General features: G+C 26.5%; 6 protein-coding genes and 7 non-coding genes across 13 annotated transcripts; 5 read left to right on the top strand and 8 right to left on the bottom strand.

Annotated features, from left to right (window-relative positions):
- The first annotated feature begins 10,296 nt into the window (after nt 1–10,296).
- Nucleotides 10,297–20,336, top strand: LOC145844402 (T-complex protein 1 subunit epsilon-like). The gene is made up of 10 exons (XM_082951799.1): nt 10,297–10,487; nt 11,649–11,813; nt 13,120–13,318; nt 15,180–15,372; nt 15,826–15,975; nt 16,798–16,917; nt 17,585–17,770; nt 18,593–18,730; nt 19,275–19,455; nt 19,949–20,336. Exons 1-10 carry the CDS (start codon nt 10,322–10,324, stop codon nt 20,071–20,073), a joined length of 1,623 nt encoding a protein of 540 aa, XP_082807925.1. The 5' UTR covers nt 10,297–10,321; the 3' UTR covers nt 20,074–20,336.
- A 4,469-nt stretch (nt 20,337–24,805) lies between these two features.
- LOC145845285 (small nucleolar RNA U3) lies at nt 24,806–25,002 on the bottom strand. Its single transcript, XR_014370330.1, has one exon. It is a non-coding gene; the product is annotated as a small nucleolar RNA U3 (small nucleolar RNA).
- Nucleotides 25,003–65,440: 40,438 nt separating this feature from the next.
- Nucleotides 65,441–68,358, bottom strand: LOC145844602 (uncharacterized). The gene is made up of 5 exons (XM_082952000.1): nt 68,233–68,358; nt 67,980–68,092; nt 67,287–67,424; nt 66,966–67,104; nt 65,441–65,804 (listed from the first exon to the last, which is right to left on the bottom strand). Exons 1-5 carry the CDS (start codon nt 68,261–68,263, stop codon nt 65,782–65,784), a joined length of 444 nt encoding a protein of 147 aa, XP_082808126.1. The 5' UTR covers nt 68,264–68,358; the 3' UTR covers nt 65,441–65,781.
- A 1,657-nt stretch (nt 68,359–70,015) lies between these two features.
- On the bottom strand, nt 70,016–70,213 carry LOC145845289 (small nucleolar RNA U3). Its single transcript, XR_014370333.1, has one exon. It is a non-coding gene; the product is annotated as a small nucleolar RNA U3 (small nucleolar RNA).
- Nucleotides 70,214–77,033: 6,820 nt separating this feature from the next.
- LOC145844901 (sialin-like) lies at nt 77,034–86,912 on the top strand. The gene is made up of 11 exons (XM_082952321.1): nt 77,034–77,082; nt 78,065–78,258; nt 78,813–78,916; nt 79,273–79,402; nt 79,828–80,011; nt 80,365–80,480; nt 80,809–80,967; nt 81,218–81,350; nt 82,456–82,603; nt 85,484–85,577; nt 86,751–86,912. The coding sequence occupies exons 1-11, from the start codon at nt 77,034–77,036 to the stop codon at nt 86,910–86,912; spliced, it is 1,473 nt and encodes a 490-aa protein (XP_082808447.1).
- Nucleotides 86,913–88,654: 1,742 nt separating this feature from the next.
- LOC145845282 (small nucleolar RNA U3) lies at nt 88,655–88,851 on the bottom strand. The gene has a single exon (XR_014370327.1). It is a non-coding gene; the product is annotated as a small nucleolar RNA U3 (small nucleolar RNA).
- A 1,579-nt stretch (nt 88,852–90,430) lies between these two features.
- On the bottom strand, nt 90,431–90,627 carry LOC145845281 (small nucleolar RNA U3). Its single transcript, XR_014370326.1, has one exon. It is a non-coding gene; the product is annotated as a small nucleolar RNA U3 (small nucleolar RNA).
- Nucleotides 90,628–92,222: 1,595 nt separating this feature from the next.
- Nucleotides 92,223–92,419, bottom strand: LOC145845288 (small nucleolar RNA U3). Its single transcript, XR_014370332.1, has one exon. It is a non-coding gene; the product is annotated as a small nucleolar RNA U3 (small nucleolar RNA).
- Nucleotides 92,420–94,011: 1,592 nt separating this feature from the next.
- LOC145845290 (small nucleolar RNA U3) lies at nt 94,012–94,208 on the bottom strand. The gene has a single exon (XR_014370334.1). It is a non-coding gene; the product is annotated as a small nucleolar RNA U3 (small nucleolar RNA).
- A 3,557-nt stretch (nt 94,209–97,765) lies between these two features.
- LOC145844030 (uncharacterized) lies at nt 97,766–101,345 on the bottom strand. The gene is made up of 10 exons (XM_082951357.1): nt 101,224–101,345; nt 100,977–101,166; nt 100,452–100,767; nt 100,147–100,307; nt 99,841–100,042; nt 99,671–99,780; nt 99,100–99,292; nt 98,366–98,660; nt 97,931–98,227; nt 97,766–97,853 (listed from the first exon to the last, which is right to left on the bottom strand). Exons 1-9 carry the CDS (start codon nt 101,257–101,259, stop codon nt 97,931–97,933), a joined length of 1,800 nt encoding a protein of 599 aa, XP_082807483.1. The 5' UTR covers nt 101,260–101,345; the 3' UTR covers nt 97,766–97,853.
- A 6,276-nt stretch (nt 101,346–107,621) lies between these two features.
- LOC145844058 (uncharacterized) lies at nt 107,622–111,046 on the top strand. Its single transcript, XM_082951395.1, has 10 exons — nt 107,622–107,681; nt 107,740–107,929; nt 108,155–108,470; nt 108,616–108,776; nt 108,982–109,183; nt 109,244–109,353; nt 109,713–109,905; nt 110,155–110,449; nt 110,585–110,881; nt 110,958–111,046. The coding sequence occupies exons 1-9, from the start codon at nt 107,646–107,648 to the stop codon at nt 110,879–110,881; spliced, it is 1,800 nt and encodes a 599-aa protein (XP_082807521.1). The 5' UTR covers nt 107,622–107,645; the 3' UTR covers nt 110,958–111,046.
- A 5,895-nt stretch (nt 111,047–116,941) lies between these two features.
- On the top strand, nt 116,942–117,138 carry LOC145845280 (small nucleolar RNA U3). The gene has a single exon (XR_014370325.1). It is a non-coding gene; the product is annotated as a small nucleolar RNA U3 (small nucleolar RNA).
- Nucleotides 117,139–128,497: 11,359 nt separating this feature from the next.
- On the top strand, nt 128,498–137,277 carry LOC145844648 (U4/U6 small nuclear ribonucleoprotein Prp31-like). The gene is made up of 10 exons (XM_082952051.1): nt 128,498–128,671; nt 131,358–131,534; nt 131,788–131,917; nt 132,126–132,324; nt 132,828–132,971; nt 133,266–133,348; nt 133,725–133,847; nt 135,916–136,065; nt 136,344–136,608; nt 136,911–137,277. The coding sequence occupies exons 1-10, from the start codon at nt 128,511–128,513 to the stop codon at nt 137,012–137,014; spliced, it is 1,536 nt and encodes a 511-aa protein (XP_082808177.1). The 5' UTR covers nt 128,498–128,510; the 3' UTR covers nt 137,015–137,277.
- Nucleotides 137,278–144,124: the final 6,847 nt, after the last annotated feature.

The raw sequence follows: 144,124 nt of genomic DNA, 5'->3' as shown, positions 1-144,124 counted from the left end.
CCAAACTCCCCCCCCCCCCCCCAATACCATATTGCCCACTTTAGGAAACCTCTTAATTAATTTAAGACCTAAAACTTTGTTATATCAATATATCATTTTTCTGCAACAAAGAGACGAGAGTATATATTTTTAGTGGGAACAGGTCTAATATACACGAAGGGTCACTTTTGCACGAACGGACATTTTCGTACGAAGACATTTTTGCATGAAGGGTCATTTTTAAGAGAAAAGTAAGTAAAATAAAAATAATAAAAAACAAAAACAAGAAAAAGTTATAAAAAGATAAATTAAAAAAAAAGAAAAAGAAATTACTGACCGATGGTAAGGGTTAGAAATAACAGTGATAGTAAAAATTAAGAAAAAAATAAAATAAATAAACTAATATAAAACAAAGAAAAAAATACTAACCGAAAGTAAAGGTTAGGTTAGGGGTAACAGTGATAAAAAAAAAATTGATTAAAGTTATTAAATAAAATAAAAACCAAGAAAATTAAAAAATTAAAAATAAATAAATTTTAGAAAAACAAAAAGAAAAAAATATACCGATTGAGGGTAAGGGTTAGGGGTATTATGATAGGATAAAAAAGTTAAACTTAATAAAAAGAAAAAATAATTTGAAAATTTTTCAACCTGTGCAAAAGTGACCACTCGTACAAAATTGACCCCTCGTGCAAATTTGATGCCGTGAAAAAGCGTCGTCTTCGTGCATATTTGACCCTTCGTGCAAAAGTGTCCGTTCGTGCATTTTAGACTTCTACCCAGTTTTAGTACCTTATTTCAATTTACATTTTATAACATGTTTTTTTTTTAAATTTCAGTTATTGAAACCGTTGCGAACCCTGACGACTCTTTTCGCCACCGTCTTCCTCGTGAGAAACCTCCGCACGATGGGGCTGCTGAGGAGTCCGCCGAGCAAAGTGACGATGGGCGAGCTGGTGCGGAGGCAGCGCGAAATACTGTTGAGGGAGAAAGTGATGAGGACGGAGGAGGACTATCGGGCCCACTACCGGCGCAACGTCAGGAAGAAGTTCAGGAGCTACAAGGTTGCCAAGCAACAATCTGGTTGTCGGGACGCGGTGAAGTGCGATGATAAAAATAAACGTTGAAAAAATTTTGAATGTCTTTTACTAAAACTTTCGCGAGTACTTCTAGTATCATTTTTTCCATTCTAAATGTTGTTAAAACGATGATAAATAGTTGTTAAGCTTATAATGCAATATTAGTTTATACAAGAGACTATAAAAGGTTTGATGAATTTTTTATACTTTTGTTTTGAAGATGGTTTTTATTATACTACATTTGTTTGACAAAGTTCAATTTCTAATTCTACTTAAACCAATTTAGTTTAGAGAAAAATCTTTGAGTAGCCGCATGTTTTTGTTTAGTTCTAAATACAACCAGAAACTACGATTTTTTATTTGTTATTTTTTTTTTTTTAACTATCAATGTTACCCCTAACCATTGGTCGGTAACTTAGTTTTCTTTTTAAATTTCTTTTTAATTATATATTATATTTTTAATATGCTTTTTACTATCACTGTTACCCCCAACCCTTACACTAAGTCAGCAATTTTTTTATTAATTTAATTATCATTGCAGTCTTTTTAACCCTTCGTGCAAAAGTTTCTTCGTGTATATTTGACCATCCCCGTTTTACATCCAGTTGATGTTGACATATATGGTACTTATTTTTACTTTTTCTTATTTACTAAAAACTTACACAACTGCATTTTTAGTTACAAAACACTTATCTGTAGAAAATACGTTAAACTATACCCGGGTAACGTACGAATCGATAACCGAAAGGTTTTTTCGTACACTAAGTCCTAGGACCAGTTATTTTAAGTGTTTTTTTTTGCCGTTGAATAATCAATATAAATAAACGTACCTATTAATAATTATTTTTTACTTTTTAAGGTACTTCTTTGTTTTTTTAGTATTCCATCGAGATATGTGTTTAACTGAAAAAAGAGTAGCGTTGTTGGTTTCGATGAAATGAATAATTTTAAGACTTTACTTAATTAAGCTTATTAATTTTAAGCTGAGCCAATTAATCTAAGCTAATTTAAAATGTTTTAAAAAGCTAGTTTTAAACTATTTTACAACTCGAAGAGTTTTATTTTTAATTTTGAAAACTTTTAACTAAATCACATACTGTTTTTGTTTTTACAAAATAAGAAAAGGGATAGTTTTATAATCTGATTATTTATTATATTAAGTTGTAAAGTAACTGTTGACGTCTGCTATTAGTGTGTTAAAAATTTTTATTTTTTAATTAAACTTAATTTTTACTTAAACTATTATAACTGATGTGCTTGAATAAGTAATTTATTTATATATTATTGAAAAAAATTTCTATTAATAAGTAAGTTATTTACTAGTTTTGATTAGTACTTCGTTTTTAGTTTCTTATGTATAAAATATTTTGTTATTTTATGTTAGATTCACAATATTAGGCAAAAATTTTACATTGTCAATAAAAGCAGGACTTCGATTTCTATTTAAACTATTTCACAAAAAAATTAAAGAATTGGACTACTTAATAAGATTTTCCATTCTGTTTTATTTGTTTTTTCAAATTATTTAAAGTTTAAACATTTTTATGTACTTGAGAAAATTTAGACAGTTCAAGAAGATAGTTATGAAGAATTTAAATTGTATTATTAAATGCTACTACAAAAAAAATCTTAATTATTGAAGAAAAAAACTATTCAACCCAACTGAAAAAGTCTGGACACGCCCCTGTTACAAAGTACTATGTAGTGTAAAGCCTAATTAAAAATGTATTTTGCTAACTTTTCTATTTATATCTAGGATTTAGACTAGTGCAGTTTATATGTCTAATGGAAAACTGCATCACTTATAAAAATTAAAACTGTTGTTATTATAAATAAGAATAGTTGTTAAGCTCAGTGTTTTTATAAAACTAACATCTCATAAAAGCTAGTCGACAAATTCAAACTAAGTTACTTACAAAACATACAACAGTACTAGTATTTAAAACTAAATTTGGACTTTAAGTATTTTCAACGAATCACTAAAAATTAAGGCACTAATAAATCTATTACATGCACACCAAGCATAAGCTCCAACTTTAACTAGAAGTCTATCATCGAAATTTCTAAATAGTTTTAACAACAATACTTAGAACCTAAGTTTCAATACTCATTTTTTAATTTAAAACCGTTCTAGGAAAAATAAGCTTGTTTAAATGCATTTTACATTGTATGGTACAAACTTGTTTTTTTTTTTTTGATACCAATGCTAATACTCTGAGTTTATATTTATAGAAATTTTGAAATTAAAATATTATTTTACTAGTTTAAAGTTTTTCTTTAATACGTATATTTTAAACAAAATGATAACGAACTTTTAACCAGCATGTAAAATTATTTATTTTGTAAAAAGTTTATAAGTATGATTAATTAATGTGCAGCAGTATAATTTTTTGTCGTTGGAAAGCTTTTAAACATCAGTTTATTAAATTTATATGATGCAATTTATAAATAAAACTAAAAACTGAAATAACAAAAACTTTGTAGAAAAAGTTTCAAAATCAGCTATTGTTAAAATTTGACAAGCTTTTGCGGTCTACGAATTTATTTGCCTAGAAAATTATGAGACTATTTATACAAGTCCTAGACAAGACATTAAAAAATAACCGCGGTGTGCGACTCGATAACCGAAAGGTTTTTTTGTGCACTAAGTTTTAGAACAAAACATTTTGAGCGCATTTTTTTTTGTCGTTCAACAAACAATATATATGCTTAAAAAACTTAATTAACCTATCAAAAATTATAATTTAAAACTTAGTAATTAAAACTTAAAACTTTACTTTTTTTATTTGGCTTGTAAAATCAAGTATTAAGCTTTTTTTTTTAAACAGAAAACTATTTATTGATCAAACATGCATAAAATATTCAGTTTTTAGGCTATTACATTGAATTATATGCGGTTATTAAACAACTATTCACGTTTTTAAAGATTATTGCAATCATATCAGATTCTTTTTTTTTATTATGCTTGAACTAAGATTTAAAAACTTTAATAATAAACTTTGCTTTTTTAAACTTTGTTTTTTAAAACTTTAACAATAAACTTTTGACAAAAGTATCAATAATCATACAAGTGTATTAGATAGTGGCTGATATATCTTTTTAATAGTTTTAGTTTATAAAACTAAACAAGAAGTATTTTAACAAAATAGTTCTGTTACAGTAACTTATGCTGATATATTGTTTTTTTAATGGTGTAAACTACCAGAACTTATGTTTTATCGTTTAAATTAAACTTACTTAAAACAATTTTGACAATTTTGAGAATCGTGTTCAATTTTTATAGTTTTTGATAAACTGTGTTTTTAAATATAATCACTATCTCTTTCTTACTGTTGCATATAAATCAAAATTTTCTTAGATATGTTGTTTGACTTAAAAACTCAGAAATAAAAATCTTTAAAGATTATTATTAAAAAAAAAAAAAACTAAATCTCAATATTTACTGTGCCATAATCATAAACTACATAAGAAAGTACAATTACAATATATTAAGTATATATAGTTTAAGTTTTATGAACGATAAAAAATACGCTCCAAATACTTGGTCCTAGGACTATCGAGTCGCACACCACGAATACCTTTTAACGTCTTGTCCAGGACATATTTGTCTTGCAAAATTTCATAAAAAACACCTGTTTTTTTTAAGACAAATCAATACGCATACATAAAAATTTTAAAAGTAAATAAAGGTTAATAATTATAAGTATTATTTTATTTTGTCATCAACTTAGAATTTTTGTTAAGTAAATCTTAAAAGTTTCGTACCTTGATGTATTCTAGAAAGTTCATACAACAGGGAAATGCAAGAGACATAATAGTCAAAATAACTTTTTGATTTTAAATTTACAGTTGACTGGTTGCAACTGACAAATTAAAAGAAAAAAGTAAATTCTAGAAAGATTGTAGAAGCTGTTACCCACCAAAAACATATTATTGTTAATTGAATGCAACATAACTTATATATTTTTTAGCATAATGTGATGTAATCAGCCTGGTATCAAATAGAAATGAAGAGAAATTTGACTAATTGGTTTTTAATAAGAAATTAAACAATAAAAGTTTGATTTTTGAATGTACACAATTCTAGAAAAAAAAACCACTTGATGTTCATTACTTCTGTGTTAATTTTTTGTTAATTTAAGGTTGCTGTTACTTAAACACAATTGTTTTATGCAAAGCATCCACAAGATTTACTTTGTTTTTTTTTTTGGAATAACAACAAAACAGATAATAAGGTTAAGTTTCAAAAACTACATTTTTAATGTTTAGTGATTTAATTATTTATTGCTGTACACAAAAAGAAAAAACAAAGTAAATCTTGTGGATGCTTTGCATAAAACATTTCTAAACACAAATTTACAAGTATGTAACTAAAAAAATTTCATTTTATGTTAAGAAAGTTTGATAATTGCTTAGGATGAGGTTGCACCAATAACAAACTGAAAATATTTTATACCCGATTCCTTTTTTAACCATATTTCTAGGCAAAAAAATTATATTATATTAACACAGACACAAAATTAAACTTCTTTATCCTAAACTAATAAAACTTAAATAATTAATCTCTTTTATTTGACATAATAAATCAACTAAATCAGTACAATAATTTATATTGATTATGGTGTTGTAAAATAAACTTGATTATATATTTAAGTTTATCATAAATGAATTTAATTCTTAATATGTATTTATATAGCTTATTTATAACAGAGTATATTTTAAGACTAAACATATTAGGCTTAAAACATTGATTTTTAGCTCACAACTATGGTTAAAAAGACAAATAAATATATTTTCAGTTTGATAATGGTGCAACATCATAACAGGTAATTACCAGTAGTTTTATAATGTATTATTTGTAAAACATAACAAAAAATCTGTGCTATATAAATCTTTAATAAATGTTTTTTGCAAATTTTAAGTTAATTTATATAATTTTAGATTATCATATTTCCAGTAAACTAAAAAAATATTTACTAAGATATTTAAGTTATTATTACTGTCATCATAATACAAAATAATTCCTTTATTGTAAATGTGTCAACCACTAATTTTGATATTGCAATGTTCAACTTCTGAATTTTTAGAGCTATCATTAGTACCCATACGTAATCAGACCATACTTACTAAACAATATGAGTTTGTTTGATTTGCTTCACTTAAATAAACTAAATTAAAGAAAAATTACCTCCACAGTCACTTTATTTTTTCTAAAAAATGTTTATGGTTAAGCTGTTGAGCAATAAAAAAAGTTTAAAATTGTTTAAAATATTTTTGTTACATAGTTTTGAATAAAAATTAGAATCACCTTTTTCACAATTGCGTTTTATTTTATTGAGTTGTAACTAAGCTATGAGTTGCTTTTTGCAGATTTTTAAAGTTCAAAATATTTTTGAGATTAAGCTGGTTGAAGTCTGAGACTACAACAGTACTAATCAAGACCCCCCCCCCCCCCCCCAATACCTAAAATGACTTCTAAAGGGGATTTTCCTTACTTAGAAAAAATTTTAAGCTAAATGAAAAAAAATTGGCGCACAAACCGTGTTTTACCCAACAACAGTGCAATAAGCAGTTGCTTCCAACGATTGTTTAACTTTTCCTAGCAGCTGTATCATAAACAAATTAAAACAAAACTTAGTTTTTTTAAGAAATGAAATTTAAAAAGAATAAGCAAGTAAATCTTATTCAGTTAAATGGGTGGCAATTTAACCTAGAATTTCTTACATTTTGCAGGGTTGCAACACACTCAGGATAACTAGGATATTTTAAAGTTTTTGAAAATCTCAGTATAATATAATTTATTTTCTAATCTCAAGTTGACTCAGGTTAATTTTAATTATTTTGATGTACTCTGGGTATTTTTAAGAGTTTTTTAAAATCTCAGGATTTTTTTTTAGATCTCTAATGAGAACTAATTGATCCAGTTTCAATAAATTGTTGTTTTATATATAAACACTTGATTAAACCATCAAATGTTGAAGCATATACAAGTATCTATATTTTTTAATTTAGAAGCGAAAAAATATAAGGTTTGAGTAGTTTGTTCCACAGCCAAAAAAACTTTTAGGTTTAGTTTGCGTCTCCCATAAGGAACCTATTGTTGCCTCTGACTATGATCAGCTACATCTCAAAAACTATTTTGATTTTTAAAAATCTGTATAAAGCATCTTGTAACATTGTAAAATCTATACAAAATAAGATCAAATTGTGAAAAAGGTGATTTACCTTTTACTCTATGCCCTTAACAATTAAATATAAATTTAATTAATAGTTAATAACCATAAAATTAGATATTTAATTAAGGCCATAGGTAAGGTACAACATTAGAAATAATTAACATTGGCTCATATATAAAACTTACGAGTATATACACTATATGCAGGCACAGCAGGGTTGTCCAAAAACCTAGAATCCTGAAAAAAACTGGAATTTGACAATTTTGTGCAAAAAAGACCCGGAATTTGAGATAAATTGAAAAAAAATTAAAATTTTGAACAAAAATCACTAAATAAACTTTAATTTTATACTATTTTTTATCGTGAAAAAACAAAACTTTGATCAGATACATATATTTATACTATACTATGTTATACTATCATATAAATAGATTTTCTTTGTATCATTTTTTTTTCATTAACAAATAATTAGCTTTACAGTATCTTTTCAATTTTGTTTTACTATTTAAGGTAAGTTTTTAACGGTTTAATATTATGCTAAAAATTTACAAAAAACTTTTGACAACCTGAGTTTTTATAGAATAAAAGAAAACAATTCACTTTTTGGATATAACCAGTTAATTAAATAAAAAGTACAATACATTTGTACAAAAAAAATCAATCTCCTTTAATTTTAAAGCGATTTACGTTAAGAATTCAGAAATGTCCCTTTAATATTATATAAAGTTTGTAGGAAGCAAAATAAAAAATTGAGAATAAAATATGACCAAAATTGAAAAAGAAATTGTTTATCAAAATAAAACAAAACATTTTATTAACATAAATACAAGCATAAATACTTTTTTAACACACTCATCAGTTGTAATTTGTGGTTGTAATGGCTGTAGTAACAATAAAAGTTATCTATATCCCCCTCCTATAGCAGTTATCTAAACAATTAATTTAGAAAAAAACTAACAATTTTTTAAATCTAAGTATTCTTAAATTCATAAAATGCTTAATTTATGTTTATTTCGATTTTGATATACATAACAAAAAATTGTATTGCTCTGAATCAAAGTTATTTAACTTGTTGAGTATATGAAACAATTTTTAACATAATATAAATATTTAAGTAACAGTTATTGTTTACGAAGTATAAAACTTCTTATGTAATCTACTAACTAGCAGCAAATCTTATAAATTTCATAGGTAGTATCTATCATAATTTTTTCTTTCTAAGTTTAGTATTTGTTTGTTCTTTTTAAAACTTTTATGTATATTAATATTCTAAAATATCAATGTTTGAATATTTATTTATACAAGTAGCTCATATAATGTTCATTAAAAATTTTTTAAGAAAATTTGCATAGTGAGCCACATTTGTTAAAAGATCAAACAAAGGTTTATAACTAATTTATTCAACTAGGTAATAAAGCTATGTATGTCATATAAAGACTATCTTATGACTTTGAAGAAAAAAAAAATATAGGTTTAAAAAAAACCTTGACGTTTTTTTGATGAATTTTGAATGTATAAAAAAATTTTTAGCTTTGATTTAATTATAATTAAAAACTTGAAATAAATAAAAATATCTATTTAAAAAAACAATTTCTCTTAAATGCAACCTTAAAGTTTGAACTTTCAATCAGCTTTTATAGAGTATAAAAATTTCATTTCATATATGATATTAGTCATCTTTCTAAAATGTTTCCAAAACAAACCTAAGGACTGCAATTTTTCTATCCTTGAATATCTCTGAAAATTAATAATTTTTTGTATATGTGTAGACCACCTGGTTTTGATCTTTAAACATTTATGTTGAAGAGTTTTTAAAGTTGTTGTTGGGTCCCTTACACCATAGGTGACAAAATCATTAACAATATATCTATTTTCTCGCGCAATAGACCTCAGATTAAAAGAAATCTTTACAACATTAAGAATATTCTGTGTACATACAAGTAACAAGTAAGAAAATAATTTTATGGTCAGAATTTTTTTTATGAAAAGTAAAGTATCTTTTGTTAAGGGCATAGGGAGGTCTATCTTAATTTTTACAAGTTGATCTTATTTTGTAGAATTTAATCTAAGCTATCAGACATTTTAAATCTCTTAACAAAGTTCTAAGTAACTTAAAAGACATAAGCAACCAAAGTTGGTGACCTCAAGAGGTTCCTTATAGAAGGCAAAAACCTAAACATAAAAGACTATTTCACTAAAAATATATTTTCTCCTTCATTTTTTAGCCAATCTTCAAGTTTTCTTAGTAAGTTTAAAACTAATGTTTAAGTTGATTGAACAAATGATTTTTTGATTTTGAAAATAAAAAAAGTCTTTTTTAATCATAAACTTTTATTTTTAGTTTATTAATATTCTAAGTGTTTTAAACTATAAATGAAATTTTTCATAAACATTTTAGATCTCTAGCTTAAAATTAAAGAAAAGATAGATTTTTAGTGGTTTTTGAATTTTTCAAAAAATTGACACTAAACATTTTTAGGTCAATACGTTTCTATCGGAAATTTTTTACTAAAACGTCTTTATCTCAAAACCTGAGTTTAATTTTATGTTCTATAAAAACTGTACTTTCTCTGTTTTAGTTTTAGAAAACCAAGAAAAAATTTTCTAAAAACTTTTGGCAACCCTCAATTAAGTTTTACTAATACACATATAAATAATAAACTTTTTTATTTAAATAATTAAATTAAAACCAATTAAACAAGTGGAAAAATTTAGTGCTTTTCATAGTTGTGTAATATAGTTTGTTTTTAAATGGTGTATTTTTTTTTATAGAAGTACATTGTTAAAAAAACTAAGAAAAATATTTTCAATACTAAAATGAAATGATAAGTTTGATATGGTAAATTAATAATCAGTATTTTTTTAAATTTTATTGTTTAAGTTACTTATTTATGGTATTTACTTTCTATTCTTTTAGAAAGACATTGAAATGACAGTAATATTTATATACATTTTGAATAGATTTTCATATGTTTTTCAAATTGTATAGAATATAGATATCTTTATAAAGTGTATCTAAAACCAAATGTAAATGAAGCTTAGCTATATACTTAAACAGAATATTTCAGTAGAATATAAACTTAAAATATGACATCTGTTGGTCAAGTGTGTTTGGATGAATATGGAAGGCCGTTTATTGTAGTGCGCGATCAAGGTGAGAAATCCAGACTTAGTGGAACTGATGCCATCAAGTCTCACATTCTTGCAGCAAAAGCTGTTGCAAACACTGTTAGAACTTCACTCGGACCAAATGGTAAGTATATAGCGTTTACACTTACTTGTGATATTTTAAATTTCTATTTACATGATATTTTGATGTTGTTAAAAAATTATCGTCAGTTGTAAATATTTGTACATAACTTTTTGTTTTTTAAGTAAAACATTTAAAAAGTATTTACACTAAAAAAAATAATTTAAACTTTTTGTCTTAACCAATTTTGAATGTTGTTAATGTTTTTAAGAAAATGTTTATTAACTAAGGGCATAGGGGTGGTGAAATACTTTTTTCACAATTTGATCTTATTTTATATAGTTTTTACTAAGCTACAAGATGCTTTTTACAGTTTGAAAAAATTTTTTAATAGTTTTCGAGTTAAAGCTGGTCAAAGTCAGAGGCAACAATAGGTTCTTTATGGGAAACTCCACTAGAACAGCAAATAACTAGAAATCACTAAAAATCTATCTTCTCCTACGTTTTTTGAGATAACTACCTCTAATTTTCAGGAAATGTTCCTTGCAATATTTAGAAAATTCTGTCATAACAGTATGTTTTTTTGTTTATTTTTTATATAATAATTTTATTTTTTAATTTTTTGAAAAACTTTTTTGACAGAATTCTATAATTATATCAACAAACACTTTCTGAAATTTTGAAGTAGTTATATCAAAAGACGTAGGAAAAATTTCTGAAATCTATAAAAAGCATCTTGAAGCTTAGTAACAACTATATAAAATAAGATCAATTCGTGAAAAAAGTGTTTTACCCCCTCTATGCCCTTTACTAACTTAATGTATGTATCTTAAACTTAATATCTTTGTCAATTAAGTTATTTAAATTAGTTTTGTTTTTGTAAATTCTTAGTTCATAACTATAAAACAACTAAATAAAATAAGTTGTTTTGGACAAAAAGCTAACAAAATAATTAAATCATTGACATGTTTAAATTTAAAAAAAGTTTATTTTAAGTTATTGAGGTTTGACAAACTATGTTTTAATCCTTATATTATCTTCTTAAACTTAAAGAAAATTAAGTTTTTAAGAAAAGCAGCTGATTTATCAATATTGGTGTTTTATAACTTATGGTCGTTCAAAAATCAACCAGTGAACTTAAAATTGCCTTCATCTTCAAAACTTGAGTGTTAAATTTTATTAACCTACAAGAAGCTTTAAAAAACATAAATTTCCACTTAACAGGTTTGGACAAGATGATGGTGTCACCAGATGGTGATGTGACCATCACAAATGACGGAGCCACCATTCTGGACAAGATGGACGTCAGCCATCAGATTGCTAAGCTCATGGTCGAGCTTTCCAAGTCTCAGGATGACGAAATTGGTGATGGAACTACTGGTGTTGTAGGTTGGTGGTATGAGTAGTAATAATATCCAATCTTAAAACATCTCAAATTTATGTTAAAAGTTGTAGCAACAACTTGATGGTAATCTTTTTATCAATAAAACTAAATTAATTTTTAAAGTTGACCAATTAGTAAAAATATCAAAAAATAAGTTTCTTGCTGTTAATGATATACATCTGAAAAAAAACTATTAAATGTTGTTATTCAGACCAAGATATGTGTTTGATATTAAATAATTAACTTACTAAACATATAATTACTAATATTACTTATCAAATTATAAATACCTAAATCTTTTATATATAAGTGTAACAATTATCTGATGATTCATTGTTTATTGAACAACAACAATAAGGTGCTCAAAAATTTAATGTAAACCTATGATTTACCCAATCAAAAACTTAAATTTATTATACTTAGCATAAATTGTTAGGTTGCTCTCAATGCTAACTTTTTAAATATTAAACTTTTAATTAAAAAAAAAAGTATAATAAGTCTCTTTAAGTCATGTTAATGTGTACCTGTTTGCTATTGTTTTAATTATTTAATTGAGCATAAATCTAAAAAAAAAAACTTAAATATAAATTATAAAATAAATTTAATTCATTGACCTTTATTTGTTTTGTACACAATTATAACCTTACTTTTGTTTGCTACAGTAACTTATAATTCCTATATTGAATATGCAAAAGTATAGAGTTTTAAATGAATGCATGGTTCTTTGTTGGCGATTTCAAATAAGATGAAGATTTAGTAAACTAACATTTTATCAATGTTTGATAAAAGCTAATATTTTTTTATATTTATTGCTAACCTATTATTTATTTTAGATATTTGATATGTAAAACTTATAGTTTTAAATTGCAAATTTTATTGAAGTTTTTATTTTACATCGGGTATAATTTACACTCACTTAAACTTAATTTTCTTTTGACTTATTTAAAAATTGTGATTGATTAATTAAGTATATACAAATTTCGATCAAAAAATAAAGAGTGTGCTAAATTGAATTTTTTTTATAGAAATGTAAACTAAAATTTGTAGAAGAAATAATTTTTAATTTAAGATATATTTTGATTTTTATAATATTTTTTTACTTGTAGTAAATTATTTATCAAGTACTTTCTAAGTGCATTGAAATTTGATTTTTGTTTTTGTTGATTTTTATAAAAAAGTCTTTCTAATAGCATGAAAACTTAAAATTATTTTAAAGAAATAAATGTTGATGCATTCATCAGTACTTATTTTTAAAACGTTGTTTTATGTCATAATCATATACATTAACACGCAACATATTCGCATTCGCAGTATTTGCCGGTGCGCTTTTGGAGCAAGCTGAGGAGCTCATCGACAAAGGAATCCACCCAATCAGAATCATCGACGGCTACGAGGCCGGGTTGAAAATCGCCATCAAGAGGTTGGAAGAAATCAGCGAGAAGTTCGACGTGAACCCCAACGACCCGGAAAACCTCATTCAGGTTGCCATGACCACGCTCGGAAGCAAAATGTGAGTTTAACCTACTAGAAATCATGTAGTTTTTAAATCAAAGGAACAAAATCATAAAATTAAAGTTTTTGGAAAATAGCTTAAAAGTGTTTTTTTTTTTAATATTCTTCAAGTAATAAAATACATAAGTCATATATAAGTTATATTGTAATTTAAATTATAATTTAGTATTATAGTATTATTTCTTAATAAATTTAGAAACTTACCTTATCAAAATTAAAACTAAGACTAAATCTATAATAAAACTAGAATTTAAAGAAGGGAGATTAGTAATTGATTGTGTAAGACACAATGGAATTTTCATTCTCTGAAATATAACATGTATGTGTTAATTGATATTAGACAATAATTGAGTTACAATTTGAGATAATTAAATCAAGTTGTTATAAATTATATCTAACTAAAAATGTTGTTCTCAAAAATATATTTCTCTTTATTAATAATAATGCTTTTGAAAAAAAAATTCAATGTATTGTATCATTCTAAGAGTCACTGATTTTAAATGTGTTACTTTTTGTTCGTTACTGGTCTTTTAAAAAGATTTGTTGTTGTTTTAACATCTAATTTTAGCTCAATATATTTGCTAGGTTAAATGACTTGTTCATAATGAAACTGGTTTTAAATAAATTCCTTGATACATTTTAAATTACCTATATCCAAGTGTAAGTTAATCTTTTTTAGCAACTTAAAATATTAAGTCTTAGTTATGTTGAAACTTCATATGTGTTTTATACAGAACTAAGAAAAAAAAGCATCGAAATGCAAGTTATAAAACAACATTAACACTAGACTATTTCTTACCCTTGATTTATTTTAAAATTAAAAAAAAAAAAAACAAGTTTTTCCTCAAACAGTTTTTCAATCATTTGGTTAAAATTATTAAGTACTAATTGAAAAATTTTAACCAAATGATTGAAAAACTGTTTGAGGAAACACTTGTTTTAAATATTCTTTTTTGTCTTAACTTTAAACTTGTGGTTTTTTTTGGGTGCACGACTATTCAAATTCGGACAACTCAAATTCCGACAATTCGAATTCTTAAAAAAATGTTGAAAAGACCAAAATAAAAAAAGTAATGTATATTTGTTAAACATAAAAAATATATATGCAGGTTCGTTTAATATCTACAAGTAGTTTTTTTCTTTTTGCAAAACATTAAATATTTTTTGAGATATGGCTTAAATAGAATAAAATACATAGTTATTTTTAGTATATTTAAAATATCTTAAAAAATGTTTGAAATTTAGTAAAAAAGAAAAAGTGGCTTGTTGATTTTAATAAGATCAACATAGATAATTTTTATTTTTATCAAATATAGTTTACTTTTTAAGATATAGTATTTTAAATATTTTTTTGAGAATTTGAATTGTCGGAATTTGAGTTGTCCGAATTTGAATTGTCATGTAACCGTTTTTTTTTTTCACCGAATCAAGGTTGAACTATTATTTTTCTTGAATAACTTTTATTTTAAGCTGTAAATTTAGTGGCTTAAATAACTTTTTTATAAATAAATGTATCATCTAAAGATAAGATACCTTTTGTCTTAGCAACAAAAAAGTCCTTAAAGTAGTTAATTTCAAGCAAAATTGAGGAAACACTTGTTAAAAGTAAATTGAGGTTTTATTTATTGGTCCTCCTAATTTATGAGTAATTATAATTATAAATAAATAAACATTTATTAGGTCAGCTTAGTTTTTAGACACTGCCTTTTTTTTTCTTCATATATGGCAAAATTTTCACAGTTGATTTTTTTTTGTATACAATGAATGCCATTTAAACTTTTGTATTAAACATTAGCTGGTATTTTTTCTCTATACCAACACACCACTCGCGTTTGTTTACATTACAAACAACGTTCCAGCGTGAACAAGTGCCACCGTCAGTTCGCGGAGATGGCGGTGGGAGCGGTGATGAGCGTGGCCGACTTCGAGAGGAAGGACGTCGACTTCGAGCTGATCAAAATCGAAACGAAGACCGGAGGCAAGCTGGCCGATTCAGAGCTCATCAAGGGAGTTCTCATCGACAAGGACATGAGCCACCCTCAGATGCCAAAGGTTTGTGATTGTCAATTAAGCTTGTTTTTTTTTATAAATTTGTTGTAAAACCAACAAAGGTAGAGCTGAAAACATTATGTTTTATATATTAGGCAATTAGTATAAAAAAGATTAGTAACTGACTTAAAAAGCTGAATATCTATAACAGTAAGTGTACCCAGTAAATTAGTTTTGTTTAATCTTGTATCTAAATAAATCTAAAAAAATATGTTTTCGTTTTTAGTATACTTATTAATGCTTGATATTTCAGCTGAAATATTTTTTCTCGATCTAATTTAAATTTTTATACAGTTTTATCGACCAAAGGTATTTTACACTGTTAATTTTTTAATTTGATTTATAAGTTTTTCCTCATGGTGTTTTTAAATGTATATATAAGTATACATAATTTTAGTTTAATATAGATTAGACCTTAAGAAAATAATAACATTGTCTGCTATTTACCAATAACAGTCTATTGACAACGCGAAAATTGCAATTCTTACCTGCCCCTTTGAACCACCAAAGCCAAAAACCAAGCATAAGTTGGATGTTACCTGCGTTGAAGACTACAAGAAACTTCAGGCTTATGAAAAAGAAAAGTTCCTTCAAATGATCCAACAAGTCAGTTATCATCAATTTTGTAAAATAAATTTTTGTTACACGTGACTTATTTTATAGTTCAATCTTTTAAAATTATTCGAGTCTTACTATAGTGGCCTATTTCTAAATTGAGCACAATATTTATTTGAATTAAAAACTAATATAAGTTATAAAATAGCTCTAAAATTTTACTTGAATTTGTTCTTAAGACATTGAATATAAATAAGATTATCTCTTAGTCGTTTAATCATAAGTGAGTTTTGAATGGCACGGATATTTATTTAATGTTTTGTTTACATTATCAATTATAAGAACTGTAAAGATAATTATTTTATTTATTTACAGTCTTAATTTTTAGTTATTAAAATTTAGATCTTCTTAATGACTGATCTTAAATAATTAAATAATTAAAAAAATTTTTATATAGCATACAAGTAGGTAATTAAATTTTTTTTTGTTTCACAAACAAATTTATTTAAGCTTCTTGTCCAATTAAAGTATTATTCGTTTCACTACTTAAACAATTTCAAACAGCTATAAATATATAGCTTAATTTTTTTATTACTTAAGTAAACATTACTGACAAATGTATATCATAATCTAAATCATTAATATCAATTTATAACATAAAATAACTACATAAAATGAGTGTATGTGAATTTAAGTATATATAAATAATATGTAAATAATTAAAAAGAAATTAGAAACAGTTTCAGCTAGAACATTATTTAGTAGTCTATTAAATAAAAAAAATAAAATATTGGTTGTTACCCGTAATCTTTACCAATTATCCAGATTCTATTGTAAAAATTCACATTGCAATACTAGTAAACATTTTTGCAGGTGAAAGACAGCGGTGCAAACTTGGCAATCTGCCAGTGGGGATTCGACGACGAAGCCAACCATTTGCTCCTTCAAAACGAGCTTCCCGCCGTCAGATGGGTGGGAGGTCCCGAAATCGAGGTTTGATATTTGTATGAATATATTAAAGTATTTAAGAAAGTTTAATTGTGTAGTCCAGAGATTTTTAACCTTATGGTAAATTCCCTTTGTTTAAAAAGGTAAATTTTCTTAATTATGATTTATGTAAAGTTGTCTTTATATTGTATAATTTAGTATGTAACTGTAATTTCTTTTAAAGTTAAGTAAACTCTTTAAATTTTACGATTTTGTATTTAGTAAGTTTAAAGTTCAATAAATCTAGTTTTTTCCTAAAAGTTAAACTTTTATTTATTGTTAACAATACTTTGGTGTTTACAATTACTTTTGGTGTCAAGTTGTTATCCAAAAAGTGGTAAAACACGAAAAAAAAAGTTTTACACTGTAATTTATCTATGTTATTAACTGTCACTAAAAAAAACTGTCAATACTGATAACAAACAGTTATGATTCAGATGAAATGTATTTTTAACATAAACAACTTGGGACCAGGCGCAACTCTTTTATTTTTCAAAGCCAATATATTTCACTGCCCTCCATCAGGGTTTCATTTTTTTAATACAAGTAATTAACTTTCAAATACGACCAAATTTATTTTACCACTTTTATTTTATTATAAACAATACTCCAAATAACTCAAGTAGACCCAACATCCTGTTATTACAATCAATAAATATTTTTTTCTCGCCAGTTGATTGCAATCGCCACCGGCGGTCGGATCGTGCCGAGGTTCAGCGAGCTGACGCCGGAGAAGCTGGGAAGCGCGGGGAAGGTGAGGGAGCTGAGCTTCGGCACCACCAAGGAGCACATGCTCGTCATCGAGGGTTGCCAGAACAGCAAGGCCGTCACCATCTTCCTGCGCGGCGGAAACAAAATGGTGTGTGTGGTTGTTGTTGTTGAAACGTGGTTTAAGTAATGAAAATAATGTAAATTTCTAACTTGGTTGAATTAGAAAAATACCTAAGGTTACTTCTATCAATTTTAAAAGAGGCTTTTTGAAAGTATAAAAGCTTCATTAAATCGTAAAATAAAATGGTACATTGTATGATTTATAAAAAAAAATTTTATTAACTTTCAAGGTAGAAGTCAAAGACTGTTTTTGAAATAAGACTATTTTTATTACTTAATTTAAAATATTTGAAAAGTAAAAATTTTAGTTTACTTATAATTTTAGTGATGTTTTTTCCTACAATATTTCTAGGATTTTAGGCTACATAATCTTACAAATAAGGCTAAATTCATTTAGTTGGTTTAGTTTCATTTTCAATTATAATGAAAAAGTTACGATTATAACATAAAACTTACTAACTTATACTGTTTATATAGTAAATACAGCAACATTACATATGAAACTAGCTTTTGCAAGTTAGTAGATTAACTTGTTTAATATTCATATATTAAGTATTATCTGTTTTATATTCTAGAAAAAGAAATATGAAACTGCGAATTTTACTATTAAGATTTAGAGTATGATACTAACAAAAAACAGTATCTTATTAATGTGAAAATTGATGAAACTATTTAAGAGTCAAAAATATATCAAAACAAAGTCAAATAAATTTATATGAAAATTTTTTATCAAGAATTCCTTGCTAAAAACTCTTTCATCTGTCATATTTTTGAAATCAATATTCAAAACATCAAACGAGATAATAAGTTTCTACTCAATTTTCACAACAACCTAATAACCGAAATGCAGATTTGTGGGGAAGCTGAGAGGTCGATCCACGACGCGTTGTGTGTTGTGAGAAATTTGGTGAGAGACAACAGGATCGTGTACGGGGGCGGAGCTTGCGAGATTGCATGCTCGATCGCCGTCAGTGAAGCCGCTGATCAGGTTCGTATAATAATTACTATTGAAGCTGTTTTTTGTTATAAATTGTTACTGTTTACTTAAGATAATTGCAATCTATATCTTGAAGTAAATTGTTTTTGTATAAATATCAGTCTCATTTTAAACAATCTCTTAGTATTGTTTACATTTACCGATATAATTTCTACACACATTAGTTGACTATTGTCTTTGTATTCCACAAGTGTTTACTAGAAGTATTATGTAAGAGTGGACTAATTATACCCAGTATTTTAAGTGTTTAAGATATTTAACTAAAAAGTTTAAGTTATGTTGAAGTAGATAAAAAAAAGCTTAAGCTTTTAGTTTTTTAAATATTAAAATTTTTGAAATAGATCATCTAAAATCATCATAATTTAGTTCATATTTAACAGTTCAAGTGTCCATCATTGGAGCTTTTAAGACTTAATGTTCAAATTTTGTTTCAAAACCGGCTAATTTTATTTTTCAGTTTTCAATTTGAAAATTACAAATAAAAACCTTAAAATATGCAACCTTAACGTCCTCTAAAATACATATACTTCCGCAGTGTCCATCGATGGAGCAGTACGCGATGAGGTCGTTCGCGCAAGCTCTGGAGACGGTGCCACTCGCGCTCGCCGAAAACAGCGGACTGTCGCCCATCGACACCCTCACCAGCGTCCGCAGCATGCAGGTCAACGAGGGGAACTCCCACTTGGGAGTCGACTGCTTCCAAACCAACCAACCGGGTTTGTTGAAATATAAAAAAAAATTGAAACATTAAAACTATATGTACTTTGCGTACAAATTGCATAAAATTATTTTGAACAAAAATATCTTATGAGAAAAAAAAAAACTAACCTTAAGGTTTGTTGTTGAAATATTTAAACATATGTACATATGAGTATAAGTTGATCTAAAGTTCTTATGTGCAGAAGTATTTGTCGAGTTTGAAAGAATATTTTCTCTAGACTTGAGTATTTCTATAAATTCATTTCAACTTGATATATTTTTACGAGTTGATATGAAGAAATACTGTTTGTTTAGTTGCGTTTAAATTATTATGTGCAAATTTTTACAAATTTGAAAAAAAGGTTGTGTCAAGTTTTTAGACACAAGTTCAAAAAAAATTAGTATGCGTATAAATTTCATAAAATTAATAGGTACAAAAATATTTGTAATTGTGTTACTCGTTTTAAATATCTTGATAAATAAACACTGAAATACTGTTTGTATAAACAGACATGAAAGTGCAGCATGTGATCGAGACGCTGATGGGAAAGAAGCAGCAGATTTCGCTGGCCACCCAGCTCGTCAGGATGATCCTCAAAATCAACGATGTCAGGTCGCCGGGCATGCAGCAGTAACATCAAATACTATTTATATATACAGATAAAATATCTTACTTTTAAGTGTTTTTCATAAAACTTCATTCTAGGCGTGAATAGATGAAATTTTTTGATAGTAAGCCTGAACTACGGTTATTGACTTGTGCATAAAACAAGTTTTAGCTTTTAGCAAAATTTTTAATTTTTTTTTATTACTTATTGTGAAATAAAATGTTTTAAATGAATTGTTGATAGTACTGTACAGAAATATTTGTTTTTTTTCTTTGATATGTTCTTCATTATTGTAGTCAATAAATTAAAAAATAATTAGGTTGTGAAAGACTAAATAATGACATCGTAACATAATTAAAAGGATAACTGCGAAACGGTTTAGAAAAACACATAGTGGCTTTATAGTACAAACGGATACGTTTTAAGCTCGGCGTAATTTTTGCACGGCTTAATTTTGTATTATTCATTTTAAAACATTACTATACTGGTATAAGAATTAAAAACGAACTATACAGAATGGTAAAAGTAAGCAAGCTTTAAATGAGTTTAAGCTTAAATTTAAACTTTGTGTTTAATATGTACTACAACTTAATTAAAATTAAACCTAAAAATTTCTACTTTAAGGATAAAAATAAGTTTAAAAAAATAAAAAAATAAGTTAATTTTAAAAATACAACTAAGATATCTTGTAACATAACCTAACAACATGTAACATTTATTGTCAGCGAATAATGCTATATACAGTTTTATTTTAACTAGTGATGTACCGGACTCACTATCCGGGTCCGGCCGGATATTGCCATTTTTGTCTGATATCCGGATCCGGCCGGACTCTAATTTGAAAAAAAAGTCCGGTTCCGGCCGGATTCTAATTTGAAAAAAAAGTCCGGTTCCGGCCGGATTCTAATTTGAAAAAAAAGTCCGGGTCCGGCCGGACCCGGATCTAGTTAGTAAAAAAAAGCATACTGAAAGGTATTTTTTCAAAAACAAACCCTGTGTAATTTAATAAGAGTCATTTTCGTCAATTAAACACCTACCGTGATTGGCTCATTTTGTACACGTGACTAATTTACATTTGTTTACATTTAAACTATGAAATAAACATTTCAGAAATGCAACTCTTTACATATGTTGTAAAATTGAAAACTTTGGAATGAATACTTGCATTATTTATTGTTTAAAGTTGAGCTCATAGAATATTTCGAGTAAATACGGTTGAATGTACGAACCAATGAGAATCATATGACGAAATGTTTCAAACTAAATACTGATGCAACAAAACATCAGAACATGACAGGCAGTTTATATGTAAGCAGTTAGTTAGTTTGGTGTGCAGCTTGAAGCAACAAAATATCTTGAACTTTTTTGTTAATGCTTATTGTAAGTAGTGTTTTGTTTTAAAAGTGAATATTTCAACTGGTGTTTAATTGTTTTTACATATTTAAGCCAGGTTTAGTGTTTAATAGTTTATTAAACATTTTACAGTTTCTTCTTTACTAAAAGTTTTATTTAATGTTTAGTTTATTGTTTTAAGTCCTTTTATATAGATTTAAATAGCTTCCAGTTTTTAAAGTGTTACCAAAGTAATTAATAATTTTGTATATGCTAGTATTTCTTGTTGTGTTTTGTATAAAAGATTCATCACTCGAAATTGTCGTGTCTGATTATAGAAAGTAGTCTCAGTTAGAATTTAGTATTTGTTAGATATTAATTAAATAAGGTAGGATTTAATTACGATGGGTAGTACTAATAAGTTAAGTGTACCACAATCAGTCCACAACTTTACTACCAAATTGTCAACCTTTGCTAGCTGTCCTACTGATTATTAGATTAAAGTACTTTTTTCAGTTTTTAAAAACCTCATTCTGACTCAGGCTTGTTTATACTCACTCTAGCTAGTTTTATTGACTTAAACAGTGGCAACCCTGCTAGTTTCAAAATTTTTTGGAACTTTAGAAAATCTTGGATGCTTCAGGCTAGTTTAGTTTTTATAAAAACTCAGGCTAGTTTTCTTTTGAATTTTGAATGAGTTTGAGCTGATCCAGTTTTCAATATTTGGTAATTTTCTAGTATATTTTATTCAAGAACTTGATTTCAGATTTTTAATTGTAAATAACACCTAAATTTGTAAACCTTGTGGCTAGCTGTTTTACTTATTATTAGATTAAAGTTCTTTTTTTTCAGTTTTTAAAAACCTCATTCTGACTCAGGCTAGTTTATACTAGTGATGTAGCGGACTCACTATCCGGGTCCGGCCGGATATTGCCATTTTTGTCTGATATCCGGATCTGGCCGGATTCTAATTTGAAAAAAAAATCCGGATCCGGTTCCGGCCGGATTCTAATTTGAAAAAAAAAGTCCGGGTCCGGTTCCGGCCGGATTCTAACTTGAAAAAAAAGTCCGGATCCGGGTCCGGCCGGACCCGATAATGTGGGTCCGGTACATCACTAAATTTAACTAATTTAAATAAGACTTAAATTACAGTTATTATATAGACAGGATTAATAAAAAACCTGCAATTTTAAAAAAATATGGAATTTTGAACAAAATCACATTAAAACCTTTTAAACTAATTTTACATAATAATTAATAAAATTTCGATTTTAAATTAAAATCTATTGTATAGATAACATTTTTTTGTCATCGAACTTTTTTTAGAAGCACATCTAAAGTATCTTTTCTATATTGTTATACTGCGGAACACAGTTTTTTACCTTAAACATAATTCTAAACTAAAAATAGACCCTTAAACGTGTAATTTTATACCTGGAGGAAATTTGGCAACCTTGTATAAAGTAACGCTGTGCAAAAGTGTCCAACCATGCTAGAGTGACACCGTTCAAAAGTGTCAATAAGCGATGCTGACACCTATCCTTGAAACTATTACAGATTGTCATTTCTTTTGTGATAGTAAAGTACTAAAATATAATTTCAGTTTTATTGAATTCAGTATTAAAATTTAAATAACTTACTATTTATTTAAGTACCATTTAGATAATAATTATGTAATACTTATTTGCCACTTATATGTATAACTATTTTTGCCTCTCTCAATTTCATAATAAAAGCACGTTAGAGATAAAGTTTAAGCACGGAGTTAGAAATAAAGTTTTTTAGCATCATTAGTTGTACTTTCTACTTTTACAAGTTGTAATTTTTTCTTTGCTAATTAATAAAATATTGAAAAATGATTATTTGCTATTTAGAGTTTAGTATATGAGTTAAGAGTGCGTATTTTATCTCAGTATACAGCTTGGAAGTTTTAATTAAACTTAATTTAAATCATAGTTAAAATTTTTAAGGACAAAGATTAATATGGTTTTTTTTTTGACTTTTGTTAGTTATTTTCTTCAAAAGTATAGTTTTTCAAAGTATTATGTTTTTTATTAGTAGAATGAATTTGTTCAGTGTTTTTATTTTAGATTTTACTAAAAAAAATAAATTTTATTTTAGTACAATTTATACTACTAATATAGTAATATTACTCAGGCTGACTCAAGTTAATTTGGTGTCAAGCTATCTTTTTGCATTAAAGAGTGGTATATCGTATTAATGACTAAAACATAAAGCAATTTTTTTTCTTTTTGTTTATTTCTATTTGTAGCTCTACTATTATTTTGTAAGAAAAATCGTAAAGTTATAAATTTCTATTTTTTACGTTTAATATTGCTAACTACTAATAACTTAAATGGATACTAGCTAAGTGAGCTAATGAACGTTTAAAAAGTTGCAATAAATAACATGTTACACACATTAAAAATGAGGTATATCATGTCTTTTTAGATAATAGCTAAAATTATTCTTGTAGTTTTTAAAGTTAGCCATTAAAAGGTTACTAAGAGATTTAAACTAGCTTATATTGTAAAAATTGATAACCGTGCAATAAAATATTTTTAGCATTTTTTTATCGTTTAGTAAATTTATGTGTTTTCATACCATTGTTAGTTTTTAAAAGTTTTTTGAGTCTAAAACAAATTTTCAAATATTGTTTAGTTTCTTAGGCCTATTTGTAACAGTAACCTTTTTAGTAAGACAATTTTCAAACATTTATCATCGTTTAAAAAAAGCAGTGTTAATAAACTTAATAGTTGATGATACCTTTCTTTTGATTCACTCCTAACTATAATTTTTATACCATAGTTGTAAGTAAAATTTAATTTAACCAATTGGTATTATGAATAACTTTCAATTGTAATACTTATTTTATTAAATATATTTTACTGACTCTACTTGTCATTTCAATTATTTGAAATGACTGGCAAAATACAACAACTTCTAAACTATTTTAATGTGCTTTAGAAAATATTTAAAAAATCAATGACTCTTAAGATTTCATAATCTTTATAAAAATATTCATTATTAAGTTATTATAAAGGCAAAGTTTATAATATGACTAGAACAAAAGTATTTTAAAACCACGTGTTTTTAGAATATACATACGAATTAGACTTTTAAATGTGCAGCTTTATACAAACTACAATATAAAATGTAAGGTTTTAAAAATAGTAGTAGAGAAATAAGTTTTCAACCACTCATCTAATATTAATTGTTTTTTAAATGCAACAAATCAAAATTAATTGTTTATATTCAATATGATTCATAAAAGCTAATTTTTCACAGATTTAAGTTAATACTGAAACTAGAAAATTCGATGGTATTTTAAAACGGTAAAGTATCCTTTATATTTAAAAAAAATAATTCTGCCACCATTCTCAAAATTAACTTATTAGAGCAAAAAGCCCCTCAAGGCTTGTTGTTGATCACTCAGAAAGAGAGATTCCCCTCCACTGTTGCCTTGACAACAGCAGAACAGTCATTACGACATTCAGCCAGCTGAAGTCATTTTCCTGCTCAGAGAACCGCTCCACAATTCATCATCGTGAGAGGTTGACCGTCATTGTTTAACAACGTTCGTGAGACACACACTTTAGAAATGATCCCTAAAAGTATGATCTTACCTTAATATTGATGAACAGCTCAATTTATTCTAATGCAGCTATCTACAACTTGCTGCTAATCATTGTGACGTCACAAAACAATAGAGCACTTTCATGACTCAACATTGAGAGTAGGTTTCTACTCGAAATTAAGCTAATCAATTAGCTTTTTTAACTACTAGCACTCTTAACTTGTTCTTTAATTTAAATTCTAACTAATTATTTTTAGATTAAATGTAAAATTTTGTCTGGTTGGTACTGCAAATTGGGCTTGCAAAATTTTTCTTTTATTTCTTATTAAAAATAAATTCATAGTAACATAAATATATTTTGTATAGAACTGAATTTAATTTTTTCAATTTTTTTTTTACCTTAAGTATTTTAATAGTTAGGTAAGTTGAGCTGCTAACAGTTTTTTCTCTTCTGTCATCAAATTTAATTCACATAGCTTGAGTTTAGTTGAATTAAGTGAAAATTTGTTTTTACTTTATAACTCGAAAAAAACTATTTTATAGTGAGCTCCAGTACTTAATGATTTCATAAATTGTGCGATTTTTGAAAGAAAGTATTCAAATTGCTTAAAATTAACTAAACTAACATCAGTGTTTAACATAAGATAAAAAATCATTGCCGGGAAACTAAAAGTTAATTTCAACTTTGTCAAATTTAAATACAATAGTTGAAATAATCAGATACAGTAGTTTGTCTAGTTTTTTTATCGAGATTGATATTTCAAAACACCTTAATATTGATTTAGAAGTTGTAGGTTAACTTAGTGATGTTATTGACTTACATCTTCTGACATTGTTGAGGGTGCTATATCTTGACAAGGGTAAATAATTTTGTATAGTTTAACTAGATCTTAATAAATCGTTTGACTGTATGAACAGATTAACAACCAAAATAAGTTAGAACTTAATGGTATGTGAGTAAAATCATTTTGCATTTAATTTAAAATTTTGATGTAAGAAAACAGTTTGTAAGTTATGGATTATCTTAATTAACTAAATAAGACGTCGAATGAGAAAAAATTTCAAATGCGCTTTAAAGTAGAAGTGGGGCAACGTACGTCTCAAGGGCCGAACCTGGCCGCAGAATAAAAATTACTGGCTTGCCAATGTTTCAACTCTTAGTATTCTTCTCGTTAGTTTTCTTTTAATTTTGTTTTTGCAACAAATTAAAACCAAAAAAAGGTATTAAAAAAAACATTTTTTTATTCCAGTAAATTAATTTAGTGCTAAGACAGTAGGCTTTTGCAATAGCTTTCGTGAAATTTTTACTTAAATTATATTCAATATAAAAATCTAAGCGTTTCCTAATAAAGATCCTAGCGAAACAAGTTCACTGGAACATACAATAATAACAAATTTAAACAGTATCCTTTCTTTATTACACTAGCACATGTTTCTGTGTCTTGAAAAATAATTAAAAACATATACTTAAAACTTTTATTATTTAAATTAAACCAGTGTAGAAGCTACAGTAATACTATATTTACTCGCTAAAGTTTAATATTTTAGACAAAATATCAAATCCAATTTTAAAAAAGAGTATGTTCTTGATTACATTATCAAAGTTTCAAAACAAATTAAGAATGTGCTAAAAAAATAAATTGTAGAAATAAATATTAAAGTTTACCTTTTGGTCACACTAAACCTTGCTCAAACCTTTTTTTTTTGAAATACAGGTTTGTAGTTTAACTGAAAGCTTACAACTTTAAAGTCAATTTAGAACTAACTAAACTTTTGTTCAAAAAAGGCTCCCAGTTGTACAGTTGAAATATTTACTGATATTTTCAAACTGTATGATGTAAATATTTACATATTTGTTAAGCTTACTAAAACTTATGATCACCGGCAAAAAATACCACGTATTTTAAGCTACATTGTTATAATAAATCAATTTTTTAGTTACGTTTAAAACTCAGCAAAGACATAGCTTGTTTATAAACATTCGAAAATATAAGTTTTTGAAAGTTTTTTGTTTAAAAGCATAAATACTAAATACTATCTAAATAAGAAGTTTTATTTCTTTAAAATTTGTTTAAAATTACATCTTTTAATACCAACAAAGTTGTTTTTAGCTAAGTGTTACGTACAACAACACTTAAAACTAGTAACTTACAGTTTTTTATGTACAGTAATTATAAGGTATCGCTAAATGTTTTAGTTGGAAAAAAATAATTAAAAACTAATACTAAAGATTTATATCCACCTTATTTAATACTTAACAAGATCACTGTTTTTTAACTAAACTAAAATATCTTTAAATTTTCATTTATGAGAAGGTTACTTACATTAACATTTTTTATTAACACTTTAATTTCTAAACGTTTAATAAAAAAATTAAACTTCAAGAAATACAATAATAAATATTCATATTAAATTTATTAAAAACTCCAAAATGTTTTTTAAGAATAGAATAAGATATAATAAATAAAAATTTTAATAACTTAAACAAGTATTATTTGGTTCAAGTGGTAAAGTAACATCTTTTGTTTTCATGGTATAGTATTATTAACATAATAAAGCTCTAACTGTTGAAGTCAGACTTGCAACCGAGGGGATTAACCTCCTTGCCAGCCGTTAGTTTGTCCGGTCTGGCTGAACGTTTTGGTAAAGAGGTTGTTAATACTAGGTCATGGTTTTTATGTAATAGTCATCTGTAAACTTTAAGGGATTTTATTATGGTCGTTAAACAGGTTTCGTTTCTTTATAAACTCAGTCTAGCTTCTTGTCACACAGGCTGGTTTTTTTTTGTCTGGATGAGTAGCAACTTTAATATATACATATATATTTTTTTAAATTATTTTTTTTGTTGATTCCGTACACCGTAGTTTTTAATAAGGGAAGAGAAAAAAAAGTTACAAGTGACAGTTTTTAAGTTTTTTTTGACAAAAAAATGCTTGTTTTGGATTGTGTAATAATCAAAATAATTTAAAAAAATGATTAACTCTGAAATAAAATGAAACTATGCAATTAATTAATTTTTTATAAAACTTAATTTAAAACTAAATCAAATAAAAAGAAACGTTTATAAATTTTCATAACTTCTTAATGAATTTATTGATAATGAATAAACTTGATCGAAGATGTTACAAAAATAAAATTAGTTTTGAAGGTTTTTTAAAAATTTTATAAGTTGGTTAAAAAAGACTAAACTTTACATTGATTTAAAGGATTTTCTGCTTATAGAAAAAGTCTTATGTGTCTCAAATATAGCAGGTTATAAAATTTTAGGAAAGTTAATACTTTGTTGCTTATATATGTGAAAACTTTTTACGCTTTTTCTGCAGCATTTCTCAAACTTTTAATTATGTTACAAGTTGATTTTAATATTCCCACGTCATTTAGAAAACAAATCAGCTAACAAATATAAAACCCTAAAAGACTTAAAACTTGTCAATAGTAATTTCATGTATTTATATACCATTTGCAACTTAATACCAATAGGTTCATTTTGTTTTTTATATTTTATTACACAAAGCTTTTCAAAATCATGCAAGATTTCTTTGTCAAGTGATAAATTTTAAATGAAATTTGAAAAAATTTTCGTTGAGTGAATAGCTTAAAAAATAACTTTTAATTATGACGTATGAATAAATTAAAACAAATACAAAAATTAGAGATTCAGTAATTAAAACTAAAGGCATGTTTATTAATAGATTGTTAATAACTTTGTTTTGCCATTTAATGCTACTTGCGTATTTAAGTTAGGTCGCTCTTCTTCAATCAATATTGATTCCAGGCTGTAAAGTTCGCTTTTCTTACATCGTTTTAAAACTTTAAAATTTTGAACAATGTCAGAGTTTTGACAGGATGTGCAATTAAAAAGATGTTCAAATATTGCGCTGTTTTTATCTGTTCCGCAGTGGTCTGTAATTCGTCGGAATATTTGCCGTGATGTTTCTCCAATGTAAGAGATGCTCTGATCTGCAGAGCAGGTATATTTATAAATAACATTTGCGTCAAATACTTCCGAACATTTACTTTTGTTGCTGAAGTAGTCAGAAACCTTTTTGCTGGTGTAGGCCGGTTTAATACTAATGTTGTGTTTTTGAAATATGGATGCTATTCGTTTTTGGAACCTTATTGAACAGCTTCCAACGTAAACTGTTGTGAAATAAGCGTAGTTTTCGGTTTCTATTTTCTTTTCATTTTTTGTGTTAATATTTTCATTTTGTTTAAATGTTGAATTGTCGATTTTGTGAGCTTCAAGAAATTTGTTGATTTTGGACTTTATAAGGTTTATTGGATACTGATTCTTGAGTAATAAGTTTTCAATTTTTGTAAGTTCATCTTTAAAAGCGGTAAAATTTGAGCATATATTAAGCGCTCTGTTTAGATAAAAGTTTATTAAACCGAGTTTCCAAGATTTAGGACAAATACTAGTATATTGCATAATTAGACCTGTGTCTGTTGGTTTTCTGTACACATTTGTGTGTAGTTGGTTTGATATTTGTTTTACTTCAGTGTCGAGAAACGGTAGTTTTCCGTCAACGGATCTTTCTAGAGTGAATTCTAAGTTTGGGTGTAGAGTATTCATTTCATGATAGAAGTTTGTTAGTTCAGTTTGGTCTTGTGTGACAACGAATATATCATCTACATACCTTGTGTAGAATAGAGGTTTTGTTTTTGAATTTGTTTGTAATTGGTAATTTTCTTTTGATGCTACAAACCAATTGGCTAGGATTGGGGCTAATGGGCTGCCCATTGCAACACCGTCTATTTGTTTGTAGACTTTTTCACCATAAAGGAAAATACTTTGGGAGCACAACTGTAAAATTTTTCTTAATATATTTTTAGTAATTTTAGTTTCTTTAAAAATTGATTTGATATTTGTGTCATAAATTGTTGTTAATATGTCTTCAATTACTTCTTTTAGCGGAACGTGTGTATATAGGCTTTTGATGTCTAAACTAGCAAAAGCGTTTGAGTGTTTTATATTTAGCTTGGATATTTTGTTAACAAATTCATTTGATGATGAAACGCTATATTTGTCATACAAGCAACTTTTTATTTGTTTTTCTAACCATTTAGCTAGATTGTACTCTGGGGTGTTGATAGCTGATAATACTGGCCTTATTGGATAATTTTCTTTGTGCGTTTTTACTACACCATATAATTTGCCTGGTTGTGAGCCTCGTGGATAAATATTGTAATAGGTTTTTTGGTTAACTATGTTTTTAATATAATTTCTGCAATAATAAATGACTTTGTTTTCTTGTATAATCCATGGGGCTAATTTACATTCTTTTGTGTTTACGGAATTAAGATTATACTTTATTTCTTCAAAACGGTTTTTGTCTAGAACAATTTTATCTAACTTTTTAAAATAATCTGACTTATTTAAGACGACAACTCCATTACCTTTATCCATTTTGCATACAATTATTGATGAGTTTTTTGAAAGATTACTAAGTGTTTTATGTATTAATTGGTTTGGTCTGGCTTCACATTTGTTTTGTGCATCATTAATAAACTTTTCTGTTGTGTCACGAAGATCAATTTTGTCATTAAAGGTTAGGTTAATTTTGTTACTCGTTGAGATTTTTCTTATTTGAGTGTCAATATTGGCGCGTAGTTTAACTTTGTCTATGCTTTTTGGTAAAATACTATGTTTAAGTCCATATTTAAGAGCGTTGTTTTCAGTAAGAGTGAGTTTTTTTGAGCTAATATTTACGATAGTTTTTGGTAAGTTTTTGTTATTCTTAATCCATAAATTATAAAGCTTTTTGTTGTGTCTTTCAATTATGCTCTTTTTATAGTTAGATATTGAATTATTTCTTAGATTATTTTTAAACACAATGAATTTAAATGTACTTGTTTTAGCTTTTAGTGACTGATAAATTTGTTTGAACTCACGTTTTTTTGTTTTCAATTCATTAATAATTAGTTTTCTTTGATCCGATACTACCTTTAGTTGGTAATCTTGTTGTCTGTAGACTTCTAAATCTGGTGGATTAAACTTTAAAAATGCTGGTATGAGCTTCATTTCCAAACATTTGTCAAAATATTTTGCATCTAGTTTTAATTTGGTTACTTTTTGGTAAAGTTTTTCAAAACTTCTTAACTCTTTTAATTGTATACCTTCGCATGCTGCAATTCTTTTCATAAGTACTATTGTAGGAAGGTTTTTGAATGTATTTATATACCATTTGCAACTTAATACCAATAGGTTCATTTTGTTTTTTATATTTTATTACACAAAGCTTTTCAAAATCATGCAAGATTTCTTTGTCAAGTGATAAATTTTAAATGAAATTTGAAAAAATTTTCGTTGAGTGAATAGCTTAAAAAATAACTTTTAATTATGACGTATGAATAAATTAAAACAAATACAAAAATTAGAGATTCAGTAATTAAAACTAAAGGCATGTTTATTAATAGATTGTTAATAACTTTGTTTTGCCATTTAATGCTACTTGCGTATTTAAGTTAGGTCGCTCTTCTTCAATCAATATTGATTCCAGGCTGTAAAGTTCGCTTTTCTTACATCGTTTTAAAACTTTAAAATTTTGAACAATGTCAGAGTTTTGACAGGATGTGCAATTAAAAAGATGTTCAAATATTGCGCTGTTTTTATCTGTTCCGCAGTGGTCTGTAATTCGTCGGAATATTTGCCGTGATGTTTCTCCAATGTAAGAGATGCTCTGATCTGCAGAGCAGGTATATTTATAAATAACATTTGCGTCAAATACTTCCGAACATTTACTTTTGTTGCTGAAGTAGTCAGAAACCTTTTTGCTGGTGTAGGCCGGTTTAATACTAATGTTGTGTTTTTGAAATATGGATGCTATTCGTTTTTGGAACCTTATTGAACAGCTTCCAACGTAAACTGTTGTGAAATAAGCGTAGTTTTCGGTTTCTATTTTCTTTTCATTTTTTGTGTTAATATTTTCATTTTGTTTAAATGTTGAATTGTCGATTTTGTGAGCTTCAAGAAATTTGTTGATTTTGGACTTTATAAGGTTTATTGGATACTGATTCTTGAGTAATAAGTTTTCAATTTTTGTAAGTTCATCTTTAAAAGCGGTAAAATTTGAGCATATATTAAGCGCTCTGTTTAGATAAAAGTTTATTAAACCGAGTTTCCAAGATTTAGGACAAATACTAGTATATTGCATAATTAGACCTGTGTCTGTTGGTTTTCTGTACACATTTGTGTGTAGTTGGTTTGATATTTGTTTTACTTCAGTGTCGAGAAACGGTAGTTTTCCGTCAACGGATCTTTCTAGAGTGAATTCTAAGTTTGGGTGTAGAGTATTCATTTCATGATAGAAGTTTGTTAGTTCAGTTTGGTCTTGTGTGACAACGAATATATCATCTACATACCTTGTGTAGAATAGAGGTTTTGTTTTTGAATTTGTTTGTAATTGGTAATTTTCTTTTGATGCTACAAACCAATTGGCTAGGATTGGGGCTAATGGGCTGCCCATTGCAACACCGTCTATTTGTTTGTAGACTTTTTCACCATAAAGGAAAATACTTTGGGAGCACAACTGTAAAATTTTTCTTAATATATTTTTAGTAATTTTAGTTTCTTTAAAAATTGATTTGATATTTGTGTCATAAATTGTTGTTAATATGTCTTCAATTACTTCTTTTAGCGGAACGTGTGTATATAGGCTTTTGATGTCTAAACTAGCAAAAGCGTTTGAGTGTTTTATATTTAGCTTGGATATTTTGTTAACAAATTCATTTGATGATGAAACGCTATATTTGTCATACAAGCAACTTTTTATTTGTTTTTCTAACCATTTAGCTAGATTGTACTCTGGGGTGTTGATAGCTGATAATACTGGCCTTATTGGATAATTTTCTTTGTGCGTTTTTACTACACCATATAATTTGCCTGGTTGTGAGCCTCGTGGATAAATATTGTAATAGGTTTTTTGGTTAACTATGTTTTTAATATAATTTCTGCAATAATAAATGACTTTGTTTTCTTGTATAATCCATGGGGCTAATTTACATTCTTTTGTGTTTACGGAATTAAGATTATACTTTATTTCTTCAAAACGGTTTTTGTCTAGAACAATTTTATCTAACTTTTTAAAATAATCTGACTTATTTAAGACGACAACTCCATTACCTTTATCCATTTTGCATACAATTATTGATGAGTTTTTTGAAAGATTACTAAGTGTTTTATGTATTAATTGCACATCCTGTCAAAACTCTGACATTGTTCAAAATTTTAAAGTTTTAAAACGATGTAAGAAAAGCGAACTTTACAGCCTGGAATCAATATTGATTGAAGAAGAGCGACCTAACTTAAATACGCAAGTAGCATTAAATGGCAAAACAAAGTTATTAACAATCTATTAATAAACATGCCTTTAGTTTTAATTACTGAATCTCTAATTTTTGTATTTGTTTTAATTTATTCATACGTCATAATTAAAAGTTATTTTTTAAGCTATTCACTCAACGAAAATTTTTTCAAATTTCATTTAAAATTTATCACTTGACAAAGAAATCTTGCATGATTTTGAAAAGCTTTGTGTAATAAAATATAAAAAACAAAATGAACCTATTGGTATTAAGTTGCAAATGGTATATAAATACATTCAAAAACCTTCCTACAATAGTACTTATGAAAAGAATTGCAGCATGCGAAGGTATACAATTAAAAGAGTTAAGAAGTTTTGAAAAACTTTACCAAAAAGTAACCAAATTAAAACTAGATGCAAAATATTTTGACAAATGTTTGGAAATGAAGCTCATACCAGCATTTTTAAAGTTTAATCCACCAGATTTAGAAGTCTACAGACAACAAGATTACCAACTAAAGGTAGTATCGGATCAAAGAAAACTAATTATTAATGAATTGAAAACAAAAAAACGTGAGTTCAAACAAATTTATCAGTCACTAAAAGCTAAAACAAGTACATTTAAATTCATTGTGTTTAAAAATAATCTAAGAAATAATTCAATATCTAACTATAAAAAGAGCATAATTGAAAGACACAACAAAAAGCTTTATAATTTATGGATTAAGAATAACAAAAACTTACCAAAAACTATCGTAAATATTAGCTCAAAAAAACTCACTCTTACTGAAAACAACGCTCTTAAATATGGACTTAAACATAGTATTTTACCAAAAAGCATAGACAAAGTTAAACTACGCGCCAATATTGACACTCAAATAAGAAAAATCTCAACGAGTAACAAAATTAACCTAACCTTTAATGACAAAATTGATCTTCGTGACACAACAGAAAAGTTTATTAATGATGCACAAAACAAATGTGAAGCCAGACCAAACCAATTAATACATAAAACACTTAGTAATCTTTCAAAAAACTCATCAATAATTGTATGCAAAATGGATAAAGGTAATGGAGTTGTCGTCTTAAATAAGTCAGATTATTTTAAAAAGTTAGATAAAATTGTTCTAGACAAAAACCGTTTTGAAGAAATAAAGTATAATCTTAATTCCGTAAACACAAAAGAATGTAAATTAGCCCCATGGATTATACAAGAAAACAAAGTCATTTATTATTGCAGAAATTATATTAAAAACATAGTTAACCAAAAAACCTATTACAATATTTATCCACGAGGCTCACAACCAGGCAAATTATATGGTGTAGTAAAAACGCACAAAGAAAATTATCCAATAAGGCCAGTATTATCAGCTATCAACACCCCAGAGTACAATCTAGCTAAATGGTTAGAAAAACAAATAAAAAGTTGCTTGTATGACAAATATAGCGTTTCATCATCAAATGAATTTGTTAACAAAATATCCAAGCTAAATATAAAACACTCAAACGCTTTTGCTAGTTTAGACATCAAAAGCCTATATACACACGTTCCGCTAAAAGAAGTAATTGAAGACATATTAACAACAATTTATGACACAAATATCAAATCAATTTTTAAAGAAACTAAAATTACTAAAAATATATTAAGAAAAATTTTACAGTTGTGCTCCCAAAGTATTTTCCTTTATGGTGAAAAAGTCTACAAACAAATAGACGGTGTTGCAATGGGCAGCCCATTAGCCCCAATCCTAGCCAATTGGTTTGTAGCATCAAAAGAAAATTACCAATTACAAACAAATTCAAAAACAAAACCTCTATTCTACACAAGGTATGTAGATGATATATTCGTTGTCACACAAGACCAAACTGAACTAACAAACTTCTATCATGAAATGAATACTCTACACCCAAACTTAGAATTCACTCTAGAAAGATCCGTTGACGGAAAACTACCGTTTCTCGACACTGAAGTAAAACAAATATCAAACCAACTACACACAAATGTGTACAGAAAACCAACAGACACAGGTCTAATTATGCAATATACTAGTATTTGTCCTAAATCTTGGAAACTCGGTTTAATAAACTTTTATCTAAACAGAGCGCTTAATATATGCTCAAATTTTACCGCTTTTAAAGATGAACTTACAAAAATTGAAAACTTATTACTCAAGAATCAGTATCCAATAAACCTTATAAAGTCCAAAATCAACAAATTTCTTGAAGCTCACAAAATCGACAATTCAACATTTAAACAAAATGAAAATATTAACACAAAAAATGAAAAGAAAATAGAAACCGAAAACTACGCTTATTTCACAACAGTTTACGTTGGAAGCTGTTCAATAAGGTTCCAAAAACGAATAGCATCCATATTTCAAAAACACAACATTAGTATTAAACCGGCCTACACCAGCAAAAAGGTTTCTGACTACTTCAGCAACAAAAGTAAATGTTCGGAAGTATTTGACGCAAATGTTATTTATAAATATACCTGCTCTGCAGATCAGAGCATCTCTTACATTGGAGAAACATCACGGCAAATATTCCGACGAATTACAGACCACTGCGGAACAGATAAAAACAGCGCAATATTTGAACATCTTTTTAATTGCACATCCTGTCAAAACTCTGACATTGTTCAAAATTTTAAAGTTTTAAAACGATGTAAGAAAAGCGAACTTTACAGCCTGGAATCAATATTGATTGAAGAAGAGCGACCTAACTTAAATACGCAAGTAGCATTAAATGGCAAAACAAAGTTATTAACAATCTATTAATAAACATGCCTTTAGTTTTAATTACTGAATCTCTAATTTTTGTATTTGTTTTAATTTATTCATACGTCATAATTAAAAGTTATTTTTTAAGCTATTCACTCAACGAAAATTTTTTCAAATTTCATTTAAAATTTATCACTTGACAAAGAAATCTTGCATGATTTTGAAAAGCTTTGTGTAATAAAATATAAAAAACAAAATGAACCTATTGGTATTAAGTTGCAAATGGTATATAAATACATTCAAAAACCTTCCTACAATAGTAATTTCATGCTTTTTAGTAAACTTCATAAAAGGTCAAGTACAAGCTGTAACAACGATCATTATTTCAACTAAAATTTTTGAAGCAGTAGCTTAATGTTGGTGAAACATCATCTTTAAAACTATTAAACGTGAGTAGCTCAAAAGTTAACATAACAAGTTGAAAAGAAATGTCAAAGCTTTTGATATCGGCTTAATATAACTTAGTTAACAAACGGGTTCTTTAATATCAGTTTAAACAAATAAAGAAAAAAATGCGACACAAAACACTTTTCAAGAACATAAATTTTTGTATAGGGTGCTTAAAGTTTTTATTGCTAAAATTTTAAATTAAGCGTATGTTTTAAATTGTTCGTTTAATCGAATTCAGTATTTTAAAAATTAGTTTACAAATCTCTATTTTTAATGCTTGAAAAAATATACAAACTCAAAAACTTTAATGAGTTAATAAAACATTTTTATTGATTAAAGTCAGCAGTTTTGGATTTAAATTAAATAAGTATTTTATTTTTTTGAAAATTTGTAACTATATTTAATTTATGTTTTGTTTTAAAACTCTTCACTCCTTGCTTTTTATATAAATAAAAAACATTTACAAATATCCATACTTAAAGCAGATGTTATCAAAATTTTTCTTTATAAAATAGAAATTTCAACACTAGAAAAAGCTGGAAATATTGTTTTCAAATCTTAAAATTAAATATTCGGATAAAAACGTCTTCTTCATTTTAATTCATGAAAAAATTTAAATTTTTGAACCTTAATTTTACCAAATAATATTTTTATTCTTACTTTTATTTTTATCAAACTTTTACTCTAAGCATTTAAATATGGTAATTTTTTATTTTAAAATACCTAATAGTATGTATCTTTGTTGCTTAAAAATCATATACTTAGGATTTTCTTACTAGTCTAAGCTAAAATAAATAACCTTAAGCCTTAGCTATATTCAAACTTGACTTTCATTTGCATAGGTGCATTTGTAAGGTTTTAACAGTTAATGAAATTAATACCTACAGACTTTAGTTAACATTTACCAACTTATTATTGAATAAAACTTAACTAAAAAAATTTTACTAACTAAGTTTTTTTATTCAAAAACAATTTTATCTAATAAAAAAACTACATAACAAGCTTTGACATATGGATGGTCTTCAGTAAATTTTTTATCCACAATCTCTAGAAAGCGTTTCCTTACCCGTGTTGCTACACTTTTGTTGAATGGAGCATTTAATATTGTATACTTCTTCTCCTTCCTTTTATATATATATATATGTTTGATATATACAATTGATAAAAACACCCCTCAAGGCTCGTTGTTGATCACTCAGAAAGAGAAATTATTAAACCAAGCAAAAACGGAAATTGTTTTTTTTTTTGCGTAAAATGAATAAGTTTTGCAGATATTTCAAAATTAAGAGTTTTTCGTTTTCATTATTTGAAAAATAAATGAAGCACTTTTGCTTAACATGAGGGGCCAGCAGCAGTGTTGCCAGAATTTAAGAGATATAACGTTGAAATGGTTGAAGAAAGCACGGAGAAAACAGTAGCTAGAGTCAATTGTGTAAACAGGAAGTAATCGCATAAAACTAACAGTTTCAATAAAACTAGTTACAAAACGTACTAGAATATTGAAAAACATAAAGTTTGAAAAACGTTATTATTTTTAAAAATTGCAAAGCTGCTAACATAATATGTTTTAACTTTTAAGCCGAAAAAAGTATAAATCAAAGCAATATTGTTTCATGACTTATCGTAAGGTTATTATCATTCAATAAAAATATAAAGCTACAAAACTAACTTAAAAAGTTACCGGCTAATAAGGTCAACTGTGTTGTATCAATATTTAGCTGAAAAACTATCTCATAAAAACGAGTTGCAAAAAAAAAGAATAATAAAATGTTGAACAGGTTAAAGTAAAACATCATTTTAACTGTAATTGGAGCTAAATGTTTTTATGGGCATAAAAATTTGAATTATTAGCTGTTTAGACATATTATAAATTACAAAAAAAATATATTTGGTAAAATATAAACGTGTTTAAAAATTTTCATACTGAATTTTTGTTTTCTATAAAAGATTCATTTATTAATAAAGATCGACTTTTTGATAGGATAGTTTTGCAAACAGTTATACTTCCTCTTATTTTGTAGATTTTATTTGCTAATGGTGAAACCACTATCTTTAGCTAAACAAACAAATCAGTCACTTTAAATATTTGTTAACGCAAACACAGTAGTAACTAAATTAACTTAAAATTAGTAGATTGAACGACTATTATTGTAGAAAATCACGCTTTAATTTAAAATTTTGCACTTATACTTTTGATAATCGGTAAGCATTCGGTAATACAGTTAATTTGTAGTAATTATTTAATTTGTAATTAATTGGTTTAGTTTTTCTCTTTATTTGATCACTACTTCCTACTCTCACTACTTCTTTTTTTTACGGTAGTAATTAACGATTAAAATACGTAAATAAGTAAACATTAACCGATCAATTTACCTCATAAAGTTGTTTACGACTAAAAAAAAATCCTGATTTAAGAGCTTAAAAATGTCCTTCAAACTCAGTAAAAAAAGTGAATTTACAAATGCTATTTCTATCATTAAATAGTGTTAATAAAAAGAAGTTTTGTTTTATGTTTTTCGAGAATAGTTTTTAAATTTAAGTTGTATATATATTTTTTAAAGTAAAAAAAAAAAAAAAGGTATTGTAAATCAATCACGTTTTTATTATAATTGTTTAACACTAAAAATATCTAACAATAACAATAATTTAGTTGCTAGCTTTTGTATCACAGTATAGCTAAACAGTTAATACAGCAAGATTCAAAGTATGCATGCAAACCCGAAAGCAGTTCAAATAGTGTCTTATTCACAAGACAATGAAGACATAGTTTATCACAAAGACAGCTTTGAAAGCATTGTACAGTTTAACAATGTAGATATTCTGGAAGTTGTTGTTTTAGTTGTTGCGGGACCTTATCGCTCAGGCAAGTCCTTTCTTTTGAATTGGTTTATTGACCGATTGTCTAAAATGGAAAAAGGGACACCTCTTGACAAAATTAGTGGCATTCCAGACGACTTTTCAGGTTTTAAATACAAACCAGGTAGTGTTCGCGAAACTAAAGGGATGCTGGCATACAGTAAAATATTTAAAATTAAGCTGAGAGAAACCGAAAAAGCTTTTCTACTAATCGACACACAAGGTACCTTCGACAACGAGTCTACTGAGAAGGAAAACAAAATCTTGTTTTCTCTAAGTACTCTTATAAGCAGCGTGCAGATTTACAACGTACAGAGAGCTGAGCAAAGATAAGCTGGCAAATCTGGAGATGTTTTCAACATACGCTAAACTTTTTTCAGAAAAAAAAGAAAAGTGTCCTTTTCAATCTTTGATAGTCCTCATTCGTGATTGGAGACACAGAAAAGAACACGATTTTGGGTTTGAAGGGGGAGCAATGTACTTAAATGAAAGTTGGTTTGAGAAAGATGCTATGAAGGATCATAAAAAAATACTGTGTAGTTCTTTTGAAGATATCAAGTGCTTTTTGATGCCTAACCCAGGAATGGAACTAAACCAAAAAGGCACATTAGGGTCCGTTAAGCAAGGTTTTGTGCAAGAGATGAGCAGTTTTGTCTGTGACGTCATTAAGCATTCGTACGGTAGGGAAAAGCGAATTGCTGGAATAGATAAAATTAAATGCAGCGATCTACCCGTAATGTTCAATGACTTCATCAAACATTACACAACAACCGACATTCCTGACGACAACACTCCCGGACAGGCTACGTCAGAGTTTTTTTACAGAAAGCTCCACGACCAATGTAACAAAAATTATTGCCACGGTATAAATGAAAGTAATCATAAAAGTATTTTTGACTTAACCAAGCAACACTTTAAACTTAAAAATGAGGTTATTTATAGCTTTTCAACGTCAACAGATATTGATAAAACAATAAAGAATGATTATGAACGTAGGCTAAAAGAAGCAATAGATGAAAAATTTGTCAAATTAGTCGAAGTTTTTGAGGCAAAAAACAAGAAAAAATTAAGGGAAGAAGAACTAAAAACTGTCAATAAACTAAAAAATCAGATTCAGAATTGTAACAACGAAATTGAAAAGCTTGAAGAAAAGCTAAATAAAGAAATGGAAAAGCACAAAAATTTGCTGGATCAAATAAGAGAAGAAAATACAAAACGTAACGAAGAAAAAAAAGCCGAGATAGAAGAGCTGCGGAAAGACGGCGAAGAAAGAGAAAAGATTCGTTCAGAGTTAATCAAAAAGCATACAGAAGAATTTGCATTTATAGAAAATGAAAAGAGAGAAATGATCGAAAGCAATCGTATAAAATATGTTCAAGTTGAACAAAAAATTAAAGAACTCAAACTGTCTGAAGAAAAAAGTCAAGAAGAACAAAAGGATTTTATGTTAAATGAAGTAAAATTAAAAAATGAAATACAAACTTTAGAAAACCGTGTCAAAGAACTAGAGTTTCAAATAAAAAAGTTAAATGATGAAAAAAATAGATATATGTCTGGAAGTAAACAAGAGAAATGTGTTGTACAGTAGAGCTGAAATATAATATTTAAAATAATTACCCATATAAAAAAAAAAAAAAACTTTTGTTTGTATTTCTAATTGTAACGATTTTTTTAAAGATATAACTATTACTGTAAACATTGATCCTTTTAAGGTTCAAAGTTACAAAAAAAACTCTTTCTTATTACTTTTTTTTAATATTTAGTTATAATTTATTTTTTTTAGTCGAAGTTTTTGTTACATTAATGTCTTTCAAGGAAATAACATTTTTATTGTTGATCAATAAATTTTTAAGAAGATAAGAGATATATAGAAAGAAAAATTAAACCAGCTCATTAAACATTTATTTTTAATTTGAAAAGAATTAAATGCTCAAGCGCCAAATAATTTACTAAAACACTTATCACGTTTGTGTTATAATGTATTTATTTTTCATAAAGCCACCTTTTTATACTTCTTATAACGCAAAAGGCTTTTAATTGTAGAAACGGCTGTCAGAAACATCAAAAAAATTGTTTTTATGCATGAAATAAATAATTATCTCAGAAACAAAAGTTGCATACAGAACCGTAACAAATATCAATTAAAAAAAACATCATTGATAAAATATTATGCGTTCATCTTATAATTGTATATTTTTTATTTCTACAATTATCGTAACTACTCGTATATGTATATGTTGTAAGTTTTTGATTAATATTTATAAACATCAATGTTTTAAGAAAATTTTTCATCTGCATATACTTATATTTCCGCATATTCAGACTTCTACATGTCTACTGAACCTAATAGAGACCCAAGGTGAGCTGATCCAAGTATAAACAAGATCAAATTTAATTTTGCTTAAAAGTTACCTCTCACAGGCTAGATGCCGTCGGAGACCTCACCCAAGGATCAATAAGTGTTGGAGGTGCAGGACATATACGGCATGCAAGTATCAACAACTACCACGACCATGTTCTTACTCAAATAGGTTTCATTTTTATAACTTTGTTAAAAAAGTATAAAAATAATTTTTATAAGTTGCTACTGTGTTATTAAAGTTGTTTCTGGGTATTTTTTTAAACCGCTTGTTAGTTTTCATGTTGATTGGAGAAAACGATTTATGCTAACATTTTTTTTTTGCAGTTGATCAAAGCAAAGAAAAACTCAAAGAATTGTTTAAAAATGTCAATGTGCCATTTGTTATCCCTGATTTGACTGAAGAGTTTGACCAATATCTAAAATCAATATTACATGTACCTTTAAAACCTCTGAGTTAGTACTTTTTAAATACTTCTAACAAATAAACTTCATTATCAAAAATAACTTAAACCTTGGAAGTTTATAAAATAAATCAAGTAGCAAAAGTTTTTTTAACACAAACAATAACAAAATATATATGAACATATATTACACATTGATGTTGTACATGTTTCAAATTTCATTGTGTTTTGATATGAGTAGATATTGATTATATAGTCTTGACTATATTTAAAGTAGTACTTTACTTTTATGGATGGTAAAAATCACATTTTCATCGATCATATAAGTAAAATATAATAAAGGTTTCTTGATAACTTTAAAAAAAGAAGTTACTAGGGGTTTAAACATACTAGGGGTATAACGTAGACAAAAACGTAAAAAATACAAAAGGCAATACTATAAAGATGAAAATTTGTTAGAAAATTAATGCCAGAAAAATTAAAAATATAAATTTTTAAAACACTGCAAAACATTTATTTACAAAATACTTATATAAAGCATTATAAGTGTACTAAATAAAGAATTTTAAGTTAAATCACTAAAAAAATATATCAAGCTTATCATTTTATCTATTTGTTTATATAGTAAGGGTATTTTAAGTAAACTTAAAACATAGCAACTACAGGAAAAACTACACATTTATTTTATTTACTTTAAGTAGTTTTTAACAGTTTTGTTTGCTTAGCTATCTTCAGTAATAAAAAATGTCATAAGTATTATTCAATTATACAAAAATTAAAAAATGGTGTTTATTTTAATCATTAAATATGTGAGACGTATTAATAATTAAGTATATAATATTAATAAAAAAAATAACCAACATACTTAGAACGTATGTAGCTTTTTAAAACGTAAACATCACAGTTATATTTTTTAAGTTTGTATACTACATAAACTATGTTATTTTTATACAAAGAAAACTTAAACTTTAATATTTTAGTTTATTTATTTGTAATTTAAAATAAAAAAAACTGTATTTATAAATAAAAAACTTGTATCAGTAATCGTTTCAAATTTAAGTTTAAAAACTCTGTGAACTATAATTACCACAATTTTTCAACTAAAACATTTTTATGTTTCAATAAAGTTGTCAAAATGTTCTATAAATTTATAGATTTAGTCAACTTATAACTTAAAAAAGCGTACTTATTTAGAAATTAATGTGTTTTTATTTTGAATATAACTTCTATTAGATTACATACAAACATTTTAAAATATGTTCTAAAAAATATTTTTCTATACGTTCTGAACAACTATTAATTAAACTAAAAGATAGAAAAATACGTATATGAACTATCCGTGAGAGCATTTTGCATTTAAAAAACTTTCCGAGAAAACATACTTTGAGAAATATCTAAAAAACTAAACTAAAATAATAAAAAATCAAAACTTATTAAAATATTGAATGTATTTCATTTTGATAAATAAGGATCGAGAAAGTTTAAAAGTTTTTGCTGTATTAGTAAAAATTAAGCTATTGTTTCCAACGTTAAAAAAGGACACTGCTTCAAAAATAATCTTCTGTATAAGTAAGCTCTCTTATTTGGTTTTAAATACAAGTATTTTCTTAAAAACAGACTAAAACTTATTGTTACAGCTAAAACCATTATTTCAATTAATATATAAACACTTCTGTAACTTTAATGTAGTTAAATAAATTTCAGTTGAAAAGATTCATGGTATTCAGCACCCTTTCTTTTCACCAGATTTCGGTGAAATAGCCGATGATTACGTCAAAAGATCAATAAAGTTTGCACTTCAACCAATTAGTACGTATATTTATTTAAATATTGTAAAACTAAAATCCAAATATTTCTATACTATAAAGTTCACTAAAAGATAAAATAAAAAACTTTTTATCAGCTGACGAAGTTGTTAAACTACTCCAGCCATTTGAAGGTTCAAGAACAGACAAAAACTTTGAGGAATTAGGCATTAAAAGTAAGTGTATGTTTAAAAAAAGCTTTAAGTTGAGTTATTTCCAATTTATTTTTTTCAGTGAAAGAGGTTGTCGACAACAAGGTACAAGCGTCAACTTACAAAAGAATTTTTTCAAGTTAGTTTGTACTTGTATTGACTACATATTACTGCCCAATTTACTCGCTTGAAAGAACTGTTTAGATAACACAAAAGTGCTAGCTTGTTACTTTTTTATTTTACCACTCAGTTACGGTGTAATATAACATTTATTTAACACTTATACATCGGCTTCTATACATATATGCACTAATTTTAAAAGACATACAACTACCATTTCTTAAGTGTTATTAAACTGTTTTAATATTGTTTGGAAAGGTTAATTTAGCCAACGGAATCCACATAAAAAAAATTAACAAATTAAATTAGTTGATAACAGATACAAAAAGTTAACAATAAATTTTATTGAAGAAAAACGTCCATAAAAGTTAAAACTTTTTAGTAATGCTATTTTTGATAACACTAATATAGTAGGTAAACAGAATAATATAAATATTATTTATTAAATCACAGCGTGAACAGTCATCAAGCTTAGTAAGACTTTCTAATTGAAGTTATTGTATCTGTTTTCATAAAAATTAATTAAAGTACTAAATAATCTTAGTTTTTCTTGTTTTAGAGGTAGTAAATACTTGGGGTTTTATTTAAACCAAAACAAAAAAAAAATTAACGATGTATGATTAACACTTAGATTTTTTGTTGGTTCTTTTTATGTTTCATCTTCAAATAAAAATAGGTTTCTGAAAGTTAAAACTTCTAATAGTACTGTTTAATTTTTACTTTTTCCATACTCACAGTTATGATAAAAAATGTAAATAGTTTTGCTTCAAACTCTATAAATTTTGAACGTGACAATCAATTACAATTCTTATTATCACATTTTTTTTTCTAACTTAAACACAAACAACTTTTTGTTCATTTAAGATATAATGTCAAATTTAAATCTAATATAAGATTACTTAAATTATTTTAAATTAAGACTTTTGGTGATTAAAATTAACTGTTTATCTTTTGATTATGGGTTTCAAGTCATTAAATAAAAAAAACTTAAAGTACTGTTATTTAAAAAATACATTGTAAATTTGTAGATTTTATTTATTTTACTACTTCAATTGAACTATTAGAACTTTGACTAAAGAAAATGTTAGTTATGTTTTAAAAAGTTCAACTTTAGTTAAAGATTAAAACAGTTTTGACCCTTAATCCTTATAAACAAGAACTAGTTGTATATTACAATATTATGTTAAAATACATTGATAGTAAAACAAATAACTAAACAAACTAAACATACTAACTTGGTTTGCAATATTTAAAGGCTTTTTATATAGTCAAACTTATTCAATTAGTCATTTGAAATACTAGATCCGAGACGGTTTAACTTAAACTAGTTATTTTTTATTAGCTTATATTAGAATCATGGTTCTTATTTTCACAGCTACTTTGAAAATTAAGCAAGCAAGCATATAACTAAATCACTAAAAAAAAATTATGAGTAAAAAGTATGTTAGCATACAATAACGACCTTTGTTAATTAAGTAATCTTAAATACAACGGTCTACTTAATTTGTATTGATATATTTAGTTTATTAGTCTAAAATTGTTTTAATCTGTTTTTTTTTCTAGATTAAAAAATCTTAATGAACTCTTTTAATTTTAAAATTGTTCTTCTGTTGCTAGATTTGTCTTTTTTCTAAAAACTAAACCTTAAGAAAACCTTTAGGAATTTCTATGCTCGACAAAAATCCGAAAGCAGTTCAAATAGCGTCATATTCACAAGACAATGAAGACATAGTTTATCACAAAGACAGCTTTGAAAGCATTGTACAGTTTAACAATGTAGATAGTCTAGAAGTTGTTGTTTTAGTTGTTGCGGGACCTTATCGCTCAGGCAAGTCCTTTCTTTTGAATTGGTTTATTGACCGATTGTCTAAAATGGAAAAAGGGACACCTCTTGACAAAATTAGTGGCATTCCAGACGACTTTTCTGGTTTTAAATACAAACCAGGTAGTGTTCGGGAAACTAAAGGGATGCTGGCATACAGTAAAATATTTAAAATTAAGCTGAGAGAAACCGAAAAAGCTTTTCTACTAATCGACACACAAGGTACCTTCGACAACGAGTCTACTGAGAAGGAAAACAAAATCTTGTTTTCTCTAAGTACTCTTATAAGCAGCGTGCAGATTTACAACGTCACCAGAGAGCTGAGCAAAGACAAGTTTGAGCATCTTGAAATGTTTTCAACATATGCAAATTTCATTTTAGACAACAGTGACAGCAAACCATTTCAATCTTTAATGTTTCTCGTACGCGATTGGCGTCATGCAGATCAGCATTGCTACGGGCTCAAAGGCGGCATTGACTACTTAAATGAAGATTGGCTGGAAAAAGACGTGATGAGTCGCCACAAAAAACTATTAAACAACTCATTCGAAGAAGTTCAATGCTTTTTGATGCCCGACCCGGGGGAAGAGTTAGACGAAGACGGCACTTTGGGGTCGGTTGAAGATTCGTTTGTCGAAGAGATGGGTATTTTTGTAAAGACTGTTATCCAGCAATCTCACGTGAACGGAAAGCATTTAAACGGAATTTCGATCAAATGCGCCGACTTGCCGAAAATGTTCGAAAACTTTGTAGAGCACTTTAAGACTACAGACCTACCTGATGAGTATACGCTGGTTCAAGCTATGTCAGAATCTTTTTACAGCAAGCTTTACGATCAGTATTTAAACGAGTTTTTCAACCTGTCTAAAAGTATCGATTTAGAAAACCTCGACAAACTAACTGAATCGTTTCTAAATCTTAAAAATACTGTTATCTCAAAATTTTCAAACTCAAAAATCTTTGATCAGAACACAAAAGACAAGTATAAAGTAAAACTAGAAGCAAATATAGAAGAGATTTCTTTAAGTATTATAAATAATGTTGGCTTGTATAAAGAAATAAACGTTATTGAAAAGAAGAAGTCAGACGTTGAAGAAGTCATAATAAAAAAGCAAAAAGAGCACATGGAAAAAATAAAAAAGTTTGGAGAAAGTTATGAAGAGGAGCGTAGAAAACAAAACCAAGTGATTGATAAGATTAAAGAGGAAAAAATAAGTTCGGAACTAGAAAACAAGGATGTCATTAAGAAAGTTCAAGAAAGACAAAAGTTGCAGGATCAAAAGTACAATAAGGACATGGCTGAACTACAGAAAAAGAAAGACAAAGCAAGCAAAGAGCATATTGCAGTGTTGAAAAAGCAACACGAAGAACAACAAAAAAACTTTGCTATTAACATAAAACAACTTGAAGACTCTCACTCAAAACAAAGCCGAAGTTTAATGGATCACTTAAACACTCTGGAGAAAAACCGAGAAGAACAGCAACAGCTTCATGTAGCTCAACTGGAAAAGATGGAACTCTCACACGCAGAAGAGCAAAAGCGGTACATAGAAAACATGAACGAGTTGCTTGCTCAGCAGCAAAATGCAAGACAGGACGAGTCAGGTCTTTTCACCAAAGTCGGTTCATTATTGGATTCGGCAGTTTCACTTGGTTTTAAAACTGTTTCCGCCTTCAGTGCTTTCAAGCTTTTGCAAAGAAAGTGAATTTTGTGAACAACGTTTGCATAATTGTACGATAGTCTTTTTTAACTAGAATCAACAATCGTATAACACTACTTAACAAAAAAAATTAAGATAAAACTAATTATGTAAATAGTAGTACATTACTAATACAATAACCTTTTTTTTATTATCCTTTTTAATCGTTTGTTTCAAGTATTAACATTTAACTTTAAACCGAACGTTTATAAGACGATAAGTTTTAAAAATAATTACTTTATCAAAATAGCTTTTACAAATAATTTTAAAATAATTCAGTTTTACTTATTTACTATACTTTGACATTAATACAGTACCTATAAAAATAAATTATTTTTTGAACGATCGTTAAATTTAGAAACAAATAGTTGCTTTAATAAACTTATTAATGAAATGTTCCTACAGTACATCTACATATATTAGTTAAGTAAACCTAATTTTACAAGTTTATACTTTTAGGCTAATGGTAAAGTGTTAATAGTTTTTTTTCTAATTTTAAAAGATTTTGGTTAAAATGTTTGTAGTAATTTAAATTATTAATCTGCTTTTATTGTCTTAAAGATTTTTTTCTGCTTAAATAGAATTATAGAGCTAAAGTACAGATAAACAATTTTAGCAAACTTGTTGGTTATTTAAGACTAAGTTTCGGATAGCTTTTAAAGTTGTAAGTTGTCTTTTGAAATAAATAAACTACATTTTGTTACCAGTTTAAAGCTTATATTATAAAACTTACTCAATTGAAACTTACTTAAGTACAATCTTTTAAATGAAAATAGTCTATAAAATAATTTTATTGATTTTTTTTTTCAAAGTAGAATTAAATTGACTTATTTATTTGTATTTTTTGTATTTTTTTGTATTAAAAATATTGAAAAAAGAAAATTTTACTATATAAGTTAAACTATATAAGAAAATTTAGTTATTGAAAATTAAAAGCACGATGTATTCAAAGTACATTTTCGTATTTTTTCACAAATTTTAATTTATTGCAATAAACAAACAAAAACAAACAATATTTACTAACTTTTTTTATAATAAAACAAACGTTTATGTACTGCTTCGTTTGATTACCTTGTCAAAACAGTAAATAACATTTAGACAATGGCAGTAAAGTTTACTGGTAAATAAACCTGGCATTTAAACGAAGCAGTACATTAACGTTTGTTTTATTATACTTTGCTCTTTACACTGTGTAAATTGGGCATTCTTTTTGCAGTCAATATTAATAGTATAACGTTTTTTATAGCAAATAAAAATCATCTTATGTGAAGTGAAAAAACGTAAACACTTAAACTAGCAATGTCTTTGAAAAACAAACACACTATGTTTTATTCCCACGTAATATAGAAAGTTTAAACCAAAAATAAAATAAAAAAATAAAACGTAGCTATTTTACATTTTTTTAATGAATTTTTTCGATTTATTAACATTTTATTTTAGCTTTTAGGCTTAAGTTTTTCAAGAACATCTATAACATTTTTTATATAAATTTAAAACAGTATAAGACATTATAAGAACTAAAAACATAGTTTTTGAAATGCAAGATTATAAGTAAATCTATTTTACCAGGATAAAGTTATTGAGTCAGATTTTCAATATATTCAAGTAGTGCTTAAAATTAACAGCTATCATAAATTTTAGTAATTTTTCTATATGATTTCGAAGCTAAATTTTTTTTTAACGAAATAAAAGTTTTTCTATTTATTATAAGTAAAGTTTAAGAAATATTATAAATATTTTAAACTTAACTAAATTTTTATTTTTTATAATAAATACGGTAAAGTTTAATTAAAGTAATTTTTAGTGTTACTTTATGGTGAGTTTGATTTTTTTGAACTTATCTGTTTTTAAATTTTATAAAATTGCTTTTTTCCATAGTATTGCGGATTTAAAAATACTCTTTCTCTAAAATATCTGGTCCATATTGTTAGTAAGTCTGGCCCGTTATTTTCAAAAAAAAAAAAGTTAAATTTACATTTGTTTTTTAACTGTACAATTTAATTTGTTGTTTTACTAACCTTTTAAGATTTGGATTAAAACAAATAATTTAAATTTAATTAAGTTTTAGCATAACAACCAGTTTTGATAGTTTTGAAAAAACTACAATGTAAATAACTTAAAAACATCAAATAAACATTATTTGAAAAAATCTTAAACACTTTTTAAGAACTGTTATGTAAGACTCGACAACCGAAAGTGATCACCAGTTCTTAGACAAAACTTTTTAAGCGTATTTTTTAATCGTACAATAAACAATACATATGTGCTGTCATAAAAACGAATATACTTAAAAAAAGAATGCGCTTTTTAAAAATAAAAAATAAAGTATTAAAATATGCATAATGTCTTTATATACATTTTAACAATCATTTTTTTCTACTCTGTTTTGCTAAAAATGTTTTTAAATGTTTTCTAAATTTTATTTTAACAAATACAACACTATTACAGCATCAAAATACAAATAATATTTTTAGATTAATGTATATTTATTTAAGTTTTCTAAACTCGATTCATTATCATATTCAAAAAAAAAAATCAACGTTCGTTTGCAGCACTTCTTGACAGTAACATTTTTTTAAGTCTAACTTATTCATAATAAATGTAGCCTATAGAAGCTTACATTGGCAAAATAATTACTTAGTAAAAGATCTATATAAAATCTAATTGATCCACTTTTTTTTTTGTATGAACAACAAGTTTTAAAGTTAAGTTGGTTTAAAATTACTTGAATCACAAATAAATTATTTTAAAGAAATGGTAAGTTTTACCTTGAGAGCAAAGAATATAAAACATTTTATTTTGTCACTAATTTTTCTGTTTAAGATTTCGGTGTATATTGCACAAAAAAAAGTAAAAACAAAAATATTACTGAAATGTTTTATTGTCGAACTAATAGAATTATGACAGAAACAGGTTTGATGTAAAAGCGTTTTTAATTTAAGCGTATTCATCTCCTAATGTACCTTCTGTGTTCGCACACGAAGTTAGCTGTAGCGTCGCATTCACGCAGGTAAACTAGTTTTTCCAGATTTCTGTTGTACTGAAGGCAGTAACCTTTTTTGAAATTCTTGCTTTCACTCTTTATTCAGAAACTTCCGCCGGTTTCAGTCAACGGGTAAAGTGCAGTCCTGTGATTAGAATTTTTTATCAAGTTTGCTTTCTTTTAGTTATCCACACAACCAGTATCGTTTTAATTTGTTACAAGTTTTTGAATATGGTAGTTAATCTGAAAAATGTGAATTCATTAAAAACAAAAAAGAATAAAAAAAATAAGCAAAAAATTTTGAGCTTGATGAACAGAATACTTTACTGAAAACTAACTTAATGTTTTTCACTGATTTCTCGTAAAGCGTGTCTTTCACCAGCCAACCATCTTCAGTCACGTTGAAGTAGGTGAAAAAGTTGGCCACGACGTATCCCTTGCGGTAGCTCTGGCACACTGCCCTGCCCTCATCGTAAGTCTTGTGCCTGTAACCGAACTCGTAATGCACTGTGGAGGTGTCGTGCAAGTTGCTGTTGGGTATCAGCAGAGTGTCTTGATCAACGTAGAACATCCAACTGTACTCTTTTGAAATTAAACTTGAGTTAATGAGATCTTTGAATAAAAACCGGTCAGAAACTCTAAAAAGTAGCTTGTTTTGTTCTTTTTAATATTTTTAAAATTTGATTATTTTCACTCCAAGTATTTAAACTTTATTACCAAAGCAATGTTTTACTCGTTTAAACAACCTTAACAAGGCTTCGAGTTGATTAATAAAATCTTATACACGTACATTTTTCTTAACTATAATTACTGTAAACTTAAAAGTTAAAAGAACAAAAACTCAGAAACAAATCAACAACCAACCGTAGCACTTCCCCCAACTGCCTCTGCCTCCCTCGATATAACACCACGGGGTGGCGCTGGTGTGCTCAACCCAACTTTCGATCGAACTCGAACCTATCATGCCCTTCTCAGTGACCGTCCACGTCTCGTACCTCTTCGTGCACGAGTCCCAGAACTTGGGCCGAAGCTGCTTGCCGTGGTACTCGCTGAAGTCGCACCGGCGGCCGCCTAGGGTCTTCGCGAAATAGTTGAAAGCACCTTTTGTTTGTATTGGTAGATAAAAAATGGTTGGTAAGAACTTGAAAAAGGCACTGTGTTTAGTCTTGTAAAATCCCCGGCAGTATGAGTTAAGTTATTATTTTAGTTGATTTAACTCCTACTGTCGGGGTTTACTTACACTAAGCGCAGTGCTTTTTACCTAGTCTGCTACACAGTAACAATTTCGTTGAGACTTTTTATAACTTTAATATAGAAATCCACTTACAATTATAAGAAAATTTGATACCGGTTTTTTATAACTACAACTAAAACTAGCTTTACAACTGTTGTAAAAAAAAATAACTTAAGTCTTCTTATAACAGTTTTAAGAAATTTATATTATACAAGCAACTAGCTAACCATAATGTGCATCACATAAAGTAGTCACAGTAGTTATAACCTGTTGAAAAATAAATTAATTTGTTATTTTGGGTAACCTTAACATAAAATATATAAATTTATTTAGTAATAGTCTTTGTACTTTTAAACTCTATTTTTTAAGCTGTTATAATTAGTTTACTTACTAAAATAAATGTGATAAAAGACTTTGTATAAAAACTTCAAAATAAAATTTTACAAGTAAAAAGTTTCAAAAACTTTGTAGTAATGTTTTACACTAACCACGGCTATAAGTAGTAGAAAATGCAATTCCTTCATCGTACCTTTTATTTCTCTTTGCTTTCGTACCTTTGTTTCATCGTACCTTTGCTTTCAAAACTACTATCATACTCGAACAAAATTATTTTTTGTACTTTTGTACTCTAAGTAGAGAGTATTTCTAGTAGTTATGTTTGGAAATAGCTAGAGTCAAAATACTTTAAAAGCGTAACATTTTATTTAAATAAGTTCTTGTCTTACTAAATCATTGAAACTTAGTAAGATAGGATTAAATGAAACAACTTTATTTTTTAATTTAGTATTAAAGAATAATTTTAAAAGGTATAAAAAACAAAGTTACACAGATATTTTTCGAAAAAAATAATTGTTAGATTAAAAACTAAAAACTTTAGATTATGTTACACAAAAATAGCATTTTTAATCGTTAATGTTTTTGTATATGTAACTTTTTAAGCATTTTAGTAACTAGATACTTTATATATAAATTACTACTTTTGTAGACAACTCAAATGCAGTTAAAGTTATGCACTAAAAAGTTTTTTTTTCATAATTGAAAATTTACAAAAAATAAAATAACATTAACGAACAAAAACGTTTGAATGAATAAAAATGTTTAAATCTTAAACAATAAATTGGAAAAAGCAAAAAACGTATGGAATTAAGAAGTTAATTGGTCGCTATTAGTTTTTTGTCGAAAAAATTAAAATAAAACAATTGTTGTAATTTGATTTTAGGTCAACTTTAGTAAAAAAATAATACAACCCTATGACAATTAAATGGACCCAAATAGTTATAGTAAATTAAAGTTTCATATAGTTATTAAAATACACAAAAGTTAATCTTTGACTTGAATGATGAACAGTTTTTTATAATAATTGTATTAAATACTACTATCAATTATATAATATAAAACAAAAAATTTTAAACCACGATTTAGTATAATTTTTGAGGCAATGTATCGTGCACTCATTATAATTTCCATTACAATAGACACAGATTAAAGATTATGCTAATAGTAGATTAAAGCTAATAAAGTTTAACAGTTAATCAAAAATTAGTACAAGTTATATAATTTGTGAATAAGTATTAAGCTTGGAGTTTTATTGTCAGAATAAATAAAACAGTGCTAGTTGTGTAACACATGACAAGTATACATAAATATATAAAAGACCAAAAAAAAATTTTACTACAAAAGAAATAAAAGGTACGATGAAGGAATTGCATTTTCTACTACTTGTAGTCGTGGTTAGTGTAAAACATTACTACAAAGTTTTTGAAACTTTTTACTTGTAAAATTTTATTTTGAAGTTTTTATACAAAGTCTTATATCACATTTATTTTAGTAAATAAACTAATTAAAACAACAAAAAAAATAATAGTGTTTAAAAATACATAGACTATTACTAAATTAATTGATATATTTTGTGTTAAGATTACCAAATATAACAAGTAAACTTATTTTTCAACAGGTTATAACTACTGTGACTACTTTATGTGATGCTCATTACGGTTAGCTAGTTGCTTGTTTAATATAAATTTCTCAAAACTGTTATAAAAAGACTTAAATTATTATTTTTTTTACAACAGTTGTTAAGCTACTTTTAGTTGTAGTTATAAGTAAACAATAACACATTTTCTTACAATTGTAAATGGATTTCTATATTTTAGTTATAAAAAGTCTCAACGAAATTTTTACTGTGTAGCAGACTTGGTAAAAAGCACTGCGCTTAGTGTAAGTAAACCCCGACAGTAGGAGTTAAATCAACTAAAATAATAACTTAACTCTTACTGCCGGGGATTTTACAAGACTAAACACAGTGTTTTTTTCAAGCCTGCTGTGTAGTGCTCACTAACTTTTTTTCTCATCTACCAATACAAACAAAAGGTGCTTTCAACCTTTTCGCGAAGACCCTAGGCGGCCGCCGGTGCGACTTTAGCGAGTACCACGGCAAGCAGCTTCGGCCCAAGTTCTGGGACTCGTGCACGAAGAGGTACGAGACGTGGACGGTCGCTGAGAAGGGCATGATAGGTTCGAGTTCGACTAAAAGTTGGGTTGAGCACACCAGCGCCACCCCGTGGTGTTATATCGAGGGAGGCAGAGGCAGTTGGGGGAAGTGCTACGGTTGGTTGTTGATTTGTTTCTGAATTTTTGTTCTTTTATTTTTTAAGTTTACAGTGAATATAGTTAAGAAAATGTATTCGATTAAGGTTTTTTAACAAACTCAAAGCCTCGTTAAAGCTGTTTAAACAAGTAAAACATTGCTTTGGTGATAAAGTTTAAATACTTGGAGTGAAAATAATCAAATTTTAAAAATATTAAAAAGAACAAAACAAGCTACCTTTTAGAGTTTCTGACCGGTTTTTATTCAAAGATCTCATTAACTCAAGTTTAATTTCAAAAGAGTACAGTTGGATGTTCTACGTTGATCAAGACACTCTGCTGATACCCAACAGCAACTTGCACGACACCTCCACAGTGCATTACGAGTTCGGTTACAGGCACAAGACTTACGATGAGGGCAGGGCAGTGTGCCAGAGCTACCGCAAGGGATACGTCGTGGCCAACTTTTTCACCTACTTCAACGTGACTGAAGATGGTTGGCTGGTGAAAGACACGCTTTACGAGAAATCAGTGAAAAACATTAAGTTAGTTTTCAGTAAAGTATTCTGTTCATCAAGCTCAAAATTTTTCGCTAATTTTTTTTAATTCTTATTTGTGTTTAATAAGTTCACACTTTCCAGATTATCTACCATATTTAAAATCTTGTAACAAATTAAAACGACACTGGTTATGTGAACAACTAAAAGAAAGCAAACTTGATAAAAAATTCTAATCACAGGACTGCACTTTACCCGTTGACTGAAACCGGCGGAAATTTCTGGATAAACAGTGAAAACAAGAATTTCAAAAAAGGTTACTGCCTTCAGTACAACAGAAATCTGGAAAAACCAGTTTACCTGCGTGAATGCGACGCTACAGCTAACTTCGTGTGCGAACACAGAAGGTACATTAGGAGATGAATACGCTTAAATTAAAAACGTTTTTACATTAAACCTGTTTCTGTCATAATTCTATTAGTTCGACAATAAAAAAATTCAGTAATATTTTTGTTGTTTTTTTTGTGCAATATACACCGAAAACTTAAACAGAAAAATTAGTGAAAAAACTATTGTTTTTTATTCTTTGCTCTCAAGGTAAAACTTACCATTTCTTTAAAATAATTTATTTGTGATTCAAGTAATTTAAAACCAACTTAAATTTAAAATTTCTTTTGCAAACCTTTAAAAAAACATAAAATTATCGAATTTGAGATTTTATATAGATCTTTTACTAAGTAATTATTTTGCCAATGTAAGCTTCTATAGGCTACATTTATTATAAGAAATTAAGACTTGAAAAATAATATACTGTCAAGAAGTGCTGCAAACGAACGTTGATTCTATTGTATACCATAATGAATCGAGTTTAGAAAACTTAAACAAGTATTGATTAATCTAAAAAACCTGTTAGTATTTTTATGTTATAACAGTGTTGTATTTGTTAAGATGAAATTTAGATAGCATTTTAAAACATTTTTAGCAAAACAGAATAGAAAAAAATGATTGTTAAAATGTATATAAAGATATTACGCAAACGTTACTACTTTATTTTTTATTTTCATAAAGCGCATTTTTTTTGAGTATAAACGTTTTTATTTTTGCACAATATGTATTGTTAATTGAACGATTAAAAAATACGCTTAAAAAGTTTTGCTGAAGAACTGGTGTACAAGGAACCTTTCGGTTGTCGAGTCGTACACAACAATGCTTAAAAATTGTTTAAATTATGTTTATTTAATATTATTAAGTTATAGTTTATTCAAAACTATTAAAACTGGTTGTTGTGCTAAAACTTATTTAAACATGAATTATTTATTTTAAACCAAATCTTAAAATGTTTGTATACCAACAAATTAAAACGTACAGTCAAAAAACAAGTGTAAATTTAACCTTTTGTTCTTATTTTATAAACCTTAATATTAAAAGTTTTTAAAGTAGTGCTGGCTAATTAACATGTATTGTTATCGTGTACATAAGCACTTAATCTAATATTTTGTAAATAGTGTTAAAAAATATAAATAACTTAAAATTTAAAGGACTCACAGTAATAACTATATCGTTTAATTAAAAATATGTACTTATGCTTTTGTTTAACGACAATTAATGTCAGTAAATTTTCCTAAAACTTTAATTTTGAAGTAACCAAAAGTTTTCTATATTGCCTAAAAAAAATTGAAGATTTCCGCGTAGAAAAAAAAACATTAACTGCTTTATAAAAAATGTATGTTTAGTGCTCAAAATGAACTAAACAAAACGTCTGTTTGATTTATTTTTGTGGTTAAACATTAAAGCATTGTAATTATACTAAAACATTTTTGAAGCTAGATTTGTATTTCCATTTTAATTGAACTCATAAGCGGTTTGTAGATTAAAAAGGTAGAAAAAAATATTTTTAGCAAAAACTTCATAAATTGCTCTAACATTAGTCCGTAAGTTAAGTTTTAAAATTAAAAGTTTAGTACTAATTAAAGCAGAAACTTAGTAGGTGAATTAAAGTTGTTGTTTTACGCAACGGCATAACATTTTGGTAAGTTTTTAGTTTACAGTTTGTATTTAACTTTTATCGTTATCTCAACATTTATTAAATAACTTCGTTACAACTAGTTTATATTTACTAAGGTATTATTTGATATTAAACACTACTTTTAATGTCGAATATAAAATGAACAAATACTTTTTTTTAACTTTTATGTATAATTTTTTTTAATGCAAGTAACAATTTGGAAATTTAAATTTGGTTAGAAAATTGTTAGTTATAAATTACTATTAGGTATAAACTATAATCGATTTTTTTTACTTTTATAGCTTGTTTTTATATTATAAAGTTTTTTAGGGACAATTTTAGTAGTTCTTATTAAGCGTGTCTTTAAATTGTATTTAAAAAAATCTTCAATGTTTAGAAAAAATATTTTGTAAATTTTTACTGTTATAAGTATCAAATTTGTTCATCAATATTTTTTAAAAATTATAAAGTGTAATAAAAGAAAAAGCTAAGTGTTTCCAATTTGGTAAACAGTTTTAGTTGTGTCAAAAATTTACTTATCATCATTTTGTTAATTATTATTATGGTTTATTGAACGAGAAAAAAAACACTTAAAACATTTGGTCCTAGGACCTGGTGCACGAAGAACCTTTTGTTTATTGAGTCGCACACCACGGATACCTTTTTACGTTTTGTCCATTAAAACAAGCTATAAGCATTTCCACTATTCAATTTGATAATAACAAATTTGTTTTAGCTTGTTTAAATAGAAAATGTTTGCTAATAAAAAAGCAAATCATGTAGGTACCATTTGAAAAAAATCTAAAAGCTCTCCTGAGCTAATTCAACTCAAATATACCTTAATAATTTTTCAACAATAAAACGTTGCTGTTTGTATCAGGGACTTAAAAAACTTGAATGATAGTTAAAAAAATAAATAATAAGATATACAAAGAGCACTTTTTTACGATAGTGTAAAATAAACTTGTACATTATTTTTTTTTTTTAGTAAACAGGTTTTAAATAACTTTACGGTTAACTTATTGTTTTTAAAATACAACACTTTACCAAGAATTCATCATATGTATATCTTTTTATGATTTGAAAGCCAACATCTATTAGTACATTTCATTAAACTTTGTATTAACCAAGCGAATTTGATTACGAATTAATCGAAAGTTATCACGTTTATCAATAGTTTATCGAAATAAACCGGATATTTTGAAATAAGTGAAAAAAATTATCACGTTAACAAATATGATAAAACTCTTTTAATCTTTGTTCCAGTTAATTTACAACGCTTGTTTTTAACAGTTTTATCCGTAAAATGAGGAATGTAATTAATCGGTCAACAAAAGCATTCTAGATTTAATTTTCTACTAAAAAATTATCTAACAAGCAAGATGTCCTTAAAGTAAATATAAAACTTTTTATTCTATAAGCGAGTTCAAAAAAGGATGGTCGGTAGATTTGATAGAAAGAGGTACTTTAAATTAAAATACTTAAAAATGTTACAACACAGTTATTCTTACAGCATTTGCAATTCAAAAATTGTTTAAAAATTAGCACCTATTTAACAAAATGAAAACTATTTTTTAGAGTATCTTTTATACTATCTTGTAAACATAAAGAAATATTTTTTTTGGCATGTGTATATACCAGGGTTTCCCAAAGTGGGCCATGACAGATACTCAGGGGGCCATGAGCAGTAAAGGAGCCACAGGGGGGGCCATGAGGCCATAACTTAAAACTTACACTAGATATTCTTGAGTTGCAGATGAAGAGCAAAAAAAAAAAAAGAAATAAAAAAGGTCTTATGTATATAGTTTATGAGTAACCTATACGTTGAAGGGGGCCATTGCTTTTTCAAACTCTTTAAAGGGGGCCATTTGCAAAAAAGTTTGGGAAACCCTGGTATATACTGATTAATTTCTTTTAAGTTATTGTTATTTTGAAAAGTTGAAACACATTTTAGTACTTCTTATCTCATGTTTTCACTTACATTTTGTCACTTTTATATTATTAGTTTATAAACATGTTTTCTTGTTAGCTATAAGCCAGGGGTCGGCAAACGGTGGCCGCGGGTCTATTCTGGCTCTTGAAGATTAAAAAGTGCGGCCCACCAGCAACTGAATTTTCAAAGCTTACACTAGTTATTCTGATATTTGGAAAATTAAGCTTCCTCGGTATGATTTATAAAAATTTCGAAACTTGCACTAGATATTTTTAGGCCTGAAGGGAAAGCTTAAATCTTTTACTAGATATTTTGAGGTTTTGAAAATGAGTAGCTTAAAAAGGTCTTGGTTACAATTCAGTAGATATTGAACTAAGCCTACCGTCTGCGCCTTTTATATAATTTATTGAAAATTCATTTTGAGGTTTGTTAATAGTTCTGAAGTAACTTGTAAATTAAAGTTTTTTTAACACAGTTGTCGTGTTTTAAATACATAGTGTATTTATTATTTTACTCGTTATTATACAATGCACAAAATCAAAGCATTTTGTCATAAAAACAAATTAACAATAGTACACTTTTATTAATATCTTTTATCATCTTTAGCTTAAATTTTTCTAACAATTTTACATCTTTTTGTACTGTCACCGCTACAATAATTTTTACTGCGGTGCTGGGACAGTTTTAATTATGAAATTTGTAGTTAAAAAGTCACATAATTTTAATATTACGCTAAACCTTTCTTACGTTATTTGACAAACTATTTTAGTTCAAACTTTCAGTATTACAGCTTTTAAGCTTTTTAAGACAAAAAAGCACTTAGTTGTAGTTTTTTTTAATTCAGAAATTCAAGACTACATTTGAAATTATATTTACAAGCTATTTATAACAAGTTAAAAAATTAAATTTAAAAAGGTTAGATTTTTATTTATTTATAGATTTAAGTAAATCGTGCAAATTTATTACCAAAAATTATTGTTTTAACAAAATTGTTTAAGATTTTTAAAATTCTTTTTCCGTAGTTTTAAGGCATCATATGCTTGGCTTTTTTTTACTTTATAACTATATGTTTTTTAACTTAAGCGTACAATTGATACATGTAGCATAAAGAAAAACTTATATTTTGAAATGTACTTTAAAAACGATTTTCATAAGTTTAAACTACTTTTATCAGTACATGAAGACAATATCATATCTCTCGTATGACGCGCTATTTTTTTTTACCTTTAATATACAAGTTTTTTGTTGACGAGAATATCAGTTGGGATGTTTTAAATAGCGCGATGGTAGAGTCTACTAGCAAAAGTAAGAAAAAATTCGCAGTAGCTTCTGCAATTGCTATTGGTGTGATCGTGGTTATAATCGCAGTGAATTCCAGCAGCCACCATGATGGTTTGTTTAAAGTTAAATTAGGTTTAAAATAGTTTTTTATATTTTTTAGGTGATTCAAATAATGTTTTTTTTTGTTACATCTAAAAAAAATTAAAAACTTATAGCAAAGCGAGTATGATCTGCTTGTGTAAAATAGAAAGGGCATGTTTGAGTTTTTAATTACTCAGATTATCATATTAATTTGTTTTAAGCAATTACTGCTATTTGAGAGCTCTGATACTTTGTTAGCATTTGTTTTCAAATTTTTCTTAAATAGTAAAAACATATGATTTTGTGAAATTAAAAGTACAAGTATAATTCGAATTTGAAGTATAAAAAAACTATTTAATTAAACCTTTGAAAATAGGTCTTTTAAAATTGATTTTTTTATGATTGCCTAAAGTTATTACACTTAAATATTTCAGTATAAACAAGAAATCCATTAAAGTTTACGTTCTGTTTAAAAAGTATAAGCTGAAGTCGTAAGGTAATATAAGAAGTATGTCTAGTGGTTTATTAGGTTGAAAATGAGTTAGGTATCATAAAACGTTACAAATGTGTACAATGTTTAAATCAACAATTTGATTTAAAAAACAACTAATATTTTTAACAGTGAAACAATTCAAGCTAAAAATTTTATCGCCGTCAAACCATTACAACTCATTTATCGAATTATGTTCCATAGAAAATGGACGCTTTTTAAAGAATAATCTAGGCAAAGATGGATTGAGTCGTTATGAGTTAGTTTAACTTTTAAGTTATTTTTTATATTGCTGAACTTATTTTTAATAATGTAAAGGTTTAACAGAAACTTACTGATTTTATAAATATGAAACAAATATTTGATATTTTTTAATCAAATGCCCTTTTAAAAGCAGTGAATATATTAAATTATTTTTGCTAAAAATGTTAAGCTTAAATTAAACTTTTCTTAATTTAATATTTTAACTCATTTACTAAAATTACTTAAAATTATGTTATTATGCGTTTTAATATATACTATCATATATTTGTGTTGAATTTTGCTTTATTATATATGTTATAATACTATGTACAAGAGAAATTTGTTTGTTTATTTTTTATGTTTAAAATAAAGTAATAAACTTATAATAGAGCAAGGACCAATTTTATTTCAACAAAATAGTTTTATAAATCTGTTAGTTTTTTTTAATGTTTTAATTTAAATGCAAAGGTTTAGTAGCATTAAATAATAAAACAGTAATTTATATTTTAAAATGGAAATAAAGTTTATTCTAAACTTCAAATACTAAACTCCTCAACGAAAAACATTTTAATAATATGCAACCAAAACTGTTTATAAATTTACTCCTGCTATTTTCATAACCTCAGTGCCAACTACTAGTTCCTAAAAGCTTCTTTTAAAACCATGACACAGTTTTTGAAAACCTTGATCACAAACAACTTTATTTATTTGGTGACGTCACTTTTTATCTTAGGCAAATAACTAAAACGATGAAATCGCAAAATGATTTCGACGAAGGCGTCTGGGTGGGACTAAAAAACTATGGAGTGTCAGACAAATGGCAGTTTTATGACGATGGGAATTTTTTCGACCTGGACCAGGAAAACACCCTGTTTTCAGTTAAGAATTTGAAAAACTATAGGCAGGATGGGCGGGAGAAATGTGTGTTCGCCAACCCAGTAAGTGAGATGTTCGAAATTGACGATTGCGTTACAGGGCAACATTTAGGCTCGTGCGAAATTGAAGGAGCCTAGTTTTCTTTTCCCAAGAAGTTTATAAGTTTTCTAAATTCTCTTGATCAAATATAGAATTGTTATCAGTGTTGCTTTTCTGCTTTAGCTTTACAGTTGTTTCGTAAAGATGATAATAGTTTATTAGTATTGAAAGATCTACTTTAATTTTAATATGTTCTAAAATAGAAAATTTTACTTAATAAGGCATATAAAAAATCTTATTTATGTTTTATTCAAACTTGTGAAATTTTACCTTAAAAAAAGTTGTATCATTTATTTTTTTTAATGAGTAAAAGAAAATAAAGTTAAATATTACCTGAGAATATTATAAAAAACACAATACTAAGAAAAAAATCTTTATATAATGTAGTTTAAAAAACTTAAAACATAATTAATTTGCTTTAAATACACTTAAAAAAACATTAACTTATGCTAAAATATTTACACTAATTTAAAAAGTAGAGGTAAACAAATCTCGTTAAAGTAAAATACAAAACACTAGCTTTGGTTATACTGTTATTGATTTAAAGTTGTGAAACGCTATAAAGTTAGAATTAGTACCTAAGTTTATTAAAAAAAATAGTAAATACTATGAATTTACTTTAGTGTTAACAGTAATGGAGAGTTAATGTTATTTAATTAATTTCAAGCTTTTAAACTAATTTATTTGTACAAAAATAAAGCATAAAAAAAACTATTTTGGCTAAAATAAAAGACACTGAACTTTTAGCATTTGCTAAAACAATTATTTTTTGAAAAATTATATTTGAACAGCTTTTTTCCGGTGCATAACTTGTTTAAAAAATATAACAGAGTACATTTCATTTTCTTTAAATTTATTTTAGTACTTTCGTGGTAAGGCTCATCAGAAATAGTTCCTTACTGAATTGGAATAAAAACAAATTGAAATAAAATCATACTGAAGTTTTAAGTTTCAAGATATAAAATGACGTAATAATCAAATGTTAAAAATTAAAAACGTGCTTGTGCTAAATAAATTTGGTATACTAATAAAACTCGTTAGAATTAAAACAATCTAAATAAACAAGCGAAAAAAATTAAAATTAAAACTTTATTTAAAATTAAAATTTAACAAGAAACTAATTACTTTAAAATTACTAATACAAAGATTTGAAAAGTCTAGTTTGGTGTACGAACTTTTTCTGCTTACATAAACTAAGCCTTAAAGATTGAATACATAAGGCTTCCAAAAATATGCAATTGAAAATAGTTCTCCCCTCTTACTAAGACTGAAAAATTGTCCTTTTTATAATTTTTAACACACTCAGGATTGTCCAACAAATGTTGCCCAATCGCCGAGAACTATTTTTTCGTTGGTTTCTCAGAACGGCCATCAAACAAGGTTTTCAAGACTTTCGGAACATGCTGATCGATTCTTACATGAAACCTTTGAGATGTTTTTCCCACGTAGTCACTACCACAGTGACAACTAAATTTATAGATGATGTTACTTTTTTCATGGGTGGGAGAAACATCTTTGTAAATTCCACTTAGAGGTCGATCAGTATACAAAACTGTTCTTAAGTGAACAGAGCTGAAAACTTGGTTTATTTCCTCTGAAATTTTCTTAGAAAACCTCTCAGAAATATTTTCAAGGTAAGGAAGTTTTAAGTATACCGGACACTTCTGAGGGCCAATCATTTTTAAAGCTGTTGAACTTCAGCTCTTGTTATAACTTTCGAAACTAAGTTACCTGGATAACCAAGGGAAAGGAAAGTGTTTTGAAGTGTTTTCAACTCGCCTTCAAGAAAGCAAAGAGAACAAAGTCAGGTGAAACGCTTCACCATACCCGTTAAAACTCCTAACTTCTGCTTGACTGGACCAAAAGATGCCCACGGAACATATAATGCTTCTGAATTTAATTTACGATGGATTTTAGTTAAAAATTCCCCCGAAAAAATAGAAAAGTTATATGGAACTAAGATTGAAATAATTTTCAACGATTTTAAAATTTGTTTAAATTTCGAATTAATAAAAACTTAGAAAAAGATTTTGTACATAATTACCTTTTAAGTTTTCAGCTAATAATAGATTAAAGTTACTTAGTTTAGAATTTTGTTAAGTAGCTATTTTTGTTTGCGGTGAACGACTATTCAGATATGGACAATTGAAGTTTTGATATTTCAAAGTTGTTGCCAGTTATTTCTATTAGTATTTACAAAAAAATAGTATTTTTTTACTACCACAATCTTACTAATCAGACATTCTTCAAAAATTTAGCTTAATTTATTAAACATATCATTTACTAGTTCTTTAATACTGTATTTTTATCACATTTTTAATTTAATATACTTTTTACTGTTAAAAAAAAGTATTTCTAAAAACTGCAAACCGCGACCTACTTTTTTTGCCCGTTTTTTATATAAGGCTACTGACCCTTAGTTGATGCTATGACCATTAAATCTACGTTGACCAATTTAAATTGATGTTATAAATCACGATAAAGTTTATCTAAATAACTACAAATTGAAGAGTTAAAAGTCTCAAGTATAGATCACTTAGTTTCTACTTAATAATTAGGATGAATACTATGCATTGCAGGTGGTCTGTCTTTTTCAGAGAAGACTTAAACAGCTTTTGGTAATTTTAAAACCAAAATTGTTTAAAATGATAAATAATGTTTAAATATATATGTGTCATTTCTAAAAACTAAATACTTAAGGAGATCTTTCGTTTGTTTAAATCTCGATTTTCAAATTAAATATTTATCAAAAAAGTTTAACAAACGAAATATATTTTTCAGACTGATTAGCTTCAAAAATTAAAACTGTTGTTTATTGGTTATATAAACCACTTTTTGTTTTACTTAAATAGTGATTAGTTGTTGGATAAAGTTGTTTTTATTAAAACAAAATATACTTCATTTCAGTACAAATAAAACAAAATTCTTAAACTTTTGTAACAATTTAATCTATTTACCTACTTGTCGTCAGAAACGTATAGTAGAAACTGATCATAAAAGTATTATTAGTTTTAAACTAAATTAAATCTTAAGTTGTAATAATTTTAAATCTAGGTACTCGATAATTTTTTTGTAATTAGAATATATTAAATTATATTTCAGCAACAAAAACTTGAAGCTTTTTTTAATTAAAAAAAAACAGAATTGTTTGAACAAAAACAAATTAAGAATAAAGTTTCTTTATGTACTTGAGTTAATCATTTTGTTTCTAAGTTTGTTTTTAAGTTTAGTGTAATAATTTGTTTACATCGATTATTTATTACACTTATTGATCACTTTTATAGTACAAATGTTGTTGATTTGAGTGATAAACTTTTTGTACTTTCATGTTTCGTTTATACTGTATATTTCTGACGACAAATAGAAAAATATATTAAACTTTTACAAGACTTTAAGAATGTTATCTTATTTGTACCTGATTATAAGTAAACAACTATGTTCGTAGTTTGAAAAATTATTTTGTTTTTCTACTTCATTTATTATTTTCTATCAAGTAGCTCGTTTAATCACAAAATGTACTTTGTCATAAAGTTGTACTTTATAATATGAGTCATTATTTTTTGTGTTAAGTTAGTTTTTTAAGTTAAAAAAAAAATCTTCTGTTCTACATAAAATAATTTTTGAATAAACTTGCTTATTTAGTTATAAGATAAATTATTAATATATTTTTTAGATTTAACTTGAAATTTTCTTGTAAAATAAACATTTATCAAAATTAAAACTGTAATTTACATTAAATGATAATAAATTTTTTCAAAACGGAAACAAACTAAGTATTATTTACAAATATTTAGTGTTATAATCATCTGTATTTTTTTTCTGTTTCAAAGCATCATTCTTCGGAACTCTGAAAAATTAATATTTCTGTAAACAACTTTAGCTATTAAACTTTAACAATATACAAAAATTTAATTTGTTGCAAAAATAAGGGTAAACTATTCCTTTTGTAGATAAAAGTTGTTTTCTATTTTTTTAGATAAAAAATTAATTTTTTGAATAGTTACATAATAAAATAATTAAGTGGTTATAAATAATAAATGTGCAACAAGTTTTAATTTAATTTATACTGCTACCTAATTTAAGAACGGTAATTGTTCAATGTACACACATTAGTTTAAAATAGTTGATTAAAAGCTTGAATAAAACATGAATTATGAATTTTTTAAGTATTATTCAGCTTTTCTTTTTTTTATTTTTTTACTATTCACTTTAATAAAAAAAAAATTATTTGAAACAAAATTTTTAGTTGAAATATCAAAATTAAGAAATACATTATTTTACTAGAAAACTTTTCTATCGGTTTATATAAATAAAAACTCTGAGCTATGTTTTACCTATGTTAGTAAGTATAAACTTCAAGAAAAAGCAACTTTTAATTTGAAACACAAAACTATCGTAATTGATTATTAAGAAAATGCACTCACACTTTGATTCCAATTTTTTAAGTTTATCTGGTTTTTGAAGCAACAACATTTTATTAAAAATTTTTAAGTATAAAACTTAAATAGAGCTTTAACGTAGTTTCTTTAAACAGGTAAATAAATATTATATTAAGTTTATAAACTAAGTTTATAAGTTAAATCTTTTGTTGTTTGATTATAATGTAAGATTTTATAATATTATTTTGTAAATTCTAAACTAAGGATCTGCAAACTGCAGTTCGCTAAGCAAAAATCTGCGGTTTGTGGTATACTTTGCATCTAAAAATATTCTTTATCAAAAATTAAAAAGAACTTTTTTGCTGGTAAAAATATTAAAATAGTCTCTAAATTTTAAATTAAAAAATTACTTAGGCATTATAATTGCTTTTTTTATCACATATACGGTTTAAGGTAATAACATTAGGAAAGGTACTACAGTTATTTTTTAAAATGCGGCCCATATTATTATTTATTATCGAAAATTTGACCCGCGACTAACATCATTCCGAACTATGTTAAAAAAAAATTGAAAAAACTTTACCAAGTGAAACTAGAGTATATTTGCAACAATAATTCAAATTAAGTACCTTGATAGGTTATTTCCCCGTCACCGTCGACATCGGCAACTTTCAGCATTTCTTCCACTTCTTCAGTGGTCAGTTTGTCCTGTCCAATGTTGTCCATCATGTGTCTGAAGTCATCACTTGTCAGTACACCGTCTCTTTCCTTTGTGTCAATATAATATAAAAAAAAATAGAGGTTTCCTTAGAAGCTAGTTCAGTTTATTTATCTGATATTTTTTTTCTATTTCACTAATGTTTAATTTGAACTTTTGTATAAGTAGTGAAAATGATTTTAATTCAAATTTTTACAAGTTGTTTTTTTTTATTGTGTATAAAATTATGAACCTTGTCAAACATCTCAAAAACTTCAACTATTTCGTCTTCTATGTTCACCGCTGTTTTGTAAAACTTTTCGAGCAATTCAACAAAGCTTTTAAAGTCTAGCTTGTATATGTTGTTGTGCTTCAAAAGGTCTATATGCATCTAAAAATTTAGCATACTATTTATTCTAAGTTATATATTCTAAGAAACTGTTAAGTTATCCAGTTTAGATTGAGAGTGCTAATGTTAGTTCTTGATATTTGTAAAAACAGCTCCTACTTAGTAGCATGATTTATTTATAGAATAAATGAAGTTAAGCGAGAAATATAAAGTCTAAACATTAAAAAGTTAAAGTTTAAATAATTATTTTTTATAAGCCTCGAAATCAACTTAAAATAAAGTTTTTACTACTAAAAGTATTTATCAAACTCTAGCCTGTAAATTTATTTTGCTTATACAAAAATATCATTAAAGTGAGTAAGTATTTTTAAATTAATTCATTTGGCAACTATAATTTAATTAAAGTTATCGAACACTACAACAACAAAATAATATACTACTTAATTAAACTTGAAGATCGGTTTTAAATTTAAGTTTTCGATACTTCTAAAAAAAAAATACAAACGTATACACTAGACCTTGTTAAATTTGCATCAAAACTACAAAGTTTGAGACTTGAAAAAAAGGTAAAACTATTCACACCTATTGAAAACATACATCAAGCTCACTATTAATCGGCTTAAACCCCAATCCAAGAACAGTCATTCTAACGTCTTTAACATCTAAAAATCCATCGGAGGTTTTCATTAACTCAAATGTAAACTTGAAATCTGCAAATAAAAACTACTATCTCTTAAAGTACTTGAAAATGTTTTTCATGTTGTTATTGTTAACAAAATGATCGACGCTGAAATTTTATAAAGACAATTAAAAACTTAGTTTTTATTTTCTACAAAAAATAAAAACTTACCTTTTATCTGTGCATTAGTAAAGAGCTGCATAATTTACAAATTATTTTGTAAACATTAAATTAAAAGCATTGGTGATTTTTTTTTGTATTACATTTTCTACTATAAGTTTGTCTTTATAACAGTCGAAGTACTAGAATAGAAGATAAAACTTTAACAATTGTTTAAAGAATTAAGTTAATCAAATAAAGCATAAAAAAATTTTTTTAAAGTTACCGCGTCTCATTTGTAACTTTTACAGCTTTAAATTTATGACTGTTTTGTAACAGTTGTAGAAGAAAAAAAATTCAACTAATTATATTTCATTAGAATAACTGAAACATACTATTCGGTCAAGCTTAAATTTTAAAAATTATCAAAAAAAAGCTAACAAAAAACTTATAAAACCTTAAAAGACTCAAAGCTTGTCAAAAGTAATTACATTATTCTTAATAAAGTACATAAAAGGTCAAATACAAGCTGTAACAACAATCAATATTTCAACAAAAGGTGTTGAAGCAATAGCTTAATGTTGGTGAAACATCATCTTTAAAACTTTTAAACGTGTGTAGCTCAAAAGTTAACACAACAAGTTGAAAAAGAAATGTCAAAACTTTTGATATCGAGCTTCAGATAAGCTATTCAACAAAAGGGTTTTTTGTTACGTCACATCATTTTAAGTATTTGCTATAAAGTAAAAAATCCCTTACAAAACACTTTTTGAAGACTAGATACTGTTGTGTATAATGCTTCAAGCTTTTGTTGCTAAAACTTTAAACTAAAAGTATGTATTAAAATATTCGTTTGAGCGAATACAGGATTTAAAAAAATTACCTTACAAAATTAGGTTTCAAATACTTGAAAAAGTATAATAAAAATTACAAGTTGAAATATTTTTTTGATTAAAGACTTTTAAACTTTAAACAATTAAGTTTCTTTTTTAAAATGCAGCTGTATTTGATACACGCAAAACATTACTTAAACTCAAATATCTTGTTCTTTATTGTAAAAACTAAAATTTGTAAAAATAAATACTTATAAAAAACTCTATCGTAAAGTATTTGTATAGGTAAAGGATTTAAACACAATAAGTTAGCAATAAATATTTCTTAATTATTGAAAAATAAATATTCGATTAAAAAGTATGCTTAACTATTTTTGATCATGTAAAACTTTTATTTCTTAAACTTATTTTTTGCCTGATAAGTTTTTATCTTAATTTCATTAATTAGAAAGTTTTCACTTCATTTATATAAACACGGTTAGTTTGCATTTGAAACTATCTAGTAATTTGTATTTTGAATTTTTAAGTTAAAAAAAAGTTTGAGCATTAAGCTGTAGCTACACTTAAACTTATTTTAAAATTTATTCTAATAGGTGCATTTATAAAGTTTTCAATAGTTAAAATTTAGTTTGTTTTAAGTAATTTATTTTATTACTAGCAGCATTAACTTTTGACTTAAACATTTTCAAAAAAAAATTCTTTGTATTTTTTCTAATGGAACTGAATATTATAAAATATATTAATGTTTAACCTAACTAACAATTTTTTAAAGTTATTTTATTTTATCTAATTATCTAAAGTATCTTGCTATTTTAATATATAAAATCTTAAAATATTATTTCTACCGGCTTAAAAATATCAAAGCTTTTACACTTAAGATGATAGTTTAGAAATTTGCTTTATCACTTTTATTAATTATTTTGAATTTTACAATTAAGCAGTTTATAATTGTAACAACATTTCTTTATTAGCAATCAATTATAGATATGGTTAATAAAAACGCCACTTTAGGCTTACTGTTGATCACTCAGAAAGAGAGATTCCCCTCCACTGTTGCCTTGACAACAGTGGAACAGTCATTACGACATTCAGCAAGTTGAAGTCATTTTCCTGCTCAGAAGAACCGCTCTACAATTCATCATCGTGAGAGGTTGACCGTCATTGTTAAATAACGTTCGTGAGACACACACTTTAGAAATGATCCCTAAAAGTATGATCTTAACTTGACAACGTTGAGCAACTTAACCTATTCTGATGCAGTAATCTACAGTTTGTTGGTGTGCATTGTGACGTCATTAAAAAATAGCACTTTCTTATGACGTATCTATAGCAGCTTTTATTATCAAAATAATCGCATTATTTTGGTCGTTTGTATATATTTGATATCTTTGTCATTTAGGAAAAAAAAATGTTTATAAAAGTTTGAACTTCAAGTATATACCTTACCATTGTTAGTTTTATTCTGTTTTCAACACTAGTTTTTTAAAGTAATTAAACTTATGTTTTAAGCTGTATGATCAATTTTAAGGATAAAATTATTTATTTTATTAACTTTTATTTAAATGAATTTCAAATTCTGATGTTTTTTTTTTGTATTTGCTTTTAGTAATATTTTATCAGAGTCCGGATTTTTTGTCTTTAAAGTTTGTATTCTAACTTGGTTGTTCTAGATTTTGCCTTTTACTTTATTTTGTTTTCTCAAGCTTATTTTCAAAGTATTTTAAAAATGTTTCAAGCTGTTTCATTGATTTTAAACATAGTTTATATTCATTTTTTTTTTCTAAAATAAGACTATTTTTAAGTTTCCGCTGTAATCATTAAAAAGTTTTATCAAGAGAAAAAGAAGACAGATAAAAAGAAACTCAACAAAAAAATGTATTTGAAAGATATTTATTAATAAACTTAAATAAAAATTTAATATATTTACTACTTTAATTTTAGTAGCTTTATATTTACCAAATAACCATTTCAAGATAACTTACTTCGAGACTCGATATCGAGATTATTATTAGTATCTCAAAATATTGAAATTTAATATTTATTTGTTATGCCTGATTAGAGCAGTTGTACATACTGTTAAATTTTTTTTTAATGTTTCTCTTAAATTTTTGAACCTATGTAGACCATTGGTTCGGTAGAATTTTATAATTAATAGATACTAGACAATGTACGCAAGCTGGATTTTCAATTCGTTTTTGTTTTTTAATGGAAATATTTTATCAAATATTGTTAAAAAATTAATAAAATCTTAACATACAGTTTACTATTAGTTACTAAAAGACTTTTATAAACTTTTGGAAGTATTTAACTTTTATTGTTTTTAAAACATGCGTTTAATAATAGTTTATAGTCCTGGACAAGACGTTAAAAGGTACCCGTGGTGTGCGACTCGATAACCGAAAGGTTCTTTGTGCACCAGGGCCTAGAACCAAATATTTTGAGCGTCTTTATTGTGTACATATAAAAACTAAGTCAGGTTATTATAGATGTGTAAGGCTTTTTAAATTAACTAAAAAAGAATTAAGTTCAGTTTAATGAATAATAAATATTATTAATTTTTTTTGAAAATTACATATTTAAAATAAGGCTTTTTAAAATTTAAATTCACGATTTTACCTTGTACAAGTTATGCAGATAGCAACTGTTACAGACAAACTGTCAGTAATAAAACTTATATATAAAAACTACTGAAAAATAAATTAGTCTAACTTATATTACAAAAAAATTTAATTTTGTAAATTTGTAACTAATTTTTTTTCGTTTTGCAGAGCTTCAAATTATAATTAAAACTATAGCCTGATACATTAGCTATATATTTTTGTTTGTTGATGTTCTTTAATATCAGTATAACACAGTGGTTACACAACTGTAAGTTCAAAATATTATTTTTTTTCGTATTTCTGTATGAAAATTTGTTGATTAAAGCCAATATTCTAGACTTTAAGCTTCAACTAAACTTAAAAAACCACCTATAACAAAAGTTATGACACTTGACGGAAGGAGAAATGAAGGGTTTTAGCTAAGATAAAACTTTGATGTCTTCAAAAATAGAAAATAGTTATTGAAATAAAACCCTATGAAAGTGCTTTAATACAGTTACTTTATTGTTTTTTATAGTACTAAAAAATACTTTAAACCGTTATTTATCAAATTTATTTAGTAGTTTTACTAAAGTTTTTTTTTTTTTTAAAGGTTTGTATATGAATTTTGTGCCTGTTAATATGTCCATACTTTAATAAACTTTTAAAGATTTAGATCAGGGTTTCCCAAAGTGGGCGATATCGCCCCCCTGGGGGCGATTTTAGTATTTCGGGGGGCGATAATTAGTTAGGGGGCGAAAGGGGGCTTATTTGGGGCAAAATAATTAAAATTTAGTTTTTTGATGTTTATGATTTTGAAATACACTTTCAATTTGGTTTTTAGTTACTTTAGTATTTCCTAGATCACAATAATAGTAAATCATTTTATTACAATTATGCTCAAGTCTTTTAGTTTTCTACATGTTATTTTTGTAAATTATGCAGCCCGCAATTACATTTTTTAAACGAGTTGAAACAAGAAATGATTTTTTAGTAAATATGAATCGCTGACTACAAAAGTTGTCCACCACTACCCTAAAAGTTTCAAAACAATTCATATTTAAACAGAATTGATTACTGATTACACAAGGCTTTTTAATATTTAAGTATTTTTATACACTTCACTGGGCTTATAAGAAAACAACAGTAACTTATTTTCTCAAGCCCTGTAAACTATTTTGAACACAGCCGAAAAGTGCGTGTATAAGAAATACCAGACTAAATTACATTTCGAACACAATTTTTTGGCTCAAAAGTTTGTACTTAAGAGAAAAACTACTTTTTAAAATTGTGGGGGCGATTATTTTTCAAATTTCTGAAAAGGGGGCGATTTAGTAAATGAGTTTGGGAAACCCTGATTTAGATACTCTTACACGAATTGAATATATCTGTGTATACATTTTTGAATTCTTAGATTTAATTGGTTTAAAACAAGTTATAAAAACATTTTAGTTAATAAGGAAAAGGGTCCGATTTTAACTTAAGGTTTTTCCCTTGATATTTGCTGAGTCACCACATCTAGCCCTTAACCCTAACCAACTTTACCCAAACATTTTAAATATTTATCAAAAAAAAAAACTTTGATGAACAAAATAAAAAATAACGTAAATTTTTTATGCTAAAGCAGCCAATATGAGAGGAAAAACCAAGCATTTCAGCAAGACTCTGCAAATAAAAAGTTTTATTTTACTTGTTATAAAATGTTAGCTGCAGTGTACTCTTTGAAGTAACCCTAGAGAATTTGGGACGGGTCAAATTTACACGAAGACACTTTTTTACAAAGACACTTTTGCACGAAATTAAAAAAACATTGAAAGTAAATAAAGTATACTAAAAATAATAAATTATCGACCAAGAGAAGGGATAAGGGGTCTAGTAAACTAGAAGGTCAGTCTGAGCTGAAGAAAGCTGAAAAAAAGCAGAGTCAGCAAAAATTAAATATTTTTTCGTTGTATTTTAAATTTGAGTTTTTTGAACTATTTTTTTTGATTTATGTTTAACCTATTTGGGTAAGATAGGTTAAGAATACGAGTATAAATAAATAATAATACTAAAATTCTTTGAAATAGTTCTGATTGAGTTTTTTTTAGATCAGACTAACCTTTAAGAATACTTTCTTTCTAAAAGTAATCGTAGTAGTATAAAGAAATAAGTTACTAAACAAAAGTAACGGTTAAGGGTAACAGTGAAAGTTAAAAAAAATATTTTTTTTTTAAATTTTACCCATGCAAAAGTGTCTTCGTACAAAAGTGACACCTTGTGAAAAAGTGTCGCAACGCAAAAGTGTCCTCATGCAAAAGTGACCCTTTGTGCATATTTGACACCTGTCCATAGAACTTGCTTTAAAATTTTCATTAGAAAGTTTCAGTTGAAAGTGCTTTTGCTTTTCATTATGAAACTTTTATTTAAGAATTACAAGCTGTTACAAAAACAAATGATTAAATTATGAGTTCGATTTATTTAATTTTTGTTTTGAATAAACCTATTTTCAGTAAAAAAACATAAAGCAAAAAATTTAATAAGTTACTTTTTAAGGATTTATAACTTTTGTTCTAATACGAGTTTAATAATATAGTTCAAAAAAATCTATAGTTATAACCTTGAACTACATTAAAACTTAATATTTGAAAAGATTTACAAATACTATTTTTATTCAAATTTCTTTTCCTTTTTCTAGTTTAAAGCTATTTTTTCCAACAGTGTACATTTCAGTTCGTAATTATATCATTAAAAATACTAAGTATAGTAACTTAAAAAAAAAAATTAAAATATTTAAAGTGAAAAGGGTCAGGCTCAGGCAGAGTAGCAAGTTTAGTTTCACTATGTTAAAATCCCCTACTTTGAAAATATTTGAAAAACATGCAACTTAAAAGCATATTTGAAATATTTGTTCACCAATGTGTTATCAAATTGTTTTGAACCTTTTAAAACTCAAAAACTTTTTTTCACAGCTAGATATAGTTCTAAAAATGAACTAATTTTTTTTCTTGCAACATTAATCTTTAACTTATCTAGCAAGATCACCTGTCCAATGTCTATACAGTTAAATAATTTACTTAAATCCAGTAAGACCATAGTTACTGATCTACCCTTATCAAGACCTAAATCTTTCAACTAAGTCAGATGATGCCATTTAAAATTACTACTAAATAAAAAGACACCCTCTAAATACTAATTAACAAATTTTAAAAGTTTTTAAATGATAAAAAACTTACTTTATTTTGTCAATTTTAATATGATAAAGTTGAAATTTGCTTATATTTTCCTAGATTTTGTAGTCATATAATAAACATTGATGTTAGTTTAGTGGTTTTTCCAGTACTATTGCTTATAAAATGCCTAGTCAATGAACCAATTAGTTACTTGAGCTAGCTAAAATATATTTAAAAAAAGTTTAAGTGAAAAAAGTATATTTAGCTCTATTGGACCAAGATTAAACTTTTAAAGTATTTTTTCACTTGAAAAATTACTCAATATCAATAACAAATTTTGTCAGCAAAAAAGGCTTGTAGAAACTACTCAAAACTACTTGAAATATAGGTTGGATTATAATTCTTAGTAAAATTATTGGTTATAAATTCATTATTTTCTTTATATCAGGGTTGCCACTTTACCTGGAAACCTGGAAAAACATGGAATTCGACAATTTAGACAAAAATAACCTGGAAAAACCTGGAATTTTGATCAAAAAACCTGGAGAAACCTGGAAATTTTAATAATTTAAACATTTTCAGTACTAAAATTTCAATTTGACATAAAAAATATATCATATAAGTAAGATTTTTTTGTCATCATCAAACAATTTTTTTATTAAAAAACTAATTTAAAGTAACTTTACAGCATCTTTTAAATGTTTTTGTACTATTTAAGACAGTTTCTTTTATAGAAGAAATTAACTTAAACTAAAAATAGACCCAAAAATGTTTACTTTTAAAAACCTGGAAGAAATTTGGAAAACCTGGAAAAAATTTAGAAAAACGAGTGGCAACCCTCTTATATTTAAAAAATAAAAAACATAACTGCTAATAAATAGTTTACTTAGATATTTTGTTTATTAAATAACTTCCAAGAATTATATTCTAAACAGCTTTTTTATTTACACTTGTAAGTTAAGAGTGAGAAATATAATAAGATTTTTAAAATCAAAATATATTTCAGTTGCGTTTAAAAATTTACAGGTAAACAAAATATATAGTTTTTGTTTTTATTTGCAACTGTCTAGTTTATAATTTTTAAACAAAATTAATGAACATCTTTCTACTTCTTAATATAAAGGTATTTATAATTCTTACTAAGTTTGGTAATATTTGCTCTGAAGTATTTTTTTGAATATTTATATTGAATGTGATATAGTGTTTGTTGAAACAAAGAGTTTTAAAACTCTGTTTTTTTATATCATTTTACTAAATTTATACTTACAAAAAACCTTTAATATTCTTTAAAATACGCATAAGAAATAGTTTTGTTTTGAATACAAATTTTATGAAAATAAATAAATAGCCTCTGAAAAAAATTGTGAGGTTTCCTAATGGTATTTTGTATTATATTACATTATATATGTCATTAAAATGCCCTGACAGAAACATTTTTGATTGTTAAGTCAAATAAATTCAATACATAAAAATATCAAACTTTTATTTTTTATGAATTTATACCATATACAAGAAAAATAATAAAAGAGCTATATATGTAGGTAATTTAGGTAATTTTAATTGTTTCAAAGTTTTAAGTTTTAATTATGTAATATTAAAGGGGATTTTCTCACTTGAAATAAAGAAAACATTGATTCCATTTTATCTCACCTATCTCATAAAACACTTCAAGTTGATATAAAACAAAGACTGATTTAAAAACAACAAATCCTGTTTTATCCAAGTATGTATACCTGTTGATTTTATTATTGATTCACAGATTAACCAGGACATTTTATCCAATAGTTAAGTTTAAATATTTACTTTTTATATGTTAGACATTTTAAAACAAAAAAAGTTAAAAATAAACTATAAGCTTCTATATTTTATTGAAAATTGTTTTTATGGTCTGTACTGTATGAAGTTAGGCATTTTATTAACCAGTCTTTGATATTATAGGTATGAAAATATTTTTTACTTATTATATTAGTCGCAGTAAAGACACAATAGGCAGAAAAGAGAAATGTGTAGTTTATACAACACACTGGCTTTAAATTATTTAAGAAAAGTAACTTCACATTTTATTTATAAAACATAAGATTACAGCTTTGTTAAAAATGATGATAAATAGATACAGTTTTTACAGAATCTTCTATATTACCATTTTAAAACACTTAATAGTTAATTATTTATAAACTTTGAAACTACTTAAAGTATAAGATATACAAAAACTTATTTGTTTTAAAATTAGTTTAATAAATTGCATTTTGTTTAAACTTCATACATCTATGAAATTAGTTGTTTGTAAATCAAAAAAAGCATTTTTTCAAATGGATACATCACATTCATCTACTGAATTGAAGAAGCCTCCTAAAGAAGGTTTTTAATGTTTTTGTTATGAATATTTAATAAAAATATATTTTTTTTAACTTTAATAAAAGTAATTAGTTTTAATAGTCTAAGAGTAATAATATATATATTTTCATATCTAATTTTTTAGATAAATTTATCTTAGAAAACAACAAGCTGTATTTTTTATTTTATGTTTTAACAAATTAATTTCAAATATTGTATCTAAAATATAAAATTTTTGTTAACAATTTAATTATAAGTGATTTTTTCTAGTTTTCCACTCAAGTTATTTTATCTCATTTTCATAAATACTACTTGAGGTGTGTTATAAAGGGTTTCCCAATCTTGTTTTAATAATCACCTTTTTAGCGGAAATTTAAAAAACAGTTACTCCCTTTATTATACATTGCCCTTTTACTAATTAATTACCTATTTACTTTTTCACCTACTTATCATTAATTGAAGCTGATATCAAGAATCGTTCTCAAGGGGGTGATATTACTAATTTTAAGAAACCCTGTTTAATAAAATTGTGTTGTTGTAGTTGAGTCAGTTGAGGTACAAAAAAAAACAGAAGAACAAAACATACTAGTTATAAGAGATTAATTAATTTTTATAGCATTGTTTTAGATTTGTATTATAAAAAGTTAAGTTTCTAAATAAAGTATACCGAATAGTTTTATTAAAAAATAAACCTATAAATAAAGATAAAGGTTTTATTTATGGAAAAAATAAAACTTTTATATATACTAACGTCATATCTTTTACATGCAGGTTTATTTTTATTTAAAGGTAATATTATTAAGCACAAAAAAATTTAAAAAAAAATTAAATTTTTTTTTAGTTTATCAAAAAAGAAGAAAAACTATTTAAAAAGTCTAAATTTTTTTCAACTCAACAAGACCTTTATGCAAAATAATGTAACAAACTAATCCGTTCTAAATATGTAGTATTGACCTAGCAATACATAAATTTTATATGAATTTTTTTAATTTATCTATTTTTACAGCTGGAACTTGGCTGTCAGTCCGCTACTGCCTTGCCTACTTGTCCTTCTTCGGGTTTGTCAATGTGTACGCGTTGCGAGCGAACATGAGTGTGGCGATCCTGTCCATGGTCAACACGACGTACCAGCAGCAACATTCAAACACATCGGTGGCCACCAGCAGCTGCGCTCACAATGCGCAGCCAGATCTAAAAGCTGTTGTGAGTTTTTAACTGTTTGAAAAAAATTTTTTTCTCAAAATAAACCTTAACAGTGTAGAACTTTTGGTTTTTTGACTGCATACTTTGCATGAATTAAAAAAAAATTAAAACTTTATGTAGTATTTCATAAGCAAAATATTAATTAATACTTGGATCTTTTAAAGTAATAAAACTCAGTATCAATTTTTTTATGAAAAATTTTAACAGTGGTGACTTTCATTAAAATTTATAAATTAAGTAAAGTTATATTTTTAATAAACTTAATTATTAAAAAATGTGAAAGAATAAGTTTAATCAAACTTTTGTAGGTTTATACTTCGATAAAAATATTTCATTTTTTTACTAATTAAAAAAAACTTTTAAGTTTTATAATTTGTTTTCTAATTTTTTTCAGTATTTTTTTAGAACAAAAAACATAAATTTAAAACATAGTTTTAAAAACCTGAAAGTAGTTGTTGTATTATTTGGTGTTATTATGTTACATGATTGTTTTTTGTTGCATAAGTTAAAACATTTAAATAATAAAAAGATTTAAAAATAAAAAGTCATAGGATGGTGAGTTTGACTGGGACGAAAAGCAACAAGGACTGGTTCTTGGTTCATTTTTCTACGGCTACATTTTCACTCAGATACCTGGAGGGTATCTAGCTGGAAAGTTTGTGCAGATTGTTGCCGTTTTCTATTGACATAGTTATTGAGTGATGTTTAAAAGCACATATAGTAAAAAAATGATGAAAAATGTCCATCTAGACTGCGTGTTTGATTTTATACAAATTTAAAGCTTTCTAATAAATATAAGACAACATTTAACTTAACCAAACTTTAGTTCATGATATCAAGGATCAATTAAGTTCATTTGAAAAATGCCATATTTTTCGTGTATATTTCAGCTAAACTGTTTCCGGAGTATCAAAAAACAATCTTTAGCCAACAAGCTGTTATCATTCTAAGTATTGAAACTTCACAGAGCGTTCAAAGTATCACAAGTATTTACTTCACATGTAAACACAGATTCGGCAGCAAGTACTTGTTCGGGCTGGGAGTGCTGTGCACTTCCGTGTTGACCCTCCTCACTCCGCTTGCCGCCAGGACTTCTTACGACCTGCTCATCGCTCTTCGCGTCGTCGAGGGTTTGGGAGAAGTTTGAACTCTTTATATTTTATTGAGTTTTTGAGATTTTTTTTGAGACAGTATTGTTGTTTAAATGCCATAATCGTTTTCAAATGTTTTTCTTATATTACCAGAGTTTCTACAAGTTTCAATTCTTTGTTTACCTCCTTCTAATATTTTGTTTATGTTTTATATGATAGTTTAATTACTGCCTATCAATTAAGATATTTTTTATGTGAGACTAATTTTAATTTTTATTTTATTTAGATTTTATTTGATCAAAAACTATATAATCTTTTGAAGTTAAACTTTTTTTTAAATAAATATACTTAAAAAATACTTATTGTTATATTCAGACAGTTACTGAATTTGACTCCTGAGCAAACTATCTAACTGTGATTCTTAGTTAAACAAAATATACAAATATTATATGAATCTAGTTTACAACAAACACAGGGAGTCACCTTCCCGGCGATGCACGCAATGTGGGGCCGATGGGCGCCACCTATTGAGAGATCCTTCCTCATTTCGGTCACTTACGCGGGAACCCATTTTGGCACGGTGATTTCCCAGTCGGTATCGGGTGTTCTCTGCTCCTCAGATTTCCTTGGCGGCTGGCCCTCCGTGTTCTACGTGTTTGGTATTTTCGTTGATAATTTTATTTTAGTTAAGTTGTAAATTAAAAGAATGTTATTATTTAGTTGTATTATCATTGTTTTATATTTTGTAGTCTTAACTCATCAAATAACTATAAATAAAAAGTTTGTTCAAAATTTCTTAGTTTTTGAATTGGAGTTTGCTAAAATTTAATTTATTTGTAACACTTAAAGCAGTTTATTTTTTACACAGATGGAGTTAGAAGAAAGTAAATAACAATTAATTTGTTTTGTTCTTGAAAAAGAATTTATGTACCAGAAATAAAATTTTAATTAAAGATATGTATTTGTGAAAATAGAAAAATAAACACCCAAACAATGTTGAACATTTCAACAGGCGGCCTCGGTGTGCTGTGGTGCCTCTTGTGGTTCAAATTCGCACACAGCTCGCCCCAGGATCACCCGCGGATCAGCAAGGAAGAGCTGGAGTTCATCAACCAGAACGTTCCTCCCGTAAGATTTTGTTTGTAAATAGTATTGTGTGTAAGTCAGTTTTTTGTAATTGTATTTAAAAATTAGATTTTATCTGTCCTAATCACACACACTTAACATTAGGCTAGTCTACTAAAATAAAACTAACGCAATAGTTTTAAGGAAAAGAAAAACTTTTTGAAAAGAAAATCATAAGTTTGTTTAGAATTGATTTCGATTAAGTAGAAATAGCTCGTTATTAACAACAACCGTATGAAGTGTTTTCATATTGAATGTTACAACTGAAGAAAGTTTGCGATACTTTTTCAACACACCTCTGTTGTAATTTGTAATTGTATTTGAATTTTAGATATGCAAAGAAGGCTCCACACCATGGAAGGAAATTTTAACGTCCGGGCCTGTTTGGGCGCTATCAATAGCGTACATGACCAACAACTGGGGCTTCTACACCCTTCTGACCTGCCTCCCAAAATTTCTCAAGGACATACTGCAGTTCGACGTGGCAAAGGTTGAAACTGTTTGAGTTACAAAATTGGCCTTTGAAATAGTTGTTTTGCATTGACTTTTAAAGTGTTTAATCTGTGTGAAAAATTTATATTTTGAATTTTTATATTTTCTTAGCTGACGTATTCTTTGAAAGCACTCTTTAGAACTTAACTTTTATACTTTCTTTATATGGTTTAATTTTATCATACTACTTTGCTCTAAATTAAATTTGAACCAACTATTCTGTAGTTTTGTAATAAATTCATTTCAAGAGTGGATTCGTGGCTTCTCTGCCCTACCTTGTCATGTGGTTCATGGTCAATGTTGTCGCGGTTTTGGCAGATTTCGTGAGAGGAAACGGATACCTCAACACGACTCAAACTAGAAAGGCTTTCAGTTCAGTTGGTGAGTTTAATATGATAATTATATATTTTAATTAAATAGCAGTAAGTTAATATAAAATTTCTCACTACATGAACTTTGAATAGTTAGAATATACACCTTTAGTTGATTCCGTTCGTATTTGTAATTATAACTTTAACTGCAGTGGTTCCATTAGGTTTTTTAAAAACACATAAATACAAAAACAGATTTAAAATACTTATAATAAATTTAGTAAAAAACATTACTATTTAATAAAGTAACATTTAAAGTAGTGATGTAATAAAAAATGTTTACTTACTAAGAATGACTCAAAGTTGTTTACGATTAGAAATTGTCACGCTTGTTTATAGCTTCAGTTTAAGATATAATGTTTTTTTATTAATGAAACAGTAATGGTCCCATTTATACTTTAAACAATTATTATCCTTCTGTACACATTGTGCAGTTACACATGTTAAATTTCTTGGTTTTTATAAATTTTTTAATTATAAAATTTAATAAAAGGTATGTACTTTTTATTTGTAATTTACAATATACAGTTAGGGTGCTTATGAAAATGCATATTTAAGTTTTTAGCTTGAAAAATCTTATACTTGACAAATATCACAAAAACGCCTTGAGCACAATTTTAGCACATTTAAAAAACATTTTTAAAAAGCAATTTTTGATTCTCTGAAACAACCCCAATGTAAACTGTATCCGATCTAAAAAATGTGACCTATAAACTTTCATCTTGTTTTTTTTATATGTGGAAATTACCACCAAAAAAACTTTGTGCAAAATTTAAGACTATTTGAAAAAACTTTTACAGAAACTATACTATCTTCAAACTTTCCAAAGTTTAACTATACTTGAAAAAAAAGATAAATTAAGCAACAGTGTTTTTGTTGAAACAAGTAAACTTCTTATAAACTAAAGGGCACAATGATTTCTTTTTTCATTTGTAAATTATTCTCAGAGGTCCCGTTGAAGAGACCGAAAACTTAATTTTGTCAGAAAGAAACTTTTTAACATTACGATTACATTACACTTTCATGTAAGATTATCCCTAGCGCAAAAAACATTACTAAATAGTGATTATTAAGTTTTTCACAGAAATATCATGCTTATGTTATATTTTCCCCAGGACTCTTCGGTTGCGGTTTCTTTCTGGTTCTTGTGCCGTTCGTGGGATGCGATCCGGTGCTCGCTGTTGCCCTCTTGTGTCTTGCCTGCGGGGTGAACGCCTTCACTGCCGGTGGTTTCAGCCCCAACCATGTAGATCTGTCCTGCAGGTTCGTTACACGTCATAATGTTGTTTTGTTACGTCAAAATGTGGTTGTGTTGCTTTGCGTTCGAAACTGATTGGAGGTGAGGAATACAGATATACAAAAATCTTTGAAAAAAAAAAAGTTGTTTAAGTCAGTTTAGTGGAGAAAGTTGAAACATATTATTTAGAAAAATTTTCCAAATTTGTATACTATTGTATTTTAAATTTTAGCCTATAATTTATTAATCAATGTGAAATCTAATATTGTACTTTTTTTTTATTAAACTGGTATGATGTATATGTTGATAACATAAAAGGTAAGAAATTACTATTATTTTTCCATATTTGTAAAAAAATTATATAAATAATATTTATACTAGTTATTTTTGAATAAATTTTCTGATTTTTGTTAGTACTAACTTTTTATTTAGAAACTATATTTACTAATTTTATATAGATAAGAGTAGCTGTTTATAGTAATACTAGTATTATACATAACTTATTTTGAGGCAAACTACACATAATAAACATAATTTAGAAAAAAGATTATTCTTATGAATAACATTACTTTATTCTAAAATTATTTTGTAAACTGTTTTAAATCTTAAATAAAACTTAATAGTTAATTTCAAGCTGTCTTTAAAATAACTGATAACTCAATAGTATTAGGAAATGTTGTATAGTAAAGGATAATTAAATAAATATTTGAATTCAATCTCCAAGTATTACTGTAGATGTATTTTATGTTTTTTAATAAAAGTACGTATAAATGAAAAATAGTTTTGTAGTTTTGTAAAAGATACTTAAATCTTAAAAAAAACTTCTAGTTCATTTATAAAATTTCCTTTAAAAGATTATCAATTAATTTTTTATGTAGTTGTCAAAAACTATATAACTCAACTGCCAAGTTCATATTTTTTTAATTTGTAACTAAAGTTTTTTATAAACTGCTTTAAAAAACAAAATAAAAAGTATTGTAGCTTTATATTTTAAAAGTATTTTGATAATTTGATAAGTTTAAAAGTTTAACGTTTAAAAACATTTCTTATTTGTTCAGCAGTTAAAATTTTATTTTTTATTTGTTAGTATTTCTACATAATGAAATTAGTTACACCACTTAAACGAAACAATTTACAATTTGTTGTGAAATTTATTGCCTAAATTAATAACACTTCTACAAATATTTATTTGTTTTAGTTTTATTTTGACCTACTTTTTGAGGTTTAACTGTAAAGTACATAAGTTTTAACAATTACAACATAACGTAATTGTTTGGTGCAATGTTACTTGAATTTCGGATATCAGAATTACCTTTCAAACGTTTTTGTGTAAATAAAATCCCTTTGAATACAACAATTTTTGAAATTTACACACAAACCATACAAAATTTATAAGCAAAATAACATTATGTACAACTTAAAATTGGGTATATTTGAAATCTAGCTTGGTAAAGAAACCTTTGAAATTGGTAATGCTAACAAAAAATCTCAAACAAACAAAAGATCATCAGAAACCTAAGACTATGTGAAGTATTAAGCACAAATTTAGTTAAAATTAAAAATATGTTTTTAAACAACATTAAGAAACTAGTTACTTGATTGATCAAACATTTTAAATAGTGTGCCTTCTTAAAACTATGTAGTTTTAAATTTTAACAATGTAAAACAAACTTATAAGCTAGGGTTAGTGAAAAATAGGCAATCATTGTTTTGGTAATTATTTTTTTTCATTATTTTTATAAGAATGCTAAGCTTGATTCTTCCTGAAGTAAAGTTTACAAAACTTGCAAAATCTAGTAAAGAAAAACAAAAAATTCTTATCTAGTTTAAAAATAAGTCAAAGCTGTAATCGATAAAACGACAGTATCAGTTGCTTATTTTGATTGACGACCCTTTTTTATTTGATTAAATTTTTAAAAAATTCCCATAAATTTATTAATTTTAGATATAGTTGTTTGACTTAAATAACTTAATTGAGTTGTGATAACTCTTAATGTTTATTATATTTGTTAAATAGTTAATCATATTTTAGTTTTACTCGTGTTTTAAAATAAAGTATTTAAATTTCTAATAAGATAAAGTAAGTTTATAAAAGTAACTACACATAAACTGTTTCGCCAAAAATACATTCAATATGAAAGGCACTTTTGATTTTTAGCCTAAAAATTGGGCGATTTAGTCGCTAAATTAGACATAACTTGCTCTAAGTGTTACTTTTATTATATTTCTCCTAGTGTACATAACTTAAACATTTTGAGTTTAGTATAATTTTTTTTGTTGGTTTTACAGTTAGGATGTTGAACAACAAAAATTTCTGTAATTTAGTTAGACTCTAGTTTTATTAACTTTGTCTTCTTAGAACTTTTTCTGCTTTCAAATTGTTTCAGTTTTGTTTATTAAAGTCGTAATGTTTTTTTTCCATGCAATTAGTGTTATCAAGTAATCTGTAAGGTTATTAATACTATGTAGTAATGATTTAGGTTTCTAAATATAGTAGAGAGTAAGTAAAATTTAAATACTAACTGGATTAATTAATTGATTTTATAGCTTTTTTTTATCCGTGTTTATTTGTTTTAATCAATATAAACGCAAATGTAAATAAACAAATAAGCTAGTTTGTTTGAATAAACGTTAATATATATAAATATTGACAGCAAACAAAACAGTGTTGTTTATTTACACTATGTTAAAATACTTTTTGAATATAATTACTAATATTTAAATGTAAACAATAATAGAATCGTAGTAAAATTTACTTATAAAGTTTATGTCTAGTTTTATATTTTAATGTAATTGTAAAAATAGTTGATGTTACTAAAATTTGATTATATTTTCAAAGTCAATATTAGTTTTACATACTCGTTTAACTTTGCAAAAACAATTAATCTTTTAAACATTTTTTTCAGATATTCAGGAATTTTAATGGGTCTCTCCAACAGTTTTGGAACAATTTCAGGGTTTCTAGCTCCGTTAGTTGTAGGCGCCCTTATTGAAAATAATGTGAGTTGTTTATTTAAGTCGGTATTTTCAAAATTCAATTTTCTTCAGTCACTGTCATTATTCTGAATCTAACGTAAGGGTTCCGGACTTATTAAAAAGACGAGAAATGCAATAACAAAATGATATATGTATATGTTAACAAATTAAAATAGTTTGTTTAAGTACATCTTTATTTACATTTACGATGTTTAGTTATCAGTATTAAAATTTTAATGAAGCTTTAAAAATAAGTTAAACAAAAGTTAGTCAATGTAAATTTTTAATTTATTTAGATTTTAGTATCTTTTGCAAGAATGGACTTCAAGTTTGTTAATTAAAAAGTTAAAAATGATTTGTTGTCTAAATTACAAAACAAAAGCAAATGTTTAATTACCTTTTTTTTTTTAGTTTTAATAACTAGTATATATTGTGTTGCTTAAATAAGTTTTGATCATAAATATTTGTTGTTATAATTTTTATATTTTACTTATAAATATAAACTTATTTGGTTTCGTTTGTATATTTTTTAGTAACATGAAACTTTATTATTTGATCAAGTAAATTTTGCTGGTTTAATATATGTTATAAATTAAGCTTTATAAATTAAAATTATTATAAAAGTGTTAAATAACATAAAACATTCTTTATTACCAGCTGAAAAAATACAAAAATTAATTAAAGAAAATTAGTATTATTGCACCACAGATTTACTTTTTAAAAACTAAATGAAAATAAGATAAAATGTTGACTATAAAAATGTAGTTGAAAAAAAAATCATTAACAATAGTTTGTAGGGGTGACAAAATAAAATTCTGGTACGATAAATTAAAACGTTAATACATGGCATTCATAAAACGTAATAAACGCTTTTGATATCCTTATAAATAGTGTATTAATTTTGTTTGGTGATTTACTTCAGTTGTTGAAGTTTTCACATTAGCTAGCTTTAGGTAAGATGTTAAGACTTCTTTTCTCTAATATTCAATTAAAAGCTAATTAAACGATTTTTAACAATAAAATAATAATTTATTTTAATATGAACAATTACGCTCGTAGTGTTCTATAGCTTTATAGTTATCAAAACATTTTTTTAATCTACCAATTTCCAGCAGCTTCTAAAAGTTTTGCTTTACAAACAAACAAGTATCAGCTAATGTACACGCTTTATATGGTAACTAAACTTATTGCCTGCAGAACACAAGGGAACAGTGGCAACTGATATTCATGATAGCGTCCGTGGTGTACTCGGTAGGAGCTGTTTTTTACTTGTTGCTCGCCAGTGGGGAAACGCAACCCTTCAACCAAAACTACAAGCAACTAGTCTCAATTGAGAGCAGTCATTCGAGTTCCGCCTGATGAATTTTTTGGTCAAGTTGATAAATGTGCAATTTGTTTTAGATACTAACTAAACACTGTTTTTTCAATGTTAAAAAGCCATAAAGTTACAAAACTACCAATACTTTTTTTTTTAATAATTTTTCGAAATCTTTGTTTTGAAATTAGTACTTTTGTTTTTAAATCATTAAAGATAACTTATATTTGAAAATGTACCGATTTTTTTTGCTATAACACATGGAATATTCACAATTGCAAAAGTTTAACTTTTTTAATTGCTAGACTTTTTTTTTCAGAAAAAATTAGCAAGCGTATTTAAACTATTTAGTACTAAAGTATTCTTTTAGTTGAAAAAATTCAGACTAATTAATATTATTTGTAAACATTTATACAATTTCTTTACTGTTGCTAGTAAGGCTAGGTTAGTTTTTTTTTCAACTATGTCTTTTTTTTCTAAACATGAAAAACTAAATAATCATTTTTGAAACATTTAAAATTTTAAATATATAAAGTAACAAAAAAGAGTCAATATACAAAAAGAAATTTTTATAAAGTTATTTAAGGAAATAAGCAAATTTATTGTTTACCTTTTAATTATGTAAATTTTTTATAAAGGAATAAGTTATGATTGATATATCACTTTAATACTCCAATTTTTATTTTCTATTTTTTATGTGTTTTAAATTAAATTAATCAATTTCCTTTTAACTTGTTCTGTTTATTTACACTATTCTAATTTTTAATAAATTTGTTGCTATTTTTTTGACTAAAAACAAGCTTAGATTTTGTTCATGTTTGGTTTCTAGTTTTCAAAATTAAATCAATTTAATCTTATATGTGTGTTTTGTGATATTCGTAACTGCAGAAACTATTTTCCAGCTTAAAAATAAATACCAAATTTATTTTGAATAAAGAAAAACACAAAGATAATGTGGTTAAAGAAAAACTATCTTATTAGTTTGGATTAAAAGTAAGTGAGTTTTTAACTAAAAAATAAATAGCTACTAAAAATTACTTACATATAAAAAACCCTACATTAGACATAGACAGAACTTAATTTTAAAAAGATTTGACTAAAGTATTTGTATCAACTTTTTATTTTAAACTTTAAGAATAAGTCCTGAACTCAAACTTATAAAAATAATTTAACATTAGTACATTTTTTTTTAAATTCAGTTAAATTGAAACGTTAAATTTTTTTTTATTGCAGTTTTATTTAAAACGAAGAACAACTTAAAAAAAGTGCTGATAAAAATGTTTGTTTAAAAAAGTACATTTTAAGAACAACATGCGTATATTTTTTTATTAAATGACAAAAAAGCGCTTAAAAAGTGTTTTCTAAGGACCTGGTGTACAAAAAATCCTTCGATTATCGCGTCATACAACACGGATACAGTTTTATATCTTGTCAAGGACGGATGAGTAATAATTTTCATTTTTTAGAAGTGGATTACAAAACTAACAATTTTTTTTTATTAAAAAATGTACTATACTTTTTTAATATCGTGATTGCCATAATACCAAAGTGGTTGCTTTTAAAAAGAATTTTGTCACAAAAGCTTAAGAATAAAACTATTATAAAATCAAAAGTATTTTTTTTTACTTTTCTAACTTAAGCTATTTTCAATTGTACTTCAATACTTACTTAATCGTAACGCAAAGTTTGATAGATTTTATGTGCTAAAAGTCTCTAAAAACATGTTTTGCTAGCGTTTACATCGTAGCTCAGTTTGAAGAAAAAGGCCCCTTAAGGCTTGTTGTTGATCACTCAGAAAGAGAGATTCCCCTCCACTGTTGCCTTGACAACAGCAGAACAGTCATTACGACATTCAGCAAGCTGAAGTCATTTTCCTGCTCAGAGAACCACTCCACAATTCATCATCGTGAGAGGTTGACCGTCATTGTTAAATAACGTTCGTGAGACACACACTTTAGAAATGATCCCTAAAAGTATGATCTTGACTGTACAAAGTTGAGCAACTCAACATATTCTGTTGCAGCAATCTACAGTTTGTTGCTATGCATTGTGACGTCATACAGCAATAGAACTCTCGTATGACGTAAAAACGAGAGTAGCTTTCAAAACTAAGTTTTTCAGGTCGGCTGCAGTTGTTAGATTTTATAAATTTTACAATTATGACATTATGCAAATGAAGTAAAGTAATAATAAAGCATTATATTAATAACATCAAAACCCTATTCCTAACGATTTTTACCCAAAAACAAAAAATAATTATTAATTAAAAGTAAGTAAAATATCAGCCAATCAGAAGAGCTTTAGGTTTGCAGCCGACAGAAACTTTTCAAACTACCTAGCTTCTTATAGCTATATATATATTTATAATGTTTTTTTGTTTCCTTGTACGAAGTACTAAAAAGCCTGTGGTCTTTGACTGATATACAATCTATAAATAATTTTTGTATACTTTAAAACTCTAAAGATATTTTCTTGTTAAAGGCTTTTCAATAAAACTTTAAAAATATACAAAAATAGTTAAAACTAGAAAAGGTCACCCAAGCGTTTTTTGTTAAAAATGTAATGATTAGGGAATGAAAAACTAAATAATAAAAAACTAACTAATATATTTGGCTATTGTAAAAAAACATAATAAAATCTATTTTATAACCAAGTTTTTTTTTTCTCTGTTTAGATTTCTTAAAGTATTTTGTATTTTACAAGGATATAATTCATGTTAAGTAAAAAAAGTTTTAGTTGTTATTACTACAGTATATAGTTACTAATTAGAATAATAGAGTTTTTAACACAAAAATATATAGCTACTAAAAACTACTTACATATAAAAAACCCTACATTAGACATAGACAGAATATAATTTAAAAATATTTGACTAAAGTATTTGTATTAACTTTTTATTTTAAACTTTAAGAATAAGTCCTGAAATCAAGCTTGTAAAATTTTTTAACATCAGTACATTTTTTTGAATTCAGTTAAATTGAAACGTTAGAATTTTTTCATTACAGTTTCATTTAAAACCAAAAACAATATAAAAAAAGTGCTGATAAAAGTTTTTGTTTAAAAAAGTACATTTTAAGAACAACATGTGTATAATTTTTTTATTAAATGACAAAAAAGCGCTTAAAAAGTGTTTTCTAAGGACCTGGTGCACAAAGAATCCTTCGATTATCGAGTTATACAACACGGATACAGTTTTATGTCTTGTCAAGGACGGACGTGTAGTAATTTTCATTTTTTAGAAGTGGATTATAAAACTAACAGTTTTTTTTTATTGAAAAATGTACTATACTTTTTTAACATCGTGATTGTCATAATACCTAAGTGGTTAGAGGTTGCTTTTATAACAAATTTGTCACAAAAGCTTAAGAATAAAACTTTTATAAAATCAAAAGTAGTTTTTTTTTTCTAACTTAAATTATTTTCAATTATACTTCAATACTTACTTAATCGTAACGCAACATTTGATAGATTTTATTGTGCTAAAAATCTGTAAAAAAATGTTTTGCTAGTGTTTTCGTCGTTGCTTAGTTTGAAGAAAAAAGCCCCTCAAGGCTTGATGTTGATCACTCAGAAGGAGAGATTCCCCTCCACTGTTGCCTTGACAACAGTGGAACAGTCATTACGACATTCAGCAAGCTGAAGTCATTTTCCTGCTCAGAGAACCGCTCTACAATTCATCATCGTGAGAGGTTGACCGTCATTGTTAAATAACGTTCGTGAGACACACACTTTAGAAATGATCCCTAAAAGTATGATCTTAACACTACAGCGTTGAGCAACTTAACCTATTCTGATGCAGCAATTTACAGTTTGTTAGTATGCGTTGTGACGTCATACAGCAATAGAACTCTTGTATGACGTAAAAACGAGAGTGGCTTTTTAAACTAAGTTTTTCAGGTCGGCTGCAGTTGTAAGATTTTATAAATTTTAAAATTATGACATTATGCAAATGAAGTAAAGTAATAATAAAGCATTATATTAACAACATCAAAACCCTATTCCTAACCATTTTTACCCAAAATATAAAAAAAATCAAAAATTAATTATTAATTAAAAGTAAGTAAAATATCAGCCAATCAGAAGAGCTTTAGGTTTGCAGCCGACAGAAACTTTTCAATTTACCTAGCTTCTTTTAGCTATATATATATATATATTTATAATGTTTTGTTGTTTCCTTGTACGAAGTACTAAAAAGCCTGTGGTCTTTGACTGATACATAATCTATAAATACTTTTTGTATAATTTAAAATTCTAAATATATTTTCTTAATATAGTTATAATTTTGTTATAGACTTTTAAATAAAACTTTAAAAATTTACAAAAATCACCAAAGCGTTTTATTGTTAAAAATGTTATGATTAGGGAATGAAAAACTAAATAATAAAAAACTAACTAATATATTTGGCTATTGTAAAAAAACATAATAAAATTTATTTTATAACCAAGTTTTTTTTTCTCTGTTTAGATTTTTTAAAGTATTTTGTATTTTACAAGGATATAATTCATGTTAAGTAAAAAAACGTTTTAGTTGTTATTACTACAGTATATAGTTACTAATTAGAATAATAGAGTTTTTAACACAAAAATATATAGCTACTAAAAACTACTTACATATAAAAAACCCTACATTAGACATAGACAGAATATAATTTAAAAATATTTGACTAAAGTATTTGTATTAACTTTTTATTTTAAACTTTAAGAATAAGTCCTGAAATCAAGCTTGTAAAATTTTTTAACATCAGTACATTTTTTTGAATTCAGTTAAATTGAAACGTTAGAATTTTTTCATTACAGTTTCATTTAAAACCAAAAACAATATAAAAAAAGTGCTGATAAAAGTTTTTGTTTAAAAAAGTACATTTTAAGAACAACATGTGTATAATTTTTTTATTAAATGACAAAAAAGCGCTTAAAAAGTGTTTTCTAAGGACCTGGTGCACAAAGAATCCTTCGATTATCGAGTTATACAACACGGATACAGTTTTATGTCTTGTCAAGGACGGACGTGTAGTAATTTTCATTTTTTAGAAGTGGATTATAAAACTAACAGTTTTTTTTTATTGAAAAATGTACTATACTTTTTTAACATCGTGATTGTCATAATACCTAAGTGGTTAGAGGTTGCTTTTATAACAAATTTGTCACAAAAGCTTAAGAATAAAACTTTTATAAAATCAAAAGTAGTTTTTTTTTTCTAACTTAAATTATTTTCAATTATACTTCAATACTTACTTAATCGTAACGCAACATTTGATAGATTTTATTGTGCTAAAAATCTGTAAAAAAATGTTTTGCTAGTGTTTTCGTCGTTGCTTAGTTTGAAGAAAAAAGCCCCTCAAGGCTTGATGTTGATCACTCAGAAGGAGAGATTCCCCTCCACTGTTGCCTTGACAACAGTGGAACAGTCATTACGACATTCAGCAAGCTGAAGTCATTTTCCTGCTCAGAGAACCGCTCTACAATTCATCATCGTGAGAGGTTGACCGTCATTGTTAAATAACGTTCGTGAGACACACACTTTAGAAATGATCCCTAAAAGTATGATATTGACTGTACAAAGTTGAGCAACTCGACCTATTCTGATGCAGCAATTTACAGTTTGTTAGTATGCGTTGTGACGTCATACAGCAATAGAACTCTTGTATGACGTAAAAACGAGAGTGGCTTTTTAAACTAAGTTTTTCAGGTCGGCTGCAGTTGTAAGATTTTATAAATTTTAAAATTATGACATTATGCAAATGAAGTAAAGTAACAATAAAGCATTATATTAACAACATCTAAACCCTATTCCTAACCATTTTTACCCAAAATATAAAAAAAATCAAAAATTAATTATTAATTAAAAGTAAGTAAAATATCAGCCAATCAGAAGAGCTTTAGGTTTGCAGCCGACAGAAACTTTTCAATTTACCTAGCTTCTTTTAGCTATATATATATATATATTTATAATGTTTTGTTGTTTCCTTGTACGAAGTACTAAAAAGCCTGTGGTCTTTGACTGATACATAATCTATAAATAATTTTTGTATAATTAAAAATTCTAAACATATTTTCTTAATATAGTTATAATTTTGTTATAGGCTTTTTAATAAAACTTTAAAAATATACAAAATCACCAAAGCGTTTTATTGTTAAAAATGTAATGATTAGGGAATGAAAAACTAAATAATAAAAAACTAACTAATATATTTGGCTATTGTAAAAAACATAATAAAATTTTCTTTATAACCAAGTTTTTTTTTTCTCTGTTTAGATTTCTTAAATTATTTTGTATTTTACAAGGATATAATTCATGTTAAGTAAAAAAAGTTTTAGTTGTTATTACTACAGTATATAGTTACTAATTAGAATAATAGAGTTTTTAACACAAAAATATATAGCTACTAAAAACTACTTACATATAAAAAACCCTACATTAGACATAGACAGAATATAATTTAAAAATATTTGACTAAAGTATTTGTATTAACTTTTTATTTTAAACTTTAAGAATAAGTCCTGAAATCAAACTTGTAAAATTTTTTAACATCAGTACATTTTTTTGAATTCAGTTAAATTGAAACGTTAGAATTTTTTCATTACAGTTTCATTTAAAACCAAGAACAATATAAAAAAAGTGCTGATAAAATTTTTTGTTTAAAAAAGTACATTTTAAGAACAACATGTGTATAATTTTTTTATTAAATGACAAAAACGCGCTTAAAAAGTGTTTTCTAAGGACCTGGTGCACAAAAAATCCTTCGATTATCGAGTTATACAACACGGATACAGTTTTATGTCTTGTCAAGGACGGACGTGTAGTAATTTTCATTTTTTAGAAGTGGATTATAAAACTAACTTTTTTTTTTATTGAAAAATGTACTATACTTTTTTAACATCGTGATTGTCATAATACCTAAGTGGTTAGAGGTTGCTTTTATAAAAAAATTTGTCACAAAAGCTTAAGAATAAAACTTTTATAAAATCAAAAGTAGTTTTTTTTTCTAACTTAAATTATTTTCAATTATAATTCAATAGTTACTTAATCGTAACGCAACGTTTGATAGATTTTATTGTGCTAAAAATCTGTAAAAACATGTTTTGCTAGTGTTTTCGTCGTAGCTTAGTTTGAAGAAAAAAGCCCCTCAAGGCTTGTTGTTGATCACTCAGAAAGAGAGATTCCCCTCCACTGTTGCCTTGACAACAGCAGAACAGTCATTACGACATTCAGCAAGCTGAAGTCATTTTCCTGCTCAGAGAACCGCTCCACAACTCATCATCGTGAGAGGTTGACCGTCATTGTTAAATAACGTTCGTGAGACACACACTTTAGAAATGATCCCTAAAAGTATGATATTGACTGTACAAAGTTGAGCAACTCGACCTATTCTGATGCAGCAATTTACAGTTTGTTAGTATGCGTTGTGACGTCAAAAAGCAATAGAACTCTTGTATGACGTAAAAACGAGAGTAGCTTTCTAAACTAAGTTTTTCAGGTCGGCTGCAGTTGTAAGATTTTATAAATTTTAAAATTATGACATTATGCAAATGAAGTAAAGTAATAATAAAGCATTATATTAACAACATCTAAACCCTATTCCTAACCATTTTTACCCAAAATATAAAAAAAATCAAAAATTAATTATTAATTGAAAGTAAGTAAAATATCAGCCAATCAGAAGAGCTTTAGGTTTGCAGCCGACAGAAACTTTTCAATTTACCTAGCTTCTTTTAGCTATATATATATATATTTATAATGTTTTGTTAAGCTTTTGTACTAAAAAGCCTGTAGTCTTTGACTGATACATCATCTATAAATAATTTTTGTATAATTAAAAATTCTAAACATATTTTCTTAATATAGTTATAATTTTGTTATAGGCTTTTTAATAAAACTTTAAAAATATACAAAAATCACCAAAGCGTTTTATTGTTAAAAATGTAATGATTAGGGAATGAAAAACTAATTAGTAAAAAACTAACTAATATATTTGGCTATTGTAAAAAACATAATAAAATTTACTTTACAACCAAGTTTTTTTTTTCTCTGTTTAGATTTTTTAAAGTATTTTGTATTTTACAAGGATATAATTCATGTTAAGTAAAAAAAAAGTTTTAGTTGTTATTACTATAGTTTAAAGCAGTGATCGGCACAGTGTACACTGGTGCACACTAGTGTACATGAAATTTCTTTTAGGGTGCACGAGACTTTTGGGGTGCATGAAACTTATTTTGGGGTACATGAATATTTTTTTTCACGCAGAAACTAAATTAAAGATTTTTTTAATCTTTCTACACTTAAGACATATTCAATCTTGATATCTAATTGACCATTTTTTTGTTAATAAAACGACCATTTTTGTACTCTCCTAGTTCTTTTCTGTTACCTGATGTAAAAATTCTTCCACCCTTAGCCGCCCAAAGAAAAACCGAAGTGAGCAAATCTTATAGATTTTTAAAACAAAATGAAACGGTTAGTATTCTATTAATGTTTAATTTTATTAACTCTTATTGTTAAAAAGCGTTTTGCTACATTAAAATTCACTATACTAATCCGCTTAATCAACTGATATTTGACAAAAAAATTCAATTATATTTTACTTATAATAAAATTAAAGAATAGGAAGGGTCAATAACATCAGGGCTGTCACATACTTAGCTCTCTAAGAATAATCAAGTCTAGTTTTAAATCATGAAAAACCTAGACCAATTGAAGCTAGTTTTAATAAATTTACAAAAACTCAGCTTGACTGAGACTAATTATAAATTTATTAAAAATCTTGGGTTTATTTTGATATCTTTTAAAAATCTTCAACTGTTGCTTTACTTGAAATTTTTTAATTTGTAATTAATTATTGATATTTAAATAATTCAAGATCTATAAATGTCTAATTTTCATTGTAATTTAAATTAGTTTTTTGCTTATATATACCACTCTTTAAGGTTAGCTTTTGTACTAAGTCTAGTCTTTAGTCACTCAGGTTTACTTTCTGACTCAAAAAGTGGTTAACATGAAATAGTGTCAAACTTACTTGTTAAATTCGAAATACTAAAACTCTGGTTGTTGTAAAAATTAGATCATCGATATTAAAAGTTTATTGAAATGGATAGGGTAAACTGGTAAATTTAAAGTAAGCATGTAAAAATTAAGTGGGTGTTACCGAGTTATTAGTAAAAAAACGATTAAAAGTGTTTACATATTTTTAAACAATAGCGGCGCTAAAGAATGCGAATTGGGGTGCACAGAATTTTAATTTTATGATTTAGGGTTCACGGATTCGAAGTAGCGTGCCGACAACTGGTTTAAAGTTACTAATTCAAATTACTGTATTATTAATCGTCGAAAATTTATTATTAGCAAAGTTAAACACTTTTTTTTATCTTTTATTAACTTAAAACTGTTTCAATAAGTTTTTTGAAACTTTGAGTAGTTTCAAAAATTTTGATTCCTAAATTTAACAAAAAGTTTTTGTACTTTAACTGTTAGTTATTGATGTTTTAGTTTTAAATACTGAAAATATTTCGCAAAACATAAGTATTTAGAGAACAATTAAAACATTTTTGTCATAGTTTTGAACGCTGTTAACATATAATTTTAAAGAAATGATAAATTAAAATTTTTAAAAATAAAATATTATTTTAAGTACAGCTGTCATAAACTTTAAAATTATTAGCTTAAAATATAAGTTTGGAAACTAAAAAAATAGCTATTACGGTCTTGTTTATTGTAATTTTTATGTAGAAAATAAAGTTTAAACGGTTTTATTTAATAATTCATTTAATCTAATTTGAAGTTTTCAAGATATACATCTGAGAAAGTATAAAGTAAACGAGATGCAATTTTCCTTTTAATCTTTAAATATATTCAAATTTTTGGGTATACGAAGTTTGAAAATATTAAATATTTCAAAAGATAGTGTATATTAATTTTAATATCACTTTTTAATGTTTTGTTGTACTCTCATAATCTTTCTTTAATTGAACCTTTTCGTACATTTTTTTTTTGAAATTTGACTTAAAGTGTATTACAAAACTACCAGAAGAACTTTTATCATATAAATTAAAAATATTAACTACAGTTTGAATTATCACGATTGTATCGGCATCTACATGGTAATTACAGAAGGTTGCTATAATAAACTATGTAGTCAAAAGGTTTATTAAAGCTTGTTGTATAAGCTAATTGATTACATTTATGCAATCAAGATAAAATTAAACTATTTTTTCTCACTACTTCTTTTCAGTCGTCTAAATAAAAATATTATTAAAATTAGTAAAAAGAATACAATTTATACTATAATTAGTACCAAACCGCTTTTTTTTTGTATGTTTTTGTAAAGATGTATACACGTCTTAAATATACCGCATTTTAAATTTTTATTTTTTTTGTTTTTTTAACTTTTTTTCAAAAAATAAATTTTTAAGCTACCTACCAAAATAGTGCCTCCAAAGACCGCCATAAAAATATTTTTGATGAGTGAGATTAATTTGTAGGATAAGAAAGTTGTTTAACTTAACTAAGTATAGCAGTTCTATCTCCATACGTTTAAAACTTAGTAAGAAGTTTGTTTCAAGTATTAATATTTTATACTTCTCTATAGTATTTTATTAAACATAAAAATATCCAATATCAGATATGCAGATTAAACATTTTTTTAATGTATTAGTTTAATTCTAGCCACAGTTAAACGTATAAGTTAAGTTTTAGCTACATACTTAAACTAATACATACAAAATAGATATTTAAATGCTCAAAAAAGTGTTATCTATCTATTGTTGTACCTGTAGTTTTATAATTGAATGTGAATGAAAAACTATCGCAAACTATTTCCTTATTTACTTCGTTTTAAAACTACTTTTAGCATAATGAAAAAAAAAAGAAATACCTAAATACGGTATAAATAAAAAAGACACGTTTCTGCAAACACCGGTTTATTATTTAAAAAGTCACAAAATTATTAGCCCTGATTTGTGTTTCTTTGCTTCTATCTTCAAGTTGAAACCTAAAAATATAGCAAGTTTATTAAAAAAATAGACTGAGTTTAATAAACAATATATAAATCAGTAAGTAAGTACAAACCTAACAACGGAATTGACACGATTGAATGGTAGGCGGGCAGAAGTTCCATTTGCACATGAGCCTGAACGATGGAACGTGGAAGGTGACGGAGCACTTGTGACAGCAGCGGTAGTGCACGATCAACCTCGGCTCGTAATAGTGTTGGAAGTGATCGAACTTCTCAATGATGCTCTTCACCTTCACGTCGACGCAGTTCACGTAGTGCTTTCTCAAGTCCAGCATCATCTGGTTGGTGGTGTCTTTGCCGAAGACGCTGTAGAAGAACTTGTCGAAGGAGCACAAGTGGAAGCGAGCACGCTGTAAAAATATTAAATAAAATGTACAACTTTAAAGGTTGGCAAGAAAAAAGTCAGTGGTTTTATATTTGTGCATGATTATTTTAAGTATTAAAAAATATACTTTAGTTTTTTTTTTATTATTCAACAACAAACTAACGGTTGTCAAAGTTTTAATGAGGGCTTCGCGCTTGTGAACGCGTTTCTCAGCCACCGCCTTGATGTAAGCGTCGATTTTGCCCTGCCTTCCGGACATGCACTCGTGGAAGTTGGCCTTCAGCTTGTGGACGTACTGCTCGGAGTGAGCTTTCCATTGTGAAATGCGGACATGGACTCTCTCGTGAACGGTGGTGATTTGGTGGAGCATGCCTTGTTGGTGGTAATGGATCCAGTCCTTGGCTTGCGCTCTGAGCGCGTTGTGGTAGTTTATGACTTCAGCTTCAGTTGGTGGGCATCTGTAGTATGTAAAAGTTATTAAAAAGAAAACAAAGTCTCGCTTTAAACTTTTACTTTGTTGTAAAAAATTCTAACAAACATGGTAGATAAAACAAATCATATAATATTTAACTAAGTTTGAAATAAAAAATAATGTATTTAAGTTGCAATAAAAACCGGTTTTAAATTGAAATTAATTAACTATGAAAAGATGAAAACTAAATGGGTCCTTTTATTTCGTTAACAAAGTATAACTCGTATAAGAAGATTTTTTCATTTGGAAACAAACTATAAATCGACCATAGTTTTATATTAAAATAATAATTAAAACTACTTAAGTAAACTAAAAGTCTATTTATCCTTGTGCTTTTATAGAAAGACAATAGTTGAATGAAGATGTTTTTTTTCGTATTTATAAAACTTTAACTAAATTCGTTTTGTTAAAAACTGAGCACAGACCCGTTATATCCTTGAGGAATTCTGCAAACAATAATTTCTTCAAGACCACGCATAGCATAAATGCACCATTCTTCAACTTGTTTTCTCCATGATTTGTTTTTGAATTCGAGTTCTTTTGTGTAAACTTCGCATTGTTTGTGAACTTTTTCAATGTACTTTTCGTAGTGGAATTCGCCACCAGATTCTTGTTCCTCTAATTTTTTTAAATATTTGTAAAAGCTGTAAGGCTTAAGACTTGTTTGTAAAAAATGCATACTTTTTGTAGTGTTATGTTCGACGTAAAAAAAATTAATTCTAAAAAAAAGGTTACAAAAGTAAAGAATCAAAGAGTGATTTTTTACTGATAAAAAGTATACAAGTTTATGGTATTTGAATAGGTTTAGTAAAAAGTTTGTTTAAATACAGAAAGGTAAGCCGATTGTTTTTTTGCTTTCCTTGAGTCTTAGTAGTTTTTAAAAGCACAAATACTATATATAAAAATAACTAGACAAATTTATTTAACGTTGTTTAAAGCTAAAATAAGAAAACAGAAATAGTTTTATATTTCTGTAACACTTTACCCACAACGTACCCTTTGAGCAAGTTTTAAGAGTCTTGTAGCTACATCCATTCCAATCGGCAGAGAAAGCTCCAACAAAATGAAGGTTCATCGCACACTTTGGAACAGATGGCAAATGATCACTAAAAAATATATTAACAATGGTACTAACTTTATTTTTAATCTAATCAAACTTTCATTACCATGCTGAGTATTTTCTTGAGATGCTGTAGCATCCGTTTCTGAAGTAGCACACATAAGTGCATCTGTAGTTCTTTTCTACCATTTGGACTGCGTCCATGACTTTAGTGTGGAAAGCTTGCACCAATGTTTGATCGTATCTGACCATTTCCTCTTCCCATTGTCTCATAACTTCTTCGAATTCGCTTGGCATTGACTTACCAGCTACAAAATAGTTATATAGTTTCATATTAATTGTCGAACTTTTAAGCATTGTCCAGCTAAAATTTTTAAATTTATATTATACAGTTTTAGAAAATTGTATTTACCGTAAATTTTGGAGAAGATAAGTCTGACATAACGGGACTTCTTTGAACGGAGCTGTTCGAGTTTTTCCTTGTAAGTTTTGATGTATGTTTCAGCACGCTCGTTCATTTTTCCGTGGACACCGCCAACTTGGTGTTTACGCTTTTCAACACATTCTTTAAATCTGGTGTTATATATAATTTACTTTTAACTTGTATTGAGTAACAATGTTAACTAATTTAAAGTTTTTTTCAAAAAACTTTATACTATCCATACTCATTTTTAATAAATTTCTATATTTTTATTGTATATTTTTTATATTACTAACTGTTGAACAATCTGACGATGGTATTTCTCGATTCTTGCCATGATCTGGTGAACATGTTCGTTGAAGCGAGCAACAGCCTGTCTTCTGTATCCTTCCAATTCGGCGGCGTATCTTCCCGATCTGCCTTCAAGCTCGGTGTACGCGCAGCCGGTGGCGTGTCTGTAATAATCTCTGAAAACGCAAACGTATTGGTAGTTCAGTTCGTAGAGCATCTTGATCCAGCCCTGCTGTGGATGCATGAGTTCTGTGTAGATTTGCTGTCTGACCTTCAGCAGTCTGCCTTCAATTTCTTTCAAGCGGACATCAGACTGGTCCTCTGTATAAATGTTATTAAAGTATAACTGGCATTAAGATTGTCCACTACTTTCTACTGTGTAAAATATAAATTCTTTAAATTTTCTATAAGTGCAGTAATTTAAAACTACGAATAATTAAAAACATGCTTAATTACCCTTACTAAGCAATATTAGTATTAATATTTGTAACTTTCAAAACGTTTTAAGTTTATTTAATACAAGTTCTTACCAGCTTCACAGCCTTTTGGTGTCAAACATTTTGGGAACTCGCAAAGGATGCTTCTGTAGAAGTGACCTTGGCACCACGCTCTGTTGAAGTTGACTCTGTAGTTGTAGTAGCTTTGGTGCGGAACAACACAGAAGTTTTGACGGCACCAGTAATCGTAGTTTGGTATGTTGAAACTAGCAGCTTGGGATGCCTGTTTAAAAGTTTTCAATAGATAAAGTAGAAGAATAATCATAATTCAAAAACTTACAACAATGCATGCCAGGAAGACAGCGACTATCTTCATGTTTATTGTTTGTCCGTATAAAAATGTATCAAACAAGCAATAGATGTCGAGAGTCAATCTTGCATCACTTTTATACAGTGCTGTACAAACAGTATAAACAAAATAAACAACACTTCGTTTCAAATGACAGTAAAGTACTTGAAAACTAATGGAAAAAAGGAAAGTTTTGTTATTTTGTAACCAATTACATACTTGGCATGTTTTAATATTTAAGTGGCTGTTTTAATATGGTAACTGCTAAAAAAACTTTTCAGTGCCAAAAAATCTATTACGTTGTGATACTATAATTAAAAAACCTCCTAAGTCAGCTTTAATGAGTATATGAAATGATTCTTAATATTAATGTGTATATAAAATAATTTGTTGGTTTTAATTAAAATTTAATACAAAACTATATACACATAGTTAGAACCTCTAGGAAATCTAAAGGACTGTAAAATACCTACTACTTAATCTTTATCAAATGTTTTGATTACTACAATTTTTTTATTTTGAAAAGTATTTTGATATTTATATAGTTATATATGTAATAAATAATTAGCTTTGAAATTTAAATATTATTGAAGTATTGATCACGCTTTGTAAAGTGTTTATCGGTCATAATGCTTTATTTTACGTAAATATATTAGGAAATTCTGTTAAAATGTTATTACTCCTTGTTTAGTAGGTGTGTTTTAGTTTTTTTTTAACAACAAACTAATATCAATTTATAAATTGTACAACGATATCCGTAGAACCTCAAATAAGCCTAATTGTTTGTAGATATGGAAGCTCTTAGTAGTGTTTTTTAATTTAGTAATTAAGCATCATTATTGGCTTTTCCGGTTACAATTCAGGCTATAATTGTTGTTTTAACGTATACTTTGTTTGTAAAGCGGAAGTAAAAAGTTGTCTTTGTTTTAATTGGTCATTAATTTGTAGGTTTGAGCCCAGCTAGCATTCTATTTTTATACTGTTTCTCATTTTTAGTTAAATAGAAAAATATTGCGTCGGATATACTGATAAGTATGTGTTCTTATTACATATATTATTTTTGGATATTTTACGTTGGATATGATTATTGCATTAATTTTTAAGTAGAGACGATTTTATTAAGATTTTAAAGATGGAGTGTATATTTATTTAAAACTCGTAAAATTGTAAAAGTCGAGGAATTATTTAAAGTTAATAATTAAAAAAATCAGATTACTTTAGTAAATGCATTTCAAATAACAATTGTAATAAGTAGTGTGAATGAAAATAGAACATACGCAACTTACTTTTTTTTAAAAATAACTTAAAATTAAAACATATATAAAATGTTTTTTAAAGTAACGATAAAAAGCTTGTATTTGAAAGACTCTTTACTGACAAATTTACCTTATCGCTATTAGTAGAAAGAATTTGATTTTGAAATGTTGAAATCACACTAAAAATTACTTTACAATTCTATAAAGTGTTGTTTAATTTTAATTATCTACCTAAAAAAACAAGTAGTAAATAGGTCATATTGTATGTTTATACTTTATACCATTTTTCTATAATGGGTCGGCTAAAAGTCCATGAAATATTTTAAAAACGGAATATTAACAAAAAAATATTTAACTTAGATAAAATACGTTGCTAAATATTATTAAGAAAATACTTAAAAATTATAATCTTTAGTGCACGCAGTGTTTGTTGTGCTGCTTGAGAAATTCTCTTAAAAGAGATTTAAAAAAACATTAAAACTCGGATGAGCAACAGAAAAGACTTTAGATTTCAAAAGAGACCACACTAAAAATCCAACTAGATTCAAAACAGGCGAAGCAGTAGGCCACACCTCCTTACTTAAAAATATAAAAAACTACACATGCACTAAAACTGATCAAACGTCATTTTTGTAGATTTTTGAGTAAGAAAATATATTCCAAGTCAGGAAGAAATAAAATTAAACAAAAAAATACTATAGAAATATTAGCTTTCTGAGTTATATTTTCAATATTTTTTATTTATTTCTGTTTTGCATTTTTTACAAATAATCCGTTTTTGAACTATTCTGAAGACTTTTGACCCTCCCTGTAAAGCTCAAATTTAGTTCTATATATTTTTTGATAATTTTACGTCAACATTCAACAAAGTGATTTTAAAAAAATAACTTATTATTGATAACTAAATAAATAATCCTGTTTCGTTTGAAGATAGCTGGCATAAATTCAAAATCAAAGGCACTAACATTAGTGCTAAAGTTTCAAACTTTTAAAAACTAAATAAATTAAGAATAAGTAATATTTTCAAAAACTTGAAAATTATTTTACAAAAATTTATTTTTAATTAAAAAGCTTTGAATTCAAGAACTTCTCAAAACCTTCTTTTAAGTAGCTTTTTACAACTTAAATCATTCTTAAAGTTTTCTTTTATAAAGTTAATTAAAAACACTACAAATTGTATAGAGCAGTAAAAGAACTAGTTTTCTACATAAAGTAATAAGTCATTAGATGTCAAATTTCTTTGTTCCTCATTTATATTGTTTTCGGTGATTCTTTTTTAGAATATATTACTTGTCCTTTAATTTCCAAGTATAAATTACAGAATACAAATTAATTGGAAATTACCTTAAGCTTAAACCTTTCCTTCCAACACAGTATTTTTTTCTATAGGATTTATTTTTCTTAATCGTAATTATTTATTTTGGAAGTTATACTTATAAAATTATAAAAGAAATTTGCAATACTTTTGCTTAAAAATCTACAACTAGTTTCGATAAGTCATTTTCAAGTATATATTAAAATAAGCTACTTGAAAATGACTTATCGAAACTAGTTGTAGATTTTTAAGCAAAAGTATCGCAGATTTCAAGTATAAACTAGAAACTTATTCTTTTTTAAACCTATTTTACAACATTTTACCTTTTTAAAATAAACTGCGGCCAACCAGCAAAAATGATAGTCCGCAACGTGCATTTTAAATGAAACAATTAGTATAGACGATTTTTTGTTTTACAATAAAAGTTTCCAAACATTGTTTTTTTTCGCTTATGATCAAACTGTGTTGCCTGTTTTATGTTGATTTCATTAAACTTTTACATTTTTACGTAACTTTTTATTTTTAAGTATTCAAAAAGTTTATAGCCTGCAAATGATGTGATCTGCAAAGAACGTTTTTCAGTAAATCTGATTGTTCCACATAAAAAGCTACCGATGTTAGCAACTTTGAAGTATATTCATTTCAAAATTAAACAATTTAAACAGAGAAAATTTTCTTCTAGTTAAGTTAAAGGAAATCAATGCTTTAGGTTCAATTCTGTTGGCCAACCAAGAAAAAAAGTTTTAATATTCATTGCTTCTGGTTGTAATATGCAAAATTCGAGGATAGTATGAATTAGAAACTTGAAAGTTGTAAAGCAACTATTTTATTAAAGACTAATATTTTGAATAACTAAAGAACAATTTTTTGTGCTAACATATAAATAATAAAGATTAAATAACTCTAAGATTCACTTGAACACTTTAATACTTCCGAATTTATTTGTAAAAGCACGCTTGTTTTGACTAACTTGAGTAAAAGTTCTACTTTTTTAATTTCAATAAGTAGACACTATAAAGATTTATGCAAACAGTAGACTTTAAAAGAGGTTATTTTTTTCATGTTTATTTCTCGCTTTTTATTGGATGCAAGTACTCTGATATAACAATGAAAACCAAGGGCGAGTAAGCCAGTCTTTTCATAACGTAATGGTACTACTTGTTTATGCCGTTGTCTTATAACTGATTGTTTAAATTTTTAAAGTAAATCGTCATCACGTGAGCAGGTCTTTTCAGTTTTTCAGCGTAATTGTTCCTAAAACAAAACAAAAACTAAACTAGTTGTACAACGGTTTTCTGTAAACTTTTTGATTAGATAAAATATTTTATTCTAAGAAATACTTAACTCACTTTATAACAATGCTACATAACTAACGCTTTTTATATGAAAAGTGGTGTACGACTATTCATACTCTGACAATTTAAACACTAATAATTTTCAATTATTGTGATACATCTCTTAATTTCTATTTTATGATTTTCAATACTATAATAATTAGACCTACATGGATTTTTTTAATTTTTTTGAGAAATGGGTAAAACAAGTTAAAAAAAATTACAAAAATATTGCTGTTTTTAGTATTTGTGATTTTTTCTTTTAATATGTTTTGTTAATTTTTTTTTTACTGTTGTAATCTTGCTAATTAGACCTACATTAGTATCTTTTTATTTTTATCAAGTTTAGATTATTTTTTGACATGCAGCCCTTTGTATGTTTTAATAAGAACTTGAATTATTGTAGTTTAAATAGTCATGTAACAGTTTAAAAGTGTTACCTCAGAGCTTATTGTAGAGCTTTTACTTAAACAGTACTTCAAATGTTTAATTATTGAAATATTAAAAAAAAAATCTAAACTTGTTTAAAATAAACACTTATGCTATCTTTCAAAATATGTAAAATGTTGATATACATTAACGTAATGAAGTATAAATCTAAATTCATAACTTAAATAACCTCCTAAACACACTTATCTAGAAAAATCTAAACTTTTAAAATCTGTAATATAAAATTTTATTTAAGCTTGTTTTCATCAGATGTTTGAAATAACTTTTTTTAAACATGTTGGTGGTAATTTAATTGCTAATTTATAAATTAAAAAAAAAAATTACAGAAGACTTCAAAATAACACAATAAGCACACAATTAAAAGCGTTTATAAAAAACAACAAATTTCAAAAACAATTTATATTTTTTTTTGTTTCTAGTTTTAATTCAATAATTCATTTGCTTTTGTAAGCATAAATGATTTTAGCATATTACATGAATTTAAGTTATAAACAAGTCTATAAGCTATCACAAAACAAAATTTTTATCTGTCATAACTTTATATTTCTGTCTTTAAAACTATTGTTAAACTTTACTAGTATGGGAAAACGTATGAATACTAACGTGTTTTAAATTAGGTATGTGTTTTGTAAAACTTAAACATTAATTTAAATATATTGTTGATACCATAACAATTAAAAGCAAAATCCTCTCAAAACAGTTACAATAAGTTCTCTTAAAATGTATGCAGGTTATTCTTTGAACCTAACAGTTTGATAGTCTTAAATGATAAGTAAAAAAAAAAACGTTCATCTTGTTTACTCTACTACTATTGCTGCTATTTAATCTAACAAATTAGTCAAAAGTAGTTTTTGCAGCTAAAACTTTAGATTAAGTTTTTGAAACCTTTTTACTTATTAACTATTACATACTTTTAATTATTTTTTTTGTACTTTTTCATGTTATAACAAAATAAAAATAACAAAGATCGTTTCGCCGTAAAATAAAACTTTTGTTTTAAACATACAGTCCACAAATATATTTTAGTAATTAGCTTAGTACTAGTTTACAAAACTTTATATTATTTTATTGTAAATAGCGTTTTTAAAAGAGTTACTTTGTTTTCATTAACGTTAATTAAATTTTAAAGTTTACAAAACTTGTTTAAAAAATAGTGAAAATTTATAAATTGTTTAAAAGAAGTATACCGTTTTGGTTTTCAACTTATGATTTAAAAGCAATAATAAAGATTACGTACCACTTCCGCCGTTACAATCACAACAGACGTTAAAATAACAATTGTTAATTGTAACCGGAAAAGCCAATAATATTTTTTAAGTACTTATTTTTTAATAGTAGTGTTACACTCATAACTTTGGTTTTTATTTTGATTAGGTTTAAATAACCAAATAAAAATAAGTAGTAAGTAGTAAAATTGGACAGGAATTGTAAAAAGTAATAATTTTTTTTATTCACAAAAAATTGTTCAAGTTAATTGATGAAAGAGTAAAAGCTTTCATTTTGCTTGGTGTAAAAGAATTTTAAAATTTCAAACTTATGAAACAACTTCAAACATTAAAGTTATGTATTAATAACAGACTTCAAACTTGGTGAAGTATCTTACTCATCGGCTTACAGAAACAGTGAGATGGAAATCTACTTCTAATTGGATTACTTGTTTAATATACAAAATGTAAACTTTCTATTTTTAATCAGCTTTAGCATCATAAATACGGTACTAAATTTTACTTTCTGCAAGATTTAGTTTAACATTTTTTTGTTATTCAAATTCATGTAGTAAAAATATCAAAAAAATACAGTGTACTAGGTTTTGTTTTATCAAAAAAAAACATTTAGTGAATTAAAAAAAACCACTTCACTAATAAAATATTTAATTGGTTACGAAAAACAAAAACTTTCCTTTTTTCCATGAGTTTTCAAGTGCCATTCTGTCACTTGACACGAAGAGTTGTTTATTTTGTTTATATTGTTTGTACAGCACTGTATAAAAGTGATGCAAGATTGACTCTCGACATCTATTGCTTGTTTGATACATTTCTATACGGACAAACAATAAACATGAAGATAGTCGCTGTCTTCCTGGCATGCATTGTTGTAAGTTTTTGTATTAGAGTTAATCTTTTACTTTTATTTATTGAAAAATGTTAAACAGGCATCCCAAGCTGCTAGTTTCAACATACCAAGCTACGATTACTGGTGCCGTCAAAACTTCTGTGTTGTTCCGCACCAAAGCTACTACAACTACAGAGTCAACTTCAACAGAGCGTGGTGCCAAGGTCACTTCTACAGAAGCATCCTTTGCGAGTTCCCAAAATGTTTGACACCAAAAGGCTGTGAAGCTGGTAAGACTTTCTAAAAAATAGAATCCATACATTCTCATACAAACAAAAAACTACGGTTAACAAAACACAAACTACTGTTAATTAAAACTAGCGACAAGATATGTTTATTTAGTTAAAGTTTTAAAATTATAGCGCATCATAAAAACAAAAAAGTTACATATCATAAAGTAACAAGCACTGAACATTTTTAACACGTACAGTTAAACTTTAATAACATTTATACAGAGGATCAGTCTGATGTCCGCTTGAAAGAAATTGAAGGCAGACTGCTGAAGGTCAGACAGCAAATCTACACAGAACTCATGCATCCACAGCAGGGCTGGATCAAGATGCTCTACGAACTGAACTACCAATACGTTTGCGTTTTCAGAGATTACTACAGACACGCCACCGGCTGCGCGTACACCGAGCTTGAAGGCAGATCGGGAAGATACGCCGCCGAATTGGAAGGATACAGAAGACAGGCTGTTGCTCGCTACAACGAACATGTTCACCAGATCATGGCAAGAATCGAGAAATACCATCGTCAAATTGTTCAACAGTTAGTAGCATAAAAAGTTGTGCATCAAATATTTAGAATTTTTTTTAAAATAAGTATGGAAAATGTGTAGTTTTTTCGAAATAATTTAAAATGAATTAACGTTGTTACTCAATACAAGTTAACAGTAAATTATTTATATTGTCAGATTTAAAGAATGTGTTGAAAAGCGTAAACACCAAGTTGGCGGTGTCCACGGAAAAATGAACGAGCGTGCTGAAAAATACATCAAAACTTACAAGGAAAAACTTGAACAGCTCCGTTCAAAGAAGTCCCGTTATGTCAGACTTATCTTCTCCAAAATTTACGGTAAATGCAATAAATATACTTTTTCTTACAACCATATCTTTAAAAAACTTAACCAAATATTGCTTAAAAATTCGACTACTAACAATAGAACTCTATAACTTTTATTTTTGTTTGAACTCAGTTAGGTTTTATTTATAATAAAATACTGTTATACAACAGAAGCAGATAAGAAATGTTAATTAGGAACTTAATAATTATTTTGTAGCTGGTAAGTCAATGCCAAGCGAATTCGAAGAAGTTATGAGACAATGGGAAGAGGAAATGGTCAGATACGATCAAACATTGGTGCAAGCTTTCCACACTAAAGTCATGGACGCAGTCCAAATGGTAGAAAAGAACTACAGATGCACTTATGTGTGCTACTTCAGAAACGGATGCTACAGCATTTCAAGAAAATACACAGCATGGTAATGAAAGTTTGATTAGATTAAAAATAAAGTTTGTACCATTATTAATACATCTTTTAGTGATCATTTGCCATCCGTTCCAAAGTGTGCGATGAACCTTCATTTTGTTGGAGCTTTCTCTGCCGATTGGAATGGATGTAGTTACAAGACTCTTAAAACTTGCTCAAAGGGTAAGTTTCTGGGTATAGTGTTACTCAAATACAAAAAACATTTGATATCAATTTCAATTTGTAAATTTAGCTCGTTTAGTTATGATACTACAAATAAGTTTTAAAGTTTTATGCTTGTATAAACTACCTCAGTCTTAGGGAAAGCAACCTATTAGTCTTGCTTTTTGTGTTTGAAACAAAGTCAGTTTTTTACTAAGTTTCTTCAATTTTCAATAAACTGTAATTCTTTTTAAAAATTTTTTCATAAAAACCAAGTGTTATTTATTAAACTTAAAGCTATAAAGAAACAAAATCTATCTGCACTTGTTATAAGGAAGTCTTTAGTCTCATATTTTTTAAATAATATTTCAAATCTGTAGAGGAACAAGAATCTGGTGGCGAGTTCCACTACGAGAAGTACATTGAAAAAGTTCACAAACAATGCGAAGTTTACACAAAAGAACTCGAATTCAAAAACAAATCATGGAGAAAACAAGTTGAAGAATGGTGCATTTATGCTATGCGTGGTCTTGAAGAAATTATTGTTTGCAGAATTCCTCAAGGATATAACGGGTTTGTTCTGAACTTTATGAAAATAATTTAACTTGATAGATTTTTACCATTGAAAAATTTAAACTATATTAAAACTCTTATATTTCTATGTAAACAAATTATATATCGTAACATAAATAACTTTATTTTAAATTACACTAAATCAAGCATTATAAGTTGTTATTCAGTTATCAATTGTTTTTTTCTAATTTAAATGTGTTATGATTTAAACTATAACCTTGTTTAATAAAAAAATTCTTTAAACTACAGATGCCCACCAACTGAAGCTGAAGTCATAAACTACCACAACGCGCTCAGAGCGCAAGCCAAGGACTGGATCCATTACCACCAACAAGGCATGCTCCACCAAATCACCACCGTTCACGAGAGAGTCCATGTCCGCATTTCACAATGGAAAGCTCACTCCGAGCAGTACGTCCACAAGCTGAAGGCCAACTTCCACGAGTGCATGTCCGGAAGGCAGGGCAAAATCGACGCTTACATCAAGGCGGTGGCTGAGAAACGCGTTCACAAGCGCGAAGCCCTCATTAAAACTTTGACAACCGTTAGTTTGTTGTTGAACAATGAAAAAACTAAAGAATATTATTTAATACTTGTAATAATATTGCACAAATATAAAACCACTGACTTTTTTCTTGCCAACCTTTAAAGTTGTACATTTTATTTAATATTTTTACAGCGCGCTCGCTTCCACTTGTGCTCCTTCGACAAGTTCTTCTACAGCGTCTTCGGCAAAGACACCACCAACCAGATGATGCTGGACTTGAGAAAGCACTACGTGAACTGCGTCGATGTGAAGGTGAAGAGCATCATTGAGAAGTTTGATCACTTCCAACACTATTACGAGCCGAGGTTGATCGTGCACTACCGCTGCTGTCACAAGTGCTCCGTCACCTTCCACGTTCCATCGTTCAGGCTCATGTGCAAATGGAACTTCTGCCCGCCTACCATTCAATCGTGTCAATTCCGTTGTTAGGTTTGTACTTACTTACTGATTTATATCTTTTTTATTAAACTAAGTCTATTTTTAAATAAATTTGCTATATTTTTAGGTTTCAACTTAAAGATAGAAGCAAAGAAACACAAATCAGGGCTAATAATTTTGTGACTTTTTAAATAATAAACTAGTGCTTGCAGAAAATTGTTGATTTTATTAGTAGAGTAGTTTTAAATAAAGTTTTTTCGAATACTTTTTATTTACATAAAGTAGTGTTTAACTAAGAACAGAGCTCGCGAAAAGTGCTAAATAATAACGAAAAAAATTAGTGTATACAGTTTATGAAATGTACGTTTTTTTTTTGTTATTTAATTAATAAGTTTTACGACTTTTAATTTTCACTCTACAGAATATGGTAATATATACATAATGCTATTTTAAAGCACTACAAAATCTTCTTTGTGTTAATCAGTTTGAATTTGTTAGTTAAAAAAAGTATAAAATTAAACTGTGACTTAAACTAAACTGATAGATAAAAAAGTATGTTTGATCTACTTATCTGTTAAAAATATCTTTTTTCAGTAAAAAAACATCAAGAAGTAAAACAAATGATTCACACAAAAAAAAACTTTTTACCTAGTTTTTAACGAACCGAGATCTTTCCAATGTGTAGACAATCTTTTTATTCTTACAGGCTACAATTTCACTTTTAAAAAAGAATAGTTTTAACGCGATCTTTAAAGGGATTATTTTCGTAGATAGCTTTGAAACTTGATTTTTAGAACTAATCTTAAGAAAATAATGACCTTTTAAATTATGTTATATTAACTATGTGTAGGAAACAAAAGGAACGGTTTAGTAATTATTTAAGTATAATTTTTATTAATTTAGTGCTTTAGTTAGACGACTGAAGAGAAATAATGTAAAAATATAATTTTATTTTTTCCTGATTACATAAAAGTTTTATTTAAAATTTATTGTAACAAAATCTAATAAATCTCGACTACATATTTTATAAAAGCAAACTGTAACCGTCTAGGTGTCGTTGAAATCACGGTTTACTATCATTTCTAACTCGCTATCATTTCTAACCTGATCATTTCTAACCCGATCACTTCTAACCCGATCATTTTTAACCCGATCACTTCTAACCCGATCACTTCTAACCCGATCACTTCTAACCCGATCACTTCTAACCCGATCACTTCTAACCCGATCACTTCTAACCCGATCATTTCTAACCCGATCACTTCTAACCCAATTAAATCCGATCACTTCTAACCCGATCACTTCTAACCCGATCATTTCTAACCCGATCACTTCTAACCCGATCACTTCTAACCCGATCATTTCTAACCTGATCACTTCTAACCCGATCACTTCTAACCTGATCATTTCTAACCCGATCACTTCTAACCCGATCACTTCTAACAAGATCACTTCTAACCCGATCATTTCTAACAAGATCATTTCTAACCCAATCACTTCTAACCCAATTAAACCCGATCATTTCTAACCCGATCATTTCTAACCCGATCATATCTAACCCGAACGTTTCTAACCCGATAATATCTAACCCGAAATTTATTTAGCCGATCTGTATTAATATATTAATTTATTTTTTTTAAGATAAGAATTTGTTTTAAAAACAAATTAATCCCAACAAAATTGTTTTTTTGTGAAGTTTAGTTTATTTTGTTCAAAATAAAACCTAATATTCAGATAGCTTTTGTTAAATTTAATTGTTGATATTAATTGGTTTATTTATTGTTTTGACAATAAGATTTAAAATTGGATCATTAATTAAGTGTAGTTAATTAGTTTAAAAAAGCATTAGGAAAAGTATAAGTTATTTGTATTCTAAGGATTAAATATTAAGTTTTGATAGTCGTCAATGTAAGAAATATAATGAGTATCGCAGCGGTTAAAGTTTATTCTGTACTTTCTTTTGAAATTATTCTATATGGTTAATATATATTTTTAAGTGTAGAAACAAAATTACCATTTTGCCAATTCAGGGAGAATTTATATGAAATACAACTTTTAAAAAATATTAATATCAGCGTTTATGAAAATTTTAATAATACAGTTAATAAAATTTAGTAATTGTAATTATAATGGTGGTTTCATTTAAAGTTAATATCATAATTCTAAGTTCTTTAAACTAAAGTGTATACTGTTTAATACAAAGCCAAAAGTAGAGGTAGAAGGCTTTTTAAATATTCAGAACTTGTCATTTACTCGAACTTTGATTTAATATTAATTCTTAAATCAACTGGTATATAGTATATAAAAATTAACTGTAATTAAATTATAATTAATTATACTAAACTTAACTACGAAAGTTTAGTGTCGAAAACTTATTATTACGCGTTTTTCTTTTTCTTTTGAAATAAAATTTATGTAGGGCAAAATAAATTTACATTTTTCATAAAAATTTAAAAGTTTTTAAATTTTAAAATTGCAAAAACACGATTATTCTCACGATTAATAGTAGATATTTCTAAAATAATTTTCTTGATATCTATTGAAAATTGTTGTTTTACAGGTTTTCAAAAACACAAAAACTTTTGATTATTTAGCGATCATTGATATGAAATGTAAGTATAAATTTTTCTAGTAAACTATATAACTTAAAAACTTATAATAAAATAATAAAACCATTTTGTATTGTGAAACCTATTATACAGGTTTAAATTTTTAATAAAGAAAAAACTCATCATATTTATAGAAATTTAGAGGTGCAAAATACCACCGAGAATAAAGTCAATAGACTGCAAGCTGGCTTTACTGTAATGAATAAAAAATAAATATGTTTCGCGTAATAATCGTCTTGAAAAAAATTTGATTAAAAGAAACAAAGAACTTAATGTAGTTTTTATAAAATTTTGCTCCTAATTATACTTAATTTAACTATAATTAATTTATTATTCTATTTCAAAATGTTTTATTTTTAATACTTATTTTGTTTTTACTTTCGTTATTTCAATTGCTTATAATAAGTAATTTTATAGAAATGTTTGTCAATTAAAGTACTAATTTAAGTCGCAATTAAAACATAAGCGAGATTTAATTACCCTCGAACTTGTTAAACAAATAAACTTGTCTTTTTTAATATTAGTGTTAAACATTTTTTTTTGCTCTAAAACTAATTATTATTAATGATGTGAAATCTAGACGGTCAATCGACATAACAACTTTTGCAATTTAATTATATAACATAACTGTTTTAATAGCTGGTTTCTAAAAAACCAGGCTTTTCCACTTAATATAAAAAACGTTTTTAACTTCTCCTAATGTTTGTTTGAATTACATTATCTTAATAGGCCTATGCAAGTTGCATAACAATTTGAATAAGTTATTAAGATGAAACTTAAAACTATCCTACTATAAAAGGTTAATACATTAGTAAGCAATAATAAAACATTTAAATTCAGATTTTTAATGTAGTTTTTAAACCGTAATATAAAAGTGTTTGTATCTGAATATTACAATTGTAAGAGTTTACTTTTTAAGATTTGCTAATGTTAAAAATAATGTAGTCACGTTAATTACAATAAGATCCAATTAAAATATTATTATCACTGCTTATTTTAAAATCCTACAAAGAAGAGTTCAAAATACTTTAAAGTAAACAATTAGTAAATTGTATATGATTAACGAAAAACGTCTCTTAAATTGTATTGAAAACACAAAATAAATAATAGAAAAAAACTAAAATTATGTGTAGGTAAAAAAATTAAAAAATGAGGTAAAAAAAATATATTAAGATTATGTTAAGTTAAAACTAAAATTAAAATTTATACTAAATTTACCTAACACATTAAAATCATTATGTTTTAAAGCAAATAAAAGTTTAATTTTTTTAGTAACTTCTTTAAAACTAGTTTGTTATTCATGAAATCCAGATAAAAAAATTAAAACGTAACATAAGTAAATGGGTTAGAAACGATCGGGTTACAAATGATCGGGTTAGAAGTGATCAGGTTAGAAATGATCGGGTTAGAAATGATCGGGTTTAATTGGGTTAGAAGTGATCGGGTTAGAAATGATCTTGTTAGAAATGATCGGGGTAGAAGTGATCGGGTTAGAAGTGATCGGGTTAGAAGTGATTGGGTTAGAAGTGATCAGGTTAGAAGTGATCGGGTTAGAAATGATCGGGTTAGAAGTGATCGGGTTAGAAGTGATCGGGTTAGAAATGATCGGGTTAGAAGTGATCGGGTTAGAAGTGATCGGGTTAGAAGTGATCGGGTTAGAAGTGATCGGGTTAGAAGTAATCGGGTTAGAAATGATCGGGTTAGAAGTGATCGGGTTAGAAGTGATCGGTTTAGAAGTGATCGGTTTAGAAATGATCGGGTTAGAAGTGATCGGGTTAGAAGTAATCGGGTTATAAGTGATCGGGTTAGAAATGATAGCGGGTTAGAAAAGATCGGCTCCCGAAATCACGATATTTATCATTCATATGAACAATATTCTTCTGGTAGTTTTATAGCACATATATATTTAAAGAAAATATATGGACACACTTTGTTAGTATGTATTTTATAACCTAAAAATGTTTGTAATACTTATTTTTAATTTATTTTATAAAATATGGAACTTTATATATTTTACAATTAGTTATTATATATTAAAAATAATCTTACTTTTAATACCCCTCAAAGAAATTGATTACATAAAAATTAAAATCAAGGAGACAATAGTTTTAAAATGGAATAAATATAAAACTTATGAATGATTTAGTTAAAGAAATATTATACTATTGAAAAAAATACTAAAAAACCATAAAATAGATAATTTATTTCACTAAAAATAACTATAACTTGATAAATTTTGAATTAGTTTAAAGCTAAATCTCATAAAATAGTTTGATATTAGAAAAAAAAATTACCATAAGGTTCAATTAAGAAATATTTTAATGGTTTTAGAAAAACTTTTATTAAAAATGGTAATTCACTATCAATCACAAATAAGTTTTAAATTGTAATAATTTCAAACTTTGTGTATCCTAAAAATTTGTATAAAATAATAAATTTAAAAAATAAAACTGCATCTTGTTTACAAAAAATTTCTTAGGTGGAAACTTAGAAAAATTTCAACTAAATTTAATTAAACATTAAATGATACCTTTTAAACTGCAGTTATAACAAATATAAGAATAATCAAGACTAAGCACTAATAGCTATTTTTCCAGTTTTAAAACTTTTTGTAAAGCTAACAATTCAAAAGTTTGTTATAGCTGTACTTTAAATCATATTAGCATTTTAAAGTTTGAATTAAAATTTTTTTGAAACAATATTTAAAGCATTTAAAACTAAATTTAAATACTTTAGTTACTCTCAAATTTTTCTTTTTTGAAACAGGTTTAGTATTTAAAAATAAAAAGAAGTTGAAACTCAAAGACTTTTGGTTAGATTTAGGAATTTTTAATTTTAAAACTATTGAAAGTTTTATAATTTTAAACTTAAAAGAGATGTAAAAATTATTTATAAAAGTATTTTAATGTTTCAAAAACTCTTGTAATAGTTATAATTTCTTTTTTTTTACTTAAAAAAATTTAATCTTATCTTATATTTCGGATCAAAAAAAAATTGTAAATTAAATTCTTATAAAATAAAATACTCCTTTAGAAATTTATTCAGAGAGTTATAAAAAAAAAGTCTAAATTAAATCTTATTGTTTTTTGTGTTAACAGTCATAACTATTTACATAATTAACAAAAACAGTTTGTGTGAGTTTTTCAAGTTATAATTATATTTTGTAAATTTTTTTTCATTAAAGCCTATAACAAAAATATTTTACACATTTTTAAAGTATTAGAAATTAGTGTTAAGTTATGTTTCTGTCAATGAAAACGTTTTTATAAGTATATTGTACAGCTAACCATGTAATTAAAAAATACTTTGATAGAAAACAACAAAACATTAAAAAAATGTATAAGTACTATAAGAAGCTAGCTAATTTTCAAAGCATTAATTAGCACGCTACTCTCGTTTTTTGTCATAGAAGAGTTCTATTGCTTTATGACGTCACAATGCATACCAACAAACTGTAGATTGCTGCATCAGAATAATTTGAGTTGCTCAATATTGTAAAATCAAGATCATACTTTTAGGGATCATTTCTAAAGTGTGTGTCTCACGAACGTTATTTAACAATGACGGTCAACCTCTCACGATGATGAATTGTAGAGCGGTTCTCTGAGCAGGAAAATGACTTCAGCTTGCTGAATGTCGTAATGACTGTTCCACTGTTGTCAAGGCAACAGTGGAGGGGAATCTCTCTTTCTGAGTGATCAACAACATGCCTTTTGGGGCATCTCTTCTCAAACCGAGTTAATATATGGAGGCTTGCACAACATTAGAAAAGCATATAAAATCTTTGCGTTACGGTTAAATATAGTTAATGAAGTATATTTAATGTTTTTTTAAGTTATAAAAGAAGTAGTCAGAACACGAAATTTTACTTTTCTTTTTAATTATTGTTTATTCTTTAGCTTTTTTGACAAGCTTTTATTCTAAAATTTTTTATTCAAGCAACCTCTAACCATTTAGGTGTTATGGCAGTCAGGATGTTTAAAGTTATAGTTGACATTTTTCAAACTATTTTAAAAACTATTTTGTTATTTTTATAATTCGCTTAAACAATTTAAAATTGCTATACATATCCGGCCTTGACAAGATATTAAACTGTATCCGTGGTGTATAACTCAATAATCGAAAGATTTTTTGTTTAACTTTTTGAGCGCTTTATTTTATCTTTAATAAACAATTAGGTATATTTTTTACTCAGAATCTACTTAAAAAAAAATAATTTTCAGCATTTTTAAAAATCTTTTTTGATTGTTCTTGGTTTTAAATTTTTACATTAAAAAATATTATAAAAAATTATTCTGGATAACCCATTTAAAATATTTATACAAAATTACTTAAGTTCCGTAGGTCATATCTCAAAAAACAATTAAAAAAGTATACAGAGTTTTACTGAAATGTCTAACTAATAAAGATTATAATAAAAAGAAAATTTAAGTAAATACTAAAGATATAACTAAAGATTAAAATGTAAAAAACTTCATCTAGTTTACCTATAACTTTTCTACATAGAATTTTCGATAAATGTATACAAACAAAAATTAAAACTGTTTAAATTCTGTGCATGATAAAAGTTGCATCAGTTAAAACATGACTCTGAAAACTTTTTTTAGTATTAATTTTTCTAACTTTTTAACAATTCAAATAGCTAATAAAATTACATTTGAAAATTCTTAAATTTAAATTTAACTAAATTTAAAGAGAAAACTAAAAAATGCACTGGTATAAAAACATTTTATAAATTTGAATTCAGGACTCAATCTTAAATCTAAAGTAAAAAGTTAATATAAACAGTTTAGTCAATTTTTTAATTATAATTTCTGTTTATGTCAAATGTAGGTTTTTCATATGTTTTAGTGGCTATTTTTTTGTGTAAAATACTTACTCATTTTAATCGAACTTTCCATATCTTAATAGTTAATAAAAAACTTTTTTTTCATCAAGATAACGGTTCTTTGTCTTTAATTTAATTAAAAAAAAACATTGGATTGGGGTTTGACTTTTTGAGTGGGGCCCCTTTAAAAACTTTGAGTATTTTTCTTCCTTTTTTTTTTATATATACAAGCTTTTCTCTAAAAATAATCTTTTTTTTTTAATTTTTTTAAAACATAATTATTAAAATGAATTAAATGATGTTATAAATATTTTTTTCAATTTTTTTTTATATACCATAAGCCTGAATAAATTTATAAGAAAAATTCCAATTTTTCACGATTTTCGTTTTTTAGATATACAACTTTTTGTGCAAAAATAAAATATTTTATTAATAATTTTTATTTTTAACAGACTTAAATAGTTATGTTTTATGATGTTGTGATATTTTTTTCCAGTTTTTAAAATATATGACCCATACAAGTTTTACCTAAATTTTTAGCAACAGTATTTCTTGCTCAAGTGCTAAGAGTTTAGGTAAAACTTGTATGGGTCATATATTTTAAAAACAATAAAAAACTTTAATGAAAATATCGCAACATCATAAAACATAATCTATACAAGTCTGTTGAAAATAAAAATTATTGGTCAAATATTTTATTTTTGCATAAAATGCTGTATATCTAAAAACAAAAATCGTGCAAAATTGGAATTTTCTGAAAAGTTTATTCAGGATTATGGTATAAAAAAAATTGAAAAAAAAAACACAACATCATTAAACTCAATTTAATAAGTATGTTTTAAATTTGAAAAAAATTATTATTTTAGGAGAAAAGCTGGTATATATAAAAAATTGAAAAAATCCCATAATTTTTAAAGGGGCACCACTCAAAAAGTCAAAACCCAATCCAATGGATTTGAATAAAATTAAAGACAAAGGACCGTTCTCTAGAATAAAAAAAAAATTAATTAGCTATTAAGATAAGTAAATAATTGGGTCTAAAGTTTTGACATTTTTATAAAGTTCCTAAAAACACTTTTAAGTTAAGTTTATGCTAGTCCTCAATAATTCTATCATAAAGATAAGTTTTGGCACGAATTGGGGCACACATTATTCTACATTAATTGCAGGAACTTTTTTCAATTTTTTATGATATTCAATATATTTTTTTCTAATAGGTCCATATTTCTACAATTTTTAAAAGTAAAGAAATTGGTAAGGTACGAACTTTAAGAAATACGGATTTTGTTTTATTTATTAAAAAAAATTAAGCTTGTAATATTGGTTCTAGGAAACTAGTTTGAAACTAAACATTTGTAAACTTTTTGCAGGTGTTATCAATGACGAAGACAAGCTTTTTAAAGCAAAGGTAGATAACTGTAACTACTAGTGACATTTCAACTACGTTTGACAATGACTAAGTTAACAATGCTAAAATTTATCGTCGAAAAAAATATTCTTTTGAGGAAAACTTATATTTGACTAATACTAATTTATAAAAAGAAAATGTTTAGGTTTAAAATAAGTTTAAATAAACTGAAGTTTAATTATATTTGTACTACAACTATTTTAAATAAAACTTCAATTTTTTATTCGTAGATGAAAACAAAATGCAGCTATTTTAAAGAAATGAAACTCTTAAGTTTATCAAACTTAAACTATATGAAATTTTTTTTTAAGTTTTAACTATTGACCTTTTTGTTTTCGATAAATAACTATATAAACGACTTAAACTTAACTTTCTAATTTGATTTATCAACTTCAGTCAGGAAAAAACCTATTTGTATAAGTACAAGATTTAAAAAACAACTAGATCACAGAAACTAATCAAATGACTAAACATAATTTTGATTAACAATAGCATACTTTAAATTATCACAATATAAGTTTTTTTTTCTACACAACTAAGGTTTTACCAATAACTATTGAATAATAAAATAAGTGAAATCAAGCAATAATAATAACAATATATACCATAAATTCTTTAGAAATGTTTTTGTTCTATCTTTTCAAATATTAACAATGTACACCAAAGAAAATGTCAGCGAAAATTATGTTACAATGCCAAAGTCTGGATTTTTGTGAGCTTAATACAAGCTAAAAAACATAAAGTTTTGTATATACCAGATCAATCTTTTGACCAAGATTAAGCTCAACTAATACAGTATAAGAATAAGTAAGTTTTTTAAATATATAACTGCACTAAAAATGATTAAAAGATGTAATAGTAAACAATTATAGAATATATTTAGTTCAAAAAACAGATTAGTCTACTAATAGGTAATGATTTTAACTTAACTACTATTTAAAATATATATTCTAAACTAATAAAGAATAAGCTTAGACCTATTTAACTGTACATATGTATCAAGAGTTCAAGACTCCAGTTGAGGAACACATACTTAACTGTAATCAAAGCAGACAATATATACACCTAATTGTTCATGAATGTTTTGTATAACTCTTTTTTCATTTGAATGTTGTTGGAAAATTTTTGTTTACATTTTGTTGAAAATTTTCTAAGTAAATATATTATCCTGAATTTAGTTTTACTTGTTTCTTTTTTTGTTTGTTTTATTTTTTGAAGATTAAATTGTTAAAAATTTTTTTTATGAGATCATAATAGGTTGTAAAAGCATGTACAACTCGGTTTTTTCTTGCACCAGGTCTTCAGACCAAATTTTTGAGTGTTTTATATCATTTGATAAAAAACTATGTAAAGCATAAGCTTCAGCCAAATTTTAAGTTTAATAGTGTTGAAATAAAAAATATAACAAACAATCTTAAATAAACACTCTTAAATTTATTTAAAAAAGAACTATTATTTGTATCAGAAACTTATCCTTAATAATAATTCAAATTCAACCTTTTTATTTAGAAACAGCTTCTACCTATGCTACGACTAATACTTGTTCTGGAAACTAAGGATTATTTTTTAAACGTAATTACTTCACTGTATGATTGACTTGACTACAGCAAAATGTAATATTCAATTTAATGTAGTTAAAAAATGCTATGAAACACAAATTATTGTACAAATTATTAAATAATTCTATTACAGAAATCAATTTTATAATTGTTTAAGCATAGATAAAATATAAATACACTTATGCTGTGTTTGTATCAACGCTTTTTATTACTTAAGAAAAAATATTTCAATACTACTAATAAATTAATTATAAAGAATATCTAAAAATGAACAATAAAGAAAATCTTAAATACTTAGAACTAAATAATTTAAACTAACTTATAACAAAAAATACGTTTATACAGGAATGGCCTTCCGCTAAACTAGGTATATAAATAAAGAACGAATTATAAACGAAAACCTTTTTAGTAAAATAAATATATTACTTTAAGTAAGCTGTACAATTAGTCTTCTTTTTTGTCATACGGAAATTTCTTTAAAATAGTTGCACTTTTTTTTTATCTGCTGATAAAAAAATTAAACTTTTATTTAAAACAGTTCTAGTACAAGTCTAATTAAACTTTGTTTTAACTGAAATTATTTTAAACATAATTACTTTTTAGTTATCATTTAGTTTTAGTTAAGTACAAGTTTTAATACCAAGAATAATTTTTTTTGACAACAAAGTTTTGATATAGTTAAAATGTCAAGCGTAGTTGAAATGTCTTTAGTAGTTACAGTTTTCTATATTTGCTTTAAAGAGCTTGTTTTTGTCTCTGATAACACCTGTAAAAAGTTTATAAACATTTAGTTTGAAAAAGTTTCCTAGAACCAATATTAAGTAGTTTAAAAATTTAAAAAAAAAATAAAGTGCGTACCTTTTAAAGTTAGTACCTTACCGATTTCTTTACTTTTAAAAATTGTAGAAATATGGACCTGGTAGTAAATATATATTGAATATCATATAAAGTAGAAAAAAATTACTGCAATTAAGGTAGAATAATGTCTGCCCATTCGTGCATATTACCAGAATTTTTAGTCATTGTCACTTTTTTTCAAAAATACATTTAAAGTGTCTTTTCAATGTTGTTATACTACTTAACACAGTTTTTACCTTAAATTTAATTTTAAACTTTAAAATAGAACCTTAAAACTGTAATTTAAAAAACCTTAAGAAGTTTTGCTAAAACATTTGGTACCCTGTTGTAAAATAAAACATTTAACTTTAGAAGGTGTTACCCTTATGTGTTAATAACCAATCTTGAATATACAGTAACTATTTTTGTTTGATTTATTAGGTTTTGCACACGAATCGGGGCACACGCTTTTCAACATTATTTGAAGGAACTTTTTCCGAATTTTAAAGATATTCAACATACTTTTGCTAACAGGTCCAAATTTCAATAAGTAAAGACGTCGTAAGGTAAGAACTTTGAGAGGTACGCACCCGCGTAAGGTACGCACCCGCGTAAGGTACGCAAATTAGAAACTATCTATTTATAGTTGGTTTGAGATACTTATTTAAAACTAAACATTTAAAAAATTTTTACAGGTATTATCAGAGACGAAGACAAGCTCTTTAAAGCAAAGTTAGAAAACTGTAACAGTACCAGTGACATTTCAACTACGTTTGACATTTTTACTATATCAAAACTTTATCGTCAAATAATTATTTTTAATCAATTTAATTTTGTGAAACCTGTTTTTGACTAAAACAAAATAAAATTTTAAAAAAATTTTAGTAATATATTTAGTTAAACCAAAGTTTAGTCAAACTTGTACTAGAACTGTTTTAAAAAGAAAATTAATTATTATTTTCAGTAGATAGAAATAAGAATGCAACTATTCAAACGAAATTAAACTCTAAAATTTATCAATATTTTTAAGTTTAATTAACTTTTTAAGTTTAAACTACAGACCATTTTTTTAAATAAATATAAAAACAACTTAAACATAGTTTTCAAAACTAATTAAGTATAACAAATATACTGTTTTTTTAAAGTAAAGATACTACTCAAAGATTTTGTTTAATTTCGTTTCTTTTTTCGTTTGCTTTGTTTGCTGAAAATTAAATAAAGAAAAATAAGATCGTTTTTATACAGCATGATCTGAACATCATCTAAGTTGACAGCACAGCAGAAGTATTAAAATAGTTTCAAGTCAAATTAGTTCTAAAATATTTGAACATTTGTCAAAAGCTGAACCTGGAAATTTCGATTTATTTAACTAAAATAATTCTATAAAAATAAGTTTCATGGCAATTAAGAGGCGACTGCTACGCTCTTTTTATTTTTTTTTAATATAAGAAACAAAAGTAAAACATTGATGTTAACAATATTAAAAACGTATATTTAAAAAACCACAAAAGACATTGCTATTTTTTGCTTAATATAAGAATAAAATTAGATTAACTTGTTTTATTTTCGCTAAAAGTGTATGCACGCGTAAATTTTCTTGTTTATTTAAACTAAAACTTCGTTAAATAGTTTAATTATATTAAAAAACTATTGCATACACTATGTATGTGCTTGATAAAACGATAAAACTTTCAATACTTTTTTATTTTTTTAATAAGTATCTGCATAATATGTAAATTTTTATTTATTCAACAATAAAAATTTGTTATAATAGCATTATTTAAACTATAAACTGTTGCACGCATAACTATAACGATGCAAGCCTTAGATAAAATATTTTTATTTTTTTATATTTTTTAGATTTTTTTTTAAATATATTTGTAAAAAATATTTAATGAAAGCGTTTAAGATAACATTAACTTACTAATCAGGTAAGCATTTTAAAAGAAAACAAAGTTTGAAGTGATTTAGTTAAATCACACTTTATTTAATTGAATTTAAAATGCTTACGTTTTTCAATCAACGTGCCGGATCCGATAAAAAAAAACAGCTTTTTGCGGACCGGAGCATTTCAAACTAGTGGTTTACCGGATCCAGTATCCGTATCCAGCCGAATAATGGCTCGGGTTTTAATTTAAATAAAAGTTTTGAAACCGGCCATTATTATGGAAACAGTTATACGCTTTTTTAAATCCTTCAACTTCACAAAATTTATCAAGTCTGAGAATTTTAGATGTAGATTGAGACATGTCAGATGTTTAAATAGTGTCTACAAAATAGAACTGACATTGTAATTGACAAAGGTACATAGACAGACTAAAAAAGCTTAATATAAAAACTTTAGAGTACAGATACAGAAGACTTGAATTTGATCTCATTACTTTTTTTAAACTGATTAACAATGAAACTACTATTGATTCTCAAATTTTCTTTAAACCTTATGAAAATAATTATTCACTCAGAGGTAATAGTAGAAAATATACATGCAAATATCATTTCTACTATGTTGGTTGGCACAAATCTTTTTTCTATCGTTCGGTGAAAATGTAGAACAAACTTCCAAATGAACTAGTATCGTGCAAAAATCTTAAACATTTTCGAATAAACTTAAAAAAATTTGATTTAAATAAAATATTTACCAGTAAAATTTATAAGTGATTAGTTTTGTTCATCTCTTTAGCCATTGATTTGGTGTGTGGTATGGAGTTTATTGGTAGTTTAATCTGTAAGCTACACCTTCCCCTTATAGATTTTAGGTACTTTTCAACTTTGATATTTTGGAAGGGCTATTGTTAATGTGCTTTAAGCTTTATATTTTAAAATTATTGGATACTCAGTTGATTCCTAAGCTAGATTTGTGAACTGTTGCTGCCACATTTTTGAAGTGATTTTTTACTGAATTTGCCGTGGTGAAACTTTAAAACATAACGAGTGACAAATAGTAGCTGAGATCAATGTTCTGCAAGATGAAGACAGGTTCTGAAGAATTTTGACAGGAGTTGCTTGTTACAGGGATTTGTTGCTTTGGAACGTATAATTGGAGATTGGTGACTTTGGAATCGTTGAATATTTGTTTGTGAAAGTTTTAGTTTATTCAGTGTGTGCCTTGTATAAGTTTTATGTTTATATAATTACTGTAATTTGTTTTTTTTCTTTTTATTTTAGTGTCTTTCAGTTTAAGTGGCTTAGGTTTTAATGCCTAGGTCCTTTGTTGGACAATAAACTTAATAATAATTTAAGTTTAATAAATTTTAGAGTTACATTTCTTTAAAAATTTGCATTTTATCTACTGATAAATATAATAAATATCTTATCTTAAACTAATATAAACTAATTATTAATTTTTTTTTGAACTTATTTCGTTTTAATAAAATAAATGTTTCACAAAGTTAAAATTTTCATTTATTTGACGATAAAGTTTTGATATAGTAAAAATGTCAAACGTAGTTGAAATGTCACTGGTACTGTTACAGTTTTCTAACTTTGCTTTAAAGAGCTTGTCTTCGTCTCTGATAATACCTGTAAAAATTTTTTAAATGTTTAGTTTTAAATAAGTATCTCAAACCAACTATAAATAGATAGTTTCTAATTTGCGTACCTTACGCGGGTGCGTACCTTACGCGGGTGCGTACCTCTCAAAGTTCTTACCTTACGACGTCTTTACTTATTGAAATTTGGACCTGTTAGCAAAAGTATGTTGAATATCTTTAAAATTCGGAAAAAGTTCCTTCAAATAATGTTGAAAAGCGTGTGCCCCGATTCGTGTGCAAAACCGATTTATTATTATATTTTATCTAAGATTAAATGAATATGAGTATAATTTCAGTTTGATATTGGTGAGTCATCATTCTAGTCAATTACCAAAACTTTTTAAGTTAGATTCATTTTTAAAACTTTTATATAATTCTTGAAAGACTTTTACGTTGAACTTAGTTTTATACTAAAAACAGACAAAAGTTTGTGATTCCTAAAACCTTGAAGAAATTAATAAAATATGGAAAATTGTTTTTATAACTTTTAACAATCTTTTTGAATAGAAACCTTGAGTTTTGTTTTTTATAGTTCTGCTTGTAAAACCCTGACAATAGGTAGAGAAATGCATTTGTTTTATAAATTCTAAAATAGTGAGTGCAGTGTTTGTTTTGTTAATTGTAATTACTTTTCTTGAATTAACTACTTTTATCAATTTCCTCACTAACTCCGGCTAGCCTGATGTAACTCAGAAAAGTCTTAACAGAGTGATAACCGTGATAGAGTAGCAAAACTTTCTGACTAAGTTGAGATTCAGTGAAACTCAGTCTATTTTTTTACACAACAAAACATTTAAATATTTTTATAAATTATGTTTTTTAATTCTATATGCTTAATTCTTTTATTATTATTATGGCTTTTGAGTATTCAGGCTTTAATAACTATCAATAAAAAGTTGTTTAAAACTTATTTTTCAATTTTGTCAAATACCCTGGCTAGTTAGTTAACTCAGGCAAGGTTTTGATGACCCATACTGGATTTTTGCTTCAATCCTGTGAATTTAAGATTTTATATTATATTATACCACTGTTAGATATTTTTTTGTAGACTTCTCTGACTTGATTAGGGTTGCCACATACTCAAAACACTTATGATATTATAATTTTTTTTTAATTGTTGATTCAATAGTTTTGTTTTTTTATAAAAAATGCAGGATTTATTAAAGATTTTATAAAAATCTCAAGAAATTTTATTTGATTGATTTAAAATGAGATATAATTGATTTAGTTCCAATATTTTGTTGTTTTATAACCAATTCTGTTGAAAGACTTGATTTATATTAGCTTAGAAAAAAAGTACTCTGGATAACTCAGGACAGTTTTTTGATCCAAAGATTGTTAACCCTGTTATTAGATACACTTTTTTGCCCTGTGGCTAACTCTGCTTAGATATACCCAATGTATTTTCATGTAACTGTAAAGTCTGGAAGTATAGATTTACAGACCTGATCTTAGTGTTTTATCACTAAAGTAGAGCATCTGAAAAAGTTAAGCACAATGATCACTGATAAAAATTTTGTGCATATTTGATAATTTTAAGTAGAGTTTTCTAAGATTTAGTCTTTCTTGTAGTTGCATGAAATATTAAAACTTAAAAAAATCACATACTTAAATTAGTGAACTACCAGGTCCACAAAATTAGGATCTGGCTGGATCCTGAACTTTTTTCAAACAGAGATGAGATCCGACTCAATTTGGATCTGTTTACTTAAATTGGATCTGTTTACTTAAATTTATTAAAATATCTAGTGTGCAAAATTTCAAAACTTCAAGTTTATAACAAAAACTTTTTTTGTTTATTTTTTAATTAAAAAAAAATCTTTCCGACAGACTTTTCTAAATATATCAAGGAACATTTCCTAAAAGTTTTAGATAGTTATCTCAAAATCCGTAGGAGATGATAGATTTTTAGTGTAATAGTTTATTTTTGCTGTTTTAGTTTGCGGCTCCCATAAGGAACCTATTGTTGCCTCCGACTTTGACTGGCTATATCTAAAAAAATATTTTGAATTTTTAAAATCTGTAAAAATAATCTTGTAGCTTAGTAAAAACTATAAAATAAGATAAAATTCTAAAAAAAGGTGTCTACCCCACCCCCCTATGCCCTTAAAAACAAAATTTTATCATTGTTTTTTGTATCATTAAAATTTGCATTTATAAAATAACATTTTAAGTACCTTTACTAATTAATAAAATCTTACTTAACAATTGTTACTTTAGCTGACACTGTTTCTCCTAAAGGGATCTTCAGAGCTTTTTAAGTCACAATAAAATAACACAAAGCACACAAGTATATATAGGAAGATTAAGTAATGAGAGAAAGTAATTAATTAGTCATCGTAATTATGTACTAAGTATTTATAAAGGAAATTAATTAATTGAAAAATGAAAACTTTACAAAAACACTCATCAAAATAATACTTATAAATAAACTGACAATAATAAACAAATAAAAACTTAAGATGGTATAATAAACAAAGTATTACAACAATAAAAAAGAAAGAAATAATAAAGGCAACTCTGAATTTAGAAAAAATGCAGAATTTTAAACTTTTTTTACATGTCAAATAACAAAATTTCAATTAGATCCATAATAAATGTTAAAGTTTTTTTGTATCTTTAAGTTTTTATATTTAAAAAATAATAAAGTAGCTTAACAGTATTTTTTCAATGTTGCAATACTACTTGAGACATTTTTACCCAAGTTTAATTACTAAAAATAAACTAAAATACTTTTTTTAAGCCTATAAGAAATTCAGACAGCCTAGAAGAAATTAACTAAAAACTTTTGGTAACCCTGTATTAAGTATCAAGTTAATTTCAATCAAATAAAAACAAATTTAAAACTTTATAACTTTAAGTTTAGCAAACATGTCTTTAATAGGTATTTTAAATAACATCTTCTAAAAATGTCTTTGTTTGATGAGCTTGCGGCAGATTTAGAGGAGAGTGGTCCAGGATTTTTTGAAACTGAAAACGAAGTTAACAAAACTGAAGATGCCGATGATGGAGACATGGATATTGACTTTGACGAAGCAGAAGACGATGATTCCGTTTTCAATGTTGCCAAGTTAGTGCTGTTGAATTCATAACATTTTCATTATTGATTAAGAAAATACTAAGAATATAATTTAATGTGCTGTTGATTTAGTTAAGTCACTTGTTAAGAGTCATTATCAATGACATCTGAGTAAGAGTGCTTAAATTTTGCAACAATTATAAACTAGTAATAAGAATTGAGAAGTATACAGAAGTTAGGAAAAGTCTACAAAACAAAATAAAAATTAATATAATGGCCTCAATTGGTCTAATTTTCATTCTTTAAAACAGTTGTTTTACTCTTATGGTTATAGTACTATGGTATTTTTTTACATATTACATTTAACCCCTAATATAACTCAAGATTTTTGTTTTAGTTTGCATTTGTTTGTTTTTATATTGAAATATTATTTTCAATAGAAAGAAAACTAGTTTTACTTTTAGTAGTATTCAATAATCAATTGAAAACTTGATTGAATAAACAGTTTTTTAGGTAAATAATTTAATATAAATTTTAACAGTTTGTAATTTATTAGTATAAGAATAAAATAGTCTTTTAAAAACATATTATTTTTATAACGAGCGTGAACTTGGCTTGAATGGCTTTTTTTTGTATTTTTTTTAACCAAACTTTAAAACCAATTATTTCTAAATTATTTAATGCTAACTTTAAACTTTTTTTTTATTCTAAAGAACGTTCTTTGCTTTGCTTTTCACAATAATTTCTATTGAATTGGGGTTTGAACTTTGTAGTGGGAATTAATTTGTAGTAGGAAAATAATTTTAAAAATTTTGAGTTTTTTTCTATGTTTTTAGTTTTACAAGTTTTTCTCTAAAAATAATAATTTTTTCAAACTTTTTTTTATTAAACGTACTGATTAAACTAAGTTTAAACTTGTAATTAATTTTTTTTTCCAATTTATTTTTTTTTATACCAAAAGCCTAAATAATTTTTTTTATAAAAACTCCTATTTCAAACGTATTTTGATTTTTGGTTTACAGACTTAAATGCAAAAATTTTTTTTTTTAGTAATTTTTATTTTTAACAGACTTGTATAGTTAAGTTTCATGATGTAGTTATATTTTTTCCCAAATAATTATTGTTTTTAAATATATGACCCATACAAGTTTTACTTAAATTCTTAGCAAAGTTATTTGAGAGATTTCTTGCTCAAGTGCTAAGAGTTTAGGTGTTAATAATTAATTAAGAAAAAATATAATTACAAAAATTAAAAAAACTTAACTATATTAAGAGTTATGAGTAACTTCTAAATTTTCATAGCTTCGTTGAAGAATGTTAACCAGTAGACACACAAAAACATGTGTTAGCGTAATAAAGAATACTGTTTAATGTGTTATTATTAATATTTGTATAATAAGCTTAGATAAATACTATATAAACAAAACTAATTTTTTCACAGTAAAAGTTTTATTTAGAATCAAAGACTAATTACTCATTTAATATTCTTTAACTTAGCAGTTGAAATATATGTCAGTTTATACAAATGTATACAAAGACTATTAATAAAAAAAATCAATTTTAGCTTATATTGCTTAAATTCCTGAAAAAAAGTCAGATATTACATTTCATTAAAGAAGTGTTTATTGGTCTGGAAATCATGTTATAATATTAAAATATTTTTATTTAGTTAAAACAATTTCAAAGAAAACATTTATTTTAGCAATTAATTTTTCAGACGTTTAGGTTACATTAAGAATATGTTTTCGCATAAACTTGGTACTTTTGAACTGACAGTTATGTTTCAAACTTTAAAAGCAAGCTTAATTAGTTCATTTCCAATTCCAAATATTTTGATAATATAAGCTGACCAAAAACTTTTATATAAACTTGATATGATTTTTTTATAGTTATAATATGTTCAACGTTTATACCTAAACTTTAAAAAGTTCTAGGTAAGGTTGAAAAGCTCTTTTGACTATTACGAAAAGAGAAATCTCTAAAATTAAATAATTTGTTTATTTGTAAGTTTTTATAAATTTACTTAGTCTGTACGTACTCGTACATATCTTCAGTTTTCAATTATGATTAAGTAAAAACATAGATAATTGTTAATAAATTAATTACTCTATAATCTGTTTATAACTAGATTAATTAAGCAAACTGTAAACATAAAAATGTAAAAAACTTTAATTTAACAGGGTTTTCACACACTCAGGATAAGTCAGGGCAGCTCAAAATAACTCAGGATATTTCAAATTTTGTTTTGAACTTAGACTGATTTTTAATAGTTTTATTAAAAAACTCAAAAATCCTAGCGCAGTTTTTTTTTTAATAGTATTTGAATGTTATTTAGTTTATTTAATTTCAATATTTTATAAGTTGATAACCAGTTTTGCTAAACAACTTAATTAATATTATTTGATAAGTAAAAAATGCTTTTTTAAGGATTTGAAAAAACTAATGATGACTCTAAAGAGTTTTTTTTCGACTTTAAGTGTGGCAACCCTGTTTAAATGAAAATTTAAATAGGTTTTTTACTTGTTGTTTTTGTTCTTTAAAAAATAAATAATCTAGCTTTTAAATATGAGTTTGTTACCCAACATTTTATTTTGTGTAACAATAAATAAATGCAACTGCATAAGTAAGTTTTAACAAAGTCATAGCATTAAATAACATAAAGGTTTTCAAACTGTGTTGTTTTAAATACTTGACTTTTAAAAACATATAAAAACAACTCAACTAAATAAAAATTTAGATTGAACAAGACACAGCATTTTGTCAACGTTATGGAAGGAATTAAAAAGTATGAAAACCAGAACGATATAAAAATTGGCGTTGCAGATTCTGATCCTCAGTACAAACTGATTGTTGATGCCAACAATTTAGCTATGGAAGTAGACAATGAAATTGTTATCATTCATAAGTACTGCAAGTAAGTTTTGAGAAAGATATGAATAATATTTTTATGTTTATTTTATTATATTAAGTATAAAACTAAAATGAAAACTCTCCTGGAGTTTTTAAAAAATATTAATTTATCTTTTGTAACTAAATTTAAACAAAGCTTAATTTTATTAAAGTATTATTACTAACTTTTTTGCCTCGATACTTTTATTACTGTTAAAAAGATTTGAATCAGTAGTACTGTTAAAAACTTATTTGTTTTATTTAACCAATATTTTTAGGGACAAATACAAAAAACGCTTTCCTGAACTTGAAGATTTGGTTGTTTTTCCCATGAGTTACATTAGAATCATCAAGGAAATTCAAAACAACTTAGATGATATTCAAAAATATAATGATGCTTTAAGTGAGGTATGATTTTGTGAAACATTGAATTTTGTTTAATAGAACTTTTTAAACATTCATTAAATTAAATTTGTATTTTTTGCTCTCATAGTAATTTTTTACTACATGTTTAAAACAGCTGCACTATTTAAAAAAGTTTTTTATCAGTTGTTTAAATTTTAGTAACTCTGAGTGTTAACATAAGTCTTAACTGACAAGTTCAAAACTTATAAAGGTCATCAGTGGAAGTGAGGTGATGGTGGTAACCATGGCAGCTTCTAGCACAAGGGGAAAACCCTTAACAGATGACGAACTCAAACTCGTGATGGAGGCTTGCCAACTTGCGGAGGAGCTGGTCGAATCAAAAATGACCATTTTAACGTATGTCGAGTCAAAAATGGAGGTCATTGCTCCCAACATTTCTGCTATAATTGGTCAGTTTCCATTTTATTACCTTTTAGTCAATACTTATTTAAAATCTTTTTATTTTTTTACTAATCAAAGGTCTATTTATCATTTATTTTTTGTTAATTTTCTACTGTTAAAGCTAAACCAAAGATTAAATCTATATGCTTCTACTTTTAATTTTTTATTTGTTTAATTTTTATTTTAAATTGACTTATAAACTTGGACTAGCTTTAAAAGTTTCAGAATGGTTTTATTACTTAAAATGGTGCCAATTACAGCAAAACTTTTTATATTAGTTTTATAAAGAACTTAAAGCGTTCAATTAAAATAGATCGATTCATATTTTTATATTAGCAGCTATCTTAAGTTTTTACTTCTTCATTAATTACTGCATATTTTTTTAAAAATCCTCACTATAAAATTTTGGACATTGTAGCACCAAGTTGATGCCAAAAAGTATGGAAAAACTTACTTTGTTAATAAAGTTTAGACTTTACATGACCCATTAAAATGACAATTGAAATCATAGGTGCATCGATAGCAGCCCGCATCCTGGGAACCGCGGGAGGACTGAAGTCTCTCGTTAGGATGCCTGCCTGCAACATCCTGGTGCTCGGCGCCCACAAGAAGACTCTGTCCGGCTTCTCCTCCGCCAACATCGAGAATCACACTGGTCTGTTTCTTGATGAATTTATTATGGAGTGCTTGTATTTTCGATTGAACTAGCTGAAAAATGTTATAAAATTTAAAAAAAGTTTTTATGTCATTTACGTTCTGGTGTAAATTTTTTTTTGGTAATATATATATTTTTTTCTTTTTGTACTTGATTTGTGACTTTTTATTTATTTGAGCTGTTTACCCAAGAATAGCATGAAGTCAATGAAGTTCAAGATATTATAACCAAAGTATCCTCCTAGTTTTTTATTTCAGCTTTAAACAGTGTTATATAGTTAAATTTATCAAACAGGTTTCATTTACCACAGTGATCTCGTTCTACAAAATCTTCCTGTCGATTTGAGAAGAAAGGGAGCTAGACTTGTCGCTAACAAAGTTTGTAAAAATATCGTTATAAGTTTTCAAGCTAAAGTGTAGTTGTTGAGTAACTTTTGTAAAATAAAACTCTACAAAACTTATAAAAATCGAAAGTACTTGAGTGTAAAATTGTTTATTTTTATAAACATACTCATATTTAAGGTAAACTTCAAAAAATTTTCAATCTAAGCTTAAGATAATTTAATGAAAAATTGTTGCATAAATCCCCGGTCCGTTACTAAGTTTAAGCAGTAAGACTCGAAACAAACACTTTTTTGTCACACTTTTTTTTTTTTAAAGGCTGTCACAGGCTAATTTAATAAAAATTGTATTCACACATAAATCCCTGGTCCGATATTAACTTTAAGCGGTAAAACTCGAAACAAATAAACAGATCACGCTGGCGGCGAGAATAGACAGCGCGCTCACCAGGCACGACTCGTCGAGGGGGGAGGCGTTCAGGGAGGACATACTGAAGAAGTTCGACAAGTGGCAGGAACCGCCGCCCGTCAAGCAGGTCAGTTTGTGTTCAAAAGTGTTTAGTATTTACTTGATAGATGTCACGTTTTATTTTGATATGCAGATGCTGGTTGCGCTGAGATTTTGTCACGTTTTTTTGACAAACGCGTCAAAGTCGCTTCTTTCTTGAGTGAGTTTCGGTAAGTTTTACTTTGAATAAAGGCGTAAGTTTTGTTGATCGTTAAAAGTGAAGAGCTTTGATATTAATATTTCTTTGTTTTCGTATATATAATGAAATTAGTTAAGGAGCAGGGTTGCCACTCGGTCAGGAAAAGTCAGGAAATCAGGAAAAGTCAGGAAAAATTAAAAAAATGACAAAAGTCAGGAAAAGTCAGGAAATTTGATAAAATTAAAAAAAAATGTCAGATTTTGTCAGTTTGAATTTACAAAATTCTTTCTTTTCCAAAGCCTTCAAATGGTAAAAATTAATTAAAAGTCCATTAAAGTCAGAAAAAAATTCCAAAATTTTCCTAGAAATTTACAAAAATATTTAATTTTATTTCTAATGCCTTCATCTGGTATAAATTAGTAAAATATACTTAATAAAACTGCAAAAAATTTCTATTAACATATTAAACAAGTACCCTACTTGAAAAAGCAGATTTTGTAAGCTTTTTAGTATCGATGATCTGTGGCAAGGACAATTCCATAGTGAAACTGTGATATATACACAAAAGTTTATCTAGCATAATTTTAGAATCAAGGTTTTAAATGTAAAAGTTCCTTATATGTTGTTTGTTTATCTAGATACATTTATGCTAGGAAATGCTAAAAAAATGTGTCTTTTTTCAGACAAGCTGTGTTTATAAGGTAATAATACAAGTATTTTGCTGATAGAGCTGTTTATTACAAACGTCAATCATACACAGATGGTTTAAGTGATGTACTAGAAGTTTGATGATAGAATTCAGCAAAAACTGTTGTTTTTAACCTGTATTAAAATTAGACTGAAAGCCCTATATAGTTTCAAGTGTTAGATTATGTATTTTAGAATAAGTTTAATTTAAGAGTTTGATTTAGAAAAGTCAGGAAAATTTTGGTAAAAAGTCAGGAAAAGTCAGGAAATTTTTTTCAGCTTGATCAGTGGCAACCATGAAGGAGTATATGATCATGAAATAACGAATATTTGTTTAAAATATTGAAAATGTTTATTAGTTCAAGTGTTTGTACCAAGTTTTAGTTAAAATAGAAAACTTCTAAAGTTAACGTTTTTAACAGTTATTGACTCAGTACATTTATAGATGTGTTGAAAATAAACTTTTCTTAAATATTACAAGTATATAAGTATTAAGTTTTTTCAATCGTATATTTATAATTTATATGGGAATCCTACGCTTTTTTCGTACTTGCAAAAACTAATATTTGTAAGTCAAGTGTAGTTTGAGATAAGGTTTGTTTGATACCATCTTACTTTTTACATTACTCATGTAAAAGAAAATACTATCAGGTAAGATGGTTTATATTTAAAAACTCATTTAGCTGAGTTTTAGTATTTGTATGAACTAAAAAAATCTTAAAAATAGTTTCAAAAATTATGAAATTAAAAATTCGAATAGAAGTCAAACTCTAATAATATAAAGTTTAACTTTTAATAAAAATTTTTAATTTTTTCAATTTTTAGTGTAGTAGTGTAAAGATCTTTAATGATTTCAGATTTTTAAAACCAGTGAAGTATTAAATGAAATATTCATTTTAATATAGAAGACAATTTTTTTTAAGTTGCTTATAAAAATAATTTGCTTAGTGTCCACTGTCAATTGCTTAATAAAAATCTTTATCAAATAGAAGTTTATCTAAGATTAATTTTAGTCAACAAAATTACTCAACCAATTACCATATTAATTGTATTTAAGCTATTCTCACAAAAGTAGTAGTATTATTTTATTATACACTAGTTTTATTATAAATATGAAAATGATTTTAAATTAAGATTTAGATTAGATCATGATATAAAATTAAACTAAGTTAAAACAAAAACTATATATTTTATTTTTCACAAAGATTTCCGGAGTATTTTAAAACCGCATATATTAACCATCAAAAATAACCTTCGCTTGTAAATTCAGTTGAAAGCGCTGCCGGCTCCCAAGGAGGTGGCGAGGAAGAAGCGGGGAGGAAGGAGGTACCGGAACATGAAGGAGCGGCTGGGAATGACGGAGATGCACAAGCAGGCCAACAGGATGACCTTCGGCGAAATCGAGCAGGACGCTTACCAGGTATTTACTTTTTTATGTATTTACTTCTCAGTTTATTGATTAAGAGTTTTTGGTCGGTAAATTTTCTTTTAGTCAATTGTCTGGTTTGTTTATTTGTTTATACTGAAAGGTCATAAAGTTACTGTCAAGCTTTGTTTATTTTCATTATACCAGTGTTAAAAAATAGCAATTTATAATTAGCTTTTTTAAATTTTTTAAAACACTAAAGCTGCCTAAAAATTTGCTTTCAACTGTCCAACAAACTTCGCGTGACAATTTTTTTTTTCACAACCGCACAGGACGACATCGGGTTCAGCGTGGGCCAGCTGGGCAAGAAGGGGTCGGGGAGGATCCGGCAGGCGCAGGTGGACGGCAAGACCAAGGTGAGGATCAGCAAGTCGATGCAGCAGAAGCTGAACAAGGCCAACAACCGCGTGCCCGGCGGGATGTCCACCATCTCGTCGCGGTACGGAGGCAAGTCCACCGTCAGAAACGGCGGCAAGTCCACCGTCAGGGACGCCAAGTCCGGCATGGCTTCCACCGTCGCCTTCACTCCCCTCAAAGGTTCGTTTTTGTTGGATGTTTTCAGATTTGTTAAATTGAGTAAACGTTTGCATTTTTAACTTGCTGGTTTTTATATTGACTTGTAAGTTTTTATACAAGTTTTTGTGTTTCTATCTGAAAAGTTGAAAACCTTCTTACCATGGGGGTTTAAATTTTAGGGGTTATTTTGCTAGCAGCAAAAAGTTTTGGTAACGTTGTAAAGCAATATTTATAATTAATACAACTCTTAAAATAATTTTTTTAATTTTTCATCTCTGAGCACAAAAGCCGAGGTGGTATAAAGCACTGTGACAAACAAACAGGAATAGAAATAGTCACGCCGGACGCAAGTCAAGTGAAGGCCATGGAAGACGGCACGACGACCTACTTCTCCAAAAATTCTTCCTTTGTCGGACTCATGAAGTAATTGTGAACTTGTAATGGAGTAAACAAACAAATTTTAGTCTTTGTTTCCGTGTATAAATTTTGGTCGAAAGCAGTTGATACTATGTACGTTTTTTTTTGTACTTGAACAGAGTTTTTTGTTTTTTCCTTAGGTCTTTTTGTAATAGAATTTTTTTAGACTAAAGCTTTCGTGTTTTATTTTTAACAAAATTAATGCTATTGTAGATGATTAGGTTGGATATTTCTTTATTCATTGTTATTATAATATATTGAGAGCAAAAAATTACATAAAATAGTTTTTTAAGTTTTAAAACTAAGTTTACAGTCGAAATAAAAAGTATTTAATCTATATTAGGTTAATTTATGTTGTTTTTTTTTATTTTTCTAAGTGATAAATATTTAAACAAGTTTAAAAATATACTGTTAAATTTTGTTATACAAATTTAAAAAATGCATTTAATGCTTACTTTTGAAATAATACCTTTAACATTTTAAAAAAGGTGTTTAGGCTCCATACATAAAAACAAAAGTTTTTCTTTATCATTATACGACATATAAAAACTTAGACAAAACTGTAAATATTAACTATTTAATATACGCACTCAACCTTTCAAATATTTTGCTAGTTTATTAGTTATATTAATAATTAATAATTGTTCAAATTAAATTGAAGACAAGCTAGTAATTCACCAACAAAGTTTATACAAAAAGTGCTAAATTCCTAGTTTTCTCTATAAATTAATTCAATAAAAAAAAGTTATATTCAGTCTTAATACCCCAAAGCAGTTGAAATTTATAAAAAATAAAAAACATAAAACAAATCTTTTGTACAAATAGTTAGTTCAAATTTAAATTCATACGAAAAATTAGACAGTTATAAAAAGTTTTTACTCTTAACTTAATAAGCTAGAAAACTAAAAAAATAATTGTTTTTTGTCTGACTTAAAAAAGAACAAAAACAGTTAATTAAAACATACATATGATCTCCAAAATAATTACAAAATGATGTATATTAATGTGCTTAGTTTTTTACTATTAATAAATATTAAAATATAGTTTGAAGTATTTTAAGTTATTGACATCAAAAGAAACTAGTAAAAATAAGTTAATGTGTCAGGTTTTTAAAACCATTAAGGACAAATTCTTACCCTCTGTTTAGTTTTAGTAACTGTTTTTTACTTCATGAATGTAAAATTTGTGTATATATAAGTTAAACAGCACCGTTATCTTTTATTCTTAAATTTAGTTTTAAGTAAACAGAATACTACTTTTTTTATTTAATCAACGCAAAACTAGTTCTAAATATATTTTAGTTACATTTGGTGAGCTTAGATTTATTTTTTTCATAAAAAAGTAATATTACTATAAGAAACTTTATACTAAATTCATATGAAAAATATCAGTGTCATTGAATTTATTTGTAACTAATTAATTTACTTTTTTATCATAACGAAAGTAGTTACGATAAAAAATCTTGCGGAGAGTAATAACTCGTCCCAAAACAACGATTTTTCTTCTAATATATGCTGCTAATTAAATGTAATTAGTTTTTGTCTATTAGAACATGTACAATGTCAAAGTAGTCAATTATTTGTTCACTCATATTAATAAGACAATTTGCTTACAACTTTACTTCCAAAGAATCACTTTGATATTTTATAGCATATATTTATGTTAACTCTATTTCTAAGATAAACATTTATATCTCTCAGCTTGATAAAAACTTTTTTTAGTATATTCCACCTATTAGTTCAAAAAACTTTCAGACTTAAGTTACTGAAAAGCGCTATAGGGCGAAACAGTGTTTTGTAATTAGTATCTGTTTGAATAAAAACTCTCGGAATATTTTTCATCAAAACGGTTCTATAACATTTTTAATCACTCCGACCCACTAAAGACTTTCTGACAATAGTATTACACCGACTAAAAAATTTGCCTCTACCCGTAGTTTTATCTATAAATTACTAAAAAACATTGACACAGTCATTTTAAAACTTTTTAGTACTACTTATCAAAAGTTTATTTAAAATATTGTAACAATTTTTACCTCTAAAGCTTGGAAGATCCTTATAGGTTAGCTAAATAACAGTCAGTTGAATAAACTTTTGATTATTAAACTCTAGTTTTTCTAATGATTGAGTATATTAATTTATATAGTTTCTAACTTATGTTTATGTACTACATATAAAATATGATCACATTTAATTTTTCTAGCTTTAATACTTAGTTAAAGAAAAATTAAACAAAAAATGAACTTTTGTCTGAATCCACTAAAGTAATTAATTGTGTTAAGTTTTAATACAAAAATTTAAGTACAAAACAGTTGCAATGAAAAGCGAATGCAAAAAAACCTATAAATAATTTTGTTATCGAAATTGGTTTGTTTTTTAACACATAACACCTTTCTTTGCTGACCGCTTTCTCAATGAACTTCTAAAGTTCTTCGTCTTGAATTTTTCCAGCCATCAGTATTTCCTGCTACACGGCCACCAAAGCCTGCTGTGATAGGTGGAGCCCTCTGGTCGCTGAGTGTCTGCCAAGATTTTCAAAATTTCGCCTGTAAAATGTTTAAAATACAATTGGATTTTAACTAAATTGATGAGAAAACTTGACTACATTCTTTGTTATAATTATTTTTTTATTTATTAGCGTTTTATAATGTTACTAAAACAAAACACATTTTGAGTATTACTTTTTAGTTTTATAAACACTGCCGAGCTGTTTGAGCTAAACATTATTTGCAGAACAAGTTTTGTAAAAACAAATAGCATAATAATTTAGTAATGATCGATTAGAAAATTACTAAAGGTTTCAAATGTCACAGACACCTTTTTTTTATCTTACAACTTTGTAGTTTTTGTAAACAAAAATTCTTTAACAAATTTTTTAGTTAAAAAAAAACCTTACTAAATACCATTTACTTTACTTCTTTTTAAATATACCAGTTATAAAGTTATTAAGAACAGCAATTCTTAACCTAGGGTAAACTTACCGCTGGGGGTAAATTCCCTTGATAAGGGGGTAAATTTTCTTTATTACAAGTTATGTAAATAAATGTATATTAATTATCTTTTTTATTTACAAGTAAGTATTCAAGTGTAAAATTTTTTGAAGTTAAATAAAATCTTTAATATTTTTTAATTTTCTTTTTATGTTAAGCTCTAAAGTTCAAAAAATTTAGCTTTTTTCCTCAAAACTAAACACTATTTTGTATTTTAGGGGTAAATTTGGTGAAAAGCCTATAAAAAGAGGTAAAACACGAAAAAAAGGTTAAGAACCGCTGATTTAGAAAAAAGAACACAAACTTTAATTTACCTGTATGTTTAGAATTTTAATGTTGGTACAAAATTTAGTGAATAAGAGAATGCAAAGCTGTAACTAAAAAAGGAAATAAATGGTAGCAACAAACATTTTTAAATACGTATATCATTTTTCAAAAGCATATACAAATATCAAACATCCTCTCTAATACTAGATTTTGTTAGAAGTTATTCTTTAAGTTTTAGGCGTTTTTATAATCCAAATCAATCGTCCGTGTTGTATAAGTATACTAAACTACATACTAAAATGTAGATGACTTAAAATTCATTTATTTAATTTTCTAAATAAAAATATACTTTTACAAAAAATGATCTTTAGTACTAATAAAGAGTAGTAATTTAATAGTTGCATTGTTGTTATATAGTGCAATAAAAAATAAAAAACTCTGTTTTAATATAGCTTTAAAAGTTAATATTGGTCAGAAAATTTCTATGTCCAACAGATCAGGCCCGCTATAAACAGAAGGCTTAAAACTTATCAGTTGCTTCATAAGTTACCTAAATGTTTTATACTTAAATATTTAAGTTTAATTTATATGTTATCTTAATAGAGTTAAATACATCAAATTAAAGAAATAAATGAAATATAATATAAAGAGTAATGAACGGTTATTTATATTAAGGAAAAGTGTGTATTTTAGTTTTAAGACAACATTTTTACCTTTCAAAGGATCGAAATTCCAACATGATTTTTTATTGAAAAAAAACAAATTTTTATTAGTTTTACACATAAATTACAAGAAAAAATTTAAGTTAATTACTCATAACAAAATAATCTTTTCTCTCATTTTATAAAACACTCTAAGAATATTTAAGATTTATTTTACTTCATTTAAAAAAATTATTTTGTATATTGACACACGTGCTTATTACATTTCACGTGCCTCGAAAGTTCATCAAGTAATCTACAGTAGGAAGACCATTTCAGAAAAAAAAAAGTTCTAAAAAGTTATTAAAACTTTGCTCGTTTTAAATTCAAGTACCATGCTGAAGTGTTTGTGTGGCAATTTTATCTTAGAAATCCGGTGACTATGCTCAACATATAGCAATTATAGTAAATTAAAAATTGTAATCCTATATAAGACAGATTTTTAAATAAGAAAATGTACTTTGTTTTAAAACATTATATACGTTTGAAAATTTATGCGACATATAATTTAATTAAAAGTTACAAATTAGTTTTAGTTCTTTAATTTTTTAATGATACGATTTATAACAAAATTCTTGACTGTATTAATTAAACTTATTGTTAAAGTCGAGCCTCAAGTTTTGTCTACTCTAAAACTATTTTAGTAAGTAGATAGTTGCAGAAAGTTTGTAAACAAGCCTGTTTATAACTTATTGTTTATTTGGTTAAACCTAAAGCTGTTTATTACAATACAAAATACTTTGTGCAACTAAATACTTTCCTTTTAAAATTACTTTTTTTTAGCATAATCATTTTATTTTAAACACGCACTATTACTTATTTTTAAGTTTAGAAATTAACAAGAAACACCTATAACCTTAACTGTTTTTATATACCACACGGAGGTATTTTTAATATTGATATAGCTTTTTGATACAATAATACTACATTAATTTAAAAAAGAATTTTATATATAGTAGTATATAAACCTAATTAAACAAGTAGGTTATGTATGATAATTTATTTCACGAGTAAACATTTTCAAACCATTTCCTCTTCCTTCGTGGCTTCCAGAATTCGCAACTGTTTGTACAACTTGGTGGCGACAAATGCTGCGCAGAAGAACGCGACTGTTGGAACCACAAAAGCCAAGAGGGCCAAGCTGTTGAACGAGTGAACACCAGAACTCTTCACCAGCTCCTCTGGGTTGCTCCCAGCAGCCGGTTTCAAACATATGAAGGTCTCCACGCGTCCTCGGCAGCTCATGTCTCCCATGATGTCAACTTTGTCATAGGTCGGTCCTCTGAAAATGGCATTACGCATGTTGGTGCTATGGGCGTGCCAAGTTTCTTCGTACAGAGGCCCGTGCAGTTTTTCGTTCCAGTTGACGCCGTTCGTGAAGACCTTTTTCACTTCTACACCGTTGCAAACTTCAATGTCGAGTAAGGTGTTCCACCTCTTCGTTTTGTCTTTGAAACAACTTTGTCTGGTGACTTCCTTGAGAGCTTCAAGATCTTCCTTGTTGGTTATGGGAGCGAGAATTTCGCCTTTGCTGGCACAAAACTTTTTGGCTTTGCAATATGAAATCAACTGGTCATGAAAGGTAAAAGTGCCTGATTTTGTTGTCACTTGAGTTTTGCAAGACATTATTAAATTTTAGTTATAAGCTAAACGATTAATATAATTGTTTCAAAGTGTTCAATTATGTTATTACTTTATTTTCACAAAGATTAATAAAAAATGTGTAACTTAAAACTTATAAAAGTAATTATACATACCAATTGTAAGAACTCAAGTCAATATATAAACAAAATTAAACAAATAAACCTATAATAAAATTAAAGTAGTTAAGTACTTTGATCCTAATGTGAAAATATATGTTTAGTTTTTAAAAATTAAACATATTTACTAGTTCATTAATTTAAATAAAGCTGCATTTCTTTAACATTAAAAAATGCCAAAAATTAAAATAAATAAGGTTTTAATATGTTCATATAGCCCTAAGTAATACTTTAAAACTTTGTAAAAATTTATAAAAATGTATTAATACTACAATTAAGTATAAAACCTTATCAAAAAAACGTGCTGTATTTTATAGAATCTACTACAAGTTTTCTACATCAATTTTAGATTTCTCTAGATCAGAAGTTCTTCAATCTTCTACAAGTTGTTTACAGTTGTTTATATATGACTTTGCTGCACACAGTATTTTAGTTTTTTATTTGACGAGCAATGCTTTATAGCAGGGTTTCCCAAATACAGCCATGTAGCCCCCTCGGGGACCATGTCAGATACTCAGGGGGTAAAGGGGGGCATGAGGTCATAATTTGAAACTTATACTAGATATTCTGGAGTTACTGATGAATTGCAAAAAAAAGAGGTCTTAGGTGTATTTTATGGTAGTTTTGAAACTTACACTAGATATTCTGGAGTTGATGATGAATTGCAAAAATAAAGGTCTTAAATGTATTTTATGGTAGTTTTCGAGTAATCTTGGTACAAAGAGGCCATAGCTTTTTTTATTTTTTTAAAGAGGGCATTTTAATCAAGTTTAGAAAACCGTACTCTACAGTCTACACCAGGGTTTCCCAAAGTGGGCGATTTTAGTAAGTTGGGGGTAATAAATGGTAAAGGGGCGAAAGGATTTTAAAACTTTAAAACCACTAGATATTCTTGAGTTGCGATGATGAGCAAAAAAAAAAAGATCTTAGGTGTTTTAAACGGTAATCTTGTTGGAGGGGAAAATAGCCCTTTTAATTTTTTCAAAGAGACAATTTGAAAAAAAAAAGATTGGGAAACCCTGATCTACACAGACAGTGACAACTACTACTTAGTTGTGTATACAATTGTCCTCTTTTAGTTTTATAACATATCAAAGTTAAAAGGTATTAACTTGTCATAGGTGTAATGTTGTAATAATTTAATTGAAAAATGTTGTATGCTTTATTAATGACAACAAAACCTATCCTATAACTTAAAAATGAATTTATATGTTTAGAAAAAACACAGCAGCCAATAAGTATGCACTTTGTGCACTTAATTTTAATGTTGAAAACCACTGCCTTTGGCTTATATAAACTTAGCTAGCCACGAGTAAATCTATTTAACAACAAAAGTTAGCTCTGTAAATTAAAATAAAAAAGTAGTGGAACAAAAACTAGTTATAAAAAAATTAGTTGTTTAA

This window comes from Thalia democratica, chromosome 9 (genome assembly GCF_965202585.1).
Source record: "Thalia democratica chromosome 9, ktThaDemo2.hap1.1, whole genome shotgun sequence".
Taxonomy (NCBI): Eukaryota; Metazoa; Chordata; class Thaliacea; order Salpida; family Salpidae; genus Thalia; species Thalia democratica.
The sequence above is the reverse complement of the archived record's forward strand: the minus strand, read 5'-3'. Positions and strand labels throughout refer to the sequence as shown.

Bases quoted from the DNA above. Each gene is read 5' to 3' on its own strand.
- LOC145844402 (XM_082951799.1), top strand. From the start codon at position 10,322: ATGACATCTGTTGGTCAAGTGTGTTTGGATGAATATGGAAGGCCGTTT. The intron at 15,373-15,825 runs GTTTGTGATTGT...TACCAATAACAG, and splicing joins GCCACCCTCAGATGCCAAAG to TCTATTGACAACGCGAAAAT. The intron at 17,771-18,592 runs GTGTGTGTGGTT...ACCGAAATGCAG, and splicing joins TGCGCGGCGGAAACAAAATG to ATTTGTGGGGAAGCTGAGAG.
- LOC145844602 (XM_082952000.1), bottom strand. From the start codon at position 68,263: ATGCAGCTCTTTACTAATGCACAGATAAAAG. The intron at 68,093-68,232 runs GTAAGTTTTTAT...TTTTATTTGCAG, and splicing joins TACTAATGCACAGATAAAAG to ATTTCAAGTTTACATTTGAG. The intron at 67,105-67,286 runs GTTCATAATTTT...ATTGACACAAAG, and splicing joins TTTTTGAGATGTTTGACAAG to GAAAGAGACGGTGTACTGAC.
- LOC145844901 (XM_082952321.1), top strand. From the start codon at position 77,034: ATGGATACATCACATTCATCTACTGAATTGAAGAAGCCTCCTAAAGAA. The intron at 79,403-79,827 runs GTTTGAACTCTT...CAACAAACACAG, and splicing joins TCGTCGAGGGTTTGGGAGAA to GGAGTCACCTTCCCGGCGAT. The intron at 85,578-86,750 runs GTGAGTTGTTTA...TATTGCCTGCAG, and splicing joins GCGCCCTTATTGAAAATAAT to AACACAAGGGAACAGTGGCA.
- LOC145844030 (XM_082951357.1), bottom strand. From the start codon at position 101,259: ATGAAGATAGTCGCTGTCTTCCTGGCATGCATTGTT. The intron at 99,781-99,840 runs GTAATGAAAGTT...TATATTTTTTAG, and splicing joins TCAAGAAAATACTCAGCATG to TGATCATTTGCCATCTGTTC. The intron at 98,228-98,365 runs GTTAGTTTGTTG...ATATTTTTACAG, and splicing joins TCATTAAAACTTTGACAACC to CGTGCTCGCTTCCACTTGTG.
- LOC145844058 (XM_082951395.1), top strand. From the start codon at position 107,646: ATGAAGATAGTCGCTGTCTTCCTGGCATGCATTGTT. The intron at 107,930-108,154 runs GTAAGACTTTCT...ACATTTATACAG, and splicing joins ACCAAAAGGCTGTGAAGCTG to AGGATCAGTCTGATGTCCGC. The intron at 109,906-110,154 runs GTTTGTTCTGAA...TTTAAACTACAG, and splicing joins ATTCCTCAAGGATATAACGG to ATGCCCACCAACTGAAGCTG.
- LOC145844648 (XM_082952051.1), top strand. From the start codon at position 128,511: ATGTCTTTGTTTGATGAGCTTGCGGCAGATTTAGAGGAGAGTGGTCCA. The intron at 131,918-132,125 runs GTATGATTTTGT...AAACTTATAAAG, and splicing joins ATAATGATGCTTTAAGTGAG to GTCATCAGTGGAAGTGAGGT. The intron at 133,349-133,724 runs GTTTGTAAAAAT...ACAAATAAACAG, and splicing joins CTAGACTTGTCGCTAACAAA to ATCACGCTGGCGGCGAGAAT.